Source organism: Nelumbo lutea, chromosome 4 (genome assembly GCF_056320005.1).
Source record: "Nelumbo lutea isolate HS-2025 chromosome 4, American lotus-T2T, whole genome shotgun sequence".
NCBI classification, from domain to species: domain Eukaryota; kingdom Viridiplantae; phylum Streptophyta; class Magnoliopsida; order Proteales; family Nelumbonaceae; genus Nelumbo; species Nelumbo lutea.
In genome coordinates, this window is record NC_142687.1 from 66,016,245 (window position 1) to 66,160,423 (window position 144,179).

Below are 144,179 nucleotides of genomic sequence, written 5' to 3' on the forward strand. Positions count from 1 at the left end.
CTTGTGTTTCAGAATTTTATTTCTTTTTCCATTACAAAAAGAAAAAAATATATATATATAAAATGAAAAAAACAAAAGAGATCTTTTGAACAACAAGAGGAGCAATTGAGAATTCGAATCAGAATTCAGATCTGAGTTCAGATCTGAATTCTGCTACAGCAGATTTGCAACAGTTCAGATCTGAGTTCCTCTGAACTCAGACCTTAACTGATGCAATTTTGAGGGGAATTGGGTGTCATCACCACCCCAATTCACCCTAGGGCACTTCTGCTACTCCTCAAAGGCAATTTGGTAGAAATAACTGAAGGTAAGGCAATTGAGATTTCAGATCCGAACTCAGACTTGAGTTTAGACCTGAACTCTGCTATAGCAGAACTGCAATACTCAGAAAAAAAAAATATCTGTTCTCAGCCCTTTATTATTCTTTTCTTTCATTGCAAAAAGAAAAAAAATATATATTTAGATAGTGAAAAAAAAAAAGAGAGAGAAAGAACCATGGAAACCAAGGATTCGGATCAGAACTCAGATCTGAGTTTAGATCTGAGTTCTGCTGTAGCAGATCTGCAACAGTTCAGATCTGAGTTCTCTTGAACTCAGACCTGAACTGATGTAAATTTAAAGGATAATTGGGGGTTATCTTCACCCCAATACACCCTACAAAAAAATCTGCTATCTCCCAAAAACAATTGGATAGTCATGGTCGAAGAAATTCGGATCTGCAATCACCTAGATCTGAACTGGGGTTGTGAACAGAGCAGGATACAGGGCATACTTTGCTGTATTAAATAACTTGTACTCCGATCTATCTGAGCTGATTTGGTTGAAGAAAAGTATATTTAATCTGAGAATTTTTTTATGCCTCAAGAGATTTCATGAAAAGTGGCACTTCCACACCATTTTTCTATTAGAGTTCAGACCTATAGCAGGGCTACTATAGCAGACCTGCTACAGCAAGACTGAACCAGGGTAGGTTTTGAACAGGTTTGTATTACAATTAACATTACTAAATTGGCATTGTGAATTGTCCTGGGCTGATCTTTGAAATTTTTTTTCAAGATAGATAGCTCTGATTTCAGCTGTGCATGAATAGAAAGTCTAGCAGATCTGAATGGGTGTGTGCAGCCGTGTGTACTACATTCCAATAAGTGTATACTCCATCAAGGGCTACATTGATGGAGCCATGTTTCTTCTCTTGATACTTGATTGTTCCATCCTTAGTTTCAGTTTTAATGTAGCTTATGCAAATCAAATTTCTCTTCTTCTTTTGGTTCTAAAAAATATATATATATATATATAAATAAATAAATAAATAAATCTCAAAATGAGTTCAGATCTGAATTGCATTCATCAATCAGACCTGCACTCATCCAAAAAGATTTTGGATGCATTGCTGTATTTTGTTTTAGTTTTCTTCCTTTAAAAAAAAAAGAAAAGAAAAGAAAAATAGAAAAAGAAAAGAAAAAGAAAATAAGATCCCAGCAGCCACACCATGGTGAATACAGGTCTGATTTCAGATCTTTTTACTACTGATTGATTTCGGTTTTGTGCAGATCTGTATACAGCATGTTTCATTGCTAATATCAGTAGGTTATCCTGCTGAATTGCTCAGTTTTAGTATGGCTACTCCATCTGGTGTTTGGTGATGCATAGCTCATCAAAACAGTGGGCTCAGATCTGATATTTAGTAGCCTTCCAATATGGAAATCAGACCTGAGCACAACTGTACTGTTATCAGCAGCTGCTATTATATTTATTGTTGTTCTCAGTGGCTTCTGAGATTTCAGAGCTGATCTCAATTTTGTGTAGAACTGATGTCTGAATTGCTATCAATCCTTTGTACATTGACTTCAGTTTAGTGTATTGACCTTCAGTAGCACAGAAGAGCCTTTTAATATGAAACTCAGACCTGAACACAATCACTGCTGATCCGCACTTGGCTGTCCTCAGTAGCTGCTAAGATTTCATAACTGTATATTACTGTTCTCAGTAGCTACTGAGATTTCAGCTCTCAGCAGTTTAGATCTGTGTAATTAAATCCCGTCCCTGATTTCAGCAATATAAAGAAGAGGAATTTGTAAACTATTGTTCTACTCAGAGATTACTGAATTCAGACCTGTTTGTAAATTGCTACTGAATTTTATATATTGAATAAGATGTTGATATGCTTTTAGTTAGCTGCATTTATTTATTTTAGGATGTAGGTTTGTATATTCCAATACTTCACTTTACATTTTCAGTTGTAATAGGATTAGTTATTTATTTTCTTTTGTGAATATTGGCCTTTTTATTGCTTTGACCTTTACAGTTTATGACAAGCAGACCTGAACTGGAAGAGATCCTTTACGACCCGGAGATTGAACGGACTCTCCGTGTCCGTTTGAGAGCTGCTAAGCAAGTCAGACAAGAAGCACAAGAAATGGCTGAACAAAGAACTATGATGGATTATGCCAAGCCCACCCTCACCGGGACTGTCTCCAGCATTATCAGGCCAACTATTGCTGCCAATAACTTCGAAATTAAACCGGCCATAATCCAAATGATACAAAATATGGTTCAGTTTTGTGGTATGGCCCATGAGGATCCGAATGCCCATATTGCTAACTTCTTGGAAATCAGTGACACCTTCAAACACAATGGGGTAAGTGATGATGCCATCCGGCTGAGGTTATTCCCATTTTCTTTGAAGGATAAAGCCAAAGCTTGGTTGAACTCATTACCGGCAGGATCTATAGCCACATGGGACGAAATGGCCAGTCGTTTTCTCTCTAAATATTTTCCCCCTTCTAAAACTGCTAAAATGAGGAATGACATCACTACTTTTTTCCAGCAAGAGGGGGAATCTCTCTATGAGTCCTGGGAACGTTACAAGGAGCTACTAAGGAGGGTTCCTCACCATGGCCTTCCGATTTGGCTGCAGGTGCAAACATTTTATAATGGTCTGACCGATTCAAACAAGACCATCTTAGATGCAGCAGCTGGGGGCTCCATAAACAATAAGACTCCCGAGGTTGCCCATGCACTCATCGAGGAGATGGCAGCCAATAACTATCAATGGCATTCAGAAAGGACACCAGTTAGAAAGCAGCATGGCCTTCATAATGTGGATACATACACAGCTCTCTCTGCACAAATAGGAGCACTTAGCAAAAAATTTGATGAGATGCAGATGGCAGCTATGCATGTACAATATGATAAGTGTGGGGGAGGCCATGATAGCACTGAATTCCAAGTTGGCAGTCAGACTTTTCAGTCCACAGAACAAGTAGACTTTGTTGGCAACTTTACAAGACAGCCAGGAAATCAGTACCATCATGCCCATAACCCCGGATGGAGAGGCCACCTGAATCAGCATGCACCTAAGCCTTTCCACCAAAACTTCTATCAGCCAGAACCGAAATCTAACTTGGAGGAGCTGATGACCAAGTTCATAGCTAGTGCGGAAAATAGATTTCAGAAAAACGAAACATCGATAAGGAACTTGGAAACTTAGGTTGGGCAGCTGGCACAGATGAATTCAGAAAGGGCTCCGGGTACCTAGTAACACCATGGTAAACCCAAGGGAACAAGAGGCTGTTGGGAGAATTCCCAATTCAGATACTTAGTCATAAACTGTCTTACTTGCTTTTTGTTTTTATTTTTTTATAGCATTTAAGTTTAGTTAGTTTTTCTTAGAATAAAGATACTGATCTCCTCTTCTAGTTTGCAAGTGATTTCTAGCAGAAGAAGTTTTCCACCGACAACATATTGCAGAATTTAAGAATGATCTTCAGGGAAGTCCTCTAAATACCTCCTATTACTTGATGATGCTCTTGCTAGTTTTATTGTTACTGCCTAACACTACGAACATTGAGGACAATGTTCATCTTAAGTGTGGGGGAGTGAGCCCGAGGCTAGGGTATGGGGGCTGAAACCATGCACCCCAACACACATATGCAGGCAATGACATAACCAAAAAAAAGACTGGAACCCCTCAAGTTCATTACTATTTATTTGATGATTTTTTTTTAAGAAGGAATTCAATGAGTTGAGGGAGACTGATGTACTTGTTAAGTTTTTATTCTTGTGAATGACCCAATTTGATATATGCATGAGAAAAGGGGAGCTGAATATGCCTTTCAGCATGACTAGCCCTAACTTCCTTCATGTGTATGGAAGCCCTTGATTTCATTGTTAATGGTCAAGAGAGCTAGTGCACATCTGAAGTGCTAATTCTTGAGGTTCAATAATTGCAAAGAAGGACAAAAGCCCAAATTGACTCCGCTATTTGGAGTTGAATAGTAAAACTAGCAGCTCAGAACATGAGTCCTACCTCAAGTAAGTGACCAGTGTGAGATGGAGCATAAGATGCACTCACACCAAAAAAAAAAAAAAAAGAAGAAAAGAAAAGAGAGAGAAAAGTGTGTGAGATGGAGCATAAAATGCACTCACACCGAAAAAAAAAAAAAAAAAAAAAAAAGAAAAGGGTGAGATGGAGCATAAGATGCACTCACCCTTAGAAATAAGTAATTGTGGTGACAACCGAGGTTCAAAGGGGCACTCTAAAGTTGAACTCTCATTGAGATTTAGTTACAGATGTGAAACTTAGTGAAATTTGATTATTAACCTTGATAATTAAGGAGCTGATTTATATATGAATTAGGAGTGAAGGCTAGACTATGATGAAATTCATATTCTCCTTTCCTCGGATCTGATACATATCTTAAATGGTAATTTACAAGAATAAGAGTTGAGCACTTACAAAAGTTCCCCGACTACTCAATGCATTTCTATCTTAAAAAGTTCACCAGGTAAATGGTGAGAACAGAAGGGGGGAATGCTAAGTTTATGGCTGATGTCTTTGCTTGAGGACAAGCAAAAGCTTAAGTGTGGGGGTATTTGATGAACTTACAATTTATCTATAATTTTTGAGGAATTTAGCATGGATTTTTATGTCGGTTTTATTAATTTTTGCCTTAATTTAGCTTAATGCTAAGAATAAGTTCAGGGATAATCAATCCAAGAAAAGGAAGGAAAAAGGCAAGAAAAGAAGGTTCAAAAAGACCAATTTCAGTCCAGCCCGGTCGTGGAAGCAAGAGAGAGCACTTCGGCCCAAAAAGAGCAAGTGAATTCCTTGAGAAAACCCAAGAAAACAAAGCCTAGCTATGAGGAGAATTCGGCCCAGCAAGGAAGGCCCATTTTTAGCCCAAATAACAGCCTAGAGTGTAGCCCACATGAGCTCAAAAGCAAGCTAAGTTGTAGCCCAAATAGCAGCCCAAAGGGAGCTAGGGGTGGCAACTCCTAGATGTTTCTTGAAGAGAAGGAGGGAGCACTCTAGAAGGTTCATGAGGGGTGTAATACACCCCATTCTAGAGGCTTCAAGAAGGGGCAACATCCCCCTTGAAAAACTATATAAGGAGGCCTCTAGGAGGGGAGAAAGTTGTTCAATTGCTTGAGAGGAAGGCTCTCCCACTCTTAGAGGTTCGGCCACCTTGAGAGAAGAGAAGAGAAGAAGGCTAAGCGCAAGGAAGAAGAAGAAGAAGGGCTGAAGGAAGTTCAAGACAAGCAAGCTAGAAGAAGAAGGTGAGTTCGAATTGAGAGTTTGTGATTCAAAGATCTTCTGTAATAAATCATTTGTAGTTTCATTCTCTTTTGATTTGAATTCAGTTTCTTAGTTATATGCTCTTTCTTCTTTCTCCTTGTTTTCATTCTTCCTTGATGTATTTCAGCTTGTAAAATTTCAGTTCAGCAATCTAATTCTTTTTGATTCATTCAAATGGTCATGCATTGTATTTGAAGTTTCTTGAATAAGGGTGTGATTGTAGATTAATTCGGCTAACTAACCTTCAAAACTCAGATCTGAATTCTCAGATCTGAGATTGCAGGATCTGAATTGCTTGAAAGAGAATTCAGATCTGCAATTTTCAGATTGGGCGAATTAATCTACAGCTTGGAATTCCTAGAGTGCTTGAGAGAGACTCTAGGAATTCAGATCTACTATTCAAGAACTGAATTGAGTGCAAGGTTAGAGATAACTTGCACAATTCAGTTGGTGATCAATTCAGATTTGAATTGATGCCTTAGAAGTGTTTGAAGAAATGCATGCATGGGGATTAGATTCTTGCTAGAGATAGAAGAACCGTCACTCATGCATAGGATGAACATGCACTTGAGAGAGGCTGTTCATGACCTTGGGGTTTCACCAAACCAAGGCTCAATCATGATTCATTCGAATTATCCAAATTGATAGATTGCTGAATTCTGAGATTGACATTTACTGTTTACTCTTCTAACCTGAATTGAAGGCAATTGGGCCAATGATTTAGATAGATTTTAATTTAGGATTTCTTAGCTTTCATTAGAGTTTTGATTTATTTGTTGATCAGATAAGAAGTGCTCAATTTAGTATTGGTAATTGTTTCCTAAATCCTCGTGGAAACGATACTTCACTCACTACTTTATTACTTGAACGGCTAGTGCACTTGCTAGTGTCACAATGAGCCACACATCAGAATCATGCCCCAGAGCATCCGGGAGACAAGGCTTCTGAGGCCCGAATGAGAGACTATCAGGAATGGGAGGAGAAAAACTCCCTTGCCCGGTGTTACATCATCGCATCCTTGGACAACCCAATACAGAGGCAGTTCGATCAGATCGAACTTGCCAAGGACATATTGGACAGCCTAAGGATGATGTATGAAGAGCAGAATCGTTCTACTCAACAAAAGGTCTTGAAGCAGTTCATGACCACTCAAATGTCCAAGGGCCAATAAGTTCACGACCATTGTCTTCGAATGATGGGTTACATCAAAGAATTGGAGGCTCTTGGATCTGGGCTAGACCACGCAACCCAGATAGACGCTATCCTTAATTCTTTGTCTCCTTCCTTTAATCCGTTCATCATGAACTATAACATGAACAAGCTGAATGTCAGATTGCAAGAGCTCAGCAATATGTTGCAAAGAGCTGAAGAACTGATTAAAAAGGATGAGCCTATGCTTGTTGAAGCTACCAAAACGGGCAAGAGAAAGAGGAAGGCAAAGAAGCCTCAGAAGAAAGCCACCAAGGGCAAAAGGCTGAAGAAAGACAAAGCATCAGATGCATGTCACTTCTACAAAAAGACCGGCCACTGGAAACGGATTTGTTCTGCCTACCTGGAATCCAAGAAAGGTAATTTTGAAACTTGTGTTATAGAAACCAATTTATTGGTAGCTTCTGAGTCCTAGTGTATTGACTCCGGGGCTTCAACTCATGCGTGTAACTCACTACAGGGGTTCAAGGTAAGCAGAAGGCTGAGTGAAGGAGAAGTCACTCTCTACTTAGGGACTACTGCAACTGTTGCAGCTGCGGCAATAGGAACCATGGAGTTAATTTTTAGAGAAGGAAAAATTGTACTCAAAGATTGTCTTTATGTACAAAACATAAGAAGAAATTTCATTTCTGTTTCAAAACTGTGCATAGATGGTTATTCTATCTTCTTTAGTAATACGATTACTATTAAAAAAAATAACAGATTCATCGCATACGGGGAACTGGAGAACGGTCTCTATGTTCTACATCCTTCTCTAGAAACTAACATAACCGAAACTACGTCGGCTGAAATCCCCAAGAAGAGAGCCAGTGATACAGTTAATCCCATGTGTGAGCCTTGCTTACAAGGCAAAATGACAAAACGGCCATTTGACGGTAAGCTTGAAAGATGAACAGGCACATTTGACCTAATACAAACTGATGTATGTGGTCCCCTAAGTGTTATGACACGGAATCAACACGTGTATTTCATCACCTTCACAGATGATTTCTCACGATATGGTTACGTGTACCTAACGAGACACAAGTCTAAATCCTTTGAAAAGTTCAAAAAGTTTAGACAAGAGGTCGAAAAACAGTTCGGGAGAGAAATTAAAGCCCTTTGATTTGATCGAGGTTGCGAGTATCTCTCTAATGAGTTCAGGGACTACTTAAAGGACAATGGGATAGTATCACAATTAGCTCCTCCTGCTACACCACAACTTGACAGTGTTTCAGAGAGAAGGAATAGGACCTTATTGGATATGGTCCGGTCACTTCTCATACACTCAGAGTTACCCACATCCATTTGGGGTTGCGCATTATAGACTGTGATCTACGTGCTGAATCGGGTTCCAACCAAATCGGTTCCGAACACTCCATATGAACTTTGGACCGGAAAGAAACCAAGTGTCAGACACTTGAAGATTTGGGTTGTCCAACACACGTTAAAAGAACGAGTGTGGACAAGTTGGAATCCAAGACCAGTCGTTGCTTATTTGTAGGCTACCCAAAAGGCTCTGTAGGTTACCTTTTCTATGACCCAAGTGAGCAGAAAGTGTTCTGCAGTCGAAATGCCCAGTTCTTAGAGACTGATTATATCCTGGACACCCATCGTCAGGAAATTGTTCTTGATGAGGAGAGCTCAGGAGCAGAAGTTCCAGGTAGTGACCAACCTAGAAGATCCACTCGGGTATCCAGGCCACCAGTCCATTATGGTTATGACCAGGATAGTTACCTGGTGGAAACCTTGACTAGTGAGGAGGATCCCGTGACTTACGTGGAAGCTATGTTGGACATAGATTCCCAGAAGTGGGTGGAGGCCATGAGAGCAGAGATGGACTCAATGGAGACCAATGGAGTCTGGACTCTAGTAAATCCGCCCTTCGGGGTAAAAGCAATTGGTTGCAAATGGATTTACAAGAAGAAGAAGGGCCCCAATGGTAGGGTTAAGACCTTCAAAGCTCGTTTGGTGGCAAAAGGGTACACTCAGAAAAAGGGCATCGATTATGAGGAAACCTTTTCGCCTATGGCCATGCTTAAATCCATTAGGATCCTGCTAGCTGTAGCAGTATACCATGATTATGAGATTTGGAAATGGATGTCAAAACTGCATTCCTGAATGGAGATCTTACTGAAGATATCTATATGCAGCAGCCGCAAGGCTCCATAGCTGCGGGTCAGGAAAACATGGTATGTAAACTTAATAGATCCATTTATGGACTTAAGCAAGCTTCTAGAAGTTGGAACATCCATTTTGACTCTGCCGTCAAATCGTTTGACTTCGAGCAGAATCCGGATGAACCCTGTGTTTACAGGAAGTACAGTGGAGATAAGGTTACCTTCTTGGTTATGTATGTAGATGACATTCTACTCGTTGGGAATGATGTAGGAATGTTGACTATGGTAAAAGTATGGCTTTCACAGAAATTCTCCATGAAAGATCTTGGAGAGGCCTCTTATGTACTGGGACTTCAACTCTATAGAGATAGATCGAAGCAGATAATAGGATTATCCCAATCTGCCTACATTGACAAAATAGTCAAAAGATACAGCATGGAAAACTCCAATAAATGAAATGTTCCATTCAGGCACGGAGTCACTCTCTCCAAGAAGATGTCTCCCAAGACTTCTGAGGAGATTGATGGCATGAAGGACGTTCCCTATGCCTCTGCCATAGGGAGCATCATGTATGCCATGCTGTGCACTCGCCCTGACATTGCTCAAGCAGTGAGTGTAGTAAGCAGATTTTAGGCCAACCCAGGGCAGGGGCATTGGACTGCTGTGAAAAACATACTTAAGTACCTTCGAAGGACAAAAAAGTTTTGTCTAGTATTCGATGGTAGCTCACTACAGATCCAAGGGTATACAGATGCTGATTTCCAATCGGATCCAGATGATAGAAAGTCTACATCTGGGTATGTTTTCATGATAGGATCGTGTGTTGTTTGTTGGAAAAGCAGCAAACAGGGGTCCACTGCAGACTCCACGATCGAGGCCGAGTACATTGCCGCAAGTGAGGCTGCCAAGGAAGCCGTGTTGATGAAGAAATTCGTTCACAAGTTGGGAGTAGTTCCATCCAGCTTATCACCCATCCCATTGTTGTGTGACAACAATGGAGCTATTGCTCAGGCTAAGGAGCCATGAGCCCACTCGAAGTCAAAACACAGCGAGAGGAAGTACCATGTACTGAGGGAGATTGTTGGTAGAGGGGACGTCCTGATTCAGAAGGTAGCGTCAGCGGAAAATATAGTAGACCCATTGACAAAGCCACTATCACAGAAAGTGTTTGAGAAACACGTGGAAAGCATGGGACTTTGGCTAGTACCTGATTGGACCTAAGTGCAAGTGGGAGTTGTTAGATAGTTTTGTATGCCCTTAGCTTCAATCAAATTGATGTACTTTATGAGTTTATTGTAAATGAATAAAAGTGCATATTTGATTCATGTTCCCGTGGTATGTTTCTGTGTAATACCCTTAAACTGGACAATTAATGAGACTCGTGTTAGTTTAGAATGTTCACAGCCAGTGGGTCGGTCTGGGGAGACCTATCCTGACAAGGCTGACACTGTGGTGCCACCAAGTCGGTTGGGGTGGCTTGTCTCAGCTACCGAGGTGAGACCCTAGGCACATACAGTGTGGGATTAATTGAATCTTTGAACCAGACCAGATTTTCAGTATTGCACTGGACCTTGTAGATTGATGGGCAAAACTGAAAAGTTACCCCTGACCCCTAGACTCGATTATGATACTGCACTAGGTGTCGGATTGGGTTGTCTTTGATATACCAATCAGTGAGATCCTTAGCGAGGGTCAAAACCTGGGTATGTTGGGACAGTCTGAGAATTAATCTGAGTGGGTGATCATAGTGACAGGATCAGCCCCTTTGTCAGACAAAGGTAATGATCGGGGATGCACTCTCACTGATGGAAACCAAGACTGCCGGCAGCCGATTTCAATCGTTGAGATTTGTTTTGCAAAATAAATTTTATATGAGATATAAAAAGTATATATATTATGGTTTTGAAATGTTTGCAAAAGGTTTTAATTCCTGGGATCCATACTTGAGAGACTGCAACACTGTTCCTTCCAGCCAAGGGAGAGGTCCTCTTTTGTCGGGCAGTGTATGATCATTATGGGCTGAGAGGTTAAGTGTAAGGCCATTGAGGATAATACCTGATGGGATAATCTTGAATCTGCCCACAGTCCCTGGGTCTTACAAGGTGGTTTGGCCCAGGGACCACTTAGGGTAAATGTTGGGCCCATAGAGCCCATCTGATGGGTTTCAGGGGGTGCACTATCCATAACAGTGTATTCGGCCAGGCCTTGTAACAAAGACTGGGCTGAACCCATGTGGCTGATGTGTAGATCAATGTTTGGGTTCCCTGCCATACAAGGAAGCCCAACTGGGCAGCAGTTTGGAAGGTTTAATGAATACCTAACCCTAAATGGTCCTTAAGCCCATTTCGAGCTAATTTAGATTTGGAAACTTCCTAATTAGATTAGGAACTGGCTGATCTAATTTGCAGATAAGATAAGGTTTATCACTTATCTTAAAGGGACTTATAATCCAGATATGATTTGGGTTAGCAACTCCTAATGGGATTAGGAGTTGATCCCTTTAAGTCTATAGAAGGAAGAGGGGACGGCAGCCTTTAGACACACAATCATCAGCAACAGTCTTGTCTTTAGAGTTGAGATCACAGAGGAGAGAATTCTGCACCATGCAAATTCTCTCTAGCCGCCTCCTTCCTGCAGCCGACGCATATAGCAGTTCGATCTCCATTGCTTGGGAGAAATCAATATCAGATCTTGATTCCAATCTTTTGGAGAAAAGACTGGTAGGAGTTGTATTCACTAGCCACCCAGGTGATTCTTGGGAAGAATCATGTTCTTAGGAAGGACACTGTTGATTCTGCTCCACCCTACGCTGCGCCATCTTCAGTGGGAGTAGATTTTGGTTTCTACCTTGGGCGTGAACACCTCCGTTGAGAGATATTATTTCTCAGTATCATGTATTATCTCTCTCTCCTCCTTTTGGTTCAGATCTGGTTCAGTTTATGGTTCAAGAATGATCCTTGAAAATTTGATTTTCTAAATAGGGAATTCGATTCCCAGTTGAAGGGAAAGAAAAATTTTTGAAATTCGCCCCCCCTTTATTCCGCAATCTTGGGCGTCCATATGATGGTTTCCTATGCCTTCATCTTTAGACAATGGTCATGAACCTGTTGGTTCTCGGTCATCTGTGTGGTCATAAACAATTTTAAGACCTTTTGTCGAGCAGAACGGTTCTCTTGCCATTTCGACACTCAATCAAATCGAATATATCCAATATATCCTTGGACACTTTGATCTTATCGAATTGTCGATGTATCGGATTGTCTAAAGAGGCTATAATGTAACACCTAGCAAGAGAGTTTTTCTCTTCCCATTCTTGATACTCTCTTCTTCGGGCCTCAGAAGCCCTTCACCTGGATGATCCGGAGTAGGGTTCTTAGCAATTTTGTCCTATTTCTCGGACGTCAGAACCAACATAAGGTTTTGGAACCAGTCAACATAATTAGGGCACTTAAGTTTGTTATCGTCCAACAGCTTGGTGAAATGTCTATTTGCCATTTCTGATAAAGGGCAAAGAAAATTATTAGTCCACAACCTGAATTGGATCATTTTTATTACATAGATATGGCTTTAAATCTATCTTCCATTTCCATTTATTCATCTATGAGATTTCTCTCGTATCTCAATGACAGAGACCGCGAACTATGTCTCTAGAAATGTGGAAAAACACATACAGTGCATGGAGCGAACTGTTTCAGCTGCCTAACCCCACCACCTTCTGTTAAGGATCATATACATTCATATAATGAGCTTTCTCTTTGGCCTCTGTTAGACAAGGTTCATTGCCATTTTAGTTTAAACATTTATGTCTAGTAAGTGTGCACCCATCATATTTATGAATGCCAAGGTACCGTGAGAGAGTCTTCCATTTTAGGCTAGGCCCCTCTCACATCGATCTATAACGCCCCTATCATCATATGAAACAACCCAACAGACCCAACAACAAATGGTGTTAAACAGTTTTGTATGCCCTTAGCTTCAATCAAAATGATGTACTTTATGAGTTTATCGTAAATAAATAAAAGTGCATATTTGATTTATGTTCCCTTGGTATGTTTCTATGTAATACCCATAAACTGGACACTTAATGAGACTCGTGTTAGTTTAGAATGTTCACAGCCAGTGGGTCGGTCAGGGAGACCTATCCTGACAAGGCTGACACTGTGGTGCCACCAAGTCGGTTGGGGTGCCTTGTCTTAGCTCCAAGGGTGAGACCCTTGGCACACACAGCGTGGGATTATATGAATCTTTGAACTGGACCAGATTTCCAGAATTGCCCTAGACCTTGGAGATTGATGGGCAAAACTGGAAAGTAACACCCGACCCCTAGACTCGATTATGATACTGCAGTAGGTGTCGGATTGGACTGTCTTTCATATACCAATCAGTGAGATCCTTAGTGGGGGTCAAAACCTGGGTATGTTGTGACAGTCTGAGAATTCATCTGAGTGGGTGACCATAGTGACAGGATCAGCCCCTTTGTCAGACATAGGTAATGATCGGGGATGCACTCTCACTGATGGAAACCAAGATTTCCGACAGCTGATTTCAATCGTTGAAATTTGTTTTGCAGAATATATTTTACATGAGATATAAAAGAATATATATTATGGTTTCGAAATGATTTGCAAAAGGTTTTAATTCCCAGGAACCATATATGAGAGAGTGCAACACTATTCCTTGCAGCCGATGAAAGAATGGTAGGATCCATCTAATGGACGCCAAGAAAAGTGCGGAATGGGGGGCGAATTTCAAAAAAAATTTCCTACCTTCTTCCAACTGGGATTCATATTCCCTAAATTTAGAATACATTATTCAAGGATACTACTTGAACCATAAACAAACCAGATCTGAACCAAAAGAAAATAGGAAGGATTATACCTAATCCGGAGAAATAATATCTCCCAAAGTTGGTGTTCACGCCCAAAGAAGTAACCAAGATCCGCTCCTACTGAAGATGACACAGCTGTGGGTGGAACGGAACCAGCAGGGTGCGTCATACACACTGGATTCTTCACAAGAACCCTCTGGAAACCTTGAACACCGAATCCTTGTGTCTTTCTTGCAAGACTATTGTCAAGAACTGCTTTCTTGACATCCTATTGCTGCAAAGATCCAACAGGTAGTGGTGGCGGCTGAAGGAGGAGAAGTCCAGGGACGAAGAGGGCAGAACTATCTCTTCTCCTTGGAGTCTGTGAGGGATCAAATCTCAGATTGCAGGATGAGTTTCTTGCTTACTCAAACCCCTAGTTCGAAATCAGATATTTCTGCTAGGGTTTTCTCCTCTTTCTTCTTGATTAAGAAACCTCCCAATATTTTGGGAGTTATCCCAATCCAAATCAGTATTTGGATAGAGGTTAATCTTAATCCTATCTACAGATTAAGTTAGTTAACTCCAAATCTTATCAGGAGATTACCAGATTCAAATCTAATTTTAATTTGGTCTCTTAGAGTGGATAAGATCAAAGACCCAATCCTTTTACTAACACTAATCTCAGATTCGCCCCATGAACTGGTGATCATATAAGCCCAGTTCAAAATGGGCTTTTGGCCCATTAAGTGTTCAGTGTTTAACTAGTTTCCAGCCTGTCGCCCAGTTGGGCTTCTTTGTATGGAGTGGGACCCAAGCATTGATCTACACACCAACCACATGGGTTCGGCCCAGCCTTTATTACAAGGCCCAGCCGAATTCACTAAAAGACTCAGTGACCCCCTTGAGCCCATCACATGGACCCTATGGGCCCAACACTTACATTAAGTGGTCCTTGGGCCAATCCATCTTATAAAAACCCAGGGACTGTGGGCAGGTGCAAGAATAGCCCATCAGGTAATATCCTTAATGGTCTTACACTTAATCTCTCAACCCTAAATGATCAAGCACTACCCAACAAAAGAACACCTCTCCCTCGGCTGCAAGGAACAGTGCCGCACTCTCCACTCAAATGGATCCCGGGAATTAAAACCTTTTGCAAATATTTTGAAACCATACATATACATACATATATATATATCTTATTTTGCAAAACAAAATTCCAACGATTGAAATCAACTGCCGGTAGTTTGGTTTCCATCAGAGAGAGTGCATTACCGATCATTACCATTGTTTGACAAAGGGGCTGATCCTGTCACTAAGACCACTCACTCAGATGAATTCTCAGACTGCTCCAACATGTCTAGGTTTTGACCCCCACTAAGGATCTCACTGATTGACACATCAAAGACAGCCCGATCCGACACCTAGTGATGTGTCATAATCGAGTCTAGGGGTCAGGTGTAACTTTCCAGTTTTTCCCATCTGTCTCCAAGGTCTAGGGCAATACAGGAAATCCGGTCCGGTTCAAGGGTTCAAGCTATCCTATATTGCATGTGCCTTGGGTCTTACCCCGATGGCCGAAACAAGCCATCCCAACACTTGGTAGCACATCAGTATCAGCCTTGGCAGGATAAATCTCCCCAGACTTATCCAACGGCTATGAACATTTAAAACCAACACAAGTTTCTATAAGTGTCCAGTTTTAGGGTCTTACACAGAATTACACCAAACAACATGAATCAAACATGCACTATAATTTATTTCCACTGAATAACAAAAGTACATCAAATCTGATTGAAGCTAAGGGCATACAAGACTGTCTAATAGCTCCCACTTGCACTAAGTCCAATCTGGTACAAGCCGGAGTGCCATACTTTCCACATGTTTCTCAAACACCTTCTGTGTCAGTGGCTTAGTCAATGGGTCTACCACATTGTCTGCTAATGCTACCTCTTAATATCGTCCTACCGTAGGTCCAGTGTTGTCATACAATAGTGGAATGAGTGATGTACTGAATTCCAAATTCAGGAATGAACACCTTCATTCATAAGGCAACCTCACTTACGGCAATGCGCTCGGCTTGGGTTGCGGACTATTAATTTGCTACTCAAGACCCCTATTTGCTGACATTCAGGAAACAACACTCGATCCTATCGTGAAAACTTACCCAGATGTAGACTTTTTATCATCTGGATCCGACTGGAAAACGGCATCGGTATGCACCAGAATTTGTAATGAACTACCATCGAATACCAGACAAAACTCTTTTGTCCTTCGAAGGTATTTAAGAATGTTCTTCACAGCAGTCCAATGCTCCTGCCCTGGGTTAGCCTGGAATCTACTTACTACACTCACCGCCTGAGCTATGTCCGGGCGAGTGCACAGCATGGCATACATGATGCTCCCTACGGCTGAGGCATAGGGAACGTCTCTCATGCCCTCAATCTCCTCAAAAGTCTTGGGAGACATCTTCTTGGAGAGAGTTACTCCATATCTGAAAGCAACATTTCCTTTCTTGGAGTTTTCCATGTTGTACCTTTTGACAATTTTGTCAATGTAAGCAGCCTGTGATAATCCAATTGTCCGCTTCGATCTATCTCTATAGAGTCGAAGACCCAGTGTATATGAAGCTTCTCCAAGATCTTTCATGGAGAACTACTGTGACAGCCATACCTTGACCGAAGTCAACATTCCTACATCACTTCCAATGAGTAGGATATCGTCCACATACAGTACTAAAAAAGTAATCTTATCCCCACTAGATTGCATGTAAACACAGGGCTCATCCGGATTCTGCTCAAAGTCAAACGTTTTGACGGTAGAATCAAAACGGATGTTCCAATTCCTAGAAGCCTGCTTAAGTCCATATATGGATCTGTTGAGTTTACATACCATCAGTTCCTGACCAACAACAATAAAACCTTGCGGCTGCTGCATGTAGATATCCTCACCAAGATCTCCATTCAGGAACGCGGTTTTGACATCCATTTGCCAAATCTCGTAGTTATGGTATGCTGTTACAGCTAGCAGGATCCTAATGGATTTAAGCATGGCCATGGGCGAAAAGGTTTCCTCATAATCGATGCCTTCTTTCTGAGTATAACCTTTCACCACCAAGCAAACTTTGTAGGTCTCAATCCTACCATCGGGGCCCTTCTTCCTCTTGTAGATCCATTTGCAACCAATTGCTTTTACCCCAAAGGGAGGATCTACTACAGTCCAGACTTCATTGGTCTCCATCGAGTCCATCTCATCTCTCAGGATCTCCACCCACTTCTGGGAATCTATGTCTAACATAGCTTCCGCGTAAGTCACAGGATCCTCTTCACTAGTCAAGGCTTCCACCAGGTAGGTATCCTGGTCATAACCATATTGGATTGGTGGTCTGGATACCCGGGTGGACCTTCTAGGTTGGTCATTACCTGGAACTTGTGGGACTTCTCCCACTACTCGTGAACTCTCCTTATCAAGAACTATTTCCTGACGGTGAGTGTCCATGATGTATTCAGATTCTAAGAATTGGGCCTTTCGACTACAGAACACTTTCTGCTCACTTGGGTCATAGAATAGGTAACCCACTGAATCCTTTGGGTAGCCTATAAATAAGCAACGGCTAGTTTTGGATTCCAACTTGTCCGCACTTGTTCTACCAACGTGTGCAGGACAAACCCTAATCTTCAAGTGTCTTACACTTGGCTTCCTTCCGGTCAATAGTTCATATGGAGTTTTCAGAACTGATTTGGTTGGAACCCGATTCAGCAAATAGATAGCAGTCTCTAATGCATATCCCCAAAAGGATGTGGGTAATTCTGAGCGTACGATAAGTGACCGGACCATGTCCAACAAGGTCCTATTCCTCCTCTTTGATACACCGTTGAATTGTGGTGTAGCAGGAGGAGCTAGTTGTGACACTTTTTAGACAGTTTTGTATGCCCTTAGCTTCAATCTGATTTGATGTACTTTTGTTATTTAGTGGAAATAAATAAAGTGCAGGTTTGATTCATGTTGTTTGGTTTACTTCTGTGTAAAACCCTAAAACTGGACATTTATAGAGACTCATGTTAGTTTTAAATGTTCACAGCCGTTGGATAAGTCTGGGGAGATTTATCCTGCCAAGACTGATACTGGTGTGCCACCAAGTGTTGGGATGGCCTGTCTCAGCCACCAGGGTAAGACCCGAGGCACATGCAGTATGGGATTACTTGAATCCTTGAACCGGACCAGATTTCCAGTATTGACCTGGACCTTGGAGATAGATGGGCAAAATTGGAAAGTTACACCTGACCCCTAGGCTCGATTATGACATTTCACTAGGTGTTGGATCAGGCTGCCTTTGATATGCCAATCAGTGAGATCCTTAGCGGGGATCAAAACCTGGGTATGTTGGGGCAGTTTGAGAATTCATCTGATTGGGTGATCATAGTGACAGAATCAGCCACTTTGTCGGACAAAGGGTAATGATCGAGAATGCACTCTCTCTGATGGAAACCAAACTGCCGGCAGTTGATTTCAATCGTTGGAATTTTGTTTTGCAAAATTAATATATTCATATATATATATATGTACAGTTTCGAATTGTTTGCAAATGGTTTTAATTCCTGGGATCCATGTGAGAGGAGAGTGCGGCACTGTTCCTTGCAGCCGAGGGAGAGGTCCTCTCTTGTCGGGCAGTGCTTGATCATTAAGGGCTGAGAGGTTAAGTGTAAGACCATTGAGGATAATACCTGATGGGCTAATCTTGCACCTGCCCACAGTCCCTGGGTTTTTATAAGATGGCTTGGCCCAGGGACCACTTAATGTAAGTGTTGGGCCCATAGGGTCCATATGATGGACTCAAGGGGTTCATTGAGTTTTTCAGTGAATTCGGCTGGGCCTTGTTTTAGAGGCTGGGCCGAACCCATGTGGCTGGTGTGTAGATCAATGCTTGGGTCCCACGCCATACAAAGAAGCCCAACTGGGCAGCAGATTGGAAAGTAATTAGACACTGAACACTTAATGGGCCAAAAGCCCATTTCGAGGTGGGCTGATATGATCACCCATCCACGGGGCGAATTTGAGATTAAAGGTAGTAAAAGGATTGGGCCTTTAGCCTTATCCACTCTTAGAGACCAAATTCAAATTAGATTTGAATCTGGTAACCTCCTGATAAGATCAGGAGTAAGCTAACTCTATCTGCAGAAAGGATTAAGATTATCCCCTATCCAAATACTGATTTGGATTGGGATAACTCCTAAAAAGGAGGTTTCTTAATCAAGAAGAAATGAGGAGATTTCGAACCACCTTGAAGAGATATAGGATATCTCCTACGAATTGAGAGGGGCTCTAATTCATACTCTCCAGAAAAACAGAAAAAGCAGTTCAGCCTTTTTCATTTTGGAAATCTCCTCCTGCCGCCACCATCTGCCATTGCAAGATTAGATCTTTGTAGAAAAGAAAGTCAAGAAATCTGTTCTTGACATCAGTCTTGCAAGAAAGACTGAAAAGGATTCAGTGTTTAATACTTCCAGAGGATTCTTGTGAAGGATCCAGTGTGTAGGACGCACCCTGCTGGTTCTGTTCCATTCACAGCTGTGTCATCTTCAGCAGGAACGGATCTTGGAGCATTCTTTGGGCGTGAACACCAACTTTGGGAGATACTGCTTCTCCGGATCATGTATATTCCTCCCATTTATCTTTTGGTACAGATATGGTTTGATTATGGTTCAAGTAGGATCCTTGAATATTGTATTCTAAATTTAGGGAATATGATTCCCAGTTGAGAGAAGGTAGGAAATTTTTGAAATTCGCCCACCCATTCCGCAACCTTTATGGCGTCCATTAGATGGATCCTACCATTCTTTCAACACTATCCCATTGTCCTTTAAGTAGTCCCTGACATTCAGCTTATTCATATTGTAGTTCATAGTGAACGCATTGAAGGAAGAGGGCAAAGAATTGAGGATGGCATCCACTTGCGTGCCAACATCTAGCCCGGATCCAAGGGCTTCAAGTTCGTTAATGTATCCCATCATCCGAAGACAATGGTCATGAACTTTCTGCCCCTTGGACATCTGCACGGTCATGAACAATTTCAGGACCTTCTGTCGAGTAGAACGGTTTTGCTCTTCATACATTGTTCTTAGACTGTCCAATATGTCCTTGGCTAGTTCGATCTGATCGAACTGCCTCTGTATTGAGTTGTCTAATGAGGCAATGACAAAGCAGCGGGCTAGGGAGTTCTTATCCTCCCAATCTTGGTAGTCCCTCCTACGGGCCTCAGAAGCCCTATCACCCAGACATTCCGGGGCAAGATTTTTCACCACCTTATCTAACTTTTCAGAAGTTAGGACCAGCATAAGATTTCTATACCAGTCGGCATAGTTTGGGCCCTTAAGCTTGTTATCATCTAGAAGCTTTGCAAATTGACCGTTTGCCATTTTCTGATAAAACAGCAAAAACGTTAGTCCCCAACCGTAGTTTGATTCATGTTACCTACATACATATGGCTTTTAATCTATGTTCCATTCCCATTTGTTCATCTCTGAGATTTTCCCTCCCTTCATAGTGACGAAGACGATGGAATGCCTCTAGAAATGTGGGAAATCACATAGGGTGCGTGAAGCCAACTGTTTCAGCTACATAACCTCACCAACTTTCTGTGATGGATCATATCCACTCATTAGATGAGTTTCCCTTTGGTCTCTGTCAGACAAGGTTCAGAGCCATTTTCAGGTAAACCTTTCTGTCCAGTGAGTGCACACCCATCATATTCAGGTTACGCCAAGGTACCGTGAGAGAGTTCCTTTTTCTGGTGAAGCCTCTCCCACATCGGTCTATGACGCCCCTATCATCTAATGAAACACTCTAACATATCCAACAGCAAATGGATAGCCCAATTTTGTGGTGCGTTTCCTCATTACTGACGGACCCATCATTCTGCTAATGACGGAAGGCCTATAGAGAGTCCATCAAATGGATCTCCCTATCACACACACTCATATTTGCTTGGAGGGAACAAAATTTACACCCTAGTTCTAATTTAGGTCAAACCAAAGTGGCTCCCACTGGCTTTCATAAAGCCAGATTTCTGGTGGGCCTCAATCGGCTAGGAGTTTCGTACGCATCCCTTTTCAGGGTTGTGGGGCCCACCAAGTAGAGATGGGTCATCCAATGACCTTAAGGGACACCATGGCAATGATATGCATTCAGCCATGGTGTGCGCAAGAGCCACTAACGAATTATCGTGGGCCAAGTGCTTATGGTCCATGGTCGCAGCACATCATACATCCGAACATCACATGTAAAGGAAGAATTGATCCAATCAATTAACTACTGTAAAGCCCGTCGAATGGCCCATTTAAGACTTAAAGCATTAACAATTAATGTTTACAAGGTGTATGGGCTGAATTATAGTTAGCAGTTTGGCCCATACAACTTTTCTCACAATAATGGGCTTTTGCAGTTTTAACCCTTTAAAACTGGGCTTTACAGGTGGGCAGAACTAATGCCTATAATTGAACATCAGATTTGGAATAACCAGTGTGAGAAATATGGACTGAAAAACAGCCCCTTTCGAATCTCAGATTCGGTCCAAACAGTTTTGGTCCAATCTAGTCTGAAATGGTCCAAAACTGATTTTCAATTCAGGAATTAATTCATGAGAGATCTAAAATTAATAATTTTTTATTTTAGACAATCACCAATCAAAAAAATGGACTGTTCATACCACCTGCAAAATAAGGTTAAACACAAGAGTTACAGTTTCATAAACTGTAAACCGCAGTAGGCGATTTCTCCATCTGCGAATCTCCAGCGCCGCCATCTTCTTCCTTCTTCTTTAATCAAGAAAATAAATAAAACAGAAATCCTACTTCTATTAATTAATTACATTCTTGTTCAAATCCTATACATTCAGTCTAGAAAAATAAAAAAAATATTTATAGACCGAATAATAACAAAAGGAAGAAAAAAAGGGTGCGCAGACTATCTGCGCCAAATCTGCACTACGATCTCCAGGTTCGAACAGTCCATTAAATCAAAATAAATAAGGAACAATTCTAAATAAATTTTTGGATTTAACAAAATTAATTTCAGATCAAACGCCCATAACAAGAAACCAATTATTGGAAAAAAAAGAAAGCAATCTGCGCAGATCTTGGCAGAACATTTTCTGTTCATCTGCGCAGGGTCAAATCTGATTTTCTTTGGGTTCAAGATTTGAACCTGTGGCTCTTATACCACTGAAAGAATGGTAGGATCCATCTAATGGACGCCAAGAAAGGTGCAGAATGGGGGGCTGAAGGGTTGAGAGATCCATCACATGGACGCCCAAAGATTGTGGAATAAGGGGCGAATTTCAAAAATTTTTCTCTCCCTTCAACTGGGAATCACATTCCCTATTTAGAAAATCATATTTTCAATGATAAATCTTGAACCTTTAAACTGAACCAGATCTGAACCAAAAGGAATGGGAGAGAAAGATACCTGATACGGAGAAGCAATATCTCCCAACGAAGGTGTTCACGCCCAAGGAAGGATCCAAAGACTGCTCCCACTGAAGATGGCGCAGTGCAGGATGGAGCAGAATCAGCAGTGTTCTTCCCCAAGAACTTTGTCCTTCACAAGAAACAACAGGATGGAACATGAGCACAGCTTCCCTTTTCAATCCTTTCTCAAAGAACTGATGTCAAGATCCAATCTTGACTTCTCCCACAGCTGGAGATTGAACTGGCAAATAGGGCGGCAAGAGCAGGGTGGCGGCAAGAGAGTATTCGCAGGGTGCAAAATTCTCTCTTCTTGATTTCAGCACTAAAAGAGGATCTGATGTGTTTCTTGGTCTCTCTCAAGGCTGCCGCCCCCTCCTTCCTTTTGTTAACTTGAAAAGATCAGCTCCTAATCCCATTAGGAGGTGCTTATCCATATCATATTTGGATCAGCCTTCTCTTCTAATGATAAGGATAAACCCTTATCTTATCTGTAGATTAGATTAGCTTTATCCTAATCTTATTAGGAGGTTTCTAAATCTGAATCACATTCAGATCTGGACTCTCTGAGTGGATAGGATTAAGACCCTATCCTAACTGCTAATCCATCTCAGAATTCGCCCATTTAATTAACTAAATTAATAGCCCAGTTCGAAATGGGCTTTAGGCCCATTAAGCTTATGTGCTCACTTAACCTTCCTAATTGCTGCCCATTTGGGCTTCCTTGTATGGCGTGGGACCCAAGCATTGATCTACACATCAGCCACATGGGTTCGGCCCAGCCTTTGTTACAAGGCCTGGCCGAATACACTGTTAAAGACAGTGCACCCCCTGAAACCCATCAAATGGGCTCTATGGGCCCAACACTTACCCTAAGTGGTCCCTGGGCCAAGCCACCTTGTAACACCCAGGGACTGTTGGCAGATGAATGATTAGCCCATCAGGTATTATCCTCAATGGTCTTACACTTAACCTCTCAGCCCATAATGATCATACACTGCCCGACAAGAGAGGACCTCTCCCTCGGCTGCAAGGAACAGTGCTGCACTCTCCACTTATATGCATCCCGGGAATTAAAACCCTTTTGCAAACATTTTAGAAACCATAATATATATACTTTTATATCTCATATAAAATATATTTTGCAAAACAAATTTCAACGGTTGAAATCGGCTGCCGGCAGTCTGGGTTTCCAACAGTGAGAGTGCATCCCCGATCATTACCTTTGTCCGACAAAGGGGCTGATCCTGTCACTATGATCACCCACTCAGTGAATTCTCGGATTGTCCCAACATACCCAAGTTTTGACCCCCGCTAAGGATCTCACTGATTGGTACATCAAAGACAGTCGATCCGACACCTAGTACAGTATCATAATCGAGTCTAGGGGTCGGGTGTAACTTTCCAGTTTTGCCCATCAATCTCCAAGGTTCAGGGCAATACTGGAAATCTGGTCCAGTTCAAAGATTCAATTAATCCCACACTGTATGTGCCTAGGGTCTCACCCCGGTAGCTGAGACAAGCCACCCCAACCGACTTGGTGGCACGACATTGTCAGCCTTGTCAGGATAGGTCTCCCCAGACCGACCCACTGGCTGTGAACATTCAAAACTAACACGAGTCTCAATAAGTGTCCAGTTTAAGGGTAATACAAGAAACATACCAAGGGAACATGAATCAAATATGTACTTTTATTCATTTACAATAAACTCATAAAGTACATCAATTTTGATTAAAGCTAAGGGCATACAAAACTGTCTAACAGGGGCGAATTTCAAAAAAAAATTCCTACCTTCTTCCAACTGGGAATCATATTCCCTAACTTTAGAATACATTATTCAAGGATCCTACTTGAACCATAAACAAACCAGATCTGAACCAAAAGGAAACAGGAAGGATTATACCTGATCCGGAGAAATAATATCTCCCAAAGTTGGTGTTCACGCCCAAAGAAGTAACCAAGATCCGCTCCTGCTAAAGATGACACAGCTGTGGGTGTAACGGAACCAGTAGGGTCCGTCCTACACACTAGATTCTTCACAAGAACCCTTTGGAAACCTTGAACACTGAATCCTAGTGTCTTTCTTGAAAGACTATTGTCAAGAACTGCTTTCTTGACATCCTGTAGCTTTAAAGATCCAATCTTCCAACAGGTAATGGCGGCGGCTGAAGGAGGAGAAGTCCAGGGACGAAGAGGGCAGAACTATCTCTTCTCCCTGGACTCTGTGAGAGATCAAATATTAGATTGCAGGATGAGTTTCTTGCTTACTCAAACCCCTAGTTCGAAATCTGATATTTCTGCTAGGGTTTTCTCCTCTTTCTTCTTGATTAAGAAACCTCCCAATATTTTGGGAGTTATCCCAATCCAAATCAGTATTTGGATAGAGGTTAATCTTAATCCTATCTGCAGATTAAGTTAGTTAACTCCTGATCTTATCAGGAGGTTACCAGATTCAAATCTAATTTGAATTTGGTCTCTTAGAGTGGATAAGGTCAAAGACCCAATCCTTTTACTAACACTAATCTCAGATTCGCCCCATGAACTGGTGATCATATCAGCCCAGTTCAAAATGGGATTTTGGCCCATTAAGTGTTCTGTGTTTAACTAGTATCCAGCCTGCTGCCCAGTTGGGCTTCTTTGTATGGCGTGGGACCCAAGCATTGATCTACACACCAACCACATGGGTTCGGCCCAGCCTTTATTACAAGGCCCAGCCAAATTCACTGAAAGACTCAGTGACCCCCTTGAGCCCATCACATGGACCCTATGGGCCCAACACTTACATTAAGTGGTCCCTGGGCCAAGCCATCTTATAAAAACCTAGGGACTGTGGGCAGGTGCAAGATTAGCCCATCAGGTAATATCCTAAATGGTCTTACACTTAACCTCTCAGCCCTTAATGATCAAGCACTACCCAACAAGAGAAGACCTCTCCCTCGGCTGCAAGGAACAGTGTCGCACTCTCCACTCACATGGATCCCAGGAATTAAAACCTTTTGCAAATCTTTTGAAACCGTACATATATATATATATATATATCTTATTTTGCAAAACAAAATTCCAACGATTGAAATCAACTTCCGGCAGTTTGGTTTCCATCAGAGAGAATGCATTACCGATCATTACCATTGTCCGACAAAGGGGCTGATCCTATCACTATGACCACTCACTCAGATGAATTCTTAGACTGCCCCAACATGTCCAGGTTTTGACCCCCACTAAGAATCTCACTGATTGACACATCAAAGACAGCCCGATCCGACACCTAGTGATGTGTCATAATCGAGTCTAGGGGTCAAGTGTTATTTTCCAGTATCGCCCATCTGTCTAGGACTTAACCAGCTGAACTTAGTGATCCGGTACCTAGGACTTAACCAGCTCAACCATGATAAACCTTCACACAGTTCTAGCAGTACAACCCATCTAACTACATGAAACAACAATTTTAAAGGCCACAAGTGTAGAGTCAATTCTAGCAGATGTACCCTAGGAACCAACCGGTCAAACCTTATCAGGCTTACCCACAACCTCCTCAGACCCATACAGATGATGACCATGCAGCTTCAATAGTTGATTCTAACTCAATAGCAATCCATCAATAGATTAAAGAGCCAAATAGGACAGCTAGCCAAAGCCAAAGCGAGGAGAGAAGTAGGGCAACTACCAAGTCAACTGGTTGCGAATTCTAGAAATCAACCACTAGGTTTTCCTACATAGTAGATTCAACCACCTCCTAAGAACCCTCAATTTGAAAATACCAAGGCTATTACAACCTTACGGAGTGGGAGGATTTTAGAGGACCCGTATGAGACAAAGAAAGTTGAAAACATCAGTGAAGAAGAAAGAAGTAAGAAGACCATAAGTTGGGGGGAAAGAAAAAGGAAAAGAAAACTTAAAAGAAGAGCCTATAGTGATCCAGCCTGTAGTTCCTTTTCCAACTACACTCACAACTGGGCCATTACGAAAGATGAAAGAGACTCGCAACGAGGAGATCAGGGAGTTATTCAAGCAAGTCCTTATTAACATCCCTCTCCTTAACAAGATCCAACATGCCCTAGCCTATGCCAAGTTCTTGAAAGAGCTATGCACTCAAAAGAGGGAGCCACGATTGGCCCCACAAAAGGTGATGCTCTTGGCAGATGTTAGTGCAGATCTCCTAAACCAACTTCCCTAGAAAATGAAAGACCCTAGTGCTCCTCTCATAATCAGTGTCATCTCTGGAATCACTCTCAATTGGGCCCTATTGGATCTTGGGGCCCGGATAAATCTGCTTCCATCCATTATTTACAATAGGTTCAAGATCGGTGAGTTAAAATCTACCCCTGTAATTCTGCAACTCGATGATTGGTCAGTCAAGACTCCTCGAGGTGTTATTCAGAAAATCATGAAGGGATGAGAGATCCATCATATGAATGCCCAAAGATTGCAGAATAAGGGGGTGAATTTCAAAAAAAAATTCTCTCCCTTCAACTGGGAATCACATTCCCTATTTAGAAAATCATATTTTCAATGATCATTCTTGAACCATAAACTGAACCAGATCTGAAACAAAAGGAGTAGGAGAGGATTATGCCTGATACGGAGAAATAGTATCCCCCAACAAAAGTGTTCACACCCAAGGAAGGATCCAAAAACCGTTCCCACTTAAGATGGAGCAGTATAGGATGGAGCAGAATCAGCAGTGATCTTCTCCAAAAACTCTGTCCTTCGCAAGAATCAGCAGGATGGTACATGAGCACAGCTTCCTATCAATTCCTTTTGAAAGAACTGATGTCAATGTCGAATCTTGACTTCTCCCACAACTGGAAATCGAACTAGCAAATAGGGGCGGCAAGAACAGGGACGTGGCAAGAAAGAATTCTGCAGGGATGCTTAATTCTTCCTTCTTTGATTTCAGCACTGAAGAGGATATGATTATGTGTGTCTCTAAAGGCTGCCGCCCCTCCTTCTTTTGTTAACGTAAAAGATCAACTCCTAATCCAATTAGGAGTTGCTTATCCAAATCCTATTTGGATCAGCCTTCTCTTTAGGTGATAAGGATAAACCCTTATCTTATCCCAAGATTAGATCAGTTTTCTCCTAATCTCATTAGGAGGTTTCTAGATCTGATTCACATTCAAATCTGGACTCTCTGAGTGGATAGGGTCAAGACCCTATCCTATCAGCTAATCCATCTCAGAATTCACCCCATAATTAACTAATTAAATAGCCCAGTTTGAAATGGGCTTTAGGCCCATTATGCTTGTGTGCTCAATTAACCTTCCTAACTGCTGCCAAGTTGGGCTTCCTTGTATGGCATGTCACCCAAGCATTTATCTAAACATCAGCCACATGGGTTAGGCCTGGCCTTTGTTACAAGTCCAGACCAAATACACTGTTATGGACAGTGCACCCCCTGAAACCCATCAAATGAGCTCTATGGGCCCAACACTTACCCTAAGTGGTCCCTGGGCCAAGCCACCTTGTAACACCTAGGGACTGTGGGCAGATGCAAGATTAGCCCATCAAGTATTATCCTCAATGGTCTTACACTTAACCTCTCAGCCCAAAATGATCATACACTACCTGACAAGAGAGGACCTCTCCCTCGGCTGCAAGGAACAATGTTGCACTCTCTACTTATATGGATACCGGGAATTAAAATCTTTTTGCAAACCTTTTAGAAACCATAATATATATACTTTTATATCTCATAAAATATATTTTGAAAACAAATCTCAATGATTGAAATCGGTTGCCGGCAGTCTTGGTTTCCATTAGTGAGAGTGCATCCCCGATCAATACCTTTGTCCGATAAAGGGGCTAATCCTGTCATTACGATCACCCACTCAAATGAATTCTCAGACTATCCCAATATACCCAAGTTTTGACCCCCACTAAGGATCTCATCGTGAAAACAAATCTAGATATAGACTTTCTATCATCTGGATCCGATTGGAAATCGACATCTGTATACCCTTGGATTTGTAGTGAGTTACCGTCGAATACCAGACAAAACTCTTTTATCCTTCGAAGGTACTCAAGTATGTTTTACACAGAAGTCCAGGGCTCCTGCCCTGGGTTGGCCTGAAATCTGCTTACTACACTCACTACCTGAGCAATGTCAGGACGAGTGTACAGCATGGCATACATGATGCTCCCAACGGCAGAGGCATAGGGAACGTCTTTCATGCCATCAATCTCCTCAGAAGTTTTGGGAGACATCTTCTTGGAGAGAGTGACTCCGTGCCTGAAAGGAACATTTACTTTCTTGGAGTTTTCCATGCTGTATCTTTTAACTATTTTGTCACTGTAAGCAGATTTGTATAATCCTATTATCCACTTCGATCTATCTCTATAGAGTCGAAGACCTAGTATATAGGAGGCTTCTCCAAGATCTTTCATGGAGAATTGTTGTGAAAGTCATACTTTCACCATAGTTAACATTCCCAATGAGTAGAATGTCATCTACGTACAGAACCAAGAAGGTAACCATATCTCCATTGTACTTCCTACAGACACAGGGTTCATCCAGATTCTGCTAGAAGTCAAACGATTTGACAGCAGAGTCAAAACGGATGTTCCAACTTCTAGAAACTTGCTTAAGTCCATAAATAGATCTATTAAGTTTACATACTATGTTTTCCTGACCTGCAGTAATGAAGTCTTGTGGCTGCCGCATATAAATATCTTCAGTAAGATCTCCATTCAGGAATACAGTTTTGACATCCATCTGCCAAATCTAATAATCATGGTGTGCTGCTACAGCTAGCAGGATCCTAATGGATTTAAGCATGGCCACAGGCGAAAAGGTTTCCTCATAATCGATGCCCTCTTTCTGAGTGTTCCCTTTCGCCACCAGACAAGCTTTGAAGGTCTCAACCCTACCATCAGGGCCCTTCTTCCTCTTGTAAATCCATTTGCAACCGGTTGCTTTTACCCCGGAGGGTGGATCTACTAGAGTCCAAACTTCATTATTCTCCATTGAGTCCATCTCTGCTCTCATGGCCTGCACCCACTTCTAGGAATCTATGTCCAACATAGCTTCCAAATAAGTCACGGGATCCTCCTCACTAGTCAAAGTTTCCACCAGGTAACTATCCTGGTCATAACCATAACGAACTGGTGGCCTGGATACCCAAGTGGATCTTCTAGGTTGGTCACTACCTGGAACTTGTGCGACATCTCCCACTGTTCCTGAGCTCTCCTCATCAAGAACAACTTCCTGACGATGGGTGTCCAGGATGTAATCGGTTTCCAAAAATTTTGCATTTCGACTACAGAACACTTTCTGCTCACTTGGGTCATAGAATAGGACCTATAGAGCTTTTTGGGTAGCCTACAAATAGGCAATGGCTGGTCATGGATTCCAACTTGTCTGCACTTGTTCTTTTAACGTGCTGCGATTCAACACGTAAATCACAGTCTCTAATGCGTAACCCCAAAAGGATGTGGATAACTCTGAGTGTATGAGAAGCGACCAGACCATATCCAATAAGGTCCTATTCCTCCTCTCTGAAACATTGTTAAGTTGTGGTGTAGTAGGAGGAGCTAATTGTGATACTATCTCATTGTCCTTTAAGTAGTCCCTGAATTCGTTAGAGAGATACTCGCCACCTCGATTTGATCGAAGGGCTTTAATTTCTCTCCCTAACTATTTCTCGACCTCCTGTCTAAACTCTTTGAACTTTTCAAAGGATTCAGACTTGTGTCTCATTAGGTACACGTAACCATATCGTGAAAAATCATTTGTAAAGGTGATGAAATACACGTGTTGATTCCGTGTCCTAACACTCAAGGGACCACATTCATCAGTATGTATTAGGTCAAGTGTGCCTGTACATCTTTCAGGCTTACCGTTAAATGGCTGTTTCGTCATCTTGCCTTGTAGGCAAGAATCACAGGTGGGAAGATCTTCTACAGTTAGAAAATCCAAAGGACCATCCTTTACCAACCTTGTGATTCGGTCAACACTGATGTGGCCAAGTCAGTAATGCCACAGACACATGGGATTAACTGTATCACGGACCCTCTTCTTGGGGATTTCAGTCGATGTAGTTTCGGTTATGTTAGTTTCTAGAGAATGATGTCGAACATAGAGACCGTTCTCCAGTTCCCCGTATGCAATGAATCTGTTGTTTCTTTTAATATTAATTGTATTACTAAAGAAGAAAAAATAACCATCTGCACACAGTTTTGAAACAGAAATCAAATTTCTCCTTAAATTTTGTACATAATGACAATCTTTCAGTACAATTGTTCCTTCTCTAAAAAGTAACTCCACGGTTCCTAAGGCCGTGGCTGCAACAGTTGCAGTAGTCCCTAAGTAGAGTGTGACTTCTCCTTCACTCAACCTTCAGCTTACCTTGAACCCCTGCAGTGAGTTACACGCATGAGTTGAAGCCCCGAAGTCAATACACCAGGATGCAGAAGCTACCAATAAATTGGTTTCTATAACATAAGTTTCAAAATTACCTTTCTTGGATTCCAGGTAGGCAGGACAATTCTTTTTCAAGTCATCGGTCTTCTTGCAGAAGTGACAGGCATTCAATGCTTTGTCTTTCTTCTACTTCTTACACTTAGTGGCTTTCTTTTGAGGCTTCTTTGCCTTCCTCTTTCTCTTGCCTGTCTTGCTAGCTTCAACAAGCATAGCTACAGGATCATCCTTTCTAATCAGTTCTTCAGCTCTTTGCAACATATTGCTGAGCTCTTGCAAGCTGACATTCAGCTTGTTCATGTTATAGTTCATGATGAACGGATTAAAGGAAGGAGGCAAAGAATTAAGGATAGCATCTATCTTGGTCGCAAGGTCCAGCCCAGATCCAAGAGCCTCCAGTTCATTGATGTATCCCATCATCTGAAGACAATGGTCGTGAACTTGTTGGCCCTTGGTCATTTGTGCGGTCATGAACTGTTTTAAGACCTTTTGTCGAGTAGAACGATTCTGCTCTTCATAAATCATCCTGAAACTGTCCAATATGTCTTTGGCAAATTCGATCTGATCGAACTGCCTCTATATTGGGTTGTCCAATGAGGGAATGTTGTAACACCGGGCAAGGGAGTTTTTCTCCTCCCATTCCTAATAGTCTCTCCTTCGGGCTCAGAAGCCCTATCACCCGGACGCTCCGGGGTAGGATTCTTTGCCACTTTGTCCAGCTTTTCAGAAGCTAGGACCAGCATCAGGTTCTTGTACCAGTGGGCATAGTTTGGGCCCTTCAACTTGTTGTCATCATGCAATTTTGCAAATGATCTATTTGCCATTTTCTGATAAAAGAGCAAACATCAATCCACAACCTTATTTGATTCATGTTCATTACATAGATATGGATTTTAATCTACGTTCCATTTCCATTTATTCATCTCTGAGATTTTCCTCCTTTCTCAGTGATGGAGACTACTGGTTGTCTTTGGAAATGTGGGAAATCACATTGGGTGCATGGAGCCAACTGTTTCAGCTGCATAACCCCACCACCTTTTTGTAAAGGATCATATCCACTCATCATATGAGTTTTCCCTTTTGGCCTCTGTCAGACAAGGTTCAGAGCCGTTTTTAGGTAACCCTTTCTATCCAGTGAGTGCTTACCCATCATATTGGTGAATGCCAAGGTACCGTGAGAGAGTTCCCATTTTTTGGTGAAGCCCCTCGCACGTCGGTTTATGATGCCCCTATCATCTTATGAAACACTCAGACAAGCCCAACAGCAAATGGATAGCCCATTTTCTAGTGTGTTTCCTCATTACTAAAGGACCCATTCTCATGCTAATTATGGAAGGCCTTTAGAGAGTTCATCATATGAATCTCCCTATCACATGCACTCATATTAGCTGGAGGGAACAGTTAATTACGCCCTAGTTTGATCTAGGTCATACCAAAGTGGCTCCCACAGACTTTCATAAAGTCAGATTTCAGTGGGCCTAAATCAGCTAGGGTTCCGCACATGACCTCTTGATGAGGTGTGGGGCCCACACCTGAGGGAGGTCATCCAATGACTAAAAGGGACACCATGGCAATGATGTGCATTCAGCCATGGTGTGCGCAAGTGCCACTGTCGATTGAGCATGGGCCAAGCACTTATTGTTCATGTACGTAGCACATCACACATCCATACATCTCATGCAGAGATAAATTGATCCAATCAATTAATCATCTGTAAGGCCCATTTGAAGCCCATTTTGAATCCATAATATTAATCATTAATATTATCTAGGTATATGGGTCGAAATTGGGTTGATTGGTTCGGTCCATATAGCTTTAAGGGTTAAGTGGGCTTTTAGCAGTTTTAACTATTTAAAACTGGTTCTTTAAATGTTGGGCCGAATTAGCCATTTAATTAAATATTAATCCTCAGGCCCAATAATAGGAAGATTAGCGCTGACTTTTAGCCTTGATTAAACCCTAGATTCGGTCCAAACAGTTTGAACCAATCTTAGTTCGAATAGGTCTGGGGTTTGATCTTTAATTAAATCTTTAATTCAAGAAAATAATCAGAAATTAAATAGTGATAAAAGAAAACCAAGAATCAGTCAAACAGGGTTCTTCACACAATCCATCTTGCAAAACAGAGTTTAGATCACAGTTTGTAGTTTCATAAACTACAAATCGCAGATTGTAATTCTCTCATATGCGAAATCTCCTTCTCTGCGAAATCTCCTTTTCTGCGCCGCCATCTTCGATCCAAAAATAAAATAAATAGAAATCCCAATTTCTATTAATAATTACATCAGATCGAATACCAATACATTCAGTCTAAAAAATAAAAGAAAAAATTATTTTATATAACAAATGTAATAAAGCAATCCAAAAACTGCAAAATCACAGGTTCCCTGCGCAAATCAAGATTTCAATCTCCTCTTGTACGAACAGCCCATAAATCAAGATTAATTTCAGATTATTTGCCCATCAATTTTGGGAACAAATTTCCCAAAACCCATATCTGCGCAAATCGGGTAGAATGCCATCTACCCATTTGCGCAGGTTCAGATCTGAAACAAATTGGTTTAAGATTTGAACCATGGCTCTGATACCACTAAAGGGATGAGCGATCCATCGTATGGATGCCCAAAGATTACGGAATAAGGGGCGAATTTCAAAAAAAAAATTCTCTCCCTATAACTGGGAATCGCATTCCCTATTTAGAAAATCATATTTTCAAAGATCATTCTTGAACCATAAACTGAACCAGATCTGAACCAAAAGGAGTAGGAAAGGATTATACCTGATACAGAGAAATATTATCCCCCAACGAAGGTGTTCACGCCCAAGGAAAGATCCAAAGACTGCTCCCACTGAAGATGGCACAATGCACGATGGAGTAAAATCATCAATGTTCTTCTCCAAGAACTCTATCCTTTGCAAGAATCAGCAGAATGGCACGTGACAGCAGCTTCCTATCAATTCTTTCTGAAAGAACTGATGTCAAGATCGAATCTTGACTTCTCTCACAACTGGAGATCGAACTGGCAAACAGGGGTGGCAGGAACAAGGAGGCAGCAAGAAAGAATTTTGCATGGATGCTTAATTCTTCCTTCTTTGATTTCAGCACAAAAGAGGATATGATTATGTGTGTCTCTAAAGGCTTCCGCCCCCTCCTTCTTTTGTTAACCTAAAAGATCAGCTCCTAATTGGATTAGGAGCTGCTTATCCAAATCCTATTTGGATCAGCCTTCTCTTTAGGTGATAAGGATAAACCCTTATCTTATCCCAAGATTAGATCAGCTTTCTCCTAATCTCATTAGGAGGTTTCTAGATCTAAATTACATTCAGATCTGGACTCTCTGAGTGGATAGGGTCAAGACCCTATCCTATCAGCTAATCCATCTCAGAATTTGCCCAATAATTAACTAATTAAATAGCCCAATTCGAAATGGGCTTTAGGCCCATTAAGCTTATGTGCTCACTTAACCTTCCTAACTGCTGCCCAATTGGGCTTCCTTGTATGGCGTGTGACCCAAGCATTGATCTACACATCAGCCACATGGGTTCAGCCCAGCCTTTGTTACAAGGCTAGGCCGAATACACTGTTATGGACAGTGCACCCCCTGAAACCCATCAAATGGGCTCTATGGGCCCAGCACTTACCCTAAGTGGTCCCTGGTCAAGCCACCTTGTAACACCCAGGGACTGTGGGCAAATGCAAGATTAGCCCATCAGGTATTATTCTCAATGGTCTTACACTTCACCTCTCAGCCCATAATGATCATACACTACCCCACAAGAGAGGACCTCTCACTCGACTCCAAGGAACAGTGTTGCACTCTCTACTTATATGGATACTAGGAATTAAAACATTTTTACAAACCTTTTAGAAACCATAATATATGTACTTTTATATCTCATATAAAATATATTTTGCAAAACAAATCTCAACGATTGAAATCGGCTGCCGGCAGTCGTGGTTTCCATCAGTGAGAGTGCATCCCCGATCAATACCTTTGTCCGACAAAGGGGCTGATCCTGTCACTACGATCACCCACTCAGATGAATTCTCAAACTATACCAACATACCCAGGTTTTGACCCCCGCTAAGGATCTCGCTGATTGGTACATCAAAGATAGCCCGATCCGACACCTAGTGTAGTATCATAATCGAGTCTAGGGGTCAGGTGTAACTTTTCAATTTTGCCCATCAATCTCCAAGGTCCAGGGCAATACTGGAAATCTGGTCCAGTTCATAGATTCAATTAATCCTACACTATATGCGCCTAGGGTCTCACCCTGGCAGCTAAGACAGGCCACTCCAACCAACATGGTGGCACCACCGTGTCAGCCTTATTAGGATTGGTCTCCCAAGACCGACCCACTGGCTGTGAACATTCTAAACTAACACGAGTCTCATTAAGAGTCTAGTTTAAGGGTATCACACAGAAACATACCAAGGGAACATGAATCAAATATGCATTTTTATTCATTTACAATAAACTCATAAACTACATCATTTTGATTGAAGCTAAGCGCATACAAAAATGTCTAACACATCATTGTCAGGGTAGAGGGTTGTCACTTCCTAGTTGATTTTATCATCCTAGACATGACTCCAACCGAGGAACTAAACCATAACCCTATAATCTTAGGATGTCTGTTTCTAGCAACGGCCAATGCAAACATCAAGTGTAAATCGGGAGAAATAGACATTTCATTTGGGGAGCAGAAAGTCCAGTTAAATGTTTTTAGTGCCTCTAAGTATCCAAACCTAGGGAAAGATGAGTGCAAGGTGGATGTAGTAGATGATCTTTTTGATGCCCTATCTTCCCCTTTGTTAGCCCAATCCGAGCCCTATATGTGTGAGGAAGAAAGCGAGTCTGGGAGTGTAGATTAGAGAAGTGCATGAATGTGTCCAGATGAAGATGTTAAACTTAGCACTGGTTGGGATGCAACCTAACGTAGTTTTCAATTGGCTTTTCTTTTAGGATTAGAGTTTTTCTTTTCTTGATACGAGACTAATTGGCAAACCTTGAACCCCTCAAGAAAAACCTCTTGATTGCTCCCTTTGGCCCAAGTCCCTTTGGGATCATCCTAGTGTTAGACAGTCTTGTATGCCCTTAGCTTCAATCGGATTTGATGTACTTTTGTTATTTAGTGGAAATAAATTAAAGTGCATGTTTGATTCATGTTGTTTGGTATAATTCTGTGTAAGACCCTAAAACTGGACACTTATAGAAACTTGTGTTAGTTTTAAATGTTCACAGCCATTGGATAAGTCTGGGGAGATTTATCCTGCCAACGCTGATACTGGTGTGCCACCAAGTGTTGGGATGGCTTGTTTCGGCCATTAGGGTAAGACCCAAGGCACATGCAGTATGGGATTGCTTGAACCCTTGAACCGGACCAGATTTCCAGTATTTCCCTAGACCTTGGAGACAGATGGGCAAAACTAGAAAGTTACACCTGACCCCTAGACTCGATTATGACACATCACTAGGTATCGGATTGGGCTGTCTTTGATGTGTCAATCAGTGAGATCCTTAGTGGGGGTCAAAACTTGGACATGTTGGGGCAGTCTGAGAATTCATCTGAGTGAGTGGTCATAGTGACAGGATCAGCCCCTTTGTCGGACAATGGTAATGATCGGGAATGCACTCTCTCTGATGGAAACCAAACTGCCGGCAGTTGATTTCAAACGTTGGAATTTTGTTTTGCAAAAATAAGATATATATATATATATATATATATATATGTATATATGTATATGTACGGTTTCCAAAGATTTGCAAAAGGTTTTAATTCCCGGGATCCATGTGAGTAGAGAGTGCAGCACTGTTCCTTGCAGCCGAGAGAAAGGTCTTCTCTTGTCGGGCAGTGCTTGATCATTAAGGGCTGAGAGGTTAAGTGTAAGACCATTTAGGAGAATACCTGGTGGGCTAATCTTGCACCTGTCCACAGTCCTTGGGTTTTTATAAGATGGCTTGGCCCAGGGACCACTTAATGTAAGTGTTGGGCCCATAGGGTCCATGTGATGGGGTCAAAGGGGTCACTGAGTCTTTTAGTGAATTCGGCTGGGCCTTGTAATAAAGGCTAGGCCGAACCCATGTGGCTAGTGTGTAGATCAATGCTTGGGTCCCACGCCATACAAAGAAGCCCAACTGGGTAGTAGGTTGGAAACTAGTTAAACTGTGAACACTTAATGGGCCAAAAGACCATTTCGAACTAGGCTGATATGATCACCAGTTCATAGGGTGAATCTGAGATTAGTGTTAGTAAAAGGATTGGGTCTTTGACCTTATCCACTCTAAGAGACCAAATTCAAATTAGATTTGAATCTGGTAACCTCCTGATAAGATCAGGAGTTAACTAACTTAATCTGCAGATAGGATTAAGATTAACCTCTATCCAAATACTGATTTGGATTGGGATAACTCCCAAAATATTGGGAGGTTTCTTAATCAAGAAGAAAGAGGAAAAAACCCTAGCAAAAAATATCAGATTTCGAAATAGAGGGTTTGAGTAAACAAGAAACACATCCTATAATCTGAGATTTGATATCTCACAGACTCCTGAGAGAAGAGACAATTCTGCCCTCTTCGTCCCTGGACTTCTTCTCCTTCAGCCGCCACCACTACCTGTTGGAAGATTGGATCTTTACAGCAACAAGAAGTCAAGAAAGTAGTTCTTGACAATAGTCTTGCAAGAAAGACACTAGGATTTGGTGTTCAAGGTTTCCAGAGAGTTCTTGTGAAGAATCCAGTGTGTAGGACGCACCCTGCTAGTTCCGTTCCATCCACAGCTGTGTCATCTTCAGCAGGAGCGGATCTTGGTTACTTCTTTGGGTGTGAACACCAACTTTGGGAGATATTATTTCTCCGGATCGGGTATAATCCTTCCTGTTTCCTTTTGGTTCAGATCTGGTTTGTTTATGGTTCAAATAGAATCATTGAATAATGTATTCTAAATTTAGGGAATATGATTCCCAGTTGGAAGAAGGTACAAAATTTTTTTTCAAATTCGCCCCCCATTCCGCACCTTTCTTGGCATCCATTAGATGGATCCTACCATTCTTTCAGTGGTATCAGAGCCACAGGTTCGAATCTTGAACCAAAAGAAAATCAGATTTGACCCTACGCAGATGAACAGAAAATGTTCTGCCAAGATCTGCGCAGATTGCTTTCCTTTTTTTTCAAGAAATGGTTTCTTGTTAAGGGCATTTGATCTGAAATTAATTAATGGACTATTCGAACCTAGAGATCGCAGTGCAGATTTGGCGCAGATAGTCTGCGCACCCTTTTTTCTTCCTTTTATTATTATTCGGTCTGTAAATAATTTTTTTTATTTTTCTAGACTGAATGTATAGGATTTGATCACGAATGCAATTAATTAATAGAAATAGGATTTCTGTTTTTTATTTATTTTCTTGATTAAAGAAGAACGAAGAAGATGGCGGCACTAGAGATTTGCAGATGGAGAAATCGCATACTGCAATTTACAGTTTATGAAACTGTAACTTTTGTGATTAACCTCTGTTTTGCAGGTGGTACGAACAATCCATATTTTTTATTTGTGACTGTCTAAAATCAAAAATTATTAATTTCAGATCTCTCTTGAATTAATTCTTGAATTGAAAATCAGTTTTGGACCTTTTCGGACTAGATTGGACCAAAATTGTTTGGACCGAATCTGAGATTCGAAGGGGGCTGTTTTTCAGTCCATATTTCTCACACTGATTATTCCAAATCTGATGTTCAATTACAGGGATTAAATCGGCCCACCTGTAAAGCCCAGTTTTAAAGGGTTAAAACTGCAAAAGCCCATTGTTGTGAGAAAAGCTGTATGGGCCGAACTGCTAACTATAATTCATCCCATACACCTAGTAAACATTAATTGTTAATGCTTTAAGTTTTAAATGGGCCATTCGATGGGCTTTACAGCAGTTAATTGATTGGATCAATTCTTCCTTTACATGTGATGTTTGGATGTATGATGTGCTGCGACCATGGGCCATAAGCACTTGGCCCATGTTAACTCGTTAGTGGCTCTTGCGCACACCATGGCTGAATGCACATCATTGCCATGGTGTCCCTTAAGGTCATTGGATGACCCCTCTCTACTTGGTGGGCCCCACAACCCTGAAAAGGGATGCGTACGGAACCCCTAGCCGATTGAGGCCCACCAGAAATCTAGCTTTATTAAAAGCCAGTGGGAGCCCCTTTGGTTTGACCTAAATAAGAACTAGGGCATAATTTTGTTCCCTCCAAGCAAATATGAGTGCGTGTGAGAGGGAGATCCATTTGATGGACTCTCTAAAGGCCTTCCGTCATTAACACAGTGATGGGTCCATCAGTAATGAGGGAACGTACCATAAACAGTTAGGGAGAGAAGTTAAGGCCCTTCGATCGGATCGAGGTGGCGAGTATCTCTCTGACGAATTCAGGGACTACTTAAAGGACAATGGGATAGTGTCACAACTAGCTCCTCCTGCTACACCACAACTCAACGGTGTTTCAGAGAGGAGGAATAGGACCATGTTGAACATGGTCTGGTCACTTCTCATATGCTTAGAACTACCCACATCCTTTTGGGGATATGCATTAGAGACTGCTATCTACGTGCGGAATCGGGTTCCAACCAAATCAGTTCCGAAAACTCCATATGAACTATGGACCGGAAGGAAGCCAAGTGTAAGTCACTTGAAGATTTGGGGTTGTCCTGCACACGTTAGAAGAACAAATGCGGACAAGTTGGAATCCAAAACCAGTCGTTGCCTATTTATAGGCTACCCAAAGGATTCAGTGGTTATCTATTCTATGACCCAAGTGAGCAGAAAGTGTTCTGCAGTAGAAACGCCCAATTCTTAGAATTTGAATACATCATGGACACTCACCGTCAGGAAATAGTTCTTGATGAGGAGAGCTCAGGAGGAGTGGAAGATGTCCCACAAGTTCCAGGTAGTGACCAACCTAGAAGGTCCACCCGGGTATCCAGACCACCAGTCCGATATGGTTATGACCAGGATACCTACCTAGTGGAAGCCTTGACTAGTGAAGAGGATCCCGTGACTTGCGCGGAAGCTATGTTAGATGGACTCAATGGAGACCAATGGAGTCTGGACTCTAGTGGATCCGCCCTCCGGGGTAAAAGCAATTGGTTGCAAATGTATCTACAAGAGGAAGAAGGGCCCCGATGACAGGATTGAGACCTACAAAGCTCGCTTAGTGGCGAAAGGGTATACTCAGAAAGAAGGCATCGATTATGAGGAAACATTTTCGCCCGTGGCCATGCTTAAATCCATTAGGATCCTGCTAGCTGTTGCAGCATACCATAACTACGAGATTTGGCAAATGGATGTCGAAACCACGTTCCTGAATGGAGATCTTAGTGAAGATATCTACATGCAGCAGCCACAAGGATTCATTGCTGCTAGTCAGGAACACATGGTATGTAAACTCAATAGACCCATATATGGACTTAAGCAGGCTTCTATGAGTTGGAACATCCGTTTTGATTCTGCCGTCAAAACGTTTGACTTTGAGCAGAATCCGGATGAGCCCTGTGTTTACAGTAAGTCCCGTGGGGATAAGATTACTTTTTTAGTATTGTACGTGGACAATATCCTACTCATTGGGAATGATGTAGGAATGTTGACTTCGGTCAAGGTATGGATGTCACAGCAGTTCTCCATGAAAGATCTTGGAGAAGCTTCATACATATTGGGTCTTCGACTCGATAGAGATAGATCGAAGCGAATAATTGGATTATCCCAGGCTGCTTACATTGACAAAATTGTCAAAAGGTACAGCATGGAAAACTCCAAGAAAGGAAATGTTCCTTTCAGACATGGAGTAACTCTCTCCAAGAAGATGTCTCCCAAGACTTCTGAGGAGATTAAGGGCATGAGAGACGTTCCCTATGCTTCAGCCGTAGGGAGCATCATGTATGCCATGCTGTGCACTCGCCCAGACATAGCTCAGGCAGTGAGTGTGGTAAGCAGATTCCAGGCTAACCTAGGGCAGGAGCATTGGACAGCTGTGAAGAACATACTTAAATACCTTCGAAGGACAAAAGAGTTTTGTCTTGTATTCGATTGTAGTTCACTACAAGTTCTGGGGTATACTGATGCCGATTTCCAGTCAGATCCAGATGAGAGAAAGTCTACATCTGGGTATGTTTTCACGATAGGATCGTGTGATGTTTGCTGGAAAAACAGCAAACAGGGGTCCACTACAGACTCCACAACCGAGGCCGAGTACATTGCCGCAAGTGAAGCTGCCATTGAAGCCGTGTGGATGAAGAAATTCATACACGAATTGGGAGTGATTCCGTCCAGCACATCACCCATCCCATTGTTGTGTGACAACAATGGAGCGATCGCCCAGGCTAAAGAGCTTCGGGCCCACTCGAAGTCAAATCACATCGAGAGGAAGTACCATGTACTGCGGGAGATCGTTGGTAGAGGGGACGTCCTAATTCAGAAGGTAGCATCAGCGGATAATGTGGCAGGCCCATTTACTAAGCCACTGACACAGAAGAAGTTTGAGAAACACGTGGATAGTATGGGACTCCGGCTTGTACCAGATTGGACCTAAGTGCAAGTGGGAGCTGTTAGACAGTCTTGTATGCCCTTAGCTTCAATCGGATTTGATGTACTTTTGTTATTTAGTGGAAATAAATTAAAGTGCATGTTTGATTCATGTTGTTTGGTATAATTCTGTGTAAGACCCTAAAACTGGACACTTATAGAAACTTGTGTTAGTTTTAAATGTTCACAGCCATTGGATAAGTCTGGGGAGATTTATCCTGCCAAGGCTGATACTACTGTGCCACCAAGTGTTGGCATGGCTTGTTTCGGCCATCAAGGTAAGACCCAAGGCACATGCAGTATGGGATTGCTTGAACCCTTGAATCGGACCAGATTTCCAGTATTGCCATAGACCTTGGAGACAGATGGGCAAAACTGGAAAGTTACACCTGACCCCTAGACTCGATTATGACACATCACTAGGTGTCAGATCGGGCTGTCTTTGATGTGTCAATTAGTGAGATCCTTAGTCGGGGTCAAAACCTGGACATGTTGGGGCAGTTTGAGAATTCATCTGAGTGAGTGGTCATAGTGACAGGATCAGCCCCTTTGTCGGACAATGGTAATGATCGGCAATGCACTCTCTCTGATGGAAACCAAACTACCGGCAGTTGATTTCAATCATTGGAATTTGGTTTTGCAAAAATAAGATATATATATATATATATGTACGGTTTCAAAAGATTTGCAAAAGGTTTTAATTCCCGGGATCCATGTGAGTAGAGAGTGCGGCACTGTTCCTTGCAGCCGAGAGAGAGGTCTTCTCTTGTCATGCAGTGCTTGATCATTAAGGGCTGAGAGGTTAGGTGTAAGACCATTTAGGATAATACCTGGTGGGCTAATCTTGCACCTGCCCACAGTCCCTGGGTTTTTATAAGATGGCTTGGCCCAAGGACCACTTAATGTAAGTGTTGGGCCCATGGGGTCCATGTGATGGCTCAAGGGGGTCACTGAGTCTTTCAGTGAATTCGGCGGGGCCTTGTAATAAAGGTTGGGCCGAACCCATGTGGCTGGTGTGTAGATCAATGCTTGGGTCTCACACCATACAAAGAAGCCCAACTGGGCAGTAGGTTGGAAACTAGTTAAACACTGAACACTTAATGGGCCAAAAGCCCATTTCGAACTAGGCTGATATGATCACCAGTTCATAGGGCGAATCTGAGATTAGTATTAGTAAAAGGATTGGGTCTTTGACCTTATCCACTCTAAGAGACCAAATTGAAATTAGATTTGAATCTGGTAACCTCCTAATAAGATCAGTTGTTAACTAACTTAATCTGCAGATAGGATTGAGATTAACCTCTATCCAAATACTGATTTGGATTGGGATAACTCCCAAAATATTGGGAGGTTTCTTAATCAAGAAGAAAGAGGAGAAAATCCTAGCAGAAATATCAGATTTCCAACTAGGGGGTTTGTGTAAGCAAGAAACACATCCTGCAATCTGAGATTTGATCTCTCACAGACTCCAGAGGGAAGAGACAATTCTGCCCTCTTTGTCCCTAGACTTCTCCTCCTTCAGCCGCCACCACTACCTGTTGGAAGATTGGATCTTTGCAGCAACAGGAAGTCAAGAAAGTAGTTCTTGACAATAGTCTTGCAAGAAAGACACTAGGATTTGGTGTTCAAGATTTCCAGAGGGTTCTTGTGAAGAATCCAGTGTGTAGGACGCGCCCTGCTAGTTCCGTTCCATCCACAGCTATGTCATCTTCAGCAGGAGCAGATCTTGGTTACTTCTTTGGGCATGAACACCAACTTTGTGAGATATTATTTCTCTAGATCAAGTATAATCCTTCCTGTTTCCTTTTGGTTTAGATATGGTTTGTTTATGGTTCAAGTAGGATCCTTGAATAATGTATTCTAAATTTAGGGAATATGATTCCCAGTTGGAAGAAGGTAGGAAATTTTTTTTGAAATTCGCCCCCCATTCCGCACCTTTCTTGGCGTCCATTAGATGGATCCTACCATTCTTTCACCAAGTCATACCATTGGGGACAATGGCACTTAAGTTAGGGAGTGTAGAGAGAGAGAGAGAGAGAGAGAGAAATTGAAAAAGTAATCCTTTAGAAATGCAGAGATAAAAAATTTATTTAGAAATTTTTAATATTTTTTCATTAAAAGAGATTCTCAAACAGAAAAAGTTGAGGAAACTGATAAAAAAATATTGAATTTTGTAAAAATTGGTAGCAAGTGATAAGAATGCTAAAGACAATCGCCTAATACTTAGTAATCGGGTCTCTTCACCTAAGGCAAGTGTCGAGATTTGCGCCGAACGGTAGAAGGTAGCAATAAAAATAAGTGTGTCTCAAGTTCAGGGGTAGAAATCCATTGTCAGAAATGATAAGAAGAATACCCGCCTGATTTTAAAAACCAATCTCAACTTATCGATACAGTCTACAAATGGAAGGGTATTAAGATTTTTTAAGCCAAGTTTCTATAATGTTTAAAACAAAACAGTTTTACCCCTTTAGCTTAATACATCCGATCTATACAAAGTTTGAGAATTCCAAAATCAAGGTACTTGGCTAATTTTGTTAAGGATGATCTGTCAATGGGAATGATTTCTTTACTCAGTGTAATTTTAAGGCTGCATTGCTAACGGACTAGCAATGGTTAAGTTGGGGGTGTGATAAGGGCATCATTTTAAGGGTATTTTAGGCCTTAGAATAGTCAAAATGTCTCATTTTCCCAGTTAAATTCAATATTGTGACCTCTGAGGGTTTCTATGCAAATCTTGGGGAAAATTAGGGAAGTTTCAAGGCTAAAATGTAGTTTTTTGGAAGCTGGTGTAAAGGCCAGCTGAGAGAGGGGTGTTTTTGTGAAAGACTGAGCACAGGAGGGCACACCCTATCTACTAAACCCAGAATAGCACCCCTCCTATTGTATTAGCATACTACCCTCTCCTTAGCAAACCCTAGGGTGCCTTTCCACTCCTCCTTTTCATCCTTACCAAACCCTAGCCGCCCCTAGCTGCTTAATCTCCACCTCCCATCTCTTCCAATCTCCATTTATTCTATGGCACTCTCTTTTTATCTTTCTAACCCTAGGGCACCCATATTTTTGCTAAAACCCAACTGTTGCCCCCCTCTTTCTCTCTAATCCCAGTTTTATCCACCCTTCTCCATAAAAAGGACTCAAGGGCTCTTGAGAAGGGGTTAGATTCTGCCCCAGGTAAGACGGAAGGCTGATCATGAGAAGTTTAAGGATAGAGGTGAAGGGATGAGAGATCCATCATATGGATGATCGAACCCAGCAAGAAGGTTGGGTGAAATTTCAAAAATTTTTCTCTCCCATCTAGGAATCGCATTCCCTATTTTAGAAAATTGCATTTTCAAAGATCAATCTTGAACCAAAACCGGACCAGATCTAAAACAAAAAGAGAGGAGAGGGATATACCTGATACAAAGTAGCAGTAACTCCCAATGAAGGTGTTCACGCTCAAGGAGAAAACCAAAACCCGCTTCCACTGGATATGACAGTGTATAGTGAAGTAGGATCAGTAGGATGACTCTTCAGCAAGAACCGAATTCTTCAGCAAGAATGGAGTAGAGGGCTAGTGATCACGACTTTAGATTGCTTCTTTTGCCAAGGAGCAATATCAAGAACAATTCTTGATCACTCCCACAAGTGGAGATCGAACTGGGTAGGGGCCGCAAAAGTAGGAAGGAACTCTGCAAATTGTTGTGTTGTGTGTAACTGAGGAATTCCAATCTATCTCCAAGGTCCAGGGCAATACTGGAATTTTGGTCCGGTTTAGGATTTCAAGGAAACTCACACTGCATGTACCTCAGGTCTCACCCTGGTAGCTAAGACAAGCCACCCCAACCAACTTAGCGACACATCAGTGTGCTGGATAAATCTCTCCAAATCTATCCAACAGCTATGAAGATTCTAAACAAACACAAGTCTCATAGGTGTCTAGTGTAAGGGTATTACACAGAAACATACCAAAACACATGAATCAATTATGTACTTTTATTCATTTACAATAAATGTCATCAAGTACATCAATGTGATTGGAGCTAAGGGCATACAATGTCTTACAGCTCCCACTTGCACTTAGGTCCAATTGGGTATAAGTCGGAGTCCCATACTTTCCCCGTGTTTCTCAAACACTTTCTGTGTTAATGTCTTAGTTAATGGGATTGTTACATTTTTGTTGATGCTACCTTCTAAATTAGGATGTCCCCTCTTCCAACTATCTCCTGTAGTATATGGTACTTCCTCTTGATGTGCTTCGACTTCAAGTGGGCTCGTGGCTCCTTAGCCTGAGCAATGGCTCTAGTGTTGTCACACAACAATGGAATAGGTGATGTGCTGGATGGAACTACTCATAATTCCTAAATGAACTTTTTCATCCAAATGGCTTCCTTGGAAGCTTCACTTGCAGCAATGTACTCGGCCTTGGTTGTGGAATCTGTCATGGACCCCTATTTGTTGCTTTTCCAGCTAAGAGCACATGATCCTATCGTGAAGATATAACCAGATGTAGACTTTCTATCATCTGGATTCTACTAGAAATCAGCATCAGTATACCCATGGATCTGTAGTAAACTACCATCAAATACCAGACAAAACTCTTTTATCCTTTGAAAGTATTTTAGTATGTTTTTCATAGCAGTCCAATGTTCTTGCCCAATGTTAGATTGGTACCTACTTACCACACTTACAGCCTAAGAAATGTCAGGACAAGTGCACAGCAAGGCATACATGATGCTCCCTATACCAACTACGGTACTGCCTCGGGACATGAGCCACTTGCTTAATGGGCATAAAACCCATGGTTAATTGGATTAATCAAGTAGTCACATGACAGTTTAAGCAGTCATGTGACTTGGATGAATCATGGGCATAAAACCCATGATTAATTGGATTAATCAAGTAGTCACATGACAGCTTAAGCTGTCATGTGACTTGAAGAATCCAAATCCAAATAAATATTTGGATTAGGAACCTCCTAATTCAATTAGGAATGGTGATCCTTAAGGCTAAGAAAAGAAGAGATGGAATCTACTCCAGATAACTCTGCTCTCATGTCTCTCTCTGTTCTTGCCGCCCCAGAAACCCTAATTCGACCTCCAGTTCTTGAATTGATCTTGATCAGTTTTGATTTCTGATTTTTGCAAAAAAATATCATAACCAATTCGTGCTCACCTCCCTTGTTCGACCCAAGGTGTTGGATCATAGTTTTGCTGAAAACTGTGTTGTTGAACCGACTTCAATTCAAGCTGCACCATCTTCAGTGGAAACTGGTCTTGCAACTTTCTTGGGCGTGAACTACCACTTTGGGAGCTACATTTGTGGATTCCGTATCAGGTATACTTCTCCATTTCTTTTGGTTTCAAAACGGGTCCGGTTTTGATACAAGAACAACCCTAGAAAAATGCAATTTTTCTAAAACTAGGAATACGATTCCTGGAAGGGTGAAAGAAAATTTTTGAAGTTTCGCCCAACCATCCATATGATGGATTTTCCCTTCAAAACCGAAATACCGAACCAAACTTTTTTGTTTCAATTTTTTTTGTTCGGTTTTTTCGGTTTTGGAGTAATTTGGTTCTATTAGTTTGGTTTTTAGGAATTTTAGTTTTTTGTTTCGGTTTTTGATTTTCAAAGTTAGAAATTTGGTTAACCAAAAAATCCAAATTAACCAAAATTCATTATATAATAATGTAATATATAATATACAACATATAACATATAATATATAATATGCTATATATTTATATATTAATATATTATATATAATGTATTATAATTAAATTCAATTTCATAATCTATATTATAGGTTATAATACATAATAATTTATATATATATATATATATATATATATATTAATTAAATTCGATTTTTAACAAAAATAACCGATGACTGAACTGAAATTTTTTATTTTGGTTATTTTGGTTTTCTTGTAATTCGGTTTCGATTCGGTTTTCATCTTTTTACTTCGATTTTTAAAATTTTGGTTTATTCAGTTCAGTTTTTAACCAAATAAACTGAATGCTCACCCCCAAGAAGAACATCATCGACAACTAGCAAGTGCGAAATGTAAGGAGCTTCTCTACTCACTATAATCCCCAAGCTTTTTAAAACCGAACCGGACAACAACCTATTCAGGGTCCAGTTCCTGGGTCAAACGGTCTGACCGTTCAAACCGAACAGATGGTCTGTTCTGACAAAAAAATTAAGAAAAATAGAAAAACGACCAAAAATCACTAAACATTTCGAACGGTTCGACCGCCCAGGCCAATGATTTGCTGACCAAATCAACGTTTTTTAGCTAAAATGATGGTTCTTAGGTAAAACGGAACCAATCAGGTGACCCATTCCCGATTTTTCCAATCCGACCGTCGGGTCTGGTTTTGAAAACCATGATAATCCCCATTAATTTATTTTCCTCATTTGCCTTCAAAAACATTCATACAATCGCAGTATAGATGAATGATATGCAACTAATTAAGAAGCAATCTATCCACTCTTGACCATACCATCTTGGCACGTGCACCTGCCGAATTGATTTCCAATATGGAGCAGGATGAGGGATACCGAACTCTTCATTTGACTAGGATATCATTGACGGATTGACCAATTATATCCAACTGCTCAAGGGCCATTCATAATGGATGAAATACCAGTCATCCATGACGCATCCACGATATTGTATTATTCTTAACAAACTGACTTGTATAGAATCTATAGATGACAAGATATTTAGTCGCTTATTTTCATCGGTTCAAATATGGTATTTGCCCCGCATGTAACACCATAAGCCTGATATCAATTTAAACAGTTCTCCCCATCCAGAGAACACAAGTAGAAAACGACAACTTCCCGGGGGAGGGCGGCCAGAAGAAATTAGAAGTTTAGAACAACGGAAAACAGAAACACAAAAGGGAACTGAAATATGGGGGAAAAAACCCTACTAACCGGTACAAACTCCTTTAAGTCAAAAAATAAATAAAAAATCAAAATAACACAAATACATGTGCCAAGCCACAGCACTCAAAGACAATTCAGGTAAATCCATTCCTTGGCTACTATACAAAACCATCTTCAGCTTCCAATGGCAAGTACAAAGCTTCTATCCATAAACCACATCTTTAAAACACACTTTGCTTGTACCATCAACAATCCGTCCGCACGTCAAGGTCACCATCTTCATCACCGAGCTTGTATCCACTGAAGTGATTGACCCTGAACTTCCATTCCCCTTTGACAGGGTCATAGGACACAAAATCTGCACCTTGGTCTCGGGCCTTCTTCACTAGCATCTCCTTGTACTTTTCTACTCTTGGCCCTTCTGTATACTGCTTTCCTGTCTTTTTGTCAAAGCATTTTATGTTGAGAAGAGTTACTTCAGCAGGTTTGTTAAGGCCTTGTCCTACTGGTGGCTTCTTGCTTTCATCGAGATATACAATCACCTCCCGATTATTAAACTGGACAAGGGATTCAAGATCAAGCCGTCTTACATCAGTCTCACCCATGAACTTGATGCTGCCATAGCCATGCCTTCCAATCACAAAATCTTTCACCCGGCGGCAGAAGCCTGGCTCGGCCCTTTCCTTGGCTGCCAGCTCTTGGATTCGGGGTTCTGTGTAGTAATCAGAATGTCGGAGCTTTGGCATCAGTGCCTCAATGTCTGCACCATGCTCATATACAATTGCAGCCTCACCAGCTCTGTGCCCAGTTAGTGTTATGTATGATTCCCCCCTTTCTATGTTATTATCATCATGTGAGCCATTTGGCTTCTGGTTTATTTTGACTTTCACTGCACCATTTTCAGCAAAATTCTCTGCATTAAGTTTAAAGGCAGAAGAATAAATAAGACACTAATAAACCAAGCCATTTAAAGAAAAAAAAAACAAGTGGAAAGAACAAAAAACATGAAACATTAAAATGTATAACCATTCCTGAGGTCAGCATAATATCACTGCACCAATGAATACTACACCTTGACACCCATTACTTTTCCTTCCCATAGTTCAATTATTAGTAGGTAAAAAAAATTGAGGGGGCAAATTTCCCTATTATAGTGTACTTCTCAAAAAAGCACAAAAACAAACTAGTTGTATTACTTCAAGGAATCACAACTACGGAAATAATTAGATGTTTTGGGGTTTGCATCTCTTCGAACACCATGCAATGGCTAAAACATTCATATAAAATTCACCTATATATTGCACATAGTATTAGAAATTTGTGTAACATAAATGAATATATATTAGCTATTAACTAATACAATGAATTATTTTTCTGATTTGACATATAACTGCCTTTTATCTGTTTTTTTTTTGGACAAGTAATAAAGAAAAAACAGAAATTATGCTCCATATGAGGTATCCTTTGTTTGTCATTTTTCATTTGCCCTTGTCAACTTCATAAATTTTCAGTTCCATTTTCTTTCTCTAAACTACTTCCCATGCGAATGAAGTGAAGTTCTTCTGCCAATTAATGTTACTCCTACATACAGTTTTAGCCAACATTTTTTGACTTATGGAGTGGCAGCTCTTTACTTGTATATTAAACTTTATTCCTTATTAATAATTTTTTTCCATCAAAAAGAATCACCCTACACCCACAAGACAGTGGGATGTCTGATCAATCCTTGGGGCTAAGGAAGCTTGCACAGGAACACCGTAAAAATAACAAAAGTTAACACCCTGCAGGCTAAATTTTCATTCATTTTATAATACCTTCTGCACTCTTTTTTCTTTTGGCTTGTAAAATGAAATTTTATTGATTGAGATAAAAGAAGTATTGTGTTACAAAAGCTTGCACAGGAACACTGTAAAAATAAACAAAAGTTCACTTCTTGCAGACTAAATTTTCATTCATTTTACAATGCCTTCTGCACTCTTTTTTTCTTTTGGATTGTAAAATGAAATTTTATTGATTGAGATAAAAGAAGTATGTGTGTTACACCCCCAGATGTTAGGCTCCATTGATTTTATAATCAAAATATAACTACATTGTAACACCACAAAACAATTTTTCCCTGTTAACCCCCTGCTGCTAGCCAGTGAATCTGCTACAAAATTTGCTGATTTATGCTTCCAACTCCACACCACTCCCATTTCTCTAGCCAGCTGTTTAGCTTGACTTAAAGTGTGCCAAAATTGCCATGTACCCTGAGAATCATTTTGAAACCACCCAATCACAGTTTTGGAGCCTCCTAACCTCTTACAGATCTTTAGTCATTGCAGAAGCACCTGCATTTCTGCTCTTGTGGAGTCTCCTATTCCTATTGGCCCTGAAAAAACAGCAATCTATGAACCTGAATTTTCCCTAAGAACTCCAATAATACCAGAGGGTCCTGGATTTCCAATGTTGCATCCATCAAAGTTGAGCTTAAATTGTTTCATGGCTGGCGGACAACTGTATGTATAATTGTATTCTTTATACATTTTACCTTACAATTGCATTAAAATAATCTGGGGCAAAAATGTTCAGATGTCTACCTAATGCCTCTCAAACATCAATGACTAACTCTCATTCTCAGCCAATGCACAAGTAGAATCCAAAAAAAAAAAAAGTTTCTGTCCTCTCACTTTGCACCTTTTTTTTTATCAGCATCTCGCTTTGCACCTTTCAGCTGAATGCTTTTATTAGAACCAAATTAAGGACTAAAGAAGCAAAAAAACAACTTACTAACAGGAACAATAACACAAAATAGAGGATAAAAAATAGCACACAAACACACAAAGGGTGAGAACTGAACATCTTAGGAGCATAACGAAGTCAAAAGCACTTACTATCTTTATCCTGGGATATAAAGCCATTTGTGGAAGGAGCAGACATCTCTCCAGATGCTTTTCCTGAATGACAGAGTATTGTGTCAAAACAAAAAGGACGAAAGAAAAGCAGTCAGGTATGGATCTTAAGAGTATCCCATATTCTTAAGAAAATTGTAGTTAAAAGTGGGAACATAGGCCATTTCTGGTTGATCAGAATACACAATAATTAAGTTAAGAATACAGAAACAATTTTCTGACATTATTAGAATGCCTCTATTCAGCCCTATAAGTTAAGAATATGGAAACAATTTCTGACACTTTATAATTAGAATGCCTCTGTTTGGCCCTCAGAAAATATAGGTCACACAAACTTTCTTAATTCCATTGAATTATCGAACACTAAGTAATTAGTTCTTATTTATTAAAAAAAGGTAGTCATTTCTTTTGTATAAAATATATTGAAAAAGGCAAAAAGGAAAAAGAAAAAACCTACAAATACAGCTGGTGGAAACCATCATTAAATTTTCATATTACAAAATGGTGACTGAAAATCAGTGAGGTTCACAAAATAACTTTTTAAATCTCAGTTAGAAACTGCTGCTTTAACATTAAAATGGTTCCAGTAGTTCAGAGAAAATTAAAATATTTTCTCAGATTTCTGACAATTGACAATCAAACAATTGTCAAAAATCTCAAGATAATAAAACTTCATAGAAGCACAACATTATCATTAACTGGGATATGCCACCCTCAACATAATCTCCATTCTTGGAATTCCCAGACCAAAGCATGCTAGCACCACAGTGAATAAAATATGAGGAAGTCAAACCCCAGACCTGGGATTCATTCCCATCTCTAAACACTCCCCCAATTCCTGCTAGGCCCAGATTGCACAAAGAGCTTCCTTTAAAAAATAGTTTAAGCCTGTGACTTCCCACCGGTTGCCACTCCATTATAGCCTTCCCCTTTACTTTAGAAGAGTTTGGAACTTCACCTTATGCTCTTAAAATATCATCCATCAAGAAAATCTCTAAAAGCCTCCAGAGTTTTCACCCAATGCACAACCTTTATCTTTATGTTCTCCACTATTTCTTCAATGGAGCTGGTTTTTTATCTCTGAAGATTCTTTCATTTCTCTCCTCCCATACCACACATAATGTTTCTGCCCTTAGCCCATTACTACCCTCCACATTATCCTACCTTCTTTCTTAGGCTGCCTTATGAAGTTCAAACTGAACAAGCTTGCCACATTTTGAAGAGCTTCCCACCCTGACATCCCAACCATTGAATGACAAGATATGTTTTTGTTGGCCACCCTTTTGTCTAAGAAAATACATTAATTCTTTTTATATACTTCTCTCCTTTTTATACACTAGCAAATGTGCACGTGTTGCACATGACAATTTCAGATAACAATAATAATTTCAATATCTTTATTAGAACCCATTAAAAAAGATAACTAAAACAAGGTGTGCTGGTGGATTTAAATTTTGTAGTTTATTTCCATTGTTAATAAAAATACTTCTTATTTATCATATTTGTTTTTGTTTAGGGAAATTGTCTAAAACTCACCACAACTTTTCAAAATGTCTAAAATTCACCATGTCACTAACTTGACGTTAAAGAGACTAACTGGTGTTAAATATTACCATTTTAACCTTCATAGAAAAATATAAAATGTATACAAAATAAATTAACGGGTGTTAATATATTACCACTTTAATAATTAGACATGAAAAAAAAAGGAAAAAGTTCAAAAATATTTTCAAATATAAAATACATAAAAACATAGAAATTATAAAAAAATATAAAAAATTATAAAAATTGTAAACAAAATAAAAAACTATTTTCAAATTATAGAAACTATAGAAATTGAAAAACAAAACCAACAAATAAAAATTGTAGGAAAAACACAAAAAATTATAGAAAAACACAGAAATTACAAATAAATAACAAAAAATACAGAAAAATTTATAGATTGTACAAAATAGAAAATGTAAAAAAAACAGAAATTATAAAGAACATTGGAAATTATAACAACACTAAAAATGCAAAAAAAAAAACAAGAAAATTGAAAACTGAAAAAGACCATTTTTCCTCTAACTCGCCATTCAAGGGTAATTTGGTCACGAAAATTGTTATTTATGCTGACATGGACACCTCTATTAAGAAGCATTAACGGTGCACTAACGGAAGGTGAGTTTTGGAAAATAAAAACTTAGTGGCAGGGTGAGTTTTAGACATTTTGAAAAGTTGTGGTGAGTTTAAGGGAAAAGTTAAAAACTCATGGTGAGTTTTAGGCAATTTCCCTTTTGTTTAATATATTATGATAAACATATAATATTAGAGGTTTGCACAATTTTTTTGACAAATTTCCTTATTTTCTATAATTTGTTATTTCCATCTACTTTTTGAGTTTTTATAATATAATAATAATTGACATCATGTTTTGACCTATTTGACTTGAAAGAGAAAACAATCTCATTTTTGGGAAATTTTAAATTTTCTATGCTATTTCCATAATTAATTTTAAACTATTCTTGTTTATCACACATTCACACTTATCTTTGTTTAATATGACAAATTTATAGTATTTTAGATATGTTAAAATTTTCTATAAATTTTCTACACTTATATTTCTGTAATTCTCTCTACTTCTATTTTTTATTTTTTATTTAATTATGACATTATTGGTTGACCCATTTTACACAAATAATTGGACTGTTAGGGTCAATGTTATGCAGGTTAGGCTGAGTTTGTGCTCAACCTAGGCCCAACCCTATGCTTTGGGACTAAGGCTCAAGCCCAAGTTCAAGCTTGATCTGCCCATGGATTAGGTTTGGGCTTGGATTGGTCAATCATCCCTATGGTAAAATTTGACACAAAATTATGTGTATATGTATACATATATAAAAATATTTGTCCACATATACATGTATGCAAGTATGTATATAATCAGGCCATACTCAAGATAGTGAGATACCTAAGGCTAGGCCTGGTAGCAGCTCAAAAAATAAAAGAGCCCAAACTCAGCCCAGATCCAAAAAGCCAAGCCAGTTCATCTAAAACTGCATTCTGGATTGGTAGCCCAGATTGAGCCTGTGCAGTTTACATCTATATGGGTCACTAACCACCAATTAAATGGAAACTTTCTTCGAGTTAGTTTAAATTTTTATTTTATTTCAATCATTAACGAAAATAACTCTGATTTATCACACTTATTTTTGTTTAATATGATGAAATACATAATATTAGAGATGCACCTAAATGTTTTCTATGAATCTTGTATTTTTAATATTTTTTGCCTCTTATCTTTTTTAAAATTTTTGTTATTTTATTATCACAATGTGGGTCAACCAATTTGACATAAAAGTTTGAACCATTGACCCACCAGTTGAATATGAAAATAGTTTTATTTCAGCATGAGTTTCATCTCATTTTCAAAATAAAAAGATTTAAGTTTTGTATTTCATTTCCATCATTAATAAAAATACTTGTTGTTTATCATACCTAACTTTGTTTAACATGATAAATATATAATTTTAGATCTTTATTATTTAAGTTTTGTATTCTTTTATTTTTAAATCTTTATTATTTAACTATGAAACTATCAGTTGACCCATTTGACCTAGATAGTTCAACTATGTATACTGCACATGGACAGGACAGTTTAGTTTTCAAATTGGGTTTAAACACAGGTTTTGTATTGTTAAAATTATTGCCCATAGATTTAACTAGTAGAATTTTTTGGTAAAAATCAAAAATACTTCAAAAGGGATCTAAGGAGGGAGAATAGGAGATAACAACTTAATGAGAGAGAATTGAATGAGTGAAAAGTAATAGTTTAAATTACAATGTATGCCCTCACAGTTAGAAAGACCAAATTCAAAAGTAGGGGTATTTTAGTCAAGAAAAGTCCACAAAACTTATTTATTTAATATACAGTAAATGTAGGATTGAATGAGAGGGGATGGGAGTTAATGCATTAAATATAAAACTTAATAAGAGGAAATGGAATGAATTTAATATAAATAGTATATCAAATTACATTTTTGTCCTTATAATAAAGAGAGTAAATTCAACAACAGGAGTACTTCAGTTGAGAAATTTTCCAAAATTAGACCTCATTCCCACTTTTAATAGTAGTATAGATATAGATTTACCAACCCAACATTAAAACTTTACCTAATTTCGACCTTACCTCTTATTCTTCTTTTGCCATTTTGCTTATAATAATTATGCTACCACTGCTTCATACATGCTGAGCAGTTGATTTAATTTGACCTCTAGTAAAAAGAAAAATCAGTATTCTTCATGTCTAAGCAGTTACTTGGATACCCTTGTTTCACATTGGACTGGTGATGGTTTAGATAGATAACAAAAAGATGATGGAAGTGACAAGGGAAACCGGAAAGGATGAAGTGGTCATAGTTAAAGATGGCCATGGTAGCTCAGCTTATAAGGGCCAGTTGTCTAGACATTTAATTATGGTTAGCATCTTTTATTCTGCACCTTGGTGATTGGAACAGGTGCTTCCAGGATATTTAGCTTTGTATAGAACCATTTTACATATAATGATTATCTTTCTTAATCAGTTACCTTACTCTTGAAATAGATTTGCTGTTTTGTCAAGACCACTTACTTTGCTGTAATCTATCAGATATTAGTGCCTTTTCAATTGGGCTTACAAATTATTTTATCATCAATTCATAATTGCTTTTTGTCTTCTCTTTTCTTTTCTTTTCTTTTTTTTTTTTTTTTTTGATCAGTAAAACAGAAGAAGCTTTTATTGATATAAAAAAGAATTTACAATAGTGAGCAGCCTCAGCTACCCTTGTAACAACAACCAGAGAACAGTAAATGCCCCAGAGTTCGGGTCTTTAAATTACAACCATGCCCAAAAGGTCTATTGCTTTTTTCTTTTGTTGAATGCATGTTTTCACTTAAGAGAAGATAAATTTTCTTCCTCTTTCCAAAGAAAATTTCAGCAGCTTTCCTGCAGTCTAATTGGTCTTTGCTTATACTTCTTACTTGGATAACCAAAAAAATTGCTATTACTAAGCACAATTTGATGTCATGCGTTATTCTTTTGGTTGTATAAAGCCAAAGTAGCCTATTAAGAATGTAAACTGGCCTACAGCAACTGCAGGCTTGGCTTTCTAATGGTGTTTTCTTTCTGCTTTTCAAATATTGGGTTCTCATTGTAGAAAACAATATTCAAGTTTTATGGATTTCTTTATTGGTAAGTTTGATGAATTGTTCCTGGATACAAATGGAGAGTTTACCTATGTTCCTATTACATGTCTTAATGGGATTATGTGAGACCAAGAAGGCCGTGGAAACACTGATATGCTCAAATCATATGTGTGTGCACTTCTCATTCATGATCAATACTGCATCATGTATATCTAGTTGGGTGCAGGGACCAAAAAGAGAAAAGATTACCATTTTCCTCATGGAAAGAGTCATTTGCCTCCTTGAGTAAAGACAATTTCTCTATACTGGTTCTTGAGGGCCACTGGTCTGTGGGCCGAATAACTAGTGCTCTTGGATTTTCTCTTGGGATAAAAAGAGCATCCGCCTTTGGTGTGCCAGGCACCTCTTCATCATCACCAAAAAATGGTACCTGCATAAGGAGAGCAATTAGAGTTTTTATTTTTATTTTTTGCAGTAATATCTTCCATACTTGGAACAGGATCCTAAAAAACAATAAACCCAAGTTGAGGATGAATCCGATGAGCTACATTATCAAAATAATATCACAAAAATCTTCTACCAAGCTTCCCCAACCAAGTTTTTACCTTTGGACCATCACTTTTTGGATGATACTTCCTTGCTGGCAACCGAATCCTTCTTTGGGACAAGTGTCGAGAAGTTAATAATGAGGAAACTCTAACTGGAGTAGGTTTATCAGCAACCTGTTTGGGAATAATGTCAAGTCAAATGAATTAAGCAAGGAAACACTACATGAATATGGCACATGGGCATAGAGCTTATGCACCAGATCTACATTTTACTTTTTCTGTACATCCTTCTAAGTTTGTTAACAAAACTTTTTAATAACTCATCAAGAAAGAGGAAAGAAAACTTGTGCAGTGGATCTACTAAATAGCAGCTAATAAGAACATTCCTCATTAGTATGTCACCAAGCTGGTGTTTCCTTTGCAAAGCTAATGGAAAAGGCTTTAACCATCTACTAATCTCCTGCCCTTTTGTTGTAGGCCTCTAGTAAAAGATTTTTTATCTTTCTGGATGCAGGTGGGCAGTGCCTCTGCAGATTGGTGGACTCTTCGACCCAAGTAACTTCAGGTGGGGGAGAGTGTTGTGGGGATGTGCTAGGGCTGCTTTGGTATGGATATTTTAGGAGGAAAGAAATTCTAGGATCTTTAATGATAAAGAAAGGGATGAGGCTACTGTTTGGGTTTGCATTTTGAACAGGGCTATCAATTGGTCTAAAGCTTTGGGTATTTTCTCACAATTCTCCTTTGTTGACCTTTGGAGAAACTGGGAATTGATTGCTAAATCTTCTTTGGTCAAGGAAGAGCCCATAGTAGCTTGGAAGCCCCCTGAAGAAAGCTTTATCAAGCTAAGTTTTGATGGTAGCAGCCTTGGTAACCCTGGGCTCAATTGTAATCTTTATTTGTTTTTGAGGCTGCAAGCTCACACTTCTTTATGGACATTTTATGTTGAATCCTTTGATGGTTCTTATTTGATCTTTAACAGAATGCTTCTTATTTTATTTATAAAAAAAGGCAAATATAGCACATCATGCACTAGTGAAACAAAAGTACATTCCCCAATATAATATTCTATAGGATCAATCAAGCTCCTATTACATAAAGACCAAATTATATTGTAGGCAAGCTATACCGGAATACTCGAAATCCCATATTGAATTGAGGGTGCAGAGCCAGAGCGACCAATAGATATTTGAGGCATTGCAGGTAGAGTTCCAAACGGATTGGAAACAGGTGCTGGTTGCACAGCAGCAGTGCTCTGAGTTGCAGACCTGTTAAAGATATAAATATGAGCCAATTTGAATCATTCAATCAAAAAGACATGAGAACCAAACCATGCAACATAATACAGAAAAAAGAAAGAAAAATAGTAGGTTCTATTGTAAGCACACTTGAGTCATCATCATCTAAGCCTTCTCCCAACTATATGGGGTCAACTACATGAATACTGTTTTGCTATTCCGTTCTGTTCAATGCCATATCCATCATTAAATTATTAGCACTTAAATCATTTCTTATTACTTCCACCCAAGTCCTTTTCGGTCTGCCCCTAGTTGTCTAGCTCTTCTAGCCCCTTCAATTTTAACAGATCACTATTCTAACAGATCATCTATGCATGTGACAAAATTATCTCGGCCTACTTTCTCTCATTTTATCACCTATTGAAGTTACTCCTAGGAACTATGGCTTCATTTCTAACCCCCACCTTTCTAGTTTCTCCATATTGTAAGCACGTTTAAGTGTTTTACACTTTTCCCTTCAGATATGATCTCAATGGATTAGAAATACCAAAGGAAACAACTTTCCATGTACCACTAACACCATAGAGATACATAAATACAATTCAACCCAACAAAAGGCATGCTGACAATCTATAACACCAGTAAGAAGAACTAACGTATTGCAAGTTAAAGGATCTAGAAGAAAGGTACAAACCAAAAAGGACATGGATTGCTATGGGTTGCAGTAATGAGATTGAAAGAGATGAATTGCAAGCTGTGCTTCAAGAGTTAAAAATTTGTAAAATGCTAAACCTGAAAATATAGAGATGCAGCGATAGGGTGGCTTAAAAACAATGTAGCAGCACAAGGTATACTTTGAGACACACTACACAGATAGCTAGGGAAGTAGGAGTGGCATGCTTGTGGACACACAGAGCAAGCAAACAGCGTAGCAGTTCACTAGCAAGGCAAGGGATGAATAGGGAAAGTTTATGCTGGGGTAATCTTTTTTTTTTTTGGGTAAAAGTGCTGGGGGTAATCATGGACTTGTTTTTTGCCATTCTCCAAACAGTGTAGCCAAACCCCATATGGAAATTAAAAATATATACAAATATCCTTCAGTTAGGAACTAAGGATTCCACACATCCCACAATCAACAATCCTACTACACAAGTTGCATTGTAGGCCACCCATAATTCAACTAGATCAAACTAAAAGATCATATCTTATGGTGAAACTGATCAATTTGGTGATTCTAACCACCTAAACTAATGTAACTTTTTGGGTGGCTAAAAATTAGATACTGGTCAAGAGAGTAGAAAAAACAAAGAACATACGATTGCCCAAAGGTACCCTGACCAAAAATGCTTGATGCACCACCAAAGCCACTTGAAGCTGCTGAAATAGAAAGAATTGGAACTGTAAGCTAAAAATAAATTAATATGGAAGATGGAGAAGCTATATTATCTTAAAATACCTGTTTGTGTCTGCCCAAAGCTTCCAAAGGAAAATGCCCCTGTTGTCTGGGCAGGTTGTGCTGACTGAAAAGGAGTAGAAAGAAGAGGCTGCAAATAAAGAGAATATAAAACAAAACCAAATTTACTGAATGCATAATAAGCAAAAAAGGTAACCTTTAATCAGATTATAATAATGAAGAAACCTAACTGAGATTAAATAAAGTGTAGACTGTGACAAGAAAATTGTTGGAATATAAGAATAATCATCAAAGAGATTGCAAAATGATTTTGGTCATGTCATTGATAGACAGTCTTGTGGCATTATTAGTTGGGTTATGCTTATCATATGTTTCTTTTTTTGGTGAGAAAGGTATTGTATTAATGTCAAAAAAGAATAGACCATATACATCCATATGATAGCATGACCATACAGCTTGATAGCAATATATTAACAACGAAACAAAATGTCCTTATCAAAAAACCTGCGGTAACCCAGCCCTTTGAACTTATGAGATGACATCCAAGAGCAAAGCACTCCTTTGATATTGCACAGCAGGACCTGATCATCTGAGCTTAAGCTCTTTAAGATTTGGGAATTCCTTCCTCTCCAAATACCCCAAAAGAACAGCAATTGGAATTTAAACCCCAAAGGACTTTCCTCTTTTTCTCAAACCTTTCAAATGCCAACTCGGGAGAGGATAGAGGATGGAAAGCAACCAGTCCAACCAAATGATTCAAGAACCACACTCCACACCTTATTTACAAACAGGCAGTATAAGAAGATATGATTGGTTGTTTCCAAGTTCCAACTCAGCAGAACAAAAAAGACAACCAATCTGATCCAGAACCATCCTCCTATTTAGAAGATTATCATTAAGTAGCCTTTCCTCAAGGCAGCTGTCAAAACAAAGAATTTAACCTCTGAGGGAGCACTGTTGTGCCAAATCCTGATTGCAGGAAAGTCATTAGGGAACTCCCCAACTGTTCTCACCATTCCACCTTCTAGAGTCCTGTGAACCCAATTGAGGAGAATGAAGCTGGAGCAGCCAAAGCATTTCCATCAATTGATCCATCTCCCAATCATTCAAATTCCTTCTAAAAGTTGGGAACCAATTGACGGCATCATTAGAGAGAATAGCAATCTCTAATCAACACCTCCCTATCCTGAGCAGCCATGAATAATGCCAGGAAAACATCCATGCTTATCATATGTTTGCTCATACTAGAAGAGCCGATCCTTTGAGCTGAAATATCAACTTGTTTGAACCTACATTTTTCCAGAAGTTTCTTTTTTTCCTTTTTTTGGTTACTAATTTTTTCCCAGGTTTGGGGCTAATATAACCATTTAACATTCAAATCCCTCCTTCAACCAATAGTAAATTTAAAAGGTTTAAAAAAATAATCCTTCAACATGAACTGAATCAGAAACTAGCTCACCCTCAAGTCAGCCAATCCAGCCACACAGCCCACACCCAGTCCAACTGGGACTTTACCACATCCCGCAAACAAAAAATGAATAAATAAAGCAAGAAAAAAAAGAAGGCAAAATAGAATAAAAAACAAATAAATCAGTGATTATTCTGTAGCCAGGAGATAATACCGACCCTCATTAACAAAGTTTCTGATAACTGTACGTGTACCAAATGGAAAATTTGCTAAACAGCAACCAGAATGTACCATGTACCCTGACAGGGGATGACATTATTACACAGAGGTGCCTGAATTTTGAAATATGCAATTACTGAAACACCTTCAACAACCACACCCTGTGCGTCAACAGTAACCCTCTTCAGGGTGCACAAGCCCCCTGCCTACATAGCAAATTCAATATGGTGAATGATACAGCATACTCGAACTCAATTATCAGGTCAGGTGCAAGTAGAGGTTTCCCAACCTCACCATCTCAGCCCCTTTCTCATATGCAGTATCAAGCAGAGTAGGAAATTTAGAAGATGTTATTGATAAACATATTGCATAAAGGACTTACAGTTGTTTGACCAAAACCCAATGGAGTGCTTGTAGAAGGCATTGATGGGGTGCTTGAGAACAAGCTCCCTCCAAAACCAGTTGATGGTGTGCTGAATATGCTTGGCTGACTGAAGGAAGGAGTTGTACTCTGTCCAAAAGTAGAAGTAGTCTGTCCAAATGTAGAACTTGTCTGCCCAATTGGAGGCGTGGTAGACTGGAGCAATGAAAATGGCTGGGTATTACCAAAAGTCAAGCCAGAACCAAATGTTGAAGTTGTTCCTGGAACAGAAGCAGACCCAAAAATTGAGGGTGATGACCCAAATGCAGATGTTGTTGATGAACCAAATAGTGATGGGGATGAACTAGTTCCAAATGTAGGGGTTGAGGGTGCTCCAAATAAAGATGGTGTAGATGATGAAGTTGTCCCAAATGGGTTTACTGTTGATGATGAGCCAAAGGGTGAAGAGCTGAATGCTGGAGTAGATGAGGTACCAAAACCTGTTTTTGGAGCAAATGGGTTAGAAGATGTTGAGGTGGAAAAAGGATTTGAAGAAGACTGTCCAAATGTGGGTGAAGCACCAAAAGGACTTGGCTGCGAAGTAGGGGAACCAAAACCAATTGCACTGGTAGGCTGAGTAGCAGGATTTGGACCACCTGAAATATCACATATTTGTGCAGAAGTATACAGAATTAGTAAAATGCACTTAATGAGAGCAAAGATAGAACATCTCAAGGTAATTCTATGACTGTAGATAAAGCATACCTTTATCCCCCAACTGATAATCCTCCCACCTCAATTCTTCATGGCTTTTATCCTTGTAGGAAGGCATAGCAGATATTGACTCCAGCTTTCCAGCAGGCTGAGTACCGGTGCCGCCATCCACCTCAGCTGTCGGGGTGTAAGGTGTAGCTCTACTTCCCCCACGTTGAGCTCCAAAAGCTGATTGTCCAAATGTGGTGCCTCCAAATGTTGGTGTCGTTGTCTGGGCTCCTGCATGTAAGTTTCAATAAATCAAAGCCCAGGTATTTATGGAACAAAGATCAAGACATAATGCATGAACCACTAAAAAGTTTTCCCTGAAGTCCCTAATACTCTGAAATAGTATGTAAATCAACCTTGACATTCCAAAGTGTTAAACAACCAATACAGGAAAAGCACTAACCAAAAGGAGAACTCTGAGCTCCAAAAGGAGATGCAGTCGTCCCAAATGGACTGCTACCAAAAGCAGAAGCTGATTGGCCAAAGGCTGGACTTGAACCAAAACTAAAGGAAGCAGTACTTGATGCACCAAAAGCAGGAGAACTTGAAGCACCAAATGCAGGGGTGCTAGAAGTCCCAAATGCTCCACCAGAACCAAATGTTGGTGCACTAGATACACCAAATGTTGTAGTTGTTGTACTTCCAAAAGCTGGGGTACTTGTGGCACCAAAGGCAGGGCTGCTTGTAGCACCAAAGGCAGGGTTGCTTGTAGCACCAAAGGCAGGTTGACTTGATGCACCAAAAGGTGAAGAGGAACCAAATAAACTGCTCCCAAAAGCTGGTTGTGTTTGTTGAAATGTACTTCCAAATGGACTTGATTGAGTAGGAGTTGACCCAAATCCTCCAAATGCAGGCTTCTGCCCAAATATAGAAGACCCTATAGAAGAAGGAACAAGTAAAAGAATTGCCAGTCAAGAAAAACAAACAAAGTACATAAATGTATAACAAATACACAAAATGGCAACAAATAGTTCCTTCATTTGGTGAATGAAGGTAAAGAGGTTCTAATCTGATAAAAACGAATAGAAATAGATGTTGTCAGAAAAACAAAACCAAACTAATAAATAATTGATAGAAGTTCAAATGACAAATGAAATGAATGAATATAATTAATGATGATATGTGGTTTCTTCCTTTTGGAGAACTCCACATTGTCTCAAGTTTTGCCAGCATGGCCTGCTATTGTCTCAGGATCAAAAAGTGCTATTAATAGGATGGATTTTAAAGTCAAACATGAAGATATAGTTTGTATTGATAGTACTGTTTGCTGCCTTCTTGGTGTCCAAATATAAAATGCACACATTCTAATGGAGGATGTCTTGTCCTCAATTTGTACATTTTGCCATACATATTAATGTATAAAATATCTTGATGTTACATGTATTTCTCAAAAAAAAAATGAAGAAAATATGCAGAAGACAACGGAGAAATGTACAACTCAGTAGTCAACCATCCAACTACAAAGGCATTGAAAACATAATATTCTACAGGGATGCAGAGTTGATCTTTTCGATAAGTGAAGGTTGACTTTATGAAATAAGATGATAGAGAAATGTACAACCTAGTGATCAACCACCCAAGTAAAAGGGAATTGCAAACAGAATATCCTACAGGGAGGCGGAGTATATCTTTTCAATAGGTAATATTCTACAGGAATGCATAGTTGATCTTTTTTTATAAGTGAAGGTTCATTTATGACCTAAGATTATAAAGAAATGTACAACATAGTGATCAACCATGCAAGCACAAGAGAATTGCAAAAAGAATATCCTACAGGGAGGCAAAGTTGACCTTTTCAATAGGTAATATTAGTTGTATTAGATAAGTTGAAAGGTAAAAGTGGCATTGCATCATATCAGGCACTTCTGACCAAGTCTACAGTAAATCAGAGGCCATTGAACTTAACCAAGTAAATTTTGGTTAAAAAATGTAAGTTTTTGGCAGTCTTGGCAAGATGAAGAGACAAGGACTCATGAACATGTCTAAACTCTAAAGAAAAGTATAAACTATTAAAGTGATCTGTATTTTGTTGAATTCTTAACATTATAAACCTATAGAAAAAGGTCTAAAGATTATCTTTCTTACCTAACTCCAGAAAGGCAGAACTTTTATCTGCTTTCACTGACCTTCATATAGCTAGAGACTTGGGTATTCTGCACCTAACTAATAGATGAGATTCTGCTAACACCATCAAGTGGCTAGAAAAAAAGGACAGGGGCCCTTGGAGACTAGCTCTCTACCTGGATGAAACCAGAGGTATCTTGAATTCTACGGTTGTAAATCAGTTTTGGATTCCTAGGGAACAAAACACAATTACAGATGGCCTAGCGAAATCTGGTGCTTTGGATTGTCTTTATAGTGCAAGCTCCCTGCTAGTGCAGTTTTTTGGCTGGCCTTTTGCTCTTCTCTGTACATCATTTTATGTACTTTTCTCTTCAATGAAATTCATTATCTTTTTTCAAAAGATATAACATTTGTAGGAAAAATGGCAGTCATTTTGTACATAGCTGTTCATTTATATTGAGTCCATAGCTAGCATGTCTGATACAGACATTTCAAACATTTAGGAGAGTCCATGCAACATAGGACTTCGGGGGCTTCATACAATAAGGATTGGAGGTTAAAATTATGTTTTATGTACTGAGAATAATAAAAATCAATATCACAATGTCCAAATTATCAGGCCATTCATTAGTACACTGCAGGACAGAGTAGAATCAGAACACCAATACAAATTACAGGTTAAAAAGGGTTACTTATTATCAAAAGAAATAATATAGAATATGAAAGTTCAACCATATGTCACAAATCATACTTTTTCTTTAGGATGCACCTAAGTAGGTTATAGGTAGTATCTTCATATCATACTTACCACCAAATGAAGATGAAGCACCAAATGTAGGCGTTGAACTTCCAAAAGCTGGAGACGACGAAGCACCAAATGTTGGTGTGGAAGTTAGAGGTGAAGAAGATTGAGTAGCTCCAAATACACCAGTTGATGTGCCACCAAATATGGAACTCCCTGTCTGTGAACCAAATGGTGTGGTACTACCAAAGGGTTTGGGAGCAAAAGGATTGGTGCTAGAATTGCTGGTCTGCCCAAAAATTGATTGGGATCCAAACGGACTACTGGAAGACTGCCCAAAAGCTGTAGCAAGATAACGAATGAACATTTATCAGTTATAGTAACAAAATCCAGAAAACAACTAGAGAAAGAAAATTCTCCAAGAGCAAAAAACCATGAGAAATAACACACCAAAAGAAAGGTAAACAAGTTGCAACCATATCTATGTAGAATCATAGAAACATCCTTTTGACAGTTCTTTTGCTCGAAGATACCCACTCGATAGTTGGTTAAAACTTAAAAGTGAACTAATGCATACAACAAGATTCGGAACGCATCCAAAATCTGAATTGCCAAAAAGGGTGGCGAAAGATTTGTTCAAATAGATAATTTGATACCTTGCAACATCGAAACTCATAATTATAACCCAAATTCCAGAGATTAACCTAAAAACAATATCGGAAACCAAAAAAAGGATTGGTGGAGAGGAAGAAATTCACAATGTGAGACCTTGTATCAAGTAATAAATGCAGCCAATATAAGAACAAGAAATCAGAAGAAACACTAAAAGCTGTTAGATATTACTTACTAAACTATATACAGAGGGAGAGAGAGAGTGAGAGAGAGAAAGAGAGAGCGCAAAATCTTAAAAGAATTCAAGCAAATTTTCAAATAGACTCACAGGATGAACCCGACAACAAAATGAACCGAAATGCAATAAATAAAGACTTACGGTTACTCGAACCAAACATTTTGCTTCGCGTTCTTCAATCCAAACCGACTTAGTTTCTGCAATTCGAAGACACAGCGAGAGAGAGAGAGCATGAATCAGAGAAAGTAAAACGATACGATAAGAACTGAATCTTCTGATATTTATAAGCATTCCAAGTTTCCTTGCTTCGATCGGTTAACGCGTGCTTAAATCCAACGCTAATTAAATCATCCTACATGAAATTATTATATTTCAATCAATATAGACTTGTACCTGCTTACGCAGTCCACACGCAGTGGATCGAACGAAACCGGTTAAGGGGAAGTTGCAATAGTTTCTTATATTAGGGATTTAGGGCAGACGAATCAACCGGGAAAAAAAATGGGGATTCGAGAGGGTTTAATGCAGGAAAGAAGAGACCAAGAGGGATGGGGAACGATGGTAAGAAGCCCTTGATTTTGTTTTTTATTTGTTATAATTTTATTTAATATTATTATATTATCGTATATTAAAATTTTGGAAAATTGCTGAAACCTCCTTTGAGATATCTGAATGACATAGATATACCCTAGATTTTCTAAACCGACTCTGACAACCGATGACGTGGGACCCTCCGTTAGTTTTCGTTACTAATTCGTAATGTTTGAATTCTTTTAAAAGTGCGGATCTCCTAAGTCCTACAGACAACTTATTCTACCCACACGATATATAACAGCCACACATGAGAAATATCTCACGCTTTTATATGCATTGTGGGGCAGAGACGTGGTTTCAGTACTGTGTGGGTAGAGCCCTTGTGTGTAGGAGATTTGGTGTCGTCCTCACGTTATTACATTATGTGAGTGATTTGTCAATAAAATAGACATGAAATACAGAAAACTACATCTCTTATTGTGCATATATTAAAACTACATCTCTTATTGTGCATATATTAAAACTACATCTCTGGTTGTTTTTAGAAGCATTTATCTTATTTTTAATTTATTTGAATTTTTTATTTTAAAATTAAACAAAATAACCCAAAGTGGCTACTAAGTTCTAAAACTTTTAGCTCCTCTCATTAACTCACTATTAACTCATTTAATTATATATTCTCATTATTAATGTCATTAACTCACTTATTCAATAACTCATGCCATTAATTCTTTTCTCTTTTCTATTAAATTGCCTAAAATTCAATATCTATTGCAATTTAACTATATCTATCTATCTACCTATCTATATATAATTACTAGTAAAAGTGTACGTGTGTTGCACGTGGCAATATCAAATGATGATGATGATGATAGTTAGCAACCAAATGACCTTATTGGTTGAACCATTAACCTATTTAACCAGTAAAATGGACTATGATTAAGACATTAATTCATTTTTTTCTTTATATTTTAGCCATTTCTATCTTTACTAACAATAATTCTTATTTTTCAAACATATTTTTGTTTAATATGAAGAATATATAATATTAATGCATGTTCAAATTTTTCTATAAAATTTATAAAAAATTCTATATTTTTATTTTTTATTATTTAATGTATGAGATAATAAAAATTACATATTCACCAAGAGGAAATGCAATTCCAATAAATTGGTTTTTAATATTGTGGTAAAATCAATTATATATATATATATATATATATATATATATGTTATTTATATTGCATTTTTGTAAACTTCTTATATGATTAAAATAGTTGAAAAAATACTTATATTTTTGTTTTTCTTTGTTTCAATTATTATATTTTCTTTTCCTTTTAATAATTTATTATTTTTTAAATTAAATTGGGTTGTATCAGACTCAGATATCCAACATATTGATCAGATTCAAATTTGAATCAATATTTATGAGATTCAATTAGATCTTTGGATCGAATTGAATTCATATATACATTGATTCAAATCCGATCCAATCTATTTGCATCCCTACCAAACCACTTGCCTACAATGACCTAGCTAATTAAATCATTAAACCATTTGACATGGTTAGTGGGGTCGTGTGTAAGATATTAATGCTCTTTATTTTTGTCCTATTTCTATCATTAATGAAAATAATTCTTATTAATCACACTTTTTTATATGATGAATATATAATATTATATATTGTATCTAAAATTATCTACAAATTTCCACATTTTCTAGAATTTTATGTATTTTATTATTTAATAATAGCATCATGTATTGATCTATTTGACATTAATAGTTGAACCACTAACCCACTACTTGGATGGAAAAACTATTTTTTTCTTTTTCGGTTGATTTTAAACCATTTATTACATTTTTGTCATCAATAAAATTAATTCTTATTTTTGCATGTGGCAATACCAAATGATGGTGATGATAATAATCAATAATCAAAGGACCTTACTAGTTGATTAAGACATCAATTCATATTTTTCTTTGTATTTTAGTCATTTCTATCTTTACTAACAATAATTCTCATTTTTCAAACATATTTTTTGTAATATGAAGAATATATAATATTAATGTATGTTTAAATTTTTTATAAAATTTAAAAAAAAAATTCTATATTTTTATTATTTATTTATTTAATTTATGAGATAATAAAAATTATTTAGTTACCAAGAGGAAATGAAATTCCAATATATTGTTTGAACATTGGTTTTTAATATTGTGGTCAAATCAATTATTTATATATATATATATATATTATTTATATATAGTATATATGCTATTTATTATTTATTTATAAATATGTTATTTATATTGCATTTTTGAAAACTTTTTATATGATGAAAACAGTTGAAAAAATACTTATATTTTTTGTTTTTTTTATTTCAATTGATATATTTTTCTTTTTCTTTTAATAATTTATTTCTTTTTTAAAAAAATTAAATCGAATCGTATCAAATTCGAATATCTGACATCTTGACCGGATTCGGATTCAAATCAATAGTTTTGATATCTAGTTGAATCTTTGGATTAGATCATATTTGAATTACCCTAATTCAAATCTGATCTGATTTGTTTGCATCCCTACCAAACCACTTGCCTACGATGACATAGCTAATTAAATTATTGAATCATTTGACATGGTTAGTCAGGTCATGTCTTAAACATCAATATTTTTTTTATTTTTTATCCTATTTTTTATCCCATTTCTATAATTAATGGAAATAATTCTCATTAATCACATTTTTTATATGATGAATATATAATATTATAGAATATACCCAAAATTGTCAACAAATTTCTACGTTTTCTAGAATTTTATATATTTTATTATTTAATAATAACATTCATTTGGCATGGATAGTTTAACCACTAACCCATCACTTGGATGGAAAACCACCTTACTTTTTAGGTTGATTTTAAACCATGTATTCTATTTTCATCATAGATAAAAGTAATTATTATTTTCACATTTATTTTTGTTTAATATGGTGAATATATAACAATAGAATTGTAATACAAAGCTTATATTTTTCTTTGAGTTTATATATGTATGTATGTATTTATGTATATATTTAATATCCGTTACTTAGTTATGACATCATAGATTGACCCATTTGACCCGGAATGTTAGATCATTGACCTACCTACCTTCTAGATATGAAAATGGTTTCATTTTCAACCTGGTTTTAAATTTTGCATTTCATTTATATCATTGATAAAATAATTATTATTTGTCATACTTATTTTGTTTATATTATTAGTATATGATATTATAGATGTGCCCAAAATTGTTTCATATTTTTTATACTATTCTATTTTAAAAGAAAATTATTTTTAACTATACATCATGGGTTAACCTATTTGACTTGAAAGGTTGAACCACCAACCCACCCCCTAGATAGGAAGATGGCTTAATTTCCCATTGGTTTTAAGTTATTTATTTGATGCCCATCATTAATAAAGTTATGTTTATTATCATAGTTATTATGACATCATGAAATTATCCATTTGACCCAAATGGTTGAAGTACCTACCCACGACATATATGGAAAATATGATTTCATTTATAGGTTTATTTTAAAAATATAAAATTTCATTCTATTAATAGTTATTGTGTAGGGATTTGTTAGTAGAATTTAATGATAATAAACAAAAATATTTTTTATATTTTTAAATTGGTATTATTTATTTATGATATCATGAAATTACCATTTGACACAAATGGTTGAACTACTTACCAACCGCTTAGATGGAAAATATGATTTCATTTCTATGTTTATTTTAAAAATATATAAAAATTTCATTCTATTAATAATTATTGTGTATGAATTTATTAGTGGAATTTAATGATGATAAACAAAAGTATAAATGTTGGATTCAATGAGAGAGAATGTGATTTATTTAATGACTTAAATGTGAGACTTAATGATAGGTAATTTAATGTACTTAATGGTATTCTTTTAATTACATTTTTTGCCCTTTCAATGGAGATGAACTAAATTCAAGAAGAGGTGTATTTCACTAAAGAAATATTCCAAAAGTCAATACCTCCTCATTCACACTTTTATAAGTCAATACCTCCTCATTCCCAAGTCAATATATACTAGCGGGGACCCGTGGAATGTACAAACTTTGTTAAAGATTATATAATTGTTTTATATTTTAACTTTTTAGTAACCAATCCGACCAAGCTCAACTCAAGTTGGTCGATTTTCTAATATTTTCAATCAATTTTGGTTTAGCAAGTTTCCAACTTGACCAACTTAGGCCAATTTTGGTTTGGCCATTTGTAAATCGACCAAAATTGAACTGACCTAACCATAGTATTTTAAATATGTTTTTAATATAGTAAAGTGAGAAATTCCCGTATTTCTTATCTAAAATATTTTATATCATAAATTTATTTTTAACAATAATTTATTAAATTTAATTTTAAATTTGAAGTTTAAATTTTTTGAGCAAACAAACCAAACCGAAAAATAGACCCAAACCGATACAACCCGAGTTGGTGGGTTTTTACTAATGGTTAGTTGGTTTCGGGTGACAAACTCCTGACCTAACCAAGTCGATTTGGTTGGCAAAACAACCCGCAACTAAACCGAACCAATCCTTAAATATTCCTAATTTCAGCTAAATTTATAGTTTGATCTCTAATAAGTAACAATAGTTTAATCTCCAATAATCATTTAAAATTTATAACAAAAATACACAATTGTTGAAAAAAATGTATAATGAAAATACAATAGATATCTAATAAAAATACAAAAATATAATAAATATCGAATATATATTAAATTAGTCAATAAGTTGTGCAATCTCCAATAATATTTTAATATCTAATAAATATTAATCAATAAATTATAAAAAAAATATATAATTACTATAAATAAATATATAATGAATATACACTATTATTGTAAAATTATTACTAATAAATAGTAATTTTTTTAAAGTTATTTTTTATAATTATTAATTGATATAAGTGAAATTAGCTATTTATAATATTATTTAGTTATTTAAATAGTATTGTTGTTTAAAATTTTAAAATATTAATTATTTATTGAATTTAATAATCCATAAAACTATAATTAGTACTATTATTACAAAATTCGTTATTAATTTTGTAAAATATTAAATTATTATTAATATGAATACTGTGAAATCTATTATACTTATTTTTCTACTTTTAAAGATGTTTTTAAATTTGTTACATAATTTCATTATTTTGACTATTTAAAATTTAGTTATGTTAAATATTTCGTTATTTAAATATTTAAATAATATGTAAAATATTTAAAAATTTTCATTATTTGAATTTTATTTATTTTAAAATGATTACATAATATTAAATATTTTCTTATATAATTATTTATCTTGTTATTTATGATATTTAGTTATTGAAATATTTAAATAATGTTTTATTTTTTAATATTAAAATTTTATTATTTGAATGACATTAAGATTGATGAATTTTGTAAAAATGTAGAATTATTAATAATATGAATATTACTAAATCTATTATAATTAATTTTATGTTTTGAATAAATATTTTAAGGTTAGTATATAATTTTTTTATAATATTTAAATAATTTTGGAACTTTATAATTGAAAAATTATTTAGGTAGATGTAGATAAAAGGTGGGGGAGAGGATAAATATGAATTAGAGATAGTTTAGTTGAAAATCTCTCTACTAAATTATAGATAATTTAAAAGATAAATATGAGTTAGAGATACTTAGGAGATAAATAAGTATTAGAGACAATTTCGTATAAAGTGGGGGAAAGTGGTGCCACTTGGCTAAACATTAGAAAATAAAACCACTCTTTCTTTATGGTTGTTAGAAATAGTTTAAGCATATGTTATTTCCTTATTGGTTTAATGGATAATTGTATGCAATTAAAAAATCAAAAAATCAAAAAACAGAAAATTAGGAAGGGGGGTTTGGAGCAAGGAGAGACATGGTGACGTGGACCATCTTGTATCTATATATATATATATATATATATATATATATATATATATATCAATAAAAAATAACATATTGAAAATGGAGATATTCAATGATATATTATTAGGCTAAGTAATCTATTTCAATTTAAAAGGTAATTCATTTTTAAGTTAACTAATTAAATAATTTATATTTTGGAATAAGTATTATTTAATTCACTCAACAAATAAAACCAATGCTTTAAAAAGCAACTTGAAGGTTGAATAGTTTTTGCCTCTAGGTCACAAGTTAACTGTTCAACTGTTTGAGTTGAGCAAATCAAACCATGACACATCATCCATCTATATATGTATGTTTTTTGGTAGAAATCCATCTATATATGTATAATATGATTGAATATAATTGGATTTTGTGTGTATATATTATTTTAGGTTTAATTTATACTTTCTATTTTAGTTTTTAATTTTTATAAATAAAAGAGCCTGAAATTGAAATTTGTGACCACAAAATGAGTTTTTTTTTTTTTTGTGGGGTCGCAAAGGTCATGAAAAGTTACCCAATTAAATAAAAAAATCACCCTAATAAGACACCTGAGCACAAAGTTAAGTATAAAAAAATTTCAATACATTGTAAATTGTAATCCATGGCCCAATGACTAAATCAAAAGGGTTAATGGTTCAATCGCATAGGTTAAACAGGTTTTAACCAAATCCATGGTCTTTGACAACATAGTAGGTTTTTGGAAGCCCATAATTGGAAATAAGGCCAAGCAATGGTTCAAATGGTTTAATCGTCTAAGTCAAGGACGAGGTGGAAACATTAAATAAAATTATAAAAATTATAATCCATTTATAGTTCATTATAATACAAATTTAGTAACCATAGTAAAAGTAATTTATTAAATTACTTAAATAAGATACCTAATTATTAATTATTATTGATAAAAATATATTTAATAATATAATAAAAAATTAATTAATTAATCAAATGCAATAAAATAAATAAAAAACTAACATCCATTTAAAATTGATATAAAACTAATACAAAATTATCTAACAATTATTAGTTTTATAATTAACTTTTACTAATGAACTTAAATTCCATATTTAATATAATTATTAATAAAAAGAAAAAAATAATAAAACTTATTAACCTTAAATATAGTTTAATTAATTAAAATTCAGCTTAAATTTTATCTAGAAAAATCATTGGGTTTTCTAACAATCCTATGAACTTTCCCTATATATGTTTTGACCTTAATGAAAACCACCCATATTGTTTTGAAAAAAGGTACAAATATTATCCTTCAACTAGCATTCAAAATAGAAAAAATGTTGATGTAATGCATTTTATTTAAATGCCAAATTACCCTTAACCAACTTTATTTAGAAATAATTACAAACCAAAAAATGTTTTGGTAAATTTTTTTTACATAAAAGTTATACAAAAGTAATTACAAATGATAAAATTTTAAAAATTAACAAAAAATTTAACATTAATATACAAAAAAAAAAATAATGCAGATTTCTCAAGAGCGAAGGAAATTAGCCTCTCACTAAAGTGCAACTTGAATTGCGATAAAATAAATTAGACATATTCCAAAACAATGCTTGAATTGGACTTAGATGAGTACCGTTTACTTGGACATGTCATAAAGCTAGGGCTACAAATGGATCAAATTGAATTAGGTAAGGGCATATCCGATCCAATAAGAAAATCCAACTAATCTGAATTTGATAAAGACCCATCGGATTTTCAAGAGCATGATTCAATTTGAATTTGAATATCGAATATCTGATTCGAATCCGATTTGATTAGAATTATATTTATATTATGTAATATAAATAATGTATTATATTATTTATATAATATAATAATATATTAAAATATAAAATGTATAATATTTAATATTTCATAATTAACAGATCGGGTCGGGTCACAATGGATCAAATCAGCCAATATCCAAATTCCATTCGTTAAATTTCTGATTTGTTAGGATTAGGAGGGATATCAAAATCTACCTCTTAACGGATTAGTATATCGGACTTGAATTGGATCTGATCTTATCCAACTTATTTGTAGTCCAACATAAAGCTCCTTTCTCAAATTTTCTTAATAAAATCTGTGCATCGCATGAGTCCTAACTAGTAAAGATTAAAACACCTAAAACTTCAAACCTATCCTCCTATGATCAATTGGGCACCTGACAAATATTTGCATAGCAGACAACAGAGATGCAATAACAAATTAGGCTCAATTTGAAAGGAGTATAAATACAAATATTTGCATTTGTATTCCTTCCAAACTAAGCCTTAGCCTCAATTTGGAAAGAGTACAATATAAATATGTACAATACAAAAATTCAAGATTTCTCACTCTTTATACTCCTTCCAAATTGAGCCTTAATGCAAAGTGTTTCTACTATCTCCCTTACCATAATTGATCGTAACTTGTTGTTCTTATAAAATGTAGACATGGATAAAAATACTTGTATCAATGTATCATCTCCCAAAGTGGAGTCACTCTCTTCTCCTTTCAAATCAAACTAGTAAATGACCCCATACTAAGTACGGGTAATCAGTAATATTAAATTTACATTAATGGAATCAATTAGGGCTGTCCATGAAAAACTGAAAAACTGAAAAACCGAACCAAACTGAGAAAATTGAACCGCAAAATGAGGTTAACCAAACTGGTCGGTTCGGTTTCAGTTCAAAATTTTTCAAAAACCGAAGGACCAGTTTGGTTTTCGATTAACCTATAAAAAAACCGATGGTTATCTGAACTGACCGATATATATATATATATATATATATATATATATATATATATATATTTATTTATATGTATATTTTATAAATATTTTTAATATATGTCACATATTTTCTATGTATTTTATATAAATATGTATTCATTAATATATAAATATATACTTATATTATATTTATAATGATCTATTTATAAATATATTATATATTTTTAAAATATTTATAATATATCATTTATTATTTATAATATAATATTATACATATATTTATATAATATATATTATAAATATAAAATACCAAAAAACCAAACCGGTCAAAAATCAAAACTGGCAGACCGGTTAACTAGTGGTATTGGTTTGGTTTCAGTTTGGCAAAGTACTGCTGGTTCGGTTTACAAAAAGGGGCCATGGTTTGGTTAACCGAACTGTGGACACCCCTACTCCCAAAGTGAAAAAAATTTCTGAATTTATAAATGATTAATGATTGAAAATATAAAAAGATGCAAATTAATTTTCACTAAATTACATTAACAAAAACATGAAAAATAATTTATGAAATGACTAAATTAAAATTTCCCAATAAATACCAAAAACTAATTTAAATTACCTATAACTATTGAAATTATTAAGAATTACCAAATATAAGTTATGGATATTAAATTTCCCTAATAAATTTCCAATTTCATAATTACCAAAAACCAATATAAATTATCAATAATGAATTATGGAAATTATTAAAATTTCCCATTGAATGTAAATTACTAATAATTATGGACATAATTTTCCAATTTAATAATTACCAAAAAACAATATAAATTATCAATAATGAATTATAGAAATTATTAAAATTTTCCAACTTAATAATTTTTAAAAAATATTAATTTTTTTGAATATTTATGGAGATTATAAATATAGTTAAAACTCCCCAATAATTTTACAATTTAATATTTAACAATTTCTAAATACCAATGAAAATGAAAATATCAATATTTTTATTACCAAAGTTAATTTTGATAATCAATATTTTCATTAATTTACTTTAAATTTTTTAGTTTTTAAATATACCTCTCATGGCTTGGTTAGGTCTGTAGCTCGGCTTGGCCCAAGGCTCAACCCACAGATTAGCTTGGTTTGTAGCATGGCACAAGCCCATGTGGGCTTGGGCTCATGGGCTTGTGCCGTGGGCCGTGCTAGGCTGATCCCCCAAAGTATCCTAGGGGAGAGAAGCCATAGGCCGACACATCATGGCCCGCCCACAGGGCCCGATTTACACCTCTAGGTGAATGTAGAGAAAGGCAGGTATAACAATATGAAAATAACGACAACTAATTTCAGCTAAATTAATAGTCTAATCTCTAATAAATAACAATAGTTTAATCTCAAATAATTATTGAAAATTTATTGTTGAATAACAAAATGAAAATAAATTCGTATATAATTATTGAAAAATTTATTTATCACAAAATACAATAAATAATTACTAAACATACAACAAATATTAATTTTAGTATATATAAATATATAATAGATATGGATAAGTATTTTTAAACTATTATTAATAAATGTTAGTTTTTATTCTAAAAATTATTTTCTCTAATTAGTAATTGATATAAGTGAAATCATGTTTTTATTATTAGTATATTAATAATTGCAATTATTGTTCTATTTATTAATATGATAATATCTATTAAAAATATTTTTTGAAAGTTATTACACATTTTTTTATTTGGAAGCTTCAATACCTCTAAATTATTTAAAATATTTTTCATGATTTCAGTAATATTTAATTTTTTTTGGATTATTTATATTTTATAATCTTATTATAAAATATATTATAATTATTTTTGTGTTTTTGATAAAATTTTAAAGTCATTACATAAATTTGTTATTTAATTTTTTTTTGTTTTTTAAATAATAGTTAAAATATGATTTAGTTATTAAATTTTTTGATATTTCAAATATTTAAAAATTTTAATTATTTATTAAATTTAATTAGTCATAAAATTATAATTTATATCATTATTACTATAGAGGGACTAAACCGAATGGGCCATAGTGCTTGTTTTTTGTTAAGTAGTGTTCTTTTTATTCTTTATTTGTTAATGGGCCTTTTCTTTATGGGCTTGTTAACCTCTCTTTAATTTCTTTTAAGTTATTGATGAGCTACCACCCACTTAAAGGGCAGACTTGTAATTAATCCTAATTAAGTTAGATTAATAAAAGATTAGTGAGGAGAGAACATCATCGAACTCTCTTCTCCTTTCTCTTTCTTCTTTTCAATCTTTTTTTTCCTGTTGTATTCCTCTTTTCTTTCTTCATTTTTATTGCTATAATCAGAAATTAATATCAGATTTAGAGGACATAATCACATATTAGTGTCAGAGCAGTTCTTTCTCCTTTTTTTTTATTATTTTTTCTTTCTTTTCCCATATACCCTTCGATTAAAGAAGTGTATGAAGAGATAAGTTTTTGATTGATCAGAGTGGGTGATTGAGGTTGGAAGAAGTTTGGATAGCTCTGGTAGGAGTGACTGCTTCTTCTTCCTTTCTTCCAAGCAATTGGGTGTAGTGAAACCCTAGATTTTTAACCTTCGGATACTAGACTGACCTCAATTGGGTTCATAAAGACTAAAAACATATTTTTTAAATTTTGTTTGGTCAATGGAGAAATCTGGAAGTGAGATAAAGCAGATTCTAGTATCTAGGGTTGGTCTAACATATTCCTTTTTGACTGGTGTGACTACAATTAAATTGGATGGAACAAATTACCTAGCATGGGCATAGTCTATAAAGATTTATGTTTACAGTAGAGGTAAACTGGGGTATCTCACAGGTAGTAAGGAGAAACCTGTAGAGACTGATCCTACATATGAAAAGTGGATGCGGGAGAACCACACAGTGATTGGATGGTTAGTCAAATCTATGTAGCCTCACATAAGTCAGTATTACCTCTAGATGACTTCAACAAAGTAGATTTACAATAGTGTTATAGAATTATATTATCAAAAGTTAAATGTTGCAAGATCCTATAATTTAAGAATGATGTGAACAATCTAAGACAGGGGGAGAAGAGTGTAGCAATATACTACTCCATGTTAAAGTCACACTACAAGAAATATTGGTTTTTAGCTAATACCAAGTGACTACCGCTATAGAACAGGTGTGAACAAGGTGGGGTTTTCACTTTTTCTTCTCATGCCTCTTCCTCTTCACATTCTTCCTACCCTCATCGTCTTTCTCCTTTCTTAGTCATCTCTCTCTCTCTCTCTCTGTCACCCTCTTTGTATCTCTCCTCTCTTTCTTAGTCGAACATCGCACCACCACCACTAGAGAGAATCTTTGGACACATGATACGACAATGATATTGGCGCCAATTCTAGTAATCCCTTCCCTGAGACTAAGCTAGTTATATGTCATTTGTTGTAGAGCGACCACAAGACTGGCAGAAGTGGAGCGAAAGGGCTTTTTTCAATTCACAACTATTTTGTCGAGATCCACTACTTGAGTGCTAAGTCTACTGATGGTTAGATCATTGCTTCATTAGAATACAATGGGCGACAATCTTAATGGTTCTTGCCCTAATTGAAATGTGTGTGCATGCTACACATTGTTTTTATTGTCTCATACATGGTTTTTATGATAAATCTTAATGGTTCTTGCCCTAATTGAGCTGAAGTTCAGGAAACAAGAGTTTGGAATAGTTTGGTGTTAATAGAACATGAAGACATGGTGATATTGTTGCAAAGGAGCACTTCGGCCTAGGAGAATAGATGCACAACTGCAACTTATTGGGAGGCTCCAGGAGGCAGCTAATTTTAGCAGAGTTCGAAGGGGAGTAGGACTCTAAAGCTGCAAGAAAGAGTATAAAAGAAAAAGAAAAAATTAGGGTTCGATTTCTTGTTACAGGAACCAAAGGAGAAGTGCTGGGAGAAAGATCACAAGGTTGCCGAAGGATAATTGGAGAGGAGATCGAGAATTCATGCTGAAGTTTTAGGTTGTCTTCTTCTTTAATTCAGCAATTTCGGTAACCTAGGTTCAACTAGGGTTTTCTTTTGTTTGAATCTTTCATTCTTTCTACCATGAGAACCATGATTGATGTTATTTCAGATCTGTGATTGATCTCTTAAGCTAATCTGATTGATAGTTATTCAGTATTGGGATTTCTTGATTAGGGTTTTCAGTAGTAAGAGTAAATTCGGCCGATCTGCTCTTGTTTCTTGGTTACCTATATTGCTTGAGAAAGGGTTTACGTAATTGGATTAACTGATCAAGAAAATGAATTGAATGTATCTTAGAGATAATTTACATGATTCGTTTGGCATTTATTCAACAAGAACTGATATGATTCGATTTTCTTATCCTTAATGCATCTACAATAATTAAATTCTTGATAGAGATATAAAAGTTGTTACTCATGTTAGACAGTTTTGTATGCCCTTAGCTTCAATCAAAATGATGTACTTTATGAATTTATTGTAAATGAATAAAAGTGCATATTTGATTCATGTTCCCTTGGTATGTTTCTGTGTAATACCCTTAAACTGGACACTTAATGAGACTCGTGTTAGTTTAGAATGTTCACAGCCAGTGGGTCGGTCTGGGGAGACTTATCCTGACAAGGCTAACACTATGGTGCCACCAAGTCAGTTGGGGTGGCTTGTCTCAGTTACCAGGGTGAGACCCTAGGCACACACAGTGTGGGATCAATTGAATCTTTGAATTGGACCAGATTTCCAGTATTGCCCTGGACCTTGGAGATTGATGGGCAAAACTGGAAAGTTACACCCGACCCCTAGACTCGATTATGATATTGCACTAGGTGTCGGATTGGACTATCTTTGATATACCAATCAGTGAGATCCTTAGCGGGGGTCAAAACCTGGGTATGTTGGGACAGTCTGAGAATTCATCTGAGTGGGTGATCATAGTGACATGATCAGCCCCTTTGTTGGACAAAGGTAATGATCGGGGATGCACTCTCACTGATGGAAACCAAGACTGCCGGCAACCGATTTCAATCGTTGATATTTGTTTTGCAAAATATATTTTATATGAGATATAAAAGTATATATATTATGGTTTCGAAATGTTTGCAAATATGTTTTAATTCTCGGGATCCATATTTGAGAGAGTGCAACACTGTTCCTTGCAGCCAAGGGAGAGGTCCTCTCTTGTTGGGCAGTGTATGATCATTATGGGCTGAGAGGTTAAGTGTAAAGCCATTGAGGATAATACCTGATGGGCTAATCTTGCATCTGCCCACAGTCCTTGGGTGTTACAAGGTGGCTTGGCCCAGGGACCACTTAGGGTAAGTGTTGGGCCCATAGAGCCCATCTGATGGGTTTCAGGGGGTGCACTGCCTATAACAGTGTATTCGGCCAGGCCTTGTAACAAAGGCTGGGCTGAACCCATGTGGCTGATGTGTAGTTCAATGTTTGAGTCCCACGCCATACAAGAAAGCCTAACTAGGCAACAGTTTGGAAGGCCTAATGAATACATAACCCTAAATGGGCCTCAAGCCCATTTCGAACTGTGCTAATTTGATTAGTCTTTAAGGGGCGAATTCTGAGATAAGATCAGCTGATAGGATTAGGCCCACACCCTATCCACTCAGAGAGTCCAAGATCTAAATAAGATTTAGATTTGGAAACTTCCTAATTAGATTAGGAGCTGGCTGATCTAATCTGCAAATAAAATAAGGATTATCCCTTATCTTAAAGGGGCTTCTAATCCAGATATGATTTGGGTTAGCAACTCCTAATGGAATTAGGAGCTGATCCCTTTAAGTCTATAAAAGGAAGAGGGGGTGGCAACCTTTAGACATCCAACACAATCACCAGCAACAGTCTTGTCTTCAGAGCTGAGATCACAGAAGAGAGAATTCTACACGCTGCAAATACTCTCTAGCCGCCTCCTTCCTGTAGCCGTCGCCTATAGCAATTCGATCTCCATTCATTGGGAGAAATCAAGATTGGATCTTGATTTCAATCTTTTGGAGAAAAGATTGGTAGGAGTTGTATTCACAAGCCGTCCAGGTGATTCTTGGGAAGAATCAAGTTCTTGGGAAGAACACTGCTGATTCTACTCCACCCTGCATCTCGCCATCTTCAGTGGGAGCAGATTTTGGATCCTACCTTGGGCGTGAACACCTCCATTGAGAGATATTGTTTTTTTGTATTAGGTATTATCTCTCCCTATCATCTTTTGGTTCAGATCTGGTTCAGTTTATGGTTCAAGAATGATCATTGAAAATATGATTTTCTAAATAGAGAATTCGATTCCCAGTTGAAGGGAGAGAAAAATTTTTGAAATTCACCCCCTTTATTCCGCAATCTTGGGCATCCATGTGATGGATTTCCTATCCCTTCAACTCGTAGATAGATTGGCATGTGCTTGAAAGAGGTTGTTCATAACAAGAGGGAACTCGCCAACCCATAATTGGAATCAACTTCGATTGGATAATTTAATGAGATAACCACTGAATTGATTCTGCAATCATTTTCGTGAAGTGCTTTCTCTATTCAATTAGGATGGTTTAATTCGAGAATACCTAAAATAGTTAGCTAATTAGGAAGTAATTCATTGATTTTCAGATTATTTGATAACATAAGGCAGATTTAGTACTAGTAGTTGTTAGATTAATTCTCGTGGGAATGATACTTTACTCATTAGTATATTACTTGATCGGCTAGTGCACTTGCTAGTATAGTTCTAAACGCATCAAGTTTTTGGCGTCATTGCCGGGGATTATCATAACAATATTAGAAATCATCTACTGTTGTTAATCTGATTTTGTATAATATATTCATGTTGTGTGTGTATTAGTATCTTTACGAGTTTGACTTGTTCAATATATGACATGCAACAGTGGGAAGGAGAGCATCATCTACGATCCGGAGATTGACCGAACTCTTCACCGTCGCCTTAGAGATTTGAAGCAAGGGAAGGTTGAAAGAATGAAGATGGCCGAGCAAAGGACTATGATGGACTATGCCAAGCCAACCCTCACCGGGGCAGCCTCGAGCATAGTGAGACCAACTATAGCTGCTAACAACTTTGTGATCAAACCGGCAATCATCCAGATGATTCAGAACATAGTTCAGTTTTGTGGCTTGGCTAATGAGGATCCAAACACTCACATTGCCAATTTCTTGGAGATATGTGACACATTCAAACACAACGATGAGGCTGTGAGACTCAGATTATTTCCTTTCTCTTTGAAGGACAAGGCTAAGACTTGGCTAAACTCTCTACCAGTTGGATTGATCTCAACTTGGGATGAAATGGCCAGCCGCTTCCTATCCAAGTATTTCCCTCCATCCAAGATTGCAAAGATGTGGAATGATATCACAACTTTTTCTCAGCAGGACAGGGAATCATTATATGAGTCATGGGAGAGCTACAAGGAATTATTGAGGAAGGTCCCTCGTCATGGACTTCCAGTTTGGCTCTAGGTTCAAACATTCTACAATGGATCGACTGAAGCAAACAAGACCATCATGGACGCTGCAGTTGGAGGGTCCATTAACAACAAGACACCTGAAGTTGCTCAAGCACTTATTGAAGAAATGGTTGCAAATAACTATCAGTGGCATTCCGAGAGAGCCCAAGTAAGGAAGCAACCCGGTATTCATAATGTAGACACTTATACAACACTATCTGCACAAATTGGAGCCCTTAGCAAGAAGATTGATGACATGCAGCTGGCAGCCATGCACGTTCAAGCAGTAGCCTGTGAATGGTGTGGGGGAGGTCATATCAGTACCAAATGCCAAGTTGGAAATCAATTCATGCAGTCTCCTGAGCAAGTGGATTTTGTAGGGAATCTTCAAAGGCAACAAGGTAACCACTATCTTTGTGCCTTCAATCCCGGATGGAGGAATCACCCCAATCTTTCGTGGTCAAATCAAAATGCGGTGAAACCTCCTCCTCAAAATTTTGCTCAGTCGGAAAAGAAATCCAATTTAGAGGAGCTGATGACTAAATTCATATCAAGTGCGGAAACAAGATTTCAGAATCAAGAGGCATTGATTAAGAATTAGAGACTCAAGTGGGGCAATTGGCACAAATGATATCCGCTAGAGTCCAAGTGCCTTGCCTAGCAATACAGAGGCGAATCCCAGAGAACAAGTGCAAGCCATTACCTTGAGGAGTGGTAAGGAGCTGTGGGAGGTGAAAAGAAAGCAAAGGAAGAAGGTAAGATGGGTGCAACTCTAGAGACCGAAAAGAAGGAGGAAGAGCAGTTGGATTCAAGGAAGAAGACATGTCAAAAGCCACAAGTACCATTTCCCAATAGGCTTAAGCGACACAAAATGGAAAAGGAATTCGGTAAGTTTCTTGAAAATTTCAAAAGTTTGTATATTAACATCCCTTTTGCAGATGCATTAGCCCAAATGCCGCATTATGCAAAATTCCTTAAAGAAATCTTGGCGAATAAAAGGAAATTGGGAGACGTGGCTATAGTTGCATTGAATGAAGAATGCTCAGCAATCCTCCTCAATAAGTTGCCTCAGAAATTGAAAGATCTAGGGGGTTTTACTATTCCTTGCACTATAGGCAGTTTAAAGATTAATAAGGCATTGTGTGATTTAGGAGCTAGTATAAATTTGATGCCCTATTCATTTTTTAAGAAATTAGGGCTGGGTGAACCCCAACCCACTAGAGTTAAATTGCAATTAATTGATAGGTCCATCAAGCATCCTAGGGGAATCATAAAAGATGTGCTTGTTAAGGTTGATAAATTTATTTTTCCCATAGATTTCATAGTGTTATATATGGAAGAGGACGTTGATGTCCCACTTATCCTAGGGCGACCCTTCCTAGCTACAGGAAAGGCAATGATTGATGTCCAACAAGGACAACTAAGCCTTAGGATTCAAAATGAGGAAGTAATTTTTAAGATGTCTGATGCTATGAAACATGCACCATCTAGTGATGATTCATGTTATATGATAGATGTCATTGACTATGTGGTTGGTGGGTGTTTTCAGGTCAACAGGTCGGCTGATCCCCTTGAGTTATGCCTACAAGAAGGAGAAGCCATAATGGGAGACGATGAAGAAATTCAGAGCATGTTAGCATACTTGAATGCTAATCCTCAGTTTCAAGGAAAGTGGTTCATCAAGTTAGAGAGCTTGGACAGACCCTCAATGCCAAAAAGCAAGTCTTCAATTGAAGAGCTGCCTATCCTTGAGCTGAAACAATTCCCACCACATCTGGAGTATGCCTTTTTAGAAGCACCATCATCCCTACTAGTGATTATTTCATCAGCCTTGACCCCCTTGTAGAAGGAAAAATTGTTGTGGGTGCTACGAGAACACAAGACAACTCTAGATTGGAAGATAGCAGATATCAAGGGTATCAATCCATCCATATGCACTCATAAAATTCTGATGGAGGATAGATGCAAGTCCACGATTCAGCCTCAAAGACGCCTGAACACGAACATGAAAGATGTGGTGAAGGCAGAGGTCATCAAGCTATTAGATGTAGGTATCACCTACCCGATCTCAGATAGCTCATGGGTAAGCCCTATCCAAGTAGTGCCGAAGAAAGGAGGTATGACTGTGGTACCGAATGAGAAGAATGAACTCATACTGAAGAAAGGATGGCGAGTGTCATTGATTACAGAAAACTAGACAAAGCCACATGCAAGGATCATTTTCCTCTACCCTTCATCGATTAGATGATAGAGAGACTAGCTGGTCATGAGTTCTACCGTTTCCTAAATGGGTACTCGGGCTACAATCAAATTCCGATTTCATCCGAAGATCAAGAGAAGACCACCTTCACATGTCCTTACGACACCTTTGCTTATAGGAGGATGCCATTCGGTTTATGCAATGCTCTAGCAACATTTCAAAGGTGCATGATGGCTTTATTTTCTGATACGGTGGAGAAGTTTATGGATATTTTCATGGATGATTTTTTCAGTCTTTGGCTCTTCATTCGATGCATGTCTACATAACTTAGAAAAAGTACTCAAGCATTGTAAGGAAATTCATCTAGTGCTAAATTGGGAAAAATGTCACTTCATGTTAAAAGAAGGTATTGTACTTGGACACAAGGTTTCACAGAAAGGGATTGAGGTTGATAGAGCTAAGGCGGAGACAATTGAGAAATTACCACCATCAACATTTGTCCGGTCCGTGAGAAGCTTCTTGGGGCACGTAAGATTCTATAGAAGGTTCATCAAGGATTTCTCCAAGATAGCTAAGCCTTTGTCCAATCTATTACAGAAAGATGTGCCCTTCGATTTTACAAAGGAATGCCTAGAAGCATACAATATCTTGAAGGATAAGTGACTAATGCACCGATCATGGTAGCACCGGATTGGACGCTCCCTTTTGAGTTGATGTGCGATGCGAGTGATTCAACAGTTGGAGCTGTTCTAGGACAAAGAGTGAACATAAATTTCTAGCCAATTTATTATGCTAGCAGGACCTTGAACGGAGCTCAATATAATTACAACACGACGGAAAATGAACTACTAGCGGTAATTTTTGCTTTTGACAAATTTCGCTCTTATATAATCTTGTCCAAAGTTATAGTGTATACAGATCACTCAGCACTCAGACATTTACTTGCAAAGAAGGATGCAAAGCCAAGGCTGATCAGATGGATCTTGTTGCTTCAAGAGTTTGATGTCGAAATTCGTGATAAAAAGGGCACTGAGAACCTGGCTGCAGACCATCTCTCTCAGTTAGAGGATCAGATTTGGGAGGGAAGACCACAAGCGTACTCCGAGATGAATTTCCTGATGAGCAGCTCTACTCAATTCAGGTAGATACATCCCCTTAGTATGCTGATTTTGCCAACTTTCTCGTAGGAAATGTCCTCCCTCCTAATCTTTCATATAAGTAGAAGAAGAAATTCTTCTCTGATGTGAAACATTATTTGTGGGAGGACCCCTTTTTGTATAAGCTTTGTGCAGATTAGATCATTCGGAGGTGTGACCCCAACGAGGAGACGGAGTCGGTGCTCCGATATTGCCATGACCGAGCAGTAGGAGGCCATTTTGGAGCCAATCGCACAGTAGCCAAAGTGCTATAATCATGTTTCTATTGGCCCACCTTATTCAAGGATGCTCATAGGTATGTGTCCACATGTGACCAATGCCAAAGGACATGTAACATCTCTCGACACAATGAAATGCCTCTTACTAACATATTAATATGTGAAATCTTTGATGTATGGGGTATTGACTTCATGGGAGCCTTCCCAAATTCTTTTGGAAATAAATACATCCTAGTTGCTGTCGACTATGTGTCTAAATGGGTGGAAGCCATGGCTTTACCCACAAATGACTCTAGGAGAGTAGTTAAATTCCTTAAAAAGCTATTCATTCGATTCGGCACACCCCGCGCCATAATTAGTGATAGGGGAACTCATTTCTGCAACACCCAATTTGAGCGACTGATGCAAAAATATGGTGTCATGCATAAATTAGCAACCCTATATCACCCCCAAACCAGTGGCCAAGTCGAATTAGCTAATAGGGAATTAAAAAGAATTTTGGAGAAGGCAGTAGTCTCTTCAAGAAAAGACTGGTCTGTCAAGTTAGATAATAAATTGTGGGCATATAGAATTGCATACAAAACACCTATTGGCATGTCCCCATATAGGTTGGTTTTTGGCAAACCATGTCATTTACCCATTGAACTTGAGCATAAAGCGTATTGGTCCATGAAGTTATTGAATTTTGATTTGCAGGCCGTAGGTGCACAGAGACAGATGCAACTAAATGTGATGGATGAATTCAGACTTGCAACTTATGAGAATGCCAAGATGTAAAAGGAGTGAACCAAACGATGACATGACAAGAATTTATTGAGGCGTGACTTTCAAGTAGGACAACAAGTACTGTTATACAATTCATGCCTTCGGTTGTTCACAGGTAAGCTAAAATCGAGATGGTCCGGACCTTTCACCATATCACAAATTTTCCCTCACGGAGTTATAGAGGTGACACACCCAACACAAGGCACGTTTAAGGTCAACAATCAGCGCCTCAAACCATATATAGTGGATGGGGAATTGTGAACCCCATCAACTGTATACCTAGATGATCATTGATCACACTGGAATGTCGAGTTTTAGACATAAAACAAGTGCTTATTGGGAGGCAACCCAATGTCGATAAGTAGTTTCTTTTTTTTTTTTCTATATCATCAGAGTTCTTCTTTTATGATTTTAGGTTTTTACTTTCATTGATTATTGATCACTCCTAGTTGCTCTTCATTCTCTCCTCCTAGTTCTTTTTCATCCTTAGCAGCTAGATGGTCCATGACAAAGGAGCCACTACAGATTTCTGAAAGTTGTTCAGGAAAGTTCTCTCAACCCCTTAGATTCTTGAACTCCTACTCTCTACAATGCTAAACCGTCTTCGCACTCTATCAATATGAACATTGAGGACAATGTTTGTGATAAGTGTGGGGGTATTTAGGCTATAGTTATGCACCCGTATACATAAATGCATTGATAGGCCACAAACTGGTAAGCTCCTCAAAATTAATTGCTGTTTATAAAGTGAATTCACAAGAGAAAATATGATGAAGTTTGAGGAAAATTACTTGTAAGTGTTATAATTTGTTTTTGTGACTTATTCAATTTTATAACAATATATGAGGATTAGGAAGTCGAATAGGATTTTCATCATGGCCAACACTAATTCTATTCATGTGTATAGTTGTACTTGATTGAAGTTTTAAGGAACACTCGAGCATTTGGTGAACATCATGAACTGTTAATGCATGAATAAATTTTGACAATTGAGAAAACAAGGACAATAAGGAAGCAAAAATTGTCCCTGGACAAAGTCCGAACTACTATGCTGTCATGAATTGAATAGTAAAACTAGTAGTTCATGACATGAGTTCACTCCCAACTCTGCTATTTCAAGTTGAATAGTAAAACTAGCAACTTGGAATATGAGTAATGTCATTTGCCTCTAGCCTATGACCTTTGTGAGATGGAGCATAAAATGCACTCATGTTAAAGAAAAAAAAAATTCGATGACAGTTGAGGTTCAAGGGGGCAAAAATATAGTTGGATATTTAATTTAGTGCATTGACAAGAGTTAAGATCAAGCTTGAGATGATGGTTAGTCATGGCGGTCAAGGAGCTACTATATACTGAATCGAATTGAGTGCTGGTGCATGAAGAATCTCATGTTCTTCCCTTCCTTTGTTCTTGTGTATGTTGTAAGAGTGGCTTGTCATGGGGATTAATTAGAATACTTATGTATGATTTCTAATCACCTAATGCATTCTCATTCCAGAATTCATGTGTTAGATAGGTGTAATTTGGGGAAGTGGCCAGTTTATGATTATTATCTTTGCTTGAGGACAAGCAAAATCTTAAGTGTGGGGGTATTTGATGTGTGTGCATGCTACACATTGTTTTTATTATCTCATACATGGTTTTTATGATAAATCTTAATGGTTCTTGACCTAATTGTGCTGAATTTCAGGAAACAAGAGTTTGGAACAGTTTGGGGTTAATAGAGCATGAAGACATGGTGATATTGCTGCAAAGGAGCACTTCGGCCTAGGAGAATAGAGGCACAGCCGCAACTTATTGGGAGGCTCCAGGAGGTGGCTGATTTTAGCAGAGTTCGAAGGGGAGTAGGACTCTAAAGTTGCAAGAAAGAGTATAAAAGAAAAAGAAAAAGAAGAAATTAGGGTTTTCTTTTTTTTGAATCTTTCATTCTTTCTACCATGCGAACCATGATTGATGTTATTTTATATCTGTGATTGATCTCTTAAGCTTATCCCATTGATAGTTATTCAGTATTGGGATTTCTTGATTAGGGTTTCTAATAGTAAGAGTAAATTTGGCTGATCTGCTCTTGTTTCTTGGATTACCTATATTGCTTGAGAAAGGGTTTAGGTAATCGGACTAACTGATCAAAAAAATAAATTGAATGTATCTTAGAGATAATTTACATGATTCGTTTGGCATTCATTTAGCAAGAACTGATATCATTCAATTTTCTTATCCTTAATGCATATACAATAATTAAATTCTTGATAGAGAAGTGTTGTTACTCGTAGATAGATTGGCATGTGCTTGAAAGAGGCTGTTCATAACAAGAAGGAAATCGCCAACCCATAACTAAAATCAACTTCAGTTGGATAGTTTAATGAGATAACCACTGAACTAATTCTGCAATTCGTGGGTGTTGAATCCAACCAAAGATAAAAGTCCTGATCGAATTAAATATTTATTTCCAAGTGAACGAAGTAGGGGGTTGTGAAGATAAGAAAATAAGATGAAATAAAGAAAATAACAGAAGGCAATGATCAAATCGATGGGAGATAGTTTCCGGTTGAAGGGGTAAGTTCAGCTTTGATTCTTATCATTGATCCTCATTGCAAGGATAAATTCATATGTTTACGAATAAATTGGTTATAGCCATTAACAAGTTCTAATAGCCAGCCTCTACTCGTATTATTTGACAACCAAAACAAGCTCTTTGATTGCTTCTCTTATTAATAGAAAATCCTAAACATGCTCTTAGGATTTAATCTATTAATAGCATTAAGAGGGGAGAGACCCAATTCTGGTCAGCAATCTCATAAGCTCGGACCATTTAAACAAGATCATACATTTTCCTAACATAGATCGAAAACTTTTTTGGAATCAATTTCTGTTAGTTGCCACCATGATCAAACCTACTAATCATATACGAAATTGGAGGTTCAATCGACCATAGATTATTCTCATTGAATGAGCAAGGGCGCCTTCTTACTTAATCAATAAAAATAATCTTCACAGTTAATCGCAGAAAATATATGAATACTCATAAACAATGAACTGAAATAAAAATCAATTAGATCTCACAATGTTTATAGAATCAAAACTTCCCTAACCCTCAACCAGAAATTAAAACCTTACATACACTACATGATGAAATCGCATCTTCCAGATGAGAGGGGGCGAACTCTGTTCTTCCTCCTTGGTTGCTGATTGCTCTTCTTGAAGGCTGAAGCTCTCTTGGAGGATTTGATGATGCTTGGGTGCTAGACCGCCCCCTTTATATAGACTTAGGAGGGAGCTGTCTCCTGCTCCTCTGAGGAGTTCTTTATCAATTGGGAGTTCAGTTTTCTAATAGATAATGCCTAGATTAGATCTAATCTACTCCTATCTCTTAACTGGTAATGTTAATCTCTTTTATCCTTCTAGAAAAATAATAGAAAATTGAATCTGATACGACTCTGATGTTTCTTATTCTTGCATTTGTATTGGGCTTCTTCAACAAATTGGGATGCTACAAGGCTTCTTTGCGAACTGGACTTCTCTATGAGTTTACTTACATCCGTATCTATCAAAATCAAGAGGATTTCCTTAACTTTCCAATGCATCTTGAATCATCTCAATCAGATTCTAGATGGGAGAGTTATGCTCAAATTATCATGCGGCGCCGAAATTGTGCAAAATTACCTGATTAGCCTTGTTTTTCACCCTACGCCTTCTTTCGTGCCCTAAATCAAAATACAAGAATAATGAGTCCAATTAGGTACTAATTAAGTATAAAATACTGAATATTGAGGGATAAAAATATGATAATTTTTATTCTCATCAAATCCCCCCACACTTAAACCTTGCCCGTCCTCGGGCAAGACAAAATTCAAGTAAAAATAAAACAAGAACAAACTAACTATCCTACCGATTTTTAAGCTCAACTCCCCTTCATCTTTCTACACAAATATTCTAGGTTAAATATTGCAAACCATTAAATCAACACAATCAAGTTATACACGACTCATTCATCAGTCAATCCAATTTTTGCTACTGCAGACCAAGTAGTAAATCAGGGAAAACCTTTTTATCTTGTCTCTCTTTTTATTTTCTTTTTCTCTCCTCTGAGGAAGTGAGTGCATTTTATGCTCCATCTCACTTTTGGATTACTCGGCCAGTAGGTGCATTTTATACACCATCCTACTATCAGATGACTTGGCTGGTAGGTGCATTTTATGCTCCATCCTACCATCAGATTACTTGACCGGTAGGTGCTTTTTATGCTCCATCCTACCATCGGATTACTTGACCGGTAGGTGCATTTTATGCTCCATCCTACCAATTGTAGCAATGGTAAAGTATTTGCCCTATTTACTTAAACCTGAATTTAGGACTAGCTTAAAAGGGAATGGCTTCAGATAGGTCGTGAACTTCTTAATTGTACCTCATTACTAGGTCCACAAGAATTTTCCCAGAATATTGTTTCAATTGATTTCAAAAGAGTTGAGTTTTGATTTTTTTTTGAATACTAAAAAGCAGTTAAAACGTACACTCCCCCCCCCCCCCCCCCCCCCACACACACACACTTAATTTCAGAAAGATTGCAGAAGTATAAAGATAAGGGGTCTTCCCTGATGCGGTGGAAGGTGGGTGAGGAGGACAGAATTTCATGCCTTACTCTGTGTAATTTGGCTTTCGATAGATACCTCTTCCACATTGTATACCTGAAATCCTTCATAGAAAGGTTTTAGACGGTGCCCATTTACTTTGAACCTTTTGGCTGTGGTTGGACTTTGAATCTCAACTATTCCATAAGGTAAAACATCAGTAACAGTGAAAGGCCCAACCCACCGAGATCGCAACTTACCAAGAAAGAGTTTAAGCCTAGAATGGAAAAGAAGAACTTTCTGACCAACTGCGAAATCTTTCCTTGAAATCATTCTGTCATGGAAGGCTTTTGTCTTTTCCTTGTAGATTCGAGAGCTCTCATAAGCGTCGTTGCAAATCTCTTCGAGTTCTTGCAGCTGCAACTTCCTTTGTTCTCCCGCTTCATCCATGCACATGTTGCATTGCTTGACCGCCTAGTGTGCTTTATGTTCCAGTTCAACAGGGAGATGACATGGCTTGCCAAATACCAAGTGGTAGGGAGACATACCTATAGGAGTTTTGTAGGTCGTGCGATAAGCCCATAGTGCATCGTTGAGTCTCAAACTCCAATTCTTCCTTCTGGGGCCAACCATTTTTTCAAGTATGGACTTGATCTCCCTGTTGGACACCTTGGCTTGTCCACTTGTTTGTGGGTGGTATGTAGTGGAGATTTGACGGGTGATATTATATTTCTTGAATAAAGCCTCCACCACCCGGTTACAAAAATGAGTGCCTCGGCCAATTATTATCTCCCTGGGCATTCCAAACCTGGAAAAAATGTGGGACTTGACAAAATCTACAACAACTTTAGCATGGTCAGTCTGGGTAGCTTTAGCTTCTACCCATTTTGAAACATAATCCACAACTAGTAGAATGTAAACATTACCAAAAGACGAAGGAAACGGGCCCATGAAATCTATACCCCATACATCAAATATTTCACATACAAGTATAGGGGTAAGCAGCATTTGATTTTTATGACTTAAGTTGCCCATCTTTTGACATTGTTCACAGGTCTTGTAGAACATATAAACATTACGAAATAGAGTAGGCCAAAATAATCCACACTCCAATACCTTTCGTGCTATTCTTTTTGGGCCGAAATGGCCCCCACAAGCATATGAATGGCAAAACTAAAGAATGGAAGGGATTTCGGGGTCGGGCACGCACCTTCGAAGGATCTTATTAGAGCATTGTTTCCATAGATATGGGTCATCCCAGATGTAGTATTTGGCATCGCTTTTTACCTTATCTCTTTGGGCTCTAGATAATTCTCCTAGTATGGTTCTAGTAACCAAATAGTTAACAGTGTCCGCATACCATGGAGTTTCTTCTTGAAGTGTAAAAATGTGCTCATCCGGGAATTCATCCTTCAAAGGTGTTGCCTCTTCGCTTGTGATCAGTCTACTAAGATGATCTGCAACCAAATTTTCTACACCCTTCTTGTCACGGATTTCGAGGTTGAATTCTTATAGTAGGAGAATTGATTAGACCAAAACGAACCGTAATTTTATCCCCTAATATTCACTATTTTACATTTATTTAGCACTTAAATGGACTCATTACTTTTGTATTTCGGTTCAGGGCAATAAAGAAGGCAATTGGAAGAAAACAGGGCAAATCGGGTGATTTTGCACAGTTTCAGTGACAGTCAGTAATCTGGGCCTAATTCTCAATTCCGGACACAGAATTGGACAATTCAAGAAGCATTAGAAAGATGAAAGGAAGGCCCACAACTTTTATGTTTTGGGTTTTAACAAATTCGGCTCGCATTAAGTATGACAATGAGCCTGAAGTCGGAGCAAGTTCGCAGCCAGGCCCATTTCACAACTTAAGCCCAACTCGCAGAAGTACCTTGAAGCCCAACTCGAACTCAAGAGTTAAGAGTCCAAATTTCGAATGTAATCTCCAAGGAGAGAGTTTTATCAGATCTAAATTCTTGAATGTAATCCTAGAGAGATAAGAAGATTGAGATTAGAGCATTAGATAAGAGATAGGATAGGATTAGTTCAAAGAAGATAAGATCAAGACTCCCTAAGGATAAGATGATCTCCTAGAAGGAGTTGGAAAACATCCCTCTCCTTTGGCTATATAAAGAGGGGGGCGAACCAGCTCTAGCAATCACTCATTCCAAGATCCAAGAGATCATCAAGAGGCCAAGAAGCTCAAGAAGGTAGTTCGGCTATGGAGAAGAAAAGCATGGAGATTGCGCAGATCATGAGTAGCTAAGCTTCTTTTTCTGGTTCAAGAGGGGAGGTTCGATTGTGTCATTGTGAGGTTCTGTAGTGACTTTATTTTCTTTCTTTCTAATTCAAGTATTCATTGATTCTTGTGCATATTTTTATTGGACATTGATGTTAATTAGTTTGACAACTGAATTAATGTTGATTTTCCTATTGCTATCCATGATTTCGGTGATCCGTAATTGTCACGAATAATGGTACAAGTAGCAATTAGGTTGATATCGTTTTGGGTCAATTGTTCATGACAGCCTTTGACCAACGTTTTATCATGGTTCAACCTAAGGGAATTGATGGAACAAAATTAAATAATTGCAGTTATCTCAATTATTGTTATTTTGGTTTAACTGTTTTCACAAATCTTAATGCTATCATCGTTTAACATGGAACGCTATCGTACCCAGTTGAGTGGTGATAAGTGTTGATCGAATGCTGGGTTTGGTCAACTGAATTAGGAAAACACAAGGTTTATTATGGCTATCCTAGTAAATCTAAGGTTAAATGCTTGAATTGCAAGAATGCTGAATTGTACCTAGGATCGATGGCCAATCGATTCAACCCGAACCCTTGAACCAGAATTCGGTAAGACTGATTTTTCTCTTATTTGTTTAGTTTGTTATTCATTTAATTTTAGTTATTAAATTTTCCCACACAATTACTTTATCCATTCGGCTAAGAGATTACTGATTTGCTCCCTGTGGGATTCGACCTAGTACCACTTTTACTACAAATATTTTATTGTGGGACTAGTACTAATTTTGAGGGCTTCGACAAACCCGTCAAGAATCCAGCGGATGAGCCTCGATTTTGCTTCTTTCTTGGCGAGCAAATAATTTAGGGCTGCATGGTCAGAGTAAACAATCACTCTAGTACCCAATAAGTATGAACGGAATTTTTCAAGGGCAAAAACTACAGCCAAGAGTTCCTTCTCTTTTGTTGAATAATTGCATTGGGCAGCATCAAGGGTTTTCGAAGCATAGTATATCACATGGGCGGCTCTTCTAACGCTCTATCCAAGAACAACACCGATAGCATAATTGCTTGCATCACACATAATTTTGAAAGGGAGACTCCAATATGGTGGCTGAATAACTGGGGCTGAGATCAGCGATTCCTTTAACTTATCAAATGTTGCCTTGCATGCTTTATCAAAATCAAACGTCACATCTTTCTAGAGCAAATTACATAAGGGACGAGTTATCTTGGAAACATCTTTGATGAATCTTTGATAGAATCTTCCATGTCCAAGGAAAGAGAGAACTTCCTGTATGCTTGTGGGATAATCTATCTTGGCTTTATGGTGGGTGTCGAATCCAACCAAAGATAAATGTCCTATTCAAATTAAATATTTGTATATAGTGATGAGCAAGGTCATCTCCATAGGGATTGAGTGGATTTATTTCAAAGTAAACAAAGTATAGGGTTGTAAAGATAAGGAAAATACGATGAAATAAAAGAAAACAATAGAAAGCAAGGATCAAATCGATGAGAGATAGCTTCCGGTTGAAGGGACAAGTTCAGCTTTGATTCTTATCATTGATCCTCAATGCAAGGATAAATTCATATGTTTACGAATAAATTGATTATAGCCATTAATAAGATCTAACAGTCAGTTTCTACTCATATTATTCGACAATCAAAACAAGCTCTTTGATTGCTTATCTTATTAATAGACAGTCCTAAACAAGCTCTTAGGATTTAATCTATTAATAGTATTAAGAGGGGAGAGACCCAATTCTGGTCAGCGATCTCACAAGCTCGGACTGTTTAAACCAGAACATACATTTTCCTAACATAGATCGAAAAGTTTTTTGCAATCAATTTCTGTTAGTTGCCACCATGATCAAACCTACCAATCATATACGAAACTGGAGGTTTAATCGGCCATAGATTATTCTCATTGAATGTGCAAGGGCGCCTTCTTGCTTAATCAATAAAAATAATCTTCATAGTTAATCGCAGAAAACATATGAATATCCATAAATAATAAATTGAAATAAAAATCAATTAGATCTCACAATATTTATAGAATCAAAACTTCCCTAACCCTTCAACCAGAAATTAAAACCTTACATACACTGCATGATGAAATTGCATCTTCCAGATGAGAGGGGGCGAACTCTGTTCTTCCTCCTTGGTTGCTGATTGCTCTTCTTGAAGGCTGAAGCTCTCTTGGAGGATTTGATGATGCTTGGGTGCTAGACTGCCCCCTTTATATAGACTTAGGAGGGAGCTGTCTCCTGCTCCTCTAAGGAGTTCTTTATCCATTGGGAGTTCAGTTTTCTAATAGATAATGCCTAGATTAGATCTAATCTACTCCTATCTCTTAACTACTAATGTTAATCTCTTTTATCCTTCTAGAAAAACAATAGAAAATTGATTCTGATAGGACTCTTTGATGTTTCTTATTATTGCATTCGTATTGGGCTTCTTCAACGAATTGGGCTGCTGCAAGGCTTCTCTGTGAACTGGGCTTCCGCTACGAACTGGGCTTCTCTACGAATTCTCTTAGATTTTGGGCCAGATTTTGACCTCGACTCAGTCTTAATCTCTCAAAACTCAAAACATTAAAGTTGTAGAGTGTTTCCTTATCTTTCCAATGCATCTTGAATCATCTCATTCAGAATCCATATGGGAGAGTTATGCCCAAATTATCACGTGTCACCGAAACTATGCAAAATTACCCGATTAGCGTTGTTTTTCACTTACGCATTCTTTCGTGCCCTAAATTGAAATACAAGAGTAGTGAGTCCAATTAGTTACTAATTAAGTATATTGAGGGATAAAAATATGATAATTTTTATTCTGTGACACGTGAAATGAAACTTCAATTCCCTTAGAAGAGACTATATGCCCTAGAATGATGCCTTGGTCGACCATGAAATGACATTTTTCATAATTCAGCACGAGGTTCTTTTCTGTACTCCTTTCAAGCACTTTTTAAGGTTTGATAGGCACGAATCAAAAGAATCTCCACAAACTATAAAATCGTCCATAAATACCACTATAATGCTTTCCACATAATTTGAAAATATACTAACCATGCATCTTTGGAATGTGGTAGGGGCATTGCAGAGACCGAATGGCATGCAGCGGTAAGCAAAGGTACCAAAGGGGCAGGTGAAGGTAGTCTTTTCTTGGTCCTCTGGCGCAACTGGGATTTGATGAAACCCTGAATAACCATCAAGGCAATAATAATGAGATTTGCCAGCTAATCTTTCAAGCATTTGATCGATAAAAGGAAGCGGAAAGTGATCTTTTCTAGTTAACGAATTTTGCTTCCGGTAATCTATACACACCCACCACCCATTTTGAATTCGGATAGGCACTAACTCACTGTGTTGATTTTCAACCACAGTTATACCTGTTTTCTTCGGAACCACCTGTATCGGACTTACCCACTTACTGTCTGAAATTGGATAGATTATTCCGACATCTAGAAGTTTTAAAACTTCTTTCTTCACCACCTCCATTAGAGGTGGGTTTAATCAGCATTGGGCTCCTATTGTAGGTTTGGAGTCTTCTTCTAAAAGTATTTTGTGCATACAGGTAGATGGGCTTATTCCCTTGATATCAGCTATAGTCCATCCAATCGCTTCCTTGCATTCCTTGAGTGTTTGAATCAGTTTCCTCTCTTCTGATGCATCAAGTTTGGAGGAGATTTTCACAGGAAGTGTCTCCCCCTTGCCTAGGAACATATACTTTAGGTGCCTTGGCAATGATTTCAGCTCCAGCTGAGGTGCCTGGACAATAGATGAAAGGAGTTTTGTGTGAGCTGGAGGTAAACTAATAAAAGACACATTATGAGTAATTTCAAAAGACTTTAGTTCAGAAGTCAAATTCCACAATTCTGATTTCAGCACAAACTTCTGCTCTGCTTGTTGCAATTAATTAGGACTATTGTTAAGTGCAACTTTCAGCGTGTCTTCATCATCTAGTTCAAAAGTTTGCTGCACCAAAGAGTCAGTGATATCTATAGAAAAAATGGAATGCACATCATTAGGATATCTCATGGCATCATAGATATTGAACTTGATAATTTCATCATCGAATTCCATGGTAAGTGTCCCCTTATGCACATCAATTTTAGTTTTGGATGTCTTAAGAAAGGGTCTGCCCAACAAAATTGGAGTTGAATTGGAAGAATTATCTTCTTCCGTACCGATCACATAGAAATCGGTAGGAATGACTAGATTATTAACTTGGACCAAGACGTCCTCCAAAACCCCCTTCGGGTATGTAGTAGATCGATCAACGAGTTGTAAGATCACACCTGTTTCTTTTAGTGATCCAAGATTCATGGTCATGTAAATAGAATGGGGCATGACATTTATCAAAGCTCCTAGATCTAACATTGCTTTTTCGATCTGGACATTTCCTATTTTACAGGGGATAGTGAACATACCTGGATCCTTGCATTTAGGGGGTAGTCTCTTTTGGAGAATTGCTGAAACATTTTCTCCTATATGGACTTTCTCATCACCTTTTAGCCTTCTCTTAGTGGTGCACAACTCCTTGAGGAATTTAGCATACCGGGGTACCTGCTTGATTGCTTCAAGGAGGGGATATTTACCTCAACTTTGCGGAATGTCTCAAGAATATCCTTGTCTTGCTCCTCCTTGGATTTTGCAAATTGGCTAGGAAAATGTGGAGCGATGACTATGGCTTGGGGTTGCTTTTCGCTTGAATTTTTTCGGGGTGATGGTGTCTACTTTTCTTTCTCTTCTTTAGTTGTATCTTTAGATTCTTCTTCACTAGGTTCATTTAGTTCCTTCCCACTTCTCAAGGTGATTGCGCTAGCATTCTGTTTTGGATTAGCTGTGGTCTAGGAGGGTAGCCTTCCTGATACTTGAGATTCTATTCGACTCACAGCAGTTGCCAATTGGCTGAACTAATTCTCCAGGTTTCGGATGCTTGTCCTTGTCTCCTATTGAAATTGTTGAGTGTTAGCTGCAAGTGCTTTAACAATTTCATCTAGAGACGTACCTAGGTTGGAAGACGAATACTGTGGAACTGACAGCCTAGATTGATGCTGTTGTTGGAAGCCGAAGGGCTTGGCTCCATAGTTAAGGTTAGGATGATCCCTCCATCCTACATTGTAGGTATTTGAATAGGGATCGTGTCTCTTTTGTGGGAAGCCTCCAACAACATTGGCTTGTTCATAGGGTTCATCTTGAAGTGTAGGGCACATGTCGGTTGGATGACCCGTAGTTGAACAAATGCCACATGTCTTTGCTTGCTATACGTGACCTACCACCATTTTTTCCACAAGAGAGGTAAGAGTGTCTAATCTTTGATCGATGGAAGAAGTGCTTACCTCATTGACCCTCCTTGGAATGGACTCTTGTCTAGTGTCGAACTGTTGTGCATTGGCTGCCATGTTCGAGATTAATTCTCTTGCTTGGGTAGGAGTTTTGTTCACCAACACACCTCTGCTTTCTACATCAATCATACTCCTATCCATCGGCAATAACCCTTTGTAGAAATATTAGATAAGGAGCTGGTTTGGAATCAGATGTTGCGAACAGCTGGCACAAAGTTGCTTAAATCTCTCCCAGTATTCATAGAGAGTTTCCCCACTGAATTGTCTTATACCACAGATTGCCTTTTTGATGTTAGCAGCTTGGGAGGTAGGGAAGAAGTTTTCTAGAAATTTCCTTTTCATATCGTTCCATGTGGTGATAAAACCGAAGGGTAAGTAGTAAAGCCAATCCTTAGCTTTATCAGCTAATGAGAAAGGAAAGGCACGCAACTTGATCTGTTCCTCGGTAACACCTTGAGGTTTCATGCTTAAGCATACTACATGGAATTCTTTTAAGTGTTTGTGGGGATCTTCACCTGAAGGTCCACGAAAAGTAGGAAGTAAGTGGATAAGACCAGATTTGAGTTTGAAAGGTACCGCTAGATCTGCATATTCGATGCAGAGTGGTTGTTGATGCAGATTTGGTGCGGTTAGCTCTCTAAGAGTTCTCTCTCCGATGTTGGCCATGATTTCTTCTTCAGCGTGGTTGGACGGCTCAACGATCTCTGCAGCCGACTTCACCTCGGGAGATGGGAGAGATGCTGATTGGTTGTGACGTTGCTTGGCTTCTTTCCTCAAGCGGCAAACTGTGTTTTCGATCTCGGGATTGTAGTGGAGTTCACCTACATGAGAAGAACGAGGCATAAACCAAGCAAAAGGAAATAAATCTACTTAGGACACCAATCCCCGGCAACGATGCCAAAATTTGGTGGGTGTCGAATCCACCAAAGATAAAAGTCCTGCTCGAATTAAATATTTTTGTAGATAGTGAATGAAGTAGGGGATTGTGAAGATAAGAAAATAAGATGAAATAAAGAAAATAACAGAAAATAACGGAAAGCAAGGATCAAATCGATGGGAGATAGCTTCTGGTTGAAGGGACAAGTTCAGCTTTGATTCTTACCATTGATCCTCGATGCAAGGATAAATTCATATGTTTATGAATAAATTGGTTATAGCCATTAACAAGCTCTAACAGCCAGCCTCTACTCGTATTATTTGACAACCAAAACAAGCTCTTTGATTGCTTCTCTTATTAATAGACAGTCCTAAACAAGCTCTTAGGATTTAATCTATTAATAGCATTAAGAAGGGAGAGACCCAATTCTGGTCAGCAATCTCACAAGCTCAGATCATTTAAACCAGATCATACATTTTCCTAACATAGATTGAAAACTTTTTTGCAATCAATTTCTATTAGTTGCCACCATGATCAAACCTACCAATCATATACGAAACTGGAGGTTCAATCGGCCATAGGTTATTCTCATTGAATGAGCAAGGGCGCATTCTTGCTTAATCAATAAAAACAATCTTCATAGTTAATCGCAGGAAACATATGAATACCCATAAACAATGAACTGAAATAAAAATCAATTAGATCTCACAATGTTTATAGAATCAAAACTTCCCTAACCCTTCAACCAGAAATTAAAACCTTACAGACACTCCATGATGAAATCGCAGCTTCCAGATGAGAGGGGGCGAACTCTACTTCTTCCTCCTTGGTTGCTGATTGCTCTTCTTGAAGGCTAAAGCTCTCTTGGAGGATTTGATGATGCTTAGGTGCTAGTCTGCCCCCTTTATATAGACTTAGGAGGGAACTTTCTCATGCTCCTCTAAGGAGTTTTTTCTCTATTGGGAATTTAATTTTCTAAAAGATAATGCCTAGATTAGATCTAATCTACTCCTATCTCTTAACTAGTAATGTTAATCTCTTTTATCCTTCTAGAAATATAATAGAAAATTGAATCTGATAGGACTCTTTGATGTTTCTTATTCTTGCATTCGTATTGGGCTTCTTCAACGAATTGGGCTGCTGCAAGGCTTCTCTGCGAATTGGGCTTCTCTACGAATTCGCTTAGACATCGGGCCCAATTTTAACCTCGACACAGTCCGTATCTATCAAAACTCAAAACATGAAAGTTGTATAGTTTTTCATTTTTGTTCCAATGCATCTTGAATCATCTCAATCGGTGTCTGGATGGGAGAGTTATGCCCAACTTATCATGCGGTGCCAAAACTGTGCAAAATTACCCGATTAGCCTTGTTTTTCACCCTACGCCTTCTTTCGTGCCCTAAATCGAAATACAAGAATAGTGAGTCCAATTAGTTACTAATTAAGTATAAAATACTGAATATTGATGGATAAAAATATGATAATTTTTATTCTCATTAGCAATCATTTTCGTGAAGTGCTTTCTCTATTCAATTAGGGTGGTTTAATTTGAGAATACCTAGAATAATTAGCTGATTAGGAAGTAATTCATTGATTTTTGGATTACCAGATAATATAAGGCAGATTTAGTACTAGTAGTTGTTAGATTAATCCTCATGGGAACGTGAAAGAATGGTAGGATCCATCTAATGGACGCCAAGAAAGGTGCGGAATGGGGGCGAATTTCAAAAAAAATTTCCTACCTTCTTCCAACTGGGAATCATATTCCCTAAATTTAGAATACATTATTCAAGGATACTACTTGAACCATAAACAAACCAGATCTGAACCAAAAGGAAACATGAAGGATTATACTTGATCCGGAGAAACAATATCTCCCAAAGTTGGTGTTCACGCCTAAAGAAGTGACCAAGATCCGCTCCTGCTGAAGATGACACAACTGTGGATGGAACGGAACCAGCAGGGTGCGTCCTACACACTGGATTCTTCACAAGAACCCTCTGGAAACCTTGAACACCAAATCCTAGTGTCTTTCTTGCAAGACTAATGTCAAGAACTGCTTTCTTGACTTCCTGTTGCTGCAAAGATCCAATCTTCCAACAGGTAGTGGCGGTGGCTGAAGGAGGAGAAGTCTAGGGACGAAGAGGGCATAATTGTCTCTTCTCTCTGGAGACTGTGAGAGATCAAATCTCAGATTGCAGGATGTGTTTCTTTCTTACTCAAACCTCCTAGTTCAAAATCTGATTGTTCTGCTAGGGTTTTCTCCTCTTTCTTCTTGATTAAGAAACCTCCCAATATTTTTGGGAGTTATCCCAATCCAAATCAGTATTTGGATAGAGGTTAATCTTAACCCTATCTACAGATTCAGTTAGTTAACTCCTGATCTTATCAGGAGGTTACCAGATTCAAATCTAATTTGAATTTGGTCTCTTTGAGTGGATAAGGTCAAAGACCCAATCCTTTTACAAACACTAATCTCAGATTCGCCCTATGAACTGGTGATCATATCAGCCCAGTTCGAAATGGGCTTTTGGCCCATTAAGTGTTCAGTGTTTAACTAATTTCCAACTTGCTGCCCAATTGGGCTTCTTTGTATGGCGTGGGACCCAAGCATTGATCTACACACCAGCCACATGGGTTTGGCCCAGCCTTTATTACAAGGCCCGGCCGAATTCATTGAAAGACTCAGTTACCCCCTTGAGCCCATCACATGGACCCTATGGGCCCAACACTTACATTAAGTGGTCCCTGGGCCAAGCCATTTTATAAAAACCTAGGGACTGTGGGCAGGTGCAAGATTAGCCCATCAGGTATTATCCTAAATGGTTTTACACTTAACCTCTCAGCCCTTAATGATCAAGTACTGCCCGACAAGAGAAGACCTTTCTCTCGGTTGCAAGGAACAGTGCCGCACTCTCTACTCACATGGATCCCGGGAATTAAAACCTTTTGCAAATCTTTTGAAACCGTACACCACACACACACACACACACACACACACACACACACACACATATATATATATATATATATATATATATATATATATATCTTATTTTGCAAAACAAAATACAAAATTCCAACGATTGAAATCAACTGCCGGCAGTTTGGTTTCCATCAGAGAGAGTGCATTACCGATCATTACCATTGTCCGACAAAGGGGCTGATCCTGTCACTATGACCACTCACTCAGATGAATTCTCAGACTGCCCCAACATGTCCAGGTTTTGACCCCCACTAAGGATCTCACTGATTGACACATCAAAGACAGCCCGATCCGACACCTAGTGATGTGTTATAATCGAGTCTAGGGGTCAGGTGTAACTTTCCAGTTTTGCCCATCTGTCTCCATGGTCTAGGGAAATACTAGAAATCTGGTCCGGTTCAAGGGTTCAAGCAATCCCATACTGCATGTGCCTTGGGTCTTACCCTGATGGCCGAAACAAGCCATCCCAACACTTGGTGGCACACCAATATCAACCTTGGCAAGATAAATCTCCCTAGACTTGTCCAATGGCTGTGAACATTTAAAACTAACACAAGTTTCTATAAGTGTCCAGTTTTAGGGTTTTACACAGAATTATACCAAACAACATGAATCAAACATGCACTTTAATTTATTTCCACTAAATAACAAAAGTACATCAAATCCGATTGAAGCTAAGGGCATACAAGACTGTCTAACAGAACGATCCTTTACTCATCAGTATATTATTTGATTAGCTAATGCACTTGCTAGTGTAGTTTAAACGCATCAAAATGTTTAGTATATAAATTGTAGTGAAGCTTACCTGCTTTCATGGAAGCTGATATATGCCATGGTTTTTCAAATGGTAACTAGGACTTACTATGATTGGACCTTGGATTGCTTCCATTTCAAATCTGCATATTAGGTCTTGCAAGGAATAATTTTAATATTGTTTTTTGTTGTAGAAATTGATTAGGGTTCTTTAGTTTGACTGCTTAAGTTGACTTGGATTTGTGCATTATAGATAGCGTATTGTATTAAACTAAGAATAGTTACTTGTTGATCGAGAGAAATGTAAAGTTGGTCCCTTTGACCTTGGAGAACTCATGTTTGTTCACCTTTGTATTATAAACAGATATAGGGTGCACATGAAGGAGTTGAGAATGAATGGTATATACATACCATGGCCTAGCAACATGCTTACTATTTCTCATTTTTGTTCCCTTATGTTATTTTCTTTATTTTCATGAAATCAGTATTTCTTATGAAATGCAGAGAAATGCTTATGATTATTTTTTCTTCATTTTATGGAATTAGCATTCCTTAATCCTTATGAAATTCAAAGAGATGGGTATAACTGAGTTTTCAACATTTTTATGGTATCAGGAAATCAATTACTTTTTTCCCAAATAAAATAGATTCTTGCCCAAATAGGTGATTGCCCTTTTTTACTTTTTTTGTTAATAATCGGATTGTAATGACATATTTCTATGTTAACAAACAGAACTTTACTAAATTGAAATACTTGCTACTTGGACTAGTCTTTGTAGTTCTATCTTCTTAATACCACTTTTATTTGTTGAGACGGTTAGCCTTTCATTTATCTTACTTTTGCAACTTTGGTTTTCTTGTTTATCAATGCTATTTTCTGCTATATTTTCATGGTATGTTTATTATTCACTTTCTTGATTTGGAACAACTTATTATTCCCTTATTACTACTTCCATTGTCTTTCCAGATTTTAACCTCTAGATATTGAAATTATTTTTGAGTTTCAAATTCTAAAAATTTCTATATTTTTGTTTATGTTTGATTTCTTATTCACATTATTTATTCTTTGAATAGGAAAATCCATACTTTTTTTAATAGGAAAATCCATTATGGCTTCCTTGCTTAGTTGATGGAATGATGGGTTAGAGCAGTAGTTTACTTGTTGTTGTTTACCATTTTCTTCATGGAGTATTTTGTCCCACAGGTTGATAGGGGTGTGTGTTGGAAGGATCGTTACTGGGCAAAGGTATGGTACATGCAGTAATTCTTGTTATTACTATTGTGCCATCTGTTATTGATGGTTGGCATTGCTATTGTGCCATCTGTTATTCTATTATTAAGGAATTGCTCTTACTGAGAATTGTACATGCAGTAATTCTTGTTATTTAATTAGCATACAAAATCTTTATATGGTTATTTTATCATAAGCCTTCTGTGAAATGCTCTAAATGTCATTGGAACACTCTAATACCAAAAAATCTTAGCAACCTCAATAAGTTATCATGGCTTTATTTAAAACCTTTAAAAATGTAAACAAAAATAAGTAGTGAAAATAAAAGGTTATTAGTTTGATAAGATGCCCTTTGATATAAACAACAAGGCATGCTCCCAATGAAAAGACAAAATATACCATATATGTAATGATAAAAATTTAAATTTGTTTAATGTACCTTTGAATGGGGAAGTTTCACTTGGTCAAATGGCTAATGTCCTTCTATCCTTAGAAGGCTGGACAAATTTCTGATATCGAGGGATTGGATGGATCGAATGGGGATCCTGGTTTAGGAACCTTTGTCAATATTTGTTTTAGACAATAAACCAATTGCATTAAGAGAATTTGTAAAGATTTCAGGCCCGAAGCTATTCAGGTTTGAAAATGTATGGCTTCTTTAATCTAACTTTGTAGAGTGGGTAGTACCTTTGCATGTGAAAGGAAGAGAAGAAATCTGATTTCAAGAATTCAGGTAGGGGAGGAGGCTGAAGACTAGGAAAGTATCCAAAGGCTAGTGATGGAGTTCTATAGAAAGTTGTATTCAGGGAGGCAATGGTGTTGGATAACTTTGGGGGAAGTAGAATCCAGAAAGTTGAGTAAAAGGGCAACTATGTGGTTGGAGAGGGAGATTGAAGTAGGACAAGTTAGGGAGGCCTTAAAGAGGATAAATGGAGACAAAGCTCTAGGGCCTGATGGCTTTAATTTCAACTTCTTTAAAGTGCTGGCACTTCTTAGAGAATGATATTATGCAGATGATAAATGAGTTTTGTGAGGGTAAAATGGTGGATAAGAGGGCAAATGTAACTTTTATTTCACTAATACAGAAAAAGATGGGGCTACAGACATAAAGGACTTTAGGACAATAAGTTTATTATGTAGTCCTTATAAGCTTTTGGCAAAAGTTCTTTCAATGAGACTAAAGTAAGTACTTCATGAAGTAGTGGGGGAGACATAGATGGCTTTTGTGGAGGGAAGACAAATCCTAGATGGGGTGATGGTGGCAAGTGAATGCATAAACTCAAGAATTAGAAGTGAAAGACCTGGATTGGTGTGCAAACTTGACATAGAGAAAGGATATGATCATGTGGAATAGGGATTTTTGGAGGAGATTCAAAGGTTAATAGGGTTTGGAGAAAAATGGAGGGGCTAGATGAATGGTTGCATTTCTTCAATCTTTCTCTTAGTGATCCTTAATGGGGTCTCCTTAAATTTCTTTCAAATTTCTAGGGGGTTGAGACAAGGAGACCTCATGTCCCCTTTATTGTTTGTTTTAGTGATGAAGGCTTTAAATCTGTTAATGAAGAGGGGTTTCCAGGGAGGTTGGTTAGGAGGCTTCAATGTAGGAGCTGAGTGGTGTTGCCGGAAGCGCGTCTTTAAACACTCCGAAACACCAGTTTAAACATTTATAATTTTTTACCATTTCTCAAACAACTACTAACATAGTAAATGGGTGAGAATGGGTCGTATCCACAGGAAAGCAAGTGAAAAATTAATATATACTTAGATCCGGATAAGAGAATGTAATCAGGAATGGCAGAAAATACAAAAATAAAATATATTATTGCTGAAATTAAATGTTTTGAATTTAAACAAGACAATAAATAAAAATTAGAATTTAATAAAGTATGAGAATCAACAAATGAAATAAAAGAAATAAATACAAAAAACAATCCAGAATCCGGATCCAGTGGCAGTAGTTGCAGATCAGCCAGACAGTTTGCAGAAACCCCTCTTAACAAGAACTGGGCGTCTGTCCTTTCTACAACCCTTGGACCCCTCGAGACACCTTAGCCTTGAACCAAATGAATTAGGTCTGCAAAATAGAGAAATGAAAAAGAATTAAATCTAAAAGATTGTAGAAATAAAAATAACAGAAAAGAAAATAAAGAAAATAAAAGAGTGGTTGATCAGATCCAATGGCAGTAGTTACAGATTGGTTGAACTGCTTGTAGGAACCCCTCCTGGCAAGAACTGGGCATCCTCCCCTTCTACAACCCTTGAACTCCTCAAGAAACCCTATCCTTGTAACTGGGTGAATTGACCAACCCGTTCTACAGGGCCCTTGGGACCCTTTTTATAAAGAAGGGTGGATACAACTGGCAATAGGGAGAAAGATGGGGGCGGCAACTGGGATTTAGCAAAGTTAGGGACGCCCTAGGGTTTCTAATGGATGGATACGATAGTTTTGGGGTGATCCTATGGCTGAGAATGGAAGGAGAGGGCACCTAATATTATGTAGGGCTGAATTTGGGCACCTAGAAATGGAGGGTGTAGATTAGAACATCTTGGGTTGAAGGGTTAAGATTAAAAGAATAGGTGGTGCCCTAGATTGAATGGCTGAGATATAAGATGGAGGGAGTGGCTGAGATTTAATGGTGGGGAGCTGAATGGTGAGGATTAGCAGAATAGGTGGTGCCCTAGGGTTTAGAAGCTACAAAGGAGAGCCCTAAAATGGATGGTGGAGATTAGAAGGAGTGGATGGTGGAGATTTCACATCTAGGGCGGCTAGGGTTAGCTAAGGACGAAAATATTAGGTTAAAAAGGCTCCCTAGGGTTTGCTAAGGAGAGGGAAGTATGGTAATACAATAGAATGGGCGCCAACTGGTTTAGCAGATAGGAGGTGCCCTCTTTTTCTTAGTTCTTTACAAAAACACCCCTCTCTCAGTTGAACTTTACACCAACTTCCCAAAAACTAAACTTCAGCCATGAAGACTTCCCAGTTTTCTACATAATTTGCACAGAGACCCTCAGAGGTCACATAATTGATTTTAATTGGAAAAAGGGTGCACTTTGACTATTCTAAAGCCAAAAATATCCCTGAATTGATGCCCTTAAGGCATCAAAATGCAGGGTTATCACTAAGGGCCCTTGCATCTCAAATCTACAATTCGCAAATGATACACTCATCTTTTTAGATGCTGTTGAAGTTCAAGTCTTTGAGATGCTAACAGGTCTGAAGGTTAATTTGGAGAAGAGTGTTTTGATTTCTATTGGTGAAATCAGTTAAGAAGAGTTGTCAAGGTTTGCGGTAGTCCTTGGGTGCAAAACTGGAGAACTTCATTTCTTGTACTTAGGACTCCTAGTTAGAGCTAAGTTTGGATCTATAATTACTTAGAAACCTCTCATAGAGAGAGTGCAAATGAGGTTGGAAAACTAGAAGGCAAGGTATCTCTCTTGGGGGGGGGGGGCAGAATTACCCTATTAAGGAGTGTGCTTCAAAGCCTACCTACCTATTACCTATAATTTCTGAAAATACCAACCTTGGTTGCTGATAAGATAGAAAAGTTTCAATGGTATTTACTTTGGGAGGGGGCAAAATTCCAAGAGAGATTCACCTAGTAAGGTGGGAGAAAGTTTGTAGGCCAAAAGCTTTAGGGGGTTTGGGTTTAAGAAGAATCAAACTACTCAACAAAAATGGTGATAAGGTAGTTTGGAGTCCTTATTTCAAAAGACCCCTACATGACCAAGAGCTGGAGAAATGTGTTGTATTGCTGGATAGGCTGGGTTAGATTCAGATTTCCATTGATTGTGAAGATGGTCTGTGGTGGAAGGAGAGCAGGGATGAAAGATTTATAGTGAAATCTTTCTTTTGAAACTCATCAAGGATAGTGTAATTAATGATTAGGTGCATGGAATTTGGGGCAACCCAATTCCTCCAAGAATTGAAGCCTTTGCATGACTGGCTGCAATGGATATCATCCTCACAATAGATCATCTAAAAAGTAGGGGGTTTTGCTTGGTGAGCTACTGCTATATGTGCAAATCAGATGAGGAAACTGTACACCACTTACTCTTCTCTTGTCACTTTGTAAACTGTATTTGGAGTTACTACTATTTTCTCTTTGGGATGCCTATCTTCTAAGCATCTTCTTCAGTAGTGGTCTTCTCTTTTTGGTCAAAGTATAGAGGAAGTCTAAGAGCTAAGATTGTCTGGAGTTGTATCCCCTTTGTAGTTTGTTGTTCTTTGTGGGGGGAAAGAAACAAGAGGTTGTTTGAAGGAAAGGAAAGGACTGAAGAGGTCATGACTTCAATTGGAAAACTAGTCACAAGCTGGGTCATCACTCTACCAGAATTTGAACAAATCATGCAGATTTTCAAATTTTGCTGATAACTTCTAGGAATTGCTAGAGATTCAAAATTGTAATGTGAATAAGTTAGTCTAAACTGAGTTGGATATTTGCTTTCTTTGTAAGGGGTGTCACCTAGACAACTGATTAGCTTGTATCTTGTTTTTGTTTTAATAAAATTTTATTCATATTCTTAAAAAAATTGTCAATAAGTACATTTCACTTGCACTTTCCAAGAGCCTTTTTATATATAAGTAGAAGACATTGACCGGGGAATGGTCTACTGTTTATCCAGTCTATTTTGATACTATTGATGGTCTAAATGGTTCTACTATTTTTCTAGATTTGTTTTCCTAAGCACTAGGATGAACATTAAGTTACTAAGTTTAAGACCTTGGTAGTTGATTTGATCATTTTTGATATTCTTGGAAATCTAAAATTCTTCTCTTCCAATTAGAAAATGAATATATGTAAATAATGATAGCCTCATTTTAACTTCACAATTGTCAAGATGGGACACTTGAGTTGAAAATTGTTGTGCCTAAAGATTAGGCCTAGGTCATACCAATGGCCTGTTGCCAAAAGCATGCCATGGTATGGATATCTATATTCTTTTACTTTACAAGTGTTGTTTTGATTGGTTCTTTTTTTATTTTTAATGATTTTTTTTCAATTTCTTCATCAACTGTGTTTATGTGATGAATGATGTGCAATTCTCAATCCAGGATAGCTGTGGGGAATATGTTAATTTTGAATTAATAGTAATAAATTCCATGAAAAGGTAATTTGATATGGTACCCATAGGAATAGGTAATTTGATAGGAGTTGGAAGGCTCTGGCTGGATGTTATGTTAAGGTAGTGATATAGGAGTTGAAGATTCATTTTCATAGAAGGTATGCCCCTTGATAGAGTGTAATGTCATTAACATGGTTTGTATAGCCAACCCTAAATGGCATCAATAAGAGATTGCTAAGTTATAGACAGGGGTGGATTCGAGCTGAGCCGAGCCGAATACTTGGCTATTTGAGCTCGACACACTAAAATTGTGTTAAGTTCGAGATCGATTTGAGCTAGAGACTTAAGCTCAAGCTCGGCTTGGTTTAAAGCTCGCAATTCAAGCTCAGCTCGACTACAAGCTAATTTTTTTTCTAAAAAATAAAATTATACATAAAAAAATATATATTTTTATTTTATATACAAAAAAATTAAGAATTGTAAAAATTATTTATTATTATAAATATAAAAATAAAAAATATACCTATAAAAATATTTTTATTTTACCTAGAAAAATAGGGATTATAAAAATTATTTACTATTATTATACATAAAAAATAAAAATATTATATATAAAATATTATTATATATAATAAAAATTATTTATTATATATATTTATATATTTATATGCATATGTATGCATGTATGTAATAAAAAGTTGTTTATTTATTATACTAGGTCGATAATGCTCGCCAGCCTCACAAGCCGAGCTTTTCATGAGTCGAGCTCGAATAGCTCGTGAGAAGCTCAACTTGTGGCCACCCCTATTTACACACAAATGAACATAAGGTGTGCAAAACAAAAAAAAAAAAAAAATCAGAACTATGATTCATCCCTCAATTTCAAATATATTAAGTGTTTCCTTTCATCTAGCCCTCTCACATTGAGGTTTGTTGGCTCACAGGCTAAGTTTGTTTGTAGAGCATATCCAAATTGGGCGTAAATTTTGCACCTAGTTTTTTTTTGGGGGCATTTTGCACCTAGTTCAGTTTTGTGCATGTTTGCTTAACACTGATTCGAATCCCTGATATAAAATTTGCACTTTTGTCCCATTTTCCCTCATACATGTTGCAAAATTTGCACCATGATTCCTCCTACCTTCATTTTCTCCATTATAAAGTGGGGACCAAATCTAAGTAAGATCTGAAGCAATCCTTTCTAGGGTCTTTACATAATTATATATTTTTTTATTCTTAACTTCATTATCTTTCCAAATGGTTAGGTTGAGAAATCCATGTCCATTTAGAGCAGTAATAAGTCGTTTAAAGATGATTATGAGAAAAGAATCTTGCCATCACTTGATATCCGTTAGTTGAGTAGGGATGGGAGAATGAGGAACCCTAATGAGAAGCCACTGGTTTTCAAGGTACCAACAACTATTGAACTAGAGGCAGTGGCAACGATCAATACAAAAGAATCAAAGGAAGATCCTAAACCCATTCCTCAACATGAGATGATTCCCATCAAGAAGGTATAAAAAGAAAATAACAGTAAATTGATAGAGTTGGTATCCACCATAAAATTAGGTGATCTAGATTTTGACAATTCCCATCATGGCTTACATGTCTTCATTCATTCTTAGCATTTGTTGATGGAAAGGTAGATGAATCAAGAAGCAAGTCCAAGACAAAACTAATGGAGAACTCATCAAACACCATTGTTGAAGAAGATGAACAAAGGAGAGGATACAAGAGAAAACAAATGGAGGCATCTGCAAATAGTGGCATCAATGACTAATTTTTTTTGTTATGTGTTGTAAATTAATCTCTTTTGTACTTGTAGTTTTTTTAAACGCCTTTTGTGTAGTTATATTAATTCAATGAAACTCATTTAACTTTCTTTTTTGAATGTACTTTGAGAATCAGGCAATAAAATTACAATATAATGCATTTGTGGTAGCAAAAAGGAAAAGGATGAAAATGCCAAAATTTAAGTGGTTGTGCAATCAATTCTTTGGCTAGATTAAAGAGTTTTAGTGCAATCAATGTCTACCTATAGCGACAGTCGCAACTGCCACTAAAAGTCATACTTTAGTGGTAGGTTTTTGGCTTTTACTGGCAGTCACCAAAACTGCTACTACAACTTTTAACGATAGTTGTTTTAGTGGAAGTTTGGCGACCACTTATTGGCAACTTCAAAGATTTTTAGTGGCAATTTTTACTGTTGGTAAAAATTATTTTTCCTGTAGTGTTAATGTGGTAAGAGATAGTTGTGTGAGAGAGCACCAAGGATGGAGAGACATTCTAGAAACTAGTACAAAGAAACATGGTGTTTGAGATGAAGTCATCCTTGCTCAAGCATGTTCTATGTTAAGCAATGAAGAAGTTAGGTGGCAAGTACAGTTATGGGGACCACTTTCAAAGCATTTTGCACATGTTGGGATAAAGCCGAAAGGGCCGGTTGAGAAAAAAGAAATGATATGTGAATACTACAACACATTGAAACATATTAAGGACACTTATCAAGAACTTCTTCCAGATCGTCTCCTGGAAAGGTTTTGGAACAACAATAACAACAATCTTAAGAAGAATGGTCAGATAGGAAAGCCTAAGAATGTAAATGTTGCTACAATACCTGAAGGTAGAAATAGAGAAAGTGAAGAGAAATATGCTATTGGATTAGTTGGCAATAGTAAAGGAAAAATTTGAAAGGTACAAGAGGTTAATTAATTATTTGGATACCATTGTTGCAACATCCCTTGGATTGTTGCTTCTGGTGCATCAAACCATATGAGTAACATATTTACTAACTTCTATTGTTCATATCATCTCTTTTCTGGTAGAGAGAAGATATCCCTTACTAATGGGCCTCTTACTTCCATCTCTAGCAAAGGATATATCAAACCCTATGACACCCTTGTTTTATCCTCTGTTCTTTATGCCCCTAAGCATAATACCAACCTCTTATTTGTTAGTAGCTTGACTAAGTCCATGAATTGTAGTTATGAGCGTTGGAAAATGGCTCACTTGGGCTGGATTTGGTGTTGCCACCCATCAGATTAGGAAATATAGGTGATGGGACCTCCGAGAATGGTATCAAAATCATTTTGGTTCAATAGTGACTCCAATAGCCTGAGGCACCAGCTAACTAGTCTAGGTAAGGCTCAGATGGGAGAGGGAAGGGGTTAGGTACCCCTTTCCCGGGTCTGATAGGTGGGGCTCAAATGGGGTCTCAAACAAACACAATCATAAAAAGAAAACACTTGACATGGCAACAGAAAGCAAATCACAAGAAAAAGCCAAAAAAATCTTCCCTATTTTTATTTATCCATATTATTTTATTTTATTTTTATTTTATTTTTAATAATTATTATTACTTTATATTTTAAGTTGCCCCTTTTATGATCATATTTTTTATTTTTCTTATTTTATATTATTTTTTACTTGTTATTATTATATTTATTGTCTTCACCAATTATTTGTTTTTTAGTTATTGTCTCATAAAATCCTAATTGTATGTTTATCTTATGATACTATTTTTTATTCTTCTTTTTCATTTTTTGATTTTTGAATATTTTGTATTTTGTATTTTTTTTTATTTTTTTTTCTCCTTCCTATTTTTGTAGTTTTTGATTTTAATTACTATTCCCCCATTTAGTAGCTTTTTCCCCTTTTCATGCATTTTAATATGATGATCCCCAAACCTATTATGGCAAATTTTTTAGCTTTCTATTTTTTTCTTCAATTTCTATTGCTATTTTTATATGATTATATTTATTTCTAGCATCACTTCACTAATGGGGCCTAAATTAGATAACCACTCATCCTAAATTTAGATAACCAATAAAGCAGGAAGGAAGAGATTTGACTAAACATTTAGAGAAAACAAATCTAAAATAAACTAGAAAACAGAGGAGATAATAGATTAATAGAAGAAAGGTTTCATTAGTTTTAACCTAATAAAGGTTTCATCAGAATCTAACTTATCAAGAGTTAGCAAATGACAAAGAAGAAGGACAAAAATAAAAGGAAAACAACATTTAAACAACTAGCAATTTAGAAAACCACAAAATAATGACAATAGGAAGAAAAACAATGGTGAGTTTGAGTAAGAGTCCGAAGCCTACAAGAGCCGGTCCGGTAGAACCTCATTACCGTCTTTGTCAACTTTCCCTCTCCTTAGACCCATATCACAATAGGAGACACAAAATCCAAAAAATAAGAAGAAAGATTGCACAGAGGGGAAAAGTAATGACAAATTTACTTGGTTGGGTTTTGGCCTGAATTCGATAGCTGGAACAGGGGTGTTTGTTAGCACCTGAATTTTGCTAGGTCCGCCACTTGAACCTCCAATTCACACAGATTCTCGATTAGACCCATCCGACCTCTCTGAAACACCCAAAAACCCAGAAAACTCAACTTTTAGCCTCAAAACCCTCAAATTCACCATTAAACTTGCCTGATGCCCATCCGATGGCCCTGATCAGCCTCACTTACACCTCAACCATTAGATCAGACACAACCATCAGACAAAGATTCCCCCGTTTAACCACTTATCAAACAAAGATTCCATTTTGACTTTTTTCGTTAACTTAAACACTTGGAACCCAGATTTCCTTGATCTTGACACATCTAAACCGACCAAACCACACTATTAAATTCCGTATACATCAAAACACCTCCCCATAAAGTTTTAACCCTAGATTCCTTCATTTGCCCTTCCATCAAACCAAAATTTGTTAGATAGTCATTGTATGCCCTTAGCTCCAATCAGAATGATGTACTTTTCACATTTATTGTAAATGAATAAAGTGCATACTTGATTCATGTTCTTGTGGTTTTTTTTGTGTTATACCCTTAAACTGGACACTTAATGAGACTCGTGTTAGTTTAGAATGTTCACAGCCAGTGGATCGGTCTGGGGAGACCTATCCTGATAAGGCTGATACTGATGTGCCGCCAAGTCGGTTGGGGTGGCCTGTCTCAGCCGCTAGGGTGAGACCCAAGGCACATGCAATGTAGGATTAATTGAATCTTTGAACCGGACCAGATTTCCAGTATTGCCCTGGACCTTGAAGATTAATGGGCAAAACTGGAAAGTTACACCTGACCCCTAGACTCGATTATGATACTGCACTAGGTATCGGATTGAACTATCTTTGATGTACCAATCAGTGAGATCCTTAGCGGGGGTCAAAACCTAGGTATGTTGGGACCGTTTGAGAATTCATCTAAGTGGGTGATCATAGTGACAAGATCAGCCCCTTTGTTGGACAAAGGTAATGGTTGGGGATGCATTCTCTCTGATGGAAACCAAGACTGCCGGCAGCCGATTTCAATCGTTGAGATTTATTTTGCAAAATATATTTTATATGTGATATAAAAGTATATATATTATAGATTCTAAAATTTTTGCAAAAGGTTTTAATTCCCGGGATCCATATAAGTAGAGAGTGCAACACTGTTCCTTGCAACCGAGGGAGAGGTCCTCTCTTGTCGGGTAGTGTTTGATCATTAAGGGCTGAGAGATTAAGTGTAAGGTCACTGAGGGTAATGCCTGATGGGCTAATCTTGCATCTGCCCATAGTCCCTAGGTTTTTATAAGGTGGCTTGGCCCAGGGACCACTTAATGTAAGTGTTGGGCCCAATTGAGGCCAATGGAAAAGGAACTGTCCTGCCTACCTAGAATCCAAGAAAGGTAATTTTGAATCTTGTGTTATAGAAATCAATTTATTGGTAGCTTCTGCATCCTGGTGTATTGACTTTGGGGCTTCAAGTCATGCGTGTAACTCACTGCAGGGGTTCAAGGTAAGCAGAAGGCTGAGTGAAGGAGAAGTTACACTCTACTTTGGAACTTCTGCAAGTGTTGCAGCCACAACCATATGAACCATGGAGTTAATTTTTAGAGAAGGAACAATTGTACTCAAAGATTGCCTTTATGTACAAAATTTAAGAAGAAATTTGATTTATGTCTCAAAACTATGTGCGGATGGTTATTCTGTTTTCTTTAATAATACGATTACTATTAAAAGAAACAACAGATACATCGCATACGGGGAACTAGAGAACGGTCTCTATGTTCTACATCCTTATCTAGAAATTAACATAACCGAAACTACGTCAGCTGAAATCCCCAAGAAAAGAGTCCGTGATACAGTTAATCCCACATGCCTGTGGCATTACCGACTTAGCCATATCGGTGTTGACCAAATCACAAGGCTGGTAAAGGATGGTCCTTTGGATTTTCTAATGGTAGAAGATCTTCCCAGTTGTGAGCCTTGCTTACAAGGTAAGATGATGAAACAACCATTTAAAGGTAAGGTTGAAAGATGTACAAGCACACTTAACCTTATACATAGTGATGTATGTGGTCATCTGAGTGTTAGAACACACAATCAACACATGTATTTCATCACCTTTACTGATTATTTCTCATGATATGGTTACGTGTACCTAATGAGACATAAGTCTGAATACTTTGGAACGTTCAAAACCATTAGGGAGAGAAATTAAAGCCCTTCGATCAGATCTAGGTGGCGAGTATCTTTTTGATGAATTCAGGGACTACTTAAAGGACAATGGGATAGTATCACAATTAGCTCCTCCTGCTACACCACAACTTAACAGTGTTTTAGAGAGGAGGAACAAGATCTTATTAGATATGGTCTGGTCACTTCTCATACACTCAGAGTTACCCACATCCTTTTGGGGTTACGCATTAGAGACTACGATTTATGTGCTAAATCGGGTTCCAACCAAATCGGTTTCAAACACTCCATATGAACTTTGGACCAGAAAGAAACCAAGTGTCATACACTCGAAGATTTGGGGTTGTCCAGCACACATTAAAAGAATGAGTGCGGACAAGTTGAAATCCAAAACCAGCCGTTGCTTATTTGTAGGCTACCCAAAAGGCTCTGTGGGTTACCTATTCTATGACCCAAGTGAGCAGAAGGTGTTCTGCAGCCGAAATGCACAATTCTTGGAAACTGATTACATCCTGGACATCCATCATCAGGAAGTAGTTTTTGATGATGAGAGCTCAGGAGCAGTGGGAGATGTCCCACAGTTTCCAAGTAGTGACCAACCAAGAAGATCCACTTGAGTATCCAGGCCACTAGTCCGTTATGGTTATGACCAGAATAGTTACTTGGTGGAAACCTTGACTAGTGAAGAGGATCCCATGACTTACACAGAAATTATGTTGGACATAGATTCCCAGAAGTGGGTGGAGGCCATGAGATCTGAGATGGACTCAATGGAGACCAATGGAGTCTGGACTCTAGTAGATCCGCCTAGTGGGGTAAAAGCAATTGGTTGCAAATGGATCTACAAGAGAAAGAAGGGCCCCGATGGTAGGGTTGAGACCTTCAAAGCTCATCTGATGGCGAAAGGGTACATTCAAAAAGAGGGCATCGATTATGAGGAAACCTTTTCGCCTGTCGCCATGCTTAAATCCATTCGGATCCTGCTAGTTGTAGCAGCATACCATGATTATGAGATTTGGCAAATGGATGTCAAAACTACGTTCCTAAATGGAGATCTTACTGAAGATATCTATATGCAGCAGCCGCAAGGCTTCATTGCTGCTGGTCTGGAACACATGGTATGTAAACTTAACAAATTCATTTATGGACTTAAGCAAAATTCTAGAAGTTGGAACATCCGTTTTGACTCTGCTGTCAAATTGTTTGACTTCAAGCAGAATCCAGATGAGCCCTGTGTTTACAAGAAGTCCAGTGAGGATAAGGTTACTTTCTTGGTTCTGTATGTAGATGACATTCTGCTAATTGGAGAAGCCTCCTATATACTAGGTCTTCGACTCTATAGATATAGATCAAAGCGGATAATAGGATTATCCCAATTTACTTACATTGACAAAATAGTCAAAAGATATAGCATGGAGAACTCCAAGAAAGGAAAATTTTCTTTTAGGCACGGAGTCACTCTCTTCAAGAAGATGTCTCCCAAGACTTCTGAGGAGATTGAGGGCATGAAGGACATTCCCTATGCCTCTGTAGTAGGGAGCATCATGTATGCCATGTTGTGCACTCGCCCTGACATTGCTCAGGCAGTGAGTATGGTAAGCAGATTCCAAGCCAACCCAGGGCAGGAGCACTGGACTGCTATGAAAAACATACTTAAGTACCTTCGAAGGACAAAAGAGTTTTGTCTGGTATTTGATGGTAGCTCACTACAGATCCAAGGGTATACTGATGTCGATTTCCAGTCGGGTCCAGATGATAGAAAGTCTACATTTGGATATGTTTTCATGATAGAAGTGTAAGTGGGAGCTGTTAGACAGTCATTGTATGCCCTTGGCTCCAATCAGAATGATGTACTTTTGACATTTATTATAAATGAATAAAGTGCATATTTGATTCATGTTCGTGTGATTTGTTTCTGTGTTATACCCTTAAACTGGACACTTAATGAGACTCGTGTTAGTTTAGAATGTTCACAGCTAGTGAATCGGTATGGGGAGATCTATCCTGATAAGGCTGATACTGATGTGCCGCCAAGTTGGTTGGGGTGGCCTGTCTCAGCCACCAGGGTGAGACCCAAGGCACATGTAGTGTAGGATTAATTGAATCTTTGAACCAGACCAGATTTCCAGTATTGCCCTGGACCTTGGAGATTAATGGGCAAAACTGGAAAGTTTCACTTGACCCTAGACTCAATTATGATACTACACTAGGTGTCGGATTATGCATCTTTGATGTACCAATTAGTGAGATCCTTAGCAGGGGTCAAAACCTGGGTATGTTGGGACAGTCTGAGAATTCTTCTGAGTGGGTGATCATACTGATAGGATCAGCCCCTTTGTCGGACAAAGGTAATGATCGAGGATGCACTCTCTCTGATGGAAACCAAGACTTTCGGCAGCCGATTTCAATCATTGGGATTTGTTTTGCAAAATATATTTTATATGAGATATAAAAGTATATACATTACGGTTTCTAAAATGTTTGCAAAAGGTTTTAATTCCCAGGATCCATATAAGCAGAGAGTGCAACACTGTTCCTTGTAGTCGAGGGAGAGGTCCTCTCTTGTCGTGCAGTGTTTGATCATTAAGGGCTGAGAGGTTAAGTGTAAGGCCACTGAGGGTAATGCCTGATAGGATAATCTTGCATCTGCTAAGGTGGCTTGGCCCAGGGACCACTTAATGTAAGTGTTGGGCCCAATTGAGGCCCATGTGATGGGTTTCAGGGGGTGCACTGTCTACAACAGTGTATTCGGCCCGGCCTTGTAACAAAGGCTTGGCTGAACCCATGTGGCTGATGTGTAGATCAATGCTTGGGTCCCACGCCATACAAAGATGCCCAACTGGGCAGCAATTTGGAAGCAGTTTGGGCACATAGACTTATTGGGCTTAAAAGCCCATTTCGAACTGGCCTTTTTAATTAGTTAAATAGAAGGAGGTGGATATGGGATTACATTACAAATAGGATAGAGTCCTACCCTATCCACTCAGAGAGACCAGATCTGAATTCTGATCTGGAAACCTCTTGATAAGATCAGGAGAAGGCTGATCTAATCTGTAGATAAGATAAGGGTCTTATCCCTATCACTTAAAGATAGTCCAAATGCAGATAATGATCTGAATTAGGAAATTCCTGATAGGATCAGGAGCTGATCTCTTTAAGCCTATAAAAGCAGGAGGGGGCGAACCATCCAAAGTATCCTAGAATTTCAGAGATATTAGATCTCGAATTACAGAGAGAAAAATACATAGTGTGATTGCGCCTTCTCCCTATGATCTCTTCTTGCCGCCGCCACACTGCCAGTTCGTTTGGAGTGGTCAAGATTGGATCTTGACATCAGTCTTTGTTGAAAGGTTGATAAGAAGTTGTGCTCACCACCTCCATTGGATTCTTGCTGAAGAATTCGATTCGTGGGACGGACCTTGCGAATTCTGCTCCTCCATTCACTATGTCATCATCAATGGGAGCAGTCTTTGGTGAACTTCTTTAGGCGTGAACACCTCCATTGAGAGATTTTATTTCTCTGTATCAGGTATATCCCTCTCCTACTGTCTTGTTTCAAATCTAGTTTAGTTTATGGTTCAAGATTGGTCATTGAAAATATGATTTTTCTAAAATAGGGAAGCCCCCTCTTTGTGGTCAGACCAATCTCAATCTTCTTTTTTCTTTAACCCAGAACCACCAATCATCAAACCAAACCCCATTTTGATCCAATAAACCCTTTTTGACTGAAAGAATGGTAGGATCCATATAATGGATGCCATGAAGGTTGCGGAATGGGTGGGCGAATTTTAAAAATTATCCTACCTTCTTTCAATTGGAAATCATATTCCCTAAATTTAGAATACAATATTCAAGGATCCTACTTGAACCATAACCGAACCAGATCTGAACCAAAAGGAAAGGGAGGAATTATACCAGTTGTATGTGGAACGGAACCAACAGAGTACGTCCTACACACTGGATCCTTCGCAAGAATCCTCTGGAAACTTTGAGCACCGAATCTTTTTCTGTATTTTCTACAAGATTGATGTCAAGAATTGATTTCTTGATTTCTTTCTTCTTCAAAGATCGAATCTTGTCAGAAAGAGTGGGGCGGCTGGAGGAGATCTCTTGAGACGAAGATGGCTGAATTGATTCTCTCTAATCTCAGTTCGTAGGATGCTTTCTTGCTTGAAACCCTTTGTTCAAAATCTGATATTTTTCTTGTAGGGTTTCTCCTCTTTTCTTCTTGATTAAGAAACCTCCTAATTAGGAGTTATCCCAATCCAAATCAGTATTTGGATAGGGGATTATCTTAATCCCATCTACAGATTAAGTTAGCTTACTCCTAATCTTATCAGGAGTTTACCATATTCAAATCTGATTTGAATTTGGTCTCCCAGAGTGGATAAGGTTAAAGGCCCAATCCTTTTGCTAACATTAATCTCAGATCCACCCCATAGATGGGTGATCATATCAGCCCAGCTCAAAATGGGCTGTTGGCCCATTAAATATTCTGTGCTTAACTAGTTTCCAATCTGCTGCCCAATTTGGCTTCTTTGTATGGCATGGGACCCAAGCATTGATCTATACACCAGCCACATGGGTTCGGCCCAACCTTTATTACAAGGCCCATCCAAATTCACTGAAAGAGCTCAGTGAACCCCTGAGCCCATCACATGGACCCTATGAGCCCAACACTTACATTATGTGGTCCCTTGGCCAAGTCATCTTATAAAACCCAGGGACTGTGGGCAGGTGCAAGATTAGCCCATCAGATACTATCCTAAATGGTCTTACACTTAACCTCTCAGCCCTTAATGATCACGCACTGCCCGACAAGAGAGGACCTCTCCCTCGGCTGCAAGGAACAGTGCCGCACTCTCTACTCACATGGATCCCAGAATTTAAAACCATTTGGAAACACTTTGAAATCGTACATATATATATATATATATATATACATCATATATAAATTTTGCAAAACAAAATTCCAACGATTGAAATCAACTTCCAGCAGTTTGGTTTCCATCAGAGAGAGTGCATTCCCGATCATTACCTTTGTCCAACAAAAGGGCTGATCCTGTCACTATGATCAGCCACTCAGATGAATTCTCGGATTGTCCCGACATACCTAGGTTTTGACCCCCGCTAAGGATCTCACTGATTGGAATATCAAAGACAGCCTGATCTGACACCTAGTGAAGTGTCATAATCGAGTTCAGGGGTCATGTGTAACTTTTCAGTTTTGCCCATCTGTCTCCAAGGTCCAGGGCAATACTGGAAATCTAGTCCAGTTCAAGGATTCAAGTAATCCCATATCGCATGTGCCTTGGGTCTTACCCTGGTGGCTGAGACAGGCCATCCCAACACTTGGCGGCACACCAGTATTAGCCTTGGCAGGATAAATCTCCCCAGACTTATCCAATGGTTGTGAACATTAAAAACTAACACGAGTCACTATAAGTGTCCAATTTTAGGGTTTTACACAGAATTTTACCAAACAACATGAATCAAACATGCACTTCTTTTATTTACACTAAATGTCAAAAGTATATCAAATCAGATTGAAGCTAAGGGCATACAAAACTGTCTAACACCTCCCACTTTCACTTAGGTCTAATCTGGTACAAGCCGGAGTCTCATACTTTCCACGTGTTTCTCAAACACCTTATGTGTTAGTGGCTTAGTCAATGGGTCTGCCACATTATCCGCTGATGCTACTTTCTGAATTAGGACATCCTCTCTACCAACAATCTCACGCAGTACATGGTACTTCCTCTCGATGTGCTTTGATTTCGAGTGGGCCTGAGGTTCTTTAGCCTGGGCAATCGCTCCATTGTTGTCACAAAACAATGGGATGGGTGATGTGCTGGACGGAATCACCCCCAATTCGTGTATGAATTTCATCATCCACATGACTTCCTTGGCAGCTTCACTTGCGGCAATGTACTCGGCCTCGATTGTGGAATCTGCAGTGGACCCCTGTTTGTTGCTTTTCCAGCAAACAACACACGATCCTATTGTAAAAACATACCTAGATGTAGACTTTCTATCATCTGGATCCAACAGGAAATCGGCATCAGTATACCCTAGAACTTGTAGTGAACTACCCTTGAATACTAGACAAAACTCTTTTGTCCTTCAAACGTATTTGAGTATGTTCTTAACAGAAGTCCAATGCTCCTGCCCTGGGTTGGCTTGGAATCTTCTTACCACACTCACCGCCTGAGCAATGTCCGGGCGAGTGCACAGCATGACATACATGATGCTCCCTACGGCTGAGGCATAGGGAATGTCTCTCGCCCTCAATCTCCTCAGAAGTCTTGGGAGACATCTTCTTGGAGAGAGTGACTCTGTGCCTGAAAGGAACGTTTCCTTTCTTGGAGTTGTCCATGCTATATCTTTTGACAATTTTGTCAATGTAAGCAGCCTGGGATAATCCAATTATCCGCTTCGATCTATCTCTATAGAATCGAAGACCCGATATATGTGAAGCTTCTCCAAGATCTTTCATGGAGAACTGTTGCGATAGCCATACCTTGACCGAAGTCAATATTCCTACATCATTCCCAATGAGTAGGATATCATCTACGTACAACACCAAAAAGGTGATCTTATCCCCATTGTACTTCCTGTAAACACAGGGCTCATCTGGATTCTACTCAAAGTCAAACGTTTTGATGACAGAATCAAAACGGATGTTCCAACTCCTGGAAGCCTGCTTATGTCCATATATGGATCTATTAAGTTTACATACCTTGTGTTCTTGACCAGTAGCAATGAAGCCTTGCGGCTGCTGCATGTAGATATCTTTACCAAGATCTCCATTCAGGAACGCGGTTTTGACATTCATTTTTCAAATCTAGTAGTAATGGTATGCCGCTACAGCTAGCAGGATCCTAATGGATTTAAGCATGGCCATGGGTGCAAAGGTTTCCTCATAATCGATGCATTCTTTTTGAGTATACCCTTTCGCCACCAAACGAGCTTTGTAGGTCTCAATCCTGCCATCGGGGCCCTTCTTTCTCTTGTAGATCCATTTGCAACTAATTGCTTTCACCCCAGAGGGCGGATCTACTAGAGTCCAGACTCCATTGGTCTCCATTGAGTCCATCTCAGCTTTCATGGCCTCCACCCACTTCTGGGAATCTATGTCTAACATAGCTTTCGCATAAGTTACGGGATCCTCCTCACTAGTCAAGGCTTCCACCAGGTAACTATCCTGGTCATAACCATATCGGATTGGTGGTTTGGATACCCGAGTGGATCTTCTAGGTTGGTCGCTACCTGGAACTTGTGGGACATCTCCCACTGCTCCTGAGCTTTCCTCATCAAGAACTATTTCTTGACAATGGGTTTCCAGGATGTATTCGATTTCTAAGAATTGGGCGTTCGACTGCAGAACACTTTCTGCTCACTTGGGTCATAGAATAGATAACCCACCGAATCTTTTGGGTAGCCTATAAATAGGCAACGACTGGTTTTGGACTCCAACTTGTTCGCACTTGTTCTTTTAACGTGAGCAGGACAACCCCAAATCTTCAAGTGTCTTACACTTGGCTTCCTTCTGGTCCATAGTTCATATGGAGTTTTCGAACTGATTTTGTTGGAACCCAATTCAACACGTAGATAGCAGTCTCTAATGCGTATCCCCAAAAGGATGTGGGTAATTTTGAGCATACGAGAAGTGACCGGACCATGTCCAACAAGGTCTTTTTCCTCCTCTCTAAAATACCGTTGAGTTGATGTGTAGCATGAGGAGCTAATTGTGACACTATCCCGTTGACCTTTAAGTAGTCTCTGAATTCGTCCGAGAGATACTCACCACCTCGATCCGATCGAAGGGCTTTAATTTCTCTCCCTAACTGTTTCTCGACTTCCTGTCTGAACTCTTTGAACTTTTCAAAGGATTCAGACTTGTGTCTCATTAGGTACATGTAACCATATCGTAAAAAATCATCTATAAAAGTGATGAAATACACGTGTTGATTCTGTGTCCTAACACTCAGGGGACTACATACATCAGTATGTATTAGGTCAAGTGTGCCTGCAGATTTTTCAGTCTTACCATCAAATGGCCACTTAGTCATCTTACCTTGGAGGCAAGGCTCACAAGTGGGAAGATTTTCTACGGTTAGAAAATCCAAAGGACCATCCTTTACTAGTCTTGTGATTCGGTCAACACCGATATGGATAAGTCGGTAATGCCAGAGGCATGTGGGATTTACTATATCACGAGTCCTCTTCTTGGGATTTTCGACTGACGTAGTTTCGGTTAAGTTAGAGAAGGATGTAGAACATAGAGACCGTTCTCCAGTTCCCTGCATGAGATGAATTTGTTATTTCGTTTAACAGTAATCATATTACTAAAATAAACATTATATCCATTAGCACACAGTTTAGAAATAGAAATTAAGTTTCTTCACAAGTTTTGTACATAAAGACAGTCTTTAAGTACAAGCACTCCTTCTCTAAAAACTAATTCTACGGTTCCTATTGCCGCAACTACAACACTTGTAGCCATTCCCAAGAATAGTGTCACCTCGCCTTCACTCAATCTTTTGCTAACTTTGAATCCCTGCAGTGAGTTACACGCATGAGTTGAAGCCCTAGAGTCAACACACCAGGACACATAAGTAACTAACATATTAGTTTCTATGACACAAGTTTGGATGTTACCTTTCTTAGATTCCAGGTAGGCAGGACAGTTCCTCTTCCAATGGCCGGTCTGCTTGCAGAAGTGACAGACATCAGATGCCTTGTTCTTCTTTTGCTTCTTGGGTTTGGCAGCTTTCTTCTAGGGCTTCTTTGCCTTTCTCTTTTTCTTGCTCGATTTGTTAGGTTCAGCAAGCATAACCACAGGCTCATCCTTCTTGAGTAGATCCTCGGCCCTCTATAACATATTGCTAAGTTCCTGGATGCTGACATTTAGCTTATTCATGTTGTAGTTCATTGTGAACGCATTGAAGGAAGAGGGCAAAGAATTCAGGATGGCATCCACTTGCATACCAAGATCTAGCCCGGATCCAAGGGCTTCGAGTTTGTTAATGTAGCCTATCATCTGAAGACAATGGTCATGAACTTTCTGCCCTTTGGACATTTGCATGGTCCTGAATAGTTTCAAGACCTTCTGTCGAGTAGAACGGTTATGCTCTTCATACATTATCTCTAAACTATCCAATATGTTCTTGGCTAGTTCGATCTGATCGAACTGCCTCTATATTGAGTTGTCCAGTGAGGCAATGACAAAGCAGTGGGCTATGAAGTTCTTATCCTCCCAATCTTGGTAGTCCCTCCTACGGGCCTCAGAAGCCCTATCACCCGGACGTTCCGGGGCAGGATTTTTCACCACCTTATCTAACTTTTCGGAAGTTAGGACCAGCATAAGATTTCTGTACTAGTCGGCATAGTTTGGGCCCTTAAGCTTGTTATCATCTAGAAGCTTTGCAAATTGACCGTTTGCCATTTTCTGATAAAACAACAAAGATGTTAGTCCACAACCTTATTTTGATTCATGTTTCCTACATAGATATGGTTTTTAATCTATATTCCATTCTCATTTGTTCATCTCTGAGATTTCCCTCCTTTCTCAGTGACGGAGATGACAAAAATGTCTTTGGAAATGTGGGAAATCACAAGGGGTGCGTGAAGCCAATTATTTCAGCTGCATAACCCCACCACCTTTCTATGATGGATCATATCCACACATCAAATGAGTTTCCCTTTGGCTTCTGTCAGACAAGGTTCAAAGCCATTTTCAGGTAAACCTTTCTGTCCAGTGAGTGCACATCCATCATATTCAGGTTACGCCAAGGTACCGTGAGAGAGTTCCCATTTTCTGGTGAAGCCCCTCCCACATTGGTCTATGATGCCCCTATCATCTTATGAAACACTCTAACAGATCCAAAAACAAATGGATAGCCCAATTTTATGGTGCGTTTCCTCATTACTGAAGGACCCATCATTATGCTAATGACGGAAGGCCTTTAGAGAGTCCATCATATGGATCTCCCTATCACATGCACTCATATTTGCTAGAGGGAACTAAATTATGCCCTAGTTCTAATTTTAGGTCAAACCAAAGTGGCTCCCACTGACTTTCATAAAGTCAGATTTCTGGTGGGCCTTAATCGGCTAGGGGTTTCGTATGCATCCCTTTTCAGGGTTATGGGGCCCAACTTGAAAGGAGGGGTCATCCAATGACCTTAAGGGACACCATGGCAATGATGTGCATTCAGCCATGGTGTGCGCAAGAGCCACTAACGAGTCATCATGGGCCAAGTGCTTATGGCCCATGGTCGCAGCACATCAAACATCCAATCATCACATGTAAAGGAGGAATTGATCCAATCAATTAACTGCTGTAAAGCCCATTGAACAGCCCATTTGAAATCCATAACATTAACAATTAATGTCTACTAGGTGTATGGGCTGAATCGCAGTTAGCAGTTCGGCCCATACAGCTTTTCTCACAAGAGTGGGCTTTTGCAGTTTTAACCTTTTAAAACTAGGCTTTACAGGTGGGATGAATTAATCCTTGTAATTGAACATCAGGTTTGGAACAGCAAGTGTGATAAAAATGGACTGAAAAATATTTCCCTTCAAAACCTAGATTCGGTCCAAACAGTTTTGGTCCAATCTAGTCCGAAATGGTCCGAAACTGATTTTCAATTCAAGAATTAATTCATGAAAGATCTGAAATTAATAATCTTGATTTTAAGCAATCACAAATCAACTATGGACTGTTCGCACCACCTACAAAACAGAGGTTAATCACTAGGGTTGCAGTTCCACAAACTACAAATTGCAGAAAGCGATTTCCCCATCTGCTAATCTCCAGTGCCGCCTTCTTCTTCCTTCTTTAATCAAGAAAAAAAAATGATAGATATCCTATTTCTATTAATTAATTACATTCTTGATCAGATCCTATACATTCAGTCTAGAAAAAAAAATTATTCACAGACCGAATTGAATAGAATAAATGAATAAAAAGGAAAAAGGGTGCACAGACCATCTGCGCCAAATCTGCACTGCGATCTCCAGGTTTGAACAGTCCATTAAATCAAAAGAAATAAAGAATAGTTCTAAATAAATTTTGAATTTAACAAAAATTAATTTCAGATCAATCGCCCTTAACAAGAAACAATTTCTTGAGAAAAAGAAAACAATCTGCGCAAATCTTGGCAGAACATCTTCTGTCCATCTGCGCAGGTTCAGATCTGATTTTCTTTTGGTTCAAGATTCAAACCTGTGGCTCTGATACCACTAAGAGAATGGTAGGATCCAATCTAATGGATGCCATGAAGGTTGCGGAATGGGTGGGCAAATTTCAAAAATTTTCCTACCTTCTTCCAACTGGGAATCATATTCCCTAAATTTAGAATACAATATTCAAGGATCCTACTTGAACCATAATCGAGCCAGATCTGAACCAAAAGGAAAGGGAGAAATTATACCTGATCCAGAGAAGCAGTATCTTCAAAAGTTGGTGTTCACGCCCAAAGAAGACACAAAGATCTGCTCTTGCTAAAGATGACACAGCTGTATGTGGAACAGAACCAACAGAGTGCGTCCTATACACTGGATCCTTCGCAAGAATCCTCTAGAAACTTTGAGCACTGAATCTTTTTCAGTCTTTTCTGCAAGACTGATGTCAAGAATTGATTTCTTGATTTATTTCTTCTTCAAAGATTGAATCTTATCAGAAAGAGTGGGGCGGCTGGAGAAGATCTCCTGAGACGAAGATGGCTGAATTGCTTCTTTTCTCTCTAGAGTGTGTATGAGATCTAATCTCAGTTCGCAGGATGCTTTCTTGCTTGAACCCCTTGGTTCGAAATCTGATATTTTTCTCTTAGGATTTCTCCTATTTTCTTCTTGATTAAGAAACCTCCTAATTAGGAGTTATCCCAATCCAAATCAGTATTTGGATAGGGGATTATCTTAATCCTATCTGCAGATTAGGTTAGCTTACTCCTAATCTTATCAGGAGTTTACCATATTCAAATATGATTTGAATTTGGTCTCCTAGAGTGGATAAGGTTAAAGGCCCAATCCTTTTGCTAACATTAATCTCAGATCTGCCCCATAGATGGGTGATCATATCAGCCCAGCTCAAAATGGGCTTTTGGCCCATTAAATATTCAGTGCTTAACTAGTTTCCAATCTGCTGCCCAGTTGGGCCTCTTTGTATGGCGTGGGACCCAAGCATTGATCTATACACCAGCCACATGGGTTCGGCCCAACCTTTATTACAAGGCCCATCCAAATTCACTGAGCCCATCACATGGACCCTATGAGCCCAACACTTACATTATGTGGTCCCTTGGCCAAGTCATCTTATAAAACCCAGGGACTGTGGGCAGGTGCAAGATTAGCCCATCAGATACTATCCTAAATGGTCTTACACTTAACCTCTCAGCCCTTAATGATCATGCACTGCCCGACAAGAGAGCACCTCTCCCTCGGCTGCAAGGAACAGTGCCACACTCTCTACTCACATGGATCCCGAGAATTAAAACCATTTGCAAACACTTTGAAACCGTACATATATATATATATATATATATATATATATATATATATATCATATATAAATTTTGCAAAACAAAATTCCAACGACTGAAATCAACTGCCGGCAGTTTGGTTTCCATCAAAGAGAGTAAATTCCCGATCATTACCTTTGTCCGACAAAGGGGTTGATCCTATCACTATGATTACCCACTCAGATGAATTCTCAGACTGCCCCAACATGCCCAGGTTTTGACCCCTGCTAAGGATCTCACTGATTGGCATATCAAAGACAGCCCGATCCAACACCCAGTGAATTGTCATAATCGAGTCCAGGGGTTAGGTGTAACTTTCCAGTTTTGCCCATCTGTCTCCAAGGTCCAGGGCAATACTGGAAATCTGGTCCGGTTCAAGGATTCAAGTAATCCCATACTACATGTGCCTTTTGGTCTTACCCTGGTGGCTGAGACAGGCCATCCCAACACTTGGCGGCACACCAGTATCAGCCTTGGTAGAATAAATCTCCCCAGACTTATTCAATGGCTGTGAACATTTAAAACTAACACGAGTCTCTATAAGTGTCCAGTTTTAGGGTCTTACACAGAATTTTACCAAACAACATGAATCAAACATGCACTTTATTTATTTACACTAAATGTCAAAAGTACATCAAATCTGATTGAAGCTAAGGGCATACAAAACTGTCTAACATTGGCCCGCGTGTGCAAAGCTGCTAACCTCCCCCCAGTTTTTCTTAAATTTACAAATCTGCCCCTAGGTGTTCTTTAAAAGGAGGGCCAAACACTTCATTTGAGAGGAAGAAGGAGAATCGAGGGGAGTGCTCTGGGTGGGAGGCAAATTTCTTTGGCTTCACTCGTCACAGTGGTGATGAATGAATAATGGCAACTTCTTCTCCTAGTTCTTTCTTTTGTAGTTGATTGTTGCCTTTCTTTTCTTTTTTCCTCGTCAAGTCATTCCTCTTGTTCCGTGTTTTATCTTTGTATTACTTTTCTCTATTCTTCGATTATAGAGAATAGTAACTCGTAGCAGTGAGGTTTGTTTTGGTCGCCAATTGGAGTTCGCCGATTCACTATCATCTTCGTGTACCAATCAAATTCGGGCCAATATCCCACTCAGGTCAGTCCCCAGCATGGCTGAATCCTCTTGTTCTTTTTGTTTTCTGGGTTACTTCTCTGTAAGTTTTGGTATGAAATAATGGGTGTTGGGAGAGTCATCGGAACCGATATTAGATCTCGAATTGTTGTATATTTCTTTTTCCTTTTTTTTTGATTTATAGAGGATCTACTAGATATTAGATTTATGTTTTCTTTCATTTTCTCTATTAATGATTATGCTTCTCTGCATTCACAACTATGTGCAACTCATTTCACTTTATCCTTCATTACATCCTTTGCCTGATTTTTTTTTGGAATAAATGGTTGTAGGTTTTGGATCTTTTATTGATTTACTATGTTCATTGCATCCTTTGCCTGATCTTTTTGGAATAAATGATCATAGGTTTCGGATCTTTTATTGATTTGCTATGTGAAAGATTAATTTTTATAATTAAATAGTATTGAGTTCACAATCCAAATGGTCACAACCTCATAGTGTTTGTTTTTGTTGAAAGACTGATACAACCACAAACCAGCTATGAGAGTATTAGTTAGAAGTTTGATTGTTTTGAAATATTGGTTGTAACAAAAGGTGTTCAGGGCGTATTGTTCATTAAGACTTATTAATGCTATAGATCGGGGGAAACTGTTTATGTTAAGGCCCGATTATGAAACCTCTTCATTGACAAAAGAGAATATATATAAATTGTTTGAAAAAAAAGAAGATGATTAGAAAGATGAATATTTATAACATTTCAACAAGAAGGAAGAAGAGAGTTGGGGAGTTGTAATGCAAGACTACTAGGCAAATAAAATAGGGAGATTGACGGCTAGAGTCAACGCTATGTTAGGAGAAGATTCAACAACCTAGAGAGAGGGTTAGAGAGGAAGGAAAGGGAAAACAGATTATAGGGAGCACAACAGTCTCCCAAAAAAACAAAAGCAAATCATAAAAAGTAAAAATAAAATGAAAATTAGTAACAAAAATGGCATAAAAATAGAAAAGGAAAATAAAAATAAAATAGTGTTGATGTTAGACAGTTATGCCCTTAACTCCAATCAGATTGATGTATCTTTTGACATTTATTGTAAATGATTAAAGTACATAATTGATTCATGTGATTGTGGTGTGTTTTTGTGTAATACCCTTAAATTGGAAACTTACGAGACTTGTGTTAGTTTAGAATCTTCACAGCCATTGGATGGATCTGGGGAGATTTATCCTACAAAGGTTGACACTAATGTGCCACCAAGTTGGTTGGGGTGGCTTGTCTTAGTTGCTAGGGTGAGACTTGAGGTACATGTAGTGTGGGTTTTCTTGAAACCTTGAACCGGACAAAATTCTAGTATTGCCTTGGACCTTGGAGATAGATGGGCAAAACTGAAATGTTACACCTGACCCCTAGACTTGATTATGGTACTGCACTAGGTGTCAGATTGGACTGTCTTTGATATGCTAATCAGTGAGATCCTTAGAGGGGATCAAAACTTGGGTATGTTGGGGTAGTTTGAGAGTCCACTTGAGTAGGTGATCATAGTGATAGAATCAGCCCCTTTGTCGGGCAAAGTGAATGATTGGGTAATGCACTCTCTCTGATGGAAACCTAAACTGCCGATAGTTGATTTCAAACGTTGAAATTTGTTTTTGCAAATATATTTATATAGAGATATACATACATACATATATATATATATATATATATATATATATTATGGTTTCAAAATGTTTGCAAAATGTTTTAATTCCCGAGATCCATGTGAGTAGAGAGTGCAACACTATACCTTGCAGCCGAGGGAGGGGTCCTCTCTTGTCGGGCAGTGTTTGATCATTATGGTCTGAGAGGTTAAGTGGAAGACCAATGAGGATAATACCTGATGGGCTAATCTTGCATCTGCCCACAATTCTTGGGTTTTCATAAGGTGGCTGGATCCAAGAACCATTTAGTTTAAATGTTGGGCCCATTAAGAGCCCATGGTGATGAACTTAGGGGTTCACTGTAACATACAATGAATTTGGTCAGGCGTTGTAATAAAGTTTGGGTTGAACCCATGTGGCTGATGTGTAGATCAATGTTAGGGTCCCACGCTATACAAAGAGAGCCAATTGGGTAGCAGATTAAAGTGTAAGTGAGCAGATAACCTTAATGGTCCTAAGGCCCAATTCGAACTGGGCTTTACTTAGTTAATTAAAAGGGGGCGAATTCAGTTTTAAACTGATTAGGATTAGCTGAAGGATAAGATAAGTCTTATCCATTTAAGAGTCCAGATCCAAATATAAGATTTGGATTAGGAAACTCTCTCCTAATTAGATTAGGAGGCTAATCCAGAGAAGGCTATAAATAGGGGGTGAATTCTTTTGATTTTACACACAAAAGCAAATTGTAGAATTATGCCCCAGTTCAATCTCCACTTGTGGATCTGATAAAAAAGAGTTCTTGATATTGTTTCATGGTAGAAGAAACAATTTAAAGGTGTGCTCACCAGCCCTTGCTCGATTCTTGCTGAAGAACCATCCTATTGATCTTGCTTCACTACACAATGTGTCATCTTCAGTGGAAGCAGGTTTTGGTTTTCCCGAGCATTTGCAAAGGAAATATGATCCCTATTCAAACACGTATAATCTGGGATGGAGGGATCATCCCGATCTTAGTTATGGGAATCTATAGAACCACCAAATTTTCCCACAATATCATCCAACTTTCCAGCAATATTAGCCACACCTCCCTAGACAACAATCAGTCCAAACTTCTAATTCAAGTATGTCTTTAGAGGATATTATCAAATCTCTTGCCACTAACAATTTGCAATTTCAGTAGAGACAAGGGCTAGTATCCAATGCTTGGATAATCAGATGGCCCAGATGGTGACCACAATTAATCTGTTAGAGGCACAAAGTTCGGGGAAATTACCCTCTCGAACGGTTGTGAATCCAAAAGAAAATGTAAGTGCAATCATTTTGAGAAGTGATGAAGAGGTTGAAACTCCAGCAAGGGCAGCCCCTACATCATCGAATCAAGAAAGTGAGAAAGACATCATTCCCGATGATGATGAAGTACCTAAGCATAAGTTTCCGCCCCTTTCTGATTATAAACTGGTACCTCCTTTTCCTAATGCTTTAGAAGGTTCTAGAAAAGATGAGCAGTATAAAGATTTTTATGAGACTTTTTGTAGATGTGAGGCAAATATTCCCCTTTTTAATGCTCTTAAACAAGTAACTCATTATGCTAAATTCCTGAAAGAATTGTGTACACATAATAGGAAACAGAAACTGAAAGGATGTGAGAAGGTGAGAGTAGGGGAGAATGTTTCTGCAGTCATTAAAAAACTCCCTACAAAGTGCGAAGATCCAGGTATGTTCACTATCCCTTGCATGGTAGGTAACACTAGAATTGAGAAGGCCATGTTAGACTTAGGAGCTTCTATCAATGTCATGCCATATTCTATATATGCTTCTTTGAAACTTGGACCTTTAAATAAAACTGGTGTTGTGATTCAAATAGCTGATAGATCTAATGCCTATCCTAAGGGCATAGTTGAGGATGTTATTGTGAAAGTAAATGATTTGTTTTTTCTTGGTGATTTTTATGTGCTTGATATGGATACTGATGATCAAACCACTCCTATTTTGCTAGAAAGACCATTTTTAAAAATATCCAAGACTAAGATAGATGTTTATAGTGGTACACTCACCATGGAATTTGATAGTAAGATTGTTAAGTTTAATATTTATGATGCCATGAAATATCCTGCTCATAGTAATCCTATTTATTCTGTTGATGTGATTGACTCTTTAGCACAGGAAGTTTTTGAACTTGATGGGACAGATGGATTGGAGATTGCCATTAGTAAGCATCCTGAGAAAGAGGAGTTAACCTTGAATTCTAAATTGCAGGAAACTGTTGCAGCATTGAATGGTTCTCCAGAGTTAAAACGGTCAGGTAATGCTCCTTATATTATGTTGCCGGTCTCTGACAGGAGACCTTTACCCTCTGTATTGCAGGCCGATATTCCAGATTTGAACCCACCCATGATAAATGGAAGGGGAGAACAATGGAAGTTGCAACTACAAGAGTTAGAGGATCTAGTTTATGATGATTAAAAGTAGGGAAGTTTGTTTTTCTTTTTGTTTTTGCATTTATAGTTTAGTTATTTCCACCTTTTCTATGCATTTCACCTTACATTGGGGACAATGTAAGTTTTAAGTGTAGGGGGGAGTATAGGATTTGATTCAAGAATTTAGATAAGTAGTATTTATTTTATTTTATTTAAAAAAAACTCAACTCTCTTGAAATCAATTAAAGCAATATCCTGGGAAAATTCTTGTGAACCTAGTAATGAGGTGCAATTAAGGAATGGACGACTTATCTGAAGCCATTTCCTTTTGAGTTAGTCCTAAATTCAGGTTTTAGTAAATAGGGTAAATATTTTTACCATACAATTGAGATATCCTATTAGGATGGACTATAAAATGCACCTACTAGCCAGCAATGCAAAAGTAGGATGGAGCATAAAATGCACCTACTAAACCGGCAATTTGAAAGTAGAATGGAGCATAAAATGCACCTACTATTCAAGCAATTATAATAGTAGGATGGAGCTTAAAATTCACCTACTGGCCAAACAATCCTAAAAGTGAGATGGAGCATAAAATGCACTCACTTTCACCAAGAAGAGAAAAAAGAGAGTAAAGATCAAAATGTTTTCCCTAGTTTAATACATGGTTTGTAGTAGCAAAATCTGGATAGGTTGATAGATGAGTTGTTTATGACTTAGTTGTGTTGATTTAACGGTTTGCAATTGTTAACCTAGAATATTTGTGGAAAAAGGAGAAGGAAGATTGAGTTTAAAATTTGGTAGAATAGTTTGCTTAGTTTGCTTAAGTTCTATCTTGCCCGAGGACGGGCAAGGTCTAAGTGTGGGGGGATTTGATGAGAATGAAAATTATCATATTTTTATCCCTTCATATTCAATCTTTTATACTCATTTAGTGCCTAATTGAACTCACTATTTTTATATTTTGATTTAGGACACAAAAGGAGGCGTTAGGTGAAAAACAAGGCTAATCAGGTAATTTTGCATAGTTTTGGTGCCACATGGTAATTGCGGCATAACTCTCCCATCCAGACTCCAATGGAGATGATTCAAGATGAATTGGAAAGATAAGGAAACGCTCTACAAAGTTCATGTTTTTATTTTTGATAGATTCGGAATGAATCGAGGTCAAAATTGGGCCTGACCTCTCTGCAAATTCATAGAGAAGCCCGATTCTCAGAGAAGCCCGAGTTCGCTGGAGAAGACCAGTCCAATTCGACATGCAGTAGTAGGGCCCACTCACCACTCCTAATAGAATTCGGCTAAGAGTTTTAATTAGATCTAATTTTTATTGTAATCTTAATGAAAGAAAAGAATTAAAGTCCAACTTAGTTAATAGTTTCTATTTATAGATAAGGATAAGATTAGATCTGAATTAAGCCTTATCCCATTAGGAGATAAGACTTTCTATTTTTGAGAAGGAACTCCTAAGAGGAGTTGGAAACAGCCCCTCCCCCTAAGGCTATAAAAAGGGGGGCGGACTAGCAAGGAGGCACCACTCAACCTTGGGGACAAGAACTCAGCAAGCAAGGGAGAAAGAAAGCAGATTTGGAGCAGCCAAACCTCTCTTTTCTTCTTTTCTCTGTTCTCTGATTTTTCTTGAGTTTTCACCATGACCATGCATGGCTAAACTCTAATACTTGGTCGAAGGAAACAAAAGCCTCAGAACCCACCAAACTGTGAGATCTATTTTGATTTTTATTGTTTGATTTATGCTTTGAATATCGAATGTTCTTCTATGATTCTTGTTCATGATTGTTTCGTCTGATTAATAGGAGTCCTACTAGTTTATTATTCGTTACAATCTACTGCTAGATTAGATATCAAATCCGAATTGTTTGCTCCCTCTAATATGCCAAGCAACTAGGGTTTAATGATTTGCTGCGTCAAAAATCGTTAGATCTTAGAAACCACACTCGACTAAATTAAATGCAACCACTAGTGCTTGTGTTGTTTAGCTTCATCAATCTCAAATGCTTAAGGCTATTGCTGGATTAAATCTTTAACACTTGTGTAGGGGTTGTTTAGTAGTAAGGGTTAAGAGGATCGCTTGTTTTCTGATTAACTATGGTAGGGAGATACAGGAAACCAATTCCTACGATGAATATTCAAAGTCTGAATTGATTTATTTTTGCTTCGATGAGCAGTAGTGAAATTCTGATGGTGGATGTTATCCTAGACCAAGACTCGTTCTTTTGATTAGTCTCAGCACTCTGAATCACCTTGTTTCCCATTTAAATTTCATTCTTTTTAATTCTGATTTTCTTTTTTACTTTTAATTATGGTTTTCGTCGCTTAACCCCCCCTCCACGTTTGTTCACGCAGCACATAATTTAGGTTAGATATTCTCTGTGGGAATGATCCTTACTCGCACTACTGCATTTATTTTTAGGAGTATAGGTTTTATTTTTGGGTGCCTATGACAGCACATCAAATTTTGGCACCGTTGCAGGGGAGTTTTTCTAATCAGTTTTTGTGCTTTTCTTGATCATTGTTTAGTTTCTTGAAACTTTTTAGCGTAGAGTATTTTCTCTCTTGATTTATTCATTCATTCTAGATTTTTTTTTCTTATTTTTATGGTATGTCTTTCATGGTTTATTTCCTTGATTTATGCCTGTAACTCGATTGTCTAAGAAAGGTGATTTGTAGTTCGATCCAGAAATAGAAGGGACTTTGTGCAGGTAAAGGAGGGAAACTTGGAGTCATTCTGAAGAGAACGATCAAGATCTTGATTCCTTATCTCTTAATGGTTCTGATTTAAGAGAATAGGACATCATGGCTGGAAACCGAACTTTGAAAGAGTTCACTACACCTGATTTGAATCAACAACCCTTATGCATAACTTTTCCTGCTTTAGATGCTGATGCTAATTTTGAATTGAAATCTGGACTGATAAATCTCTTGCCCCCTTTTCACGGTCTTGCAGGTGAGGACCTCACAAGCATCTGAAGGAGCTGCATGTGGTATGCACGAGTATGAAACCCACGGGGGTGACTGAAGAACAAATCAAATTGAGAGCCTTTCCGTTTTCTCTAAAGGATTCGACTAAGGATTGGCTCTATTATCTACCCTCCGGGAATGTTACCACATGGAATGAGATGAAGAGGCTATTCTTAAAGAAGTACTTCCCAGCTTCAAGGGTGGCCAACATCAGAAAGGAAATCTGTAGTGTAAGGCATTACAATGGGGAGTCCCTACATGAATACTAGAAACGTTTTAAGAAATTATGTGAAAGCTGCCCCCATCATGAAATCAGCGAGCAGCTACTGATCCAGTATTTCTATGAGGGTCTTCAACACACTGATAGGAGCATGATTGGTGCTGCTGGTGGAGGAGCTTTAATGGATAAAACTCCTGAGGCTGCAAGAAACCTAATTGAAAATATGGTGGCCAACTCTCAACAGTTCGGCTATAGGCTGACCCTCCTTCAAAGCATGCTAATGAGGTAAATATCTCTTCCTTGGAACAACAAATTGCAAGTCTGACTGCTTTTTTTCGTCAAATGGCTATAGGTAACATGCAAACGGTAAAGGCTTGTGGGATATATTCGGTAGTAGGGCATCCAACTGATATGTGCCCAACTCTTCAAGAGGAGCCCGTTGAGCAAGTAAATGTAGCAGGTGGTTTTCTAGGGCAACTGCAAAGGAAATATGATCCCTATTCAAACACATATAATCCAAAATGGAGGGATCATCCCGATATCAGCTATGGGAATCCACAGATCCACCAAAGTTTCCCGCAATATCATCCAACTTTCTGGCAATATCAGCTGCACCTCCCTAGACAACAACCAACCTAAACTTCTAATTCAGGTATGTCTTTAGAGGATATTATCAAATCTCTTGCCACTAACACATTGCAATTTCAGCAGGAGACAAGGGCCAGTATCCAATGTTTGGACAATCAGATGGGCTTGATGGCGACCGCAATTAATCGGTTAGAGGTGCAAAGTTTGGGGGAAATTACCTCTCGAATGGTTGTGAATCCAAAAGGAAATGTAAGTGCAATCATTTTGAGAAGTGATGAAGAGGTTGAAACTCCAACAAGGGCAGCCCTACATTGTCGAATCAAGAAAAGGAGAAAGACATCATTCCCAATGATGATGAAGTACCTAAGCGTAAGTTTTCGCCCCTTTCTGATTATAAATCGGTACCTCCTTTTCCTAATGCTTTAGCATGTTCTAGAAAAGATGAGCAGTATAAAGATTTTTATAAGACTTTTTGTAGATGCGAGGCAAATATTCCCCTTTTTAATGTTCTTAAATAAGTACCTCATTATGCTAAATTCCTGAAAGAATTGTGTACACATAAAAGGAAGCATAAACTGAAAGGATGTGAGAAGGTGAGAGCAGGGGAGAATGTTTTTGCTGTCATTAAAAACTTCCTACAAAGTGCGAAGATCCAGGTATTTTCACTATCCCTTGCATGATAGGTAACACTAGAATTGAGAAGGCCATGTTAGACTTAGGAGCTTCTATCAATGTCTTGCCATATTCTATATATGCTTCTTTGAAACTTGGACCTTTAAATAAAACTGGTGTTGTGATTCAATTAGCTGAAAGATCTAATGCCTATCACAAGTGTGTAGTTGAGGATGTGAAGGGATGAGAGATCCATCGTATGGACACCCGAATCTTGCAGAATAGAATGGGCGAATTTCAAAATATTTCTCTTCTACCCATTAGGAATCGTATTCCCTATTTTAGAAAAATCATATTTTTCAAGGATCAATCTTGAACCAAGAACCAAACCAGATCTGAACAAAAGTAGTAGGAGAGGGATATACCTGATATGGTGAAATAGTATCTCCCAATGGAGGTGTTCACGCCCAATGAAGGAACCAAACACTGCTTCCACTGAAGATGGCGCAGTGTAGGACGGAGCAGAATTAACAGCGTTCTTCAAAAGAACCAGATCCTTCAGAAGAATTAGTTGGACGGCACGTGAGCACTACTTACAATCAGCCCTTTTACAAAGGACTGATATCAAGATCCAATCTTGATCACTCCCACTGAGAATAGGAGATCGAACTGGAAGATATGGCAGCGGCAGGAAGGAGATGGCAAGAAAGAATTTTCGCAGAGGTGCTGAATTCTTTCTTCTGTGATTTCAGCTCTGAAGAGAATGTGAATATGAATATCTTTTAAAGGCTGCCGCCCCCTCCTCCTTTTATAAGCTTAGAGGGATCAGATCCTAATCCCATTAGGAGTTATTGAACCAAATCATATTTGGATCAGAATTCCCTTTTAAGAGATAAGGGTAAACCCTTATCTTATCTGCAGATTAGATCACCCCTCTCCTAATCCTATTAGGAGGTTTCCAGATTTGAATCTATATTCAGATTTAGACTCTCTGAGTGGATAGGGTAAGACTCTATACTATCTGCCAATCTAATCTCAGATTCTCCGCATCCTTAACTGATTAAATCAGCCCAATTCGAAATGGGCTTTAGGCCCATTAATAGTATGTGCTCACTTAGCCTTCTAAACTGCTACCCAGTTGGACTTCCTTGTATGGTGTGGGACCCAAACATTGATCTATACATCAGCCACATGGGTTCAGCCCAGCCTTTGTTACAAGCCTGACCGAATACACTGTTATGGATAGTGCACTCCCTAAAACCCATCACATGGGCTCTATGGGCCCAAACAATTACCCTAAGTGGTCCTTGGGCCAAGCCACCTTTTAACACCCAAGGATTGTGGGAAGATGCAAGATTAACCCATCAGGTATTACCCTCAATGGTTTTACACTTAACCTCTCAGCCCATAATGATCAAACACTGCCTGACAAGAGAAGACCTCTCCCTTGGCTGCAAGGAACAGTGTTGCACCCTCTGCTCACATCGAGTCTAGGGGTCAAGTGTAACTTTCCAATTTTGCCCATCAATTTCCATGGTCTAGGAAAATACTAAAAATCTGGTCTGGTTCAAAGATAAAATTAATCCTATACCACATGTGCCTAGGGTCTCACCCTAGTGGCTGAGACAGGCCACCCCAAAATTTGGTAACACACCAGTGTCAGCCTTGGCAAGATAAATCTCCCTAGACTTAGCCAATTGCTGTGAACATTCTAAACTAACATGAGACTCATAAGTGTCCAGTTTAAGGGTATTACACAGAAACACACCACAAAAACATGAATCAAATATGTACTTTATTCATTTACAATAAATTCATAACGTACATAATTCTAATTGGAGCTAAGGGCATACAACTATCTGTGTCAGTGGCTTAGCTGTCTAGAATAATGTAGATCATTCTGTGTTAGACAGTTGTATGCCATTAGCTCTAATTAGAATGATGTACATTATGAATTTATTGTAAATGAATCAAGTACATATTTGATTCATGTTCCTGTGGTGTGTTTCTGTGTAATACCCTTAAATTGGACACTTATGAGCGTGTTAGTTTAGAATGTTCACAACCATTGGATAAGTCTGGGGAGATTTATCCTGCCAAGTCTGACATTGGTGTGCTGCCAAATGTTGGGGTGGCCTGTCTCAGCCGCCAGGGTGAGACCTAAGGCACAAGTACCGTAGGATTATTTGAATCTTTGAACCGGACTAGATTTCCAGTATTGCCCTGGACCTTGGAGATTGATGGGCAAAACTGGAAAGTTACACCTGACCCCTAGACTCAATTTTGATACTGCACTAGGTATCGGATTGGGCTGTCTTTGATATGCTAATCAGTGAGATCCTTAGCGGGGGTCAAAACCTGGTTATGTTGGGACAGTCTGAGAATTCATCTAAGTGGGTGATCATAGTGACAGGATCAACCCCTTTGTCGGACAAAGGTAATGATCGGGGATGCACTCTCTCTAATGGAAACCAAGACTGCCGACAACCGATTTCAATTGTTGAGATTTATTTTGCAAAATATATTTTATATGAGATATAAAAGTATATATATTACAGTTTCTAAACGTTTGCAAAAGGTTTTAATTCCCAGGATCCATGTGAGCAGATTGTGCAACACTGTTCCTTGCAGCCGAGGGAGAGGTCCTCTCTTGTTGGGCAGTGTTTGATCATTATGTGCTGAGAGGTTAAGTGTAAGACCATTGAGGGTAATATCTGATGGGCTAATCTTGCATCTACCTACAGTCCCTGGGTGTTACAAGGTGGCTTGGCCCAGGGACCACTTAGGGTAAGTGTTGGGCCCTTAGAGCCCATGTGATGGGTTTCAGGGGGTGCACTATCCATAACAGTGTATTCGGCCAGGCCTTGTAACAAAGGCTGGGCTGAACCCATGTGGCTGATGTGTAGATCAATGTTTGGGTCCCACGCCATACAGGGAAGCCCAATTGGGTAGCAGTTTGGAAGGCTAAGTGAGCACATAACCTTAATGGGCCTAAAGCCCATTTCGAACTGGGCTGATTTGCTCAGTAAAATGAGTGGCGAATTCTGAGATTAGATTAGCAGATAGGATTGGGTCTTGACCCTATCCACTCAGAGAGTCTAGATCTGAATGTGATTCAGATATGAAAACCTCCTAATAGGATTAGGAGGGAGCTGATCTAATCTGCAGATAAGATAAGGGTTTACCCTTATCACTTAAAGGGAATTATGATGCAAATATAATTTGGATCAACAACTCCTAATGGGATTAGGAGCTGATCCCTTTAAGCTTATAAAAGGAGGAGGGGGCAGCATCCTTTAGAAGAAATTCATATTCACATCCTCTTCAGAGCTGATATCATAGAAGAGAGAATTCAACATCACTGCGCTAAATCTCTCTCGCCGCCTCCTTCCTATTGCCGCCATATCTGCCAGTTCGATCTCCTGTTATTAGTAGAAGTGATCAAGATTAGATTTTGATATCAGTCCTTTGTGAAAGGGCTGATTGGAAGTAGTGCTCACGTGTCGTTCAACTAATTCTTAAGAAGGATCTGGTTCTTGTGAAGAATGCTACTAATTCTGCTCCATCCTGCACTTCGCCATATTCAGTGGGAGCAGTTTTTGGTTCCTTCCTTGGGCATGAACACACTCCATGGGGAGATACTATTTCTTTGTATCAGGTATATCCCCCTCCTATTGCTTTTGTTCAGGTCTGGTTCAGTTCTTGGTTCAAGATTGATCCTTGAAAAATATGATTTTTCTAAAATCGGGAATATGATTCCCAGTAGGATAGAGAATTTTTTTTGAAATTTGCCCAGTCTATTCCACAAGATTTGGGTGTCCATACGATGGATATCTCATCCCTTCAGTGGTATTAGAGCTACAGGTTCTAATCATGAACCAAAAGATTAGATCTGAACCTGTGCAATTCGGTAGAAGCTGTTCTATTCGGGTATTGCGCAGTTTGCTATTTTATTTCAAGAAAATGTTTCTTGTTGAGGGCGATTCATCTGAAATTAAATTTTATTAAATCTGAAATTTATTTAGAATTTTTCTTTATTTATTTCTTGATTTAATGCACTATTCGTACATGGAGATCGAAGTGCAGCCTTGGTGCAGATTGTCTGCGCATTCTTTCTTTGTAGTTTCTATTCAATTCGGTCTGTAAAATACTTTTTTTTTATTTTTCTAGATTGAATGTATAGGATTCAATCAAGGATGTAATTAATTAATAGAAATAGGATTTCTATGTTTTTATTTTCTTGATTGGAGAAGGCGGCAATGTTGGAGATTTGCAGATGGAGGGATCACATTCTGCGTTTTGCAGTTTATGAAACTGCAACCTTAGTGACTAATCTCTGTTTTGCAGGTGGTGCGAATAGTCCATGTCTGATTTATGATTGTCTAAAATCAGAAAAATTAATTTCAGATCTTTCCTGAATTAATTCTTGAATTGAAAATCAGTTTCAGACCATCTCGGACCAGATTGGACGAAATCCGTTTGGACCGAATCTAGGGTTCGAAAGGGGACTGTTTTAAGTCCAGATTTCTCACACTTTTAGGCCCAAATTTGATGTTCAATTGCAGGGATTAATTTGGCCCAACCTGTAAAGCCAATTTTAAAGAGTTAAAACTGCAAAAGCCCACTTTTGTGAGAAAAGCTATATGGGCCGAATTGCTAACTGCTATTCAGCGCATATACCTAGATGATATTAATTGTTAATATTGTGTTTTTGTTGGGATGATTAATGGGCTTTACAGTAGTTAATTGATTGAATCAATTCTTCCATATCATGTGATGTGTGGATGTTTGATATGCTGCGTCCATGGGCCATAAAAACTTGGCCCATGATGATTTGTTAGTGGCTCTTGCGCACACAATGGCTGAATGCACATCATTGCCATGGTGTCCCCTAAGGTCATTGGATGACCCCTTCCTTGCATGGTGGGCCCCACAACCCTGAAAAGGGACGTGTGTGGAAACCCTAGCCGAATTAGGCCATCATAAATTTGACTTTATGAAAGTCAGTGGGAGCCACTTTGATTTGACCTAAATCAAACTAGGGCATAATTTTTTCGTTCCCTCCAGCAAATATGAGTGCATGTGATAGGAAGATTCACATGATGAACTCTCTAAAGGCCTTCCATCATTAGCATGAGGATGGGTCCTTTAGTAATGAGGAAACGCACTAGAAAATGGGCTATCCATTTGCTATTGGGCTTGTCTGAGTGTTTCATAAGATGATAGGGGCGTCATAGACCGATGTGGGAGGGGCTTCACCAGAAAATGGAAACTCTCTCATGGTACCTTGGTGTTCACGAATATGATGGGTGAGCACTCATTGGACAGAAAGGTTTATATGAAAACGGCTCTGAACCTTGTCTAACAGAGGCCAAAGGGAAAACTCATATGATGAGTGGATATGATCCTTCACAGAAAGGTGGTGGGGTTTTGCAGCTGAAACAGTTGGCTCCATGCACCCTATGTGGTTTCCCACATTTCCAGAGACAAGTCGTTGTCTCCATCACTAAGATGGGAAAGAAATCTCAGAGATGAACAAATGGAAATGAAACATAGATTAAAAGCCATATCTATGTAATGAACATGAATCAAATTAGGTTGTGGACTAATGTTTGATGTTTTACCAGAAAATGGCAAACGAACAATTTGCAAAGCTTCTTGACGATAACAAGTTTAAGGGCCCAAACTATGCCGATTGGTACCGTATCCTCATGCTGGTCTTAACATCTGAAAAATTGGATAAGGTGGTCAAAAATCCTGCCCCGGAGTGTCTGAGTGATAGGGCTTCTGAGGCCAGAAGGAGGGAATTCCAAGATTGGGAGGACAAAAACTCCCTAGCCCGCTGCTTTGTCATTGCCTCCCTAGACAATCT

The 144,179-nt window shown here is 38.2% G+C and overlaps 6 protein-coding genes and 3 non-coding genes across 12 annotated transcripts in view; 4 read left to right on the top strand and 5 right to left on the bottom strand.

Moving 5' to 3' along the window:
- The window catches only part of LOC148860908 (uncharacterized), a 5,612-nt gene extending 1,429 nt beyond the window's left edge, over positions 1-4,183 (top strand). Inside the window, exon 2 of the mRNA XM_088981888.1 lies at positions 2,320-4,183. Coding sequence (XP_088838014.1) covers positions 2,417-3,490 — 1,074 coding nt within the window. The 5' untranslated portion in view covers positions 2,320-2,416 and the 3' untranslated portion in view covers positions 3,491-4,183. The remainder of the gene's footprint in view (positions 1-2,319) is intronic.
- On the bottom strand, positions 2,795-2,901 carry LOC148860909 (small nucleolar RNA R71). The gene has a single exon (XR_016095304.1). It is a non-coding gene; the product is annotated as a small nucleolar RNA R71 (small nucleolar RNA).
- A 43,841-nt stretch (positions 4,184-48,024) lies between the features above and the next one.
- On the bottom strand, positions 48,025-66,272 carry LOC148860910 (nuclear pore complex protein NUP98A-like). Of its 4 annotated transcripts, none has more exons than XM_088940978.1 (13): positions 66,070-66,272; positions 65,818-65,873; positions 64,893-65,168; positions 62,424-62,897; positions 62,024-62,251; positions 61,280-61,914; positions 59,313-59,400; positions 59,173-59,233; positions 57,748-57,886; positions 56,679-56,795; positions 56,323-56,503; positions 50,896-50,958; positions 48,025-48,935 (listed from the first exon to the last, which is right to left on the bottom strand). In XM_088940978.1, the coding sequence occupies exons 2-13, from the start codon at positions 65,834-65,836 to the stop codon at positions 48,268-48,270; spliced, it is 2,949 nt and encodes a 982-aa protein (XP_088797104.1). In that variant the 5' UTR covers positions 65,837-65,873; positions 66,070-66,272; the 3' UTR covers positions 48,025-48,267. The 4 variants fall into 4 exon arrangements, with proteins under 4 accessions (XP_088797104.1, XP_088797106.1, XP_088797107.1 ...); XM_088940980.1 differs by having other exon boundaries at positions 48,025-48,911; positions 66,070-66,256; XM_088940981.1 differs by having other exon boundaries at positions 48,025-48,911; positions 59,173-59,230; positions 66,070-66,239.
- Positions 66,273-81,775: 15,503 nt separating this feature from the next.
- Positions 81,776-82,375, top strand: LOC148860911 (uncharacterized). Its single transcript, XM_088984983.1, has one exon. It carries the CDS (start codon positions 81,776-81,778, stop codon positions 82,373-82,375), a length of 600 nt encoding a protein of 199 aa, XP_088841109.1.
- LOC148860912 (small nucleolar RNA R71) lies at positions 82,253-82,359 on the bottom strand. Its single transcript, XR_016095356.1, has one exon. It is a non-coding gene; the product is annotated as a small nucleolar RNA R71 (small nucleolar RNA).
- A 747-nt stretch (positions 82,376-83,122) lies between the features above and the next one.
- LOC148860913 (uncharacterized) lies at positions 83,123-86,714 on the top strand. Its single transcript, XM_088984984.1, has 7 exons — positions 83,123-83,519; positions 83,679-83,809; positions 83,912-84,141; positions 84,325-84,445; positions 84,989-85,221; positions 85,362-85,703; positions 86,546-86,714. The coding sequence occupies exons 1-7, from the start codon at positions 83,123-83,125 to the stop codon at positions 86,712-86,714; spliced, it is 1,623 nt and encodes a 540-aa protein (XP_088841110.1).
- A 4,616-nt stretch (positions 86,715-91,330) lies between these two features.
- Positions 91,331-91,726, bottom strand: LOC148860914 (uncharacterized). The gene has a single exon (XM_088984985.1). It carries the CDS (start codon positions 91,724-91,726, stop codon positions 91,331-91,333), a length of 396 nt encoding a protein of 131 aa, XP_088841111.1.
- Positions 91,727-132,706: 40,980 nt separating this feature from the next.
- LOC148860915 (uncharacterized) lies at positions 132,707-133,954 on the top strand. Its single transcript, XM_088984986.1, has one exon. The coding sequence runs from the start codon at positions 132,707-132,709 to the stop codon at positions 133,952-133,954; it is 1,248 nt and encodes a 415-aa protein (XP_088841112.1).
- A 3,139-nt stretch (positions 133,955-137,093) lies between these two features.
- LOC148860916 (small nucleolar RNA R71) lies at positions 137,094-137,200 on the bottom strand. Its single transcript, XR_016095253.1, has one exon. It is a non-coding gene; the product is annotated as a small nucleolar RNA R71 (small nucleolar RNA).
- Between the last annotated feature and the right edge of the window lie 6,979 nt (positions 137,201-144,179).

Coding starts and splice junctions, on each gene's coding strand:
- LOC148860915 (XM_088984986.1), top strand. CDS start 132,707: ATGGCCCAGATGGTGACCACAATTAATCTGTTAGAGGCACAAAGTTCG.
- LOC148860911 (XM_088984983.1), top strand. CDS start 81,776: ATGACATGCAACAGTGGGAAGGAGAGCATCATCTACGATCCGGAGATT.
- LOC148860914 (XM_088984985.1), bottom strand. CDS start 91,726: ATGTGCATGGATGAAGCGGGAGAACAAAGGAAGTTGCAGCTGCAAGAA.
- LOC148860913 (XM_088984984.1), top strand. CDS start 83,123: ATGGGTGCAACTCTAGAGACCGAAAAGAAGGAGGAAGAGCAGTTGGAT. Junction 84,142..84,324: donor CAATTCCCACCACATCTGGA/GTATGCCTTTTT, acceptor GATGGAGGATAG/ATGCAAGTCCACGATTCAGC. Junction 85,704..86,545: donor AGCAGCTCTACTCAATTCAG/GTAGATACATCC, acceptor GTCCCCATATAG/GTTGGTTTTTGGCAAACCAT.
- LOC148860910 (XM_088940978.1), bottom strand. Junction 59,401..61,279: donor TGGGTTTTGGTCAAACAACT/GTAAGTCCTTTA, acceptor CTTTATTTGCAG/CCTCTTCTTTCTACTCCTTT. Junction 48,936..50,895: donor TATATCCCAGGATAAAGATA/GTAAGTGCTTTT, acceptor AACTTAATGCAG/AGAATTTTGCTGAAAATGGT.